Below are 136,606 nucleotides of genomic sequence, written 5' to 3' on the forward strand. Positions count from 1 at the left end.
AGATTCAATGCAATTCCAATTAAAATCCCAATGATGTACCTTACAGAAATAGAGCAAGCAATTATGAAATTCATCTGGAAGAATAAAAAACCCAGAATAGCTAAAGCAATCCTTGGCAGAAAGAGTGAAGCAGGGGGTATCGCAATACCAGATCTTCAACTCTACTACAAAGCAATAGTAACAAAAACGGCATGGTATTGGTACCAAAATAGAAAGGTGGATCAATGGTACAGAATAGAGGACACGGACACAAACCCAAATAAGTATAATTTTCTCATACTAGACAAAGGGTCCAAAAATATGCAATGGAGAAAAGATAGCTTCTTCAACAAATGGTGCTGGGAGAATTGGAAATCCATATGCAACAGAATGAAACTAAACCCATATCTCTCACCATGCACGAAACTAAACTCAAAATGGATTAAGGATCTCAGAATCAGACCAGAGACCTTGCATCTTATAGAAGAAAAAGTAGGTCCAGAGCTTCAACATGTCGGCTTAGGACCAGACTTCCTCAACAGTACTCCCATAGCACAAGAAATAAAAGCAAGAATCAATAACTGGGATAGATTCAAACTGAAAAGTTTTCTCTCAGCAAAGGAAACTATCAGCAATGCGAAGAAAGAACCTACAGAGTGGGAGAAAATCTTAGCCAATCATACTTCAGATAGAGCACTAATCTCCAGAATCTATAAAGAATTCAAAAAACTCTACACCAAGAATGCAAAGAATCCAATCAACAAATGGGCTAAGGAAATGAATAGACACTTCACAGAAGAAGATCTACAAGCAATCAACAAACATATGGAAAAATGTTCAACATCTCTAGTAATAAGAGAAATGCAAATCAAAACCACCCTAAGATTCCATCTCACCCCAATTAGCATGGCGATTATCAAGAATACAAGCAACAACAGGTGTTGGCGAGGATGTGGGGAGAAAGGTACACTCATACATTGCTGGTGGGGCTGCAAATTAGTGCAGCCACTCTGGAAAGCAGTATGGAGACTCCTTAGAAAACTTGGAATGGAACCACTATTTGACCCAGCTATCCCACTCCTTGGCCTATACCCAAAGGACTTAAAATCAGCATATTACAGAGATACAGCCACATCAATGTTCATAGCTGCTCAGTTCACAATAGCCAGATTGTGGAACCAACCTAGATGTCCTTCAATTGATGAATGGATAAAGAAACTGTGGTATATATATACAATGGAATATTACTCAGCCACAAAGAATGATAAATCTATGGCATTTGCAGGCAAATGGATGAAACTGGAGAATATCATGCTAAGTGAGATAAGCCAATCTCAAAAAACCAAAGGAAGAATGATATCACTAATAAGTGGATGATGACACATAATGGGGGGTGGGAGGGGTTAGTGTTGGGGTTGGAGTTGGGTTTAGGGAGGGGGGCAGGAATGGAGGAAGGAAGTACTGTATAGAGGGAGGGGAGGGGTGGGAGGGGTGGGGGGAAGGGAAAAAATGGCAGAATGAATCAAACAACATTACCCTATGTAAATTTATGATTACACAAATGGTATACCTTTACGCCATGTACAGACAGAGAAATAACATGTATCCCATTTGTTTACAATAATAAAAAAAAAAGTAGAAAAAAAAATAAATAAAAAATATGTCTCCTGATCCTCTAGGATATTGGTTATCAATTAAAGCAAAACTAAATACTGACAAAATACAAATTAGCTGGGAAGGATATGATACTGAATAGTTAACTAATATCCATAAACCTCAAGTCATCCTTCCCATCACCAAATCTTTACCAAAATTTATATGAATATCTACTTGAAAACATGGGTTTCAATTCATTTTTATTCTGATTTCTACTATAACCAAAGTCTGAGATGTTGAGGAGAAGTGAAAGACAAAGATAAGCAAAGGGACTAGTTAATGCATAAATTGGATAATCCAAAACCCCAAACAATCCAAAATTACTGCATCAGGTAGGTTGTGTTATTTACAGTAACAATGTCTTTGCTGCAAGGAAAATACTTAATTAGAATACCATGTGAAACTTTATGAAGTCAGAATTATAGATTTTTAATTTTAAAAAAATAATAAGTTTGGCAAATAAGGTTGGCAAATCACTTTGGTTCAACTCTATCACACCCCCCCACCGCTCCAACTATAAATAGCTACTTAATCAGGAGTACAGTAAAATGTTGATGTTTTATGGTGATTTTATTTAAATAATTAGAAGAAATTGATTGACATCCATAATGAAAATGAAAATAAATCAGGCAATTTGCTTATAAATGCATATGTGAAAAACGAGTCTGTGCAAACACACAAAGGGAGAATTTAACATTTTCATTGGAAAAAAATGCTGTGACAATAATGACAGAAATACTGATGTCTTTGCGGAAATAATTTAAAAATTAAATGTTTTCATTCAAAGATTTTAAAATATAAAAATAAGCGATCTCATCCTGAAAAATTAGGTTGTAAATTATTATAATTTTCATTAATTTATCATAATTCATTCTGCAAAATTACTAGCATGGACCACACCAATGGTTAATAAATTCCTACAATGTATCTAAACGGTTATTTTATAATATTCCAGTCATTTCATGAGATTGAGTTAAGAATACTATCCAGATCAAAGAAATTATTTTGTAACTGACCAAACCTACTTTATCCCCAGATTTATTCTGAGGGTGCAGGGGAGAAAAAAATATCTATCTGTACTGACTATTGAAGACATCATAGTTCATAAAGCACAATTGTCCCAATTCTCCTGGATCACTCTTCTTTAGAAATTTGCAATGTGATTGCCAGGAGGAAAACAACTATACATCTGTCTCTAGAACCCTGATTCGGTGAGTAACCACTGAGATTGTGGAACCAAAATCTTTAGTATTCTACTTCTTGAAAGAAAATATACTGTCTATCACATGGTTTGCTCTTGCCCTCCCTTTTAACTCCAGTTGTCACTGAGTTGGTTCCATTTGGCATGGTGGATCTTTGTGGCTATGTTGTGTTAGATGACTTGAGAAGAGTCCCAACTCCATAGAAGGGTAGAGGAAAGCTTCACTCCATTACCTGGAGACTAGATTTCTTATCACTGGATGGTGGGATCCAGCAGCCTTGCTCTGTGCCTGTTCCATACATGTGGGGTTCCTGTCTCCATGAAGTTGGCTGTACTGATCCTATATAAAAAGTAAGCAAATAAAAAGAAGAAATTTAGTATTCACATCATATACAATGTCCAACAAAAGAGACCCTTAAAAATTGGGGTTTGAGAATTGACCTGAAATATGAAACATAAAAGGAACACATTCTCAAACTATTGTGGACTCAATTTCAAAAAATTAAAACTGTTTTGGTTGGTTGAGATAATCCAAGAGCTGTGCTACCTGATACTGCTCTTTGACTTTCTCTGTGTACTTCCTATCTCCCCAACCAGACCATAAATTACTTTGGAACAAACTCAAGTTTTCAGTGCACTTGTATCCCTTTCTCCCAGCATGGTCTTCTGCCCATAGCAAGGTACTCTACACTTAACTTGCACCAGTTGACACTGGCTAAGGTCGATGAAAATGGCTCTGTGAATCTACCACAAATACTATATTTTCATAAGGTTTCTAAGAACAGAGAAAGGATTGGCTCAGAGCCAAAAGTGACCTTTATGTTCTTCCCTACTTTTCCTCCCACCAATTTCTAAGTACACTTTCACGCCAGGCATTTATGAGATAGCTGGACATGATCAGGGATATGTTACTCATACCGGGAGAAAGTTAGATGAGTGGCCCATAAAAAGGGTTAAATTGTTTGTAACAGAGAACAAAAAAAGGTAGACATTCTAAACTGTCTACGCAGTTGACTATACAGCTAACTATAATGAGTCTTTATTTTTTTTCTGAATGTAACCACATTCCTGTCATAACATTGTGCTGCTGACTGATTTGCAAAAGTATATAGTATGTATCTCTAAAGTAGATTAATTTCATAAGAAAGAATTATGTGCTTTTAGGTGCTTTAAAAAAGTTGTATGTAATTACGAGATATCCTGTTACTTTCTAGTAGTGCTATCAATAACAAAAACCAAGCAACTTTTCAAAATGCTGAATTTTTAAAATTATCCAAGCAATAGTATCAATTCTTAAGTGTATCTTAGCAATAAGTTTTTACTGAATTTAGTATTTTGAGTTACCTGGAAGTATGTGTACAAGAGGGGTTTTAGAGTTAGTTTTCCAGAATAAAGAAGCCTATGTTCTCTCTCTCTCTTTTTTTTTTTTTTTTTTTTTTTTTTTTTTGCGGTGCTGGTGATCGAACCCAGGACCTTGTGCATGCAAGGCAAGCACTCTACCGACTGAGCTATCTCCTCAGCCCAGCCTATGTTCTCTCTTTAAGGAAATCTGAAAAGGAGGTTATGGTAATAAGCATGAAAGGCAAATATCAGAAAATATAAGTAAAGTTGATATTTTATTGGCTCCTTTCATTAGCAGAGGAACTGTTTTTGTTGGCTCAAAGATTCTCTAAGCTTTTCCAAAGGCTTATGACACAAAAGCATGCTTAATAATGTCCTCTGTGCTGTGAAAAAAAATGATGCTAAACAAAGACACAAGCCCAAGAGGTTTATCATAATGCAACTCCTGGCAAAAGTACTATGTCAAAGGATATTTAACTCTATTTCTACCTGAAGCATACTGAGTTCCAGAACAGTCTGAAAACCTGGGTGTGTTTTATGGTCTCTCTGTGGCCTGAGTGGGCTTCACAGCCAGTCAGGGATCTGGCCGAGATCTAGCCCCTGATAAGACTTGAATACTCTGAAATCCCCAGATCAACTTATATTCTTGGGAACCCTTCCCACCAGAACATGGAACACATTTTCTTGGAGCCATTTACAATTTCACTTAATCTATACCTATAGCTACCAATACAGATTCCAAACCCAGGAATGACCTTAAAACCCTAATTCAAAATAAGAAGTCACTCACTGTGCACTTGCTCAAAGTGACCTAGCAGACTGCTATGTGACTAGAGTTTTCAGTGAACGTGGTAATCTAAGACAAAAATACAGTCCAGATTTATTTCTCTAAAGCTCCATGGTGTTTAAATACAGCCCAGATGTTCATATAACTTATATAATTTTACTACTCTTTTTCTGGTTAGATGAGACTTTTCACTGGAAAACACTCATGATCCAGGTAAAGAAAGATAACCATTCACCAGGCTCCAGGGATGACAACTGGCCAACATCTGCTGCCTGGCCATCCTTGCCAACAATAGGCTGAATCCCATTCCTGAGGTCTTGATGTTCCTTTATGACCACAAACTACAGAAAAGAAAAGGGAAAGAGAGGATATGGTTATAATTCACAAATCATCTCAGCATACATTAATCAAAGTCTATGGCTTTATCGTGTTCATCCTACATAAGGTAAAAGTTGGAAGAAAGATTGTCAAATTAACCTCTCTCTCTCTGGCTCATGAAAGATTCCATTTTTAATTAGAAACTTTATGCTACTTGCTATTAAAGCACTGGACACTACCAATATCTGTCCTGAAGATTCTATTCTAACTCTGGAATACCAGCTTTTGGGCCATGGATCCCTGGGGGATGCCATTTTACTATAAATAGTCCAAGAATCCATAAGTATTCTAAGCATTGCTCTTTGACCAAATAATATCACATGTATGTTTGTGTACAACTTTCCATTTACACACAAATTCACTTAAATATGCTACCAAGTTCTGAATAGCTTGGTGTCACAAATAGGTACTAATAACTCATAGTACAGCTACTATTTTGCAGGGATCCATCAAATATTTTCTCATGGTTGAACAGACTGGAAAATAGAATTCGAAAAGGGAGGCCCAGAAAACAACTTTTCTCTTTAGTCAACAAAAATCATTACTTTTGTCATTACTTGGATTGTCTAACGTTGATTGGGCACTTGGAATGCAGATGGAGCAGAGTTCACTGGCTTGCCCTTAAACTAGATAAATTAGACATTAAAATAGATCAATGATAAAAGGAACAAAATAAAAGAAAGAAGTGACCCATACTCTAGGATAAAGGACACAGATGAGTGAAGTTCTTCTATGTCAATCAGTAATCCAGTGGAGGGACTGCCCAAGGTTCTGACTGACCATGATCCAGTAGTTCAGAAATAGGCCTTCCACAGGAAGGAACCCAGAACCCGGAAACAAAAGAATAGGAATTTAAAAATAAAAAAAATATATAGAAATGGATGATGAGTGGAGTCAATTAGAGAGAAGGGAGGGGAATGTTAGTAACAAAAGGATGAATCTCATGAACATGTTTTTGTTTTCTTATTTTCCACAACACTAATCACCCTTTGTCTTTTCCTTATTAATTGTCTTTCTGCAGCAACCACATTACAAAATCAATATGGGACCACTATCTAAGGGCATAGGCCCATTATTTCTGGCTCAAGTCAAAATCCACGCCTCTACACTGCAAATATTCCAACCATTTGCCTCTCTGCTGGAAGAACATAGGTCCCAAAATTCTGGGCTGAGATGGGGAAGGCATCTGTTGGAACCAGATTTGTTTCTTCTGCTTCTCCTTCCAGTTTGGGTGCTCAGCTCTTTCCCACTCCCTCTGATATCTGCAGCAGCAGTTGGTGTGGATGACACTTATGACAGTTGGGGAGGACAGAGCTCAGCAGCCCAGGCTCTTCCTTATAGCAAGCACTGAGCCAACAAGAAAGTGACATGCGGCAAGTGTTTTTTATCTTTTAAAAAATTTTTTTTTAATTTTAAAAACACACAGAGCTGGGAATTTTGCTCAGAACTTGCCTAGTACATGTGAAGCCCTGGGTTCAATTCCAAGCACACACGCACAAAATTAATAATAGTAATAATAATAATAATAATAATAATAATAATAATAAAAAGATTGTACTTCTTCTTTCTCCTGATTTAAATTAGATGAATTAAACCTGCCATCTAAAACCTGAATGAAATACCACACAGACTGCAAAACAATATGAGTATTTCCAAAGTCCACAGTCAGGAGAGTTCCAAGAATGGAGCACATTCTACAGGTAAGTCTCCCAGAATCACATGCTATGGCTTAAGGGATCTTAGAGACCATCTAATCTGACTCACTTATACTGAAGAGAAAGCAAGATCCACAGAGCTTAAAGAACTTGCTGAAGATCGGCTAGGTAGTAAGGCTAGATCTCACATTTCTTTTTTCTGTACTCAATTTCTACCAAAAAACAAGTAAACACTGAATGCCTATAACAGTAGGAACATATGATCACTTAGTAAAGAGCTCAGTTACAAGCTATCCTTTGGAGATGCATGGTGAGATGGTGTTAGGGGAGTGGAGAAATGTGGAAAGAACTCCAAACATTGCCTTTCCCCCTGCATAACTTTTTCCTAACAGTTCTTCCCTAAGGTTTCAATCCTCCATGGGCCTGGGAAATATTCCAGCCTTTTCTGCAACATACCAGAGATACACCAACAAAGCACACTCTTATCAGTTCTCTGACGGGTTTCTGGAAATGGAAATTCCCAGTGTCAAGAGAGCTTAGCTTGTCGCAAGTCTTCCCTCTAGTGGTGTGAAATCAATCCTGAAGTGGATGACCTACAAAGTATCTTGAAATTCTGGATCCACTATGCTTTTTGGTAAACATTCAGGGTTGACAAATAAAATACAACAACAAATTGACAGACTCAAATCTGCCTTTGAATTAACCTTGAACTTTCATCATAAGTATGAATTTAAGCATCCTGCATTTTTGTTAAATCTGGAAACTCTTTTGCTACTGAAGTGTAGTGACTCAAAATGTGTGTGAGGAAGAACTAATAAGAATCAAGAGCATAATTTTGAATTTTTAAGATATCCCTCTGAAAGGGGTCACCTAAAATTTGGGGAAATTTTCACATAACCTAAAAATTTAAGTCATAGGAAAAAGGTACATGATAGAAAAAAAAATTCCCTACAGTTCTTATGACATTAAATTAGGGTGGTATTTTAACTCATCAGATTCCCTTAATATAGGACACAGTTCCTCCACCCTCCCACCCCTGACCCTCCCCAGCTGATGTGCTATTGGCTAACACAGACACCAGTTGGAAGTTTTAACAGATTACACTTGCTCTGAACTCAGTAAAGAATGAGAAAAAGTGAACTGGGATGTATATCAAGTCACTTCCTAGCTTCGTCTATTTTGGTCACATTACCCAAGGTTGGGGGCAAGAAGACATCCCAGCCTCTCCCTCAGCAGGCCTGCCAAGGCTCACATCTCTGCTCGATTCTTCATAAGGATTCTTTGGATTTTTCAATAGCAGCTTCTGAGTCCTGAGATAAAGCCAAAATTTGAGACAATTTCAAAAGAAAACATGAATCACTGATGACCAGGGACAACTATCTTGTCAGAATAGATCTATCAATAGCACACATGTGGTCAAGCATATAGCTGAAGATCTGTAGCCAGTAAGCAGCCATACTTACCAGCACTGTTAAGTAAACAACCATAGATCTGTTCCCAATGAATTTTACAACTCTGGATGGATTTCAGTGAAAAGAAAAAGAAAAGGCTTCAAAAACCTTCTTTTTGAAGTAACAATCCTTATCACTTTTGATTTTAGGAATATGGGCATCTAGGACTAAGGACATTCTTCCTTGTAAGTCAAGTCTCTGGTAATTTTTCTGCTGTGCTGGTTTTAGAATTCCAAGACAATGGGCTGGGAAAGTAGATCAGTGGTAGAGCACTTGCATGGTATACCTGAGACCCTGGGTTTAATCCCCAGCAACACACACACACACACACACACACACACACACATACACACACACACCTTCCAAGTCAAACAAATCCAGCAATTTGTCTTTAGTTTTCAATTCAGATCTTTGGATGATGTCAGTATAACATAAGACATAACAACATCATAATATATAAAATGGAGAAAAATAATTATGGCACACATGAATTTAAGTTTCTTTTTTCTATTTTTTTCTACACTATTTGTTAAGCATCTACCTTTGTTTTAGCATTCTGTCCAATGGAATCATTGGACATTACAGATCATTAAATATTCTTTCCTAAAACATCCAAGTTTAAATACCAGGTTAAAAAGTGCAATGTATTTTAGATTAGACAGAGGGAAGTGACGGGAAGGGATGGGGTATAGGAGTAGGAAGGATAATAGAATGAATCAGACATTATTACCCTATGTACATACATGATTACATGACCTGTGTAACTCTACATCATGTATAACCAAACGAATGAGAAGTTATACTCCATTTATGTATGATGCGTCAAAATGCATTCTATTGTCATATATAACTAATTAGAACAAATTTTAAAAAGTACAATGTTACTAGGTGGACCACTGAATTAAAATTTCAAGTTTGTGCCTGAGAATCTTATCTCTTGGGAATTGGTATAAAAGGTCTTAGAGTATCTGACTCTGATTGGGAAGATAATCATTCACAGAAAATCACAGTAATAGTTAGCATTTATTAAACTTAATATGCCAGTCCTACACTAAACTCTTTACTTTAATTTGATCTCATAATAACCCTTGAGATAAATACTATTTTTGTCCCTATTTTATAACAAAGGAAATAAACAAATACAAAAGTTAGGAAACATGTCTGATTTCCTATTTAAGCACTAAATGGGACTTGAACCTGTGCAATGTGATTCCAAAACCCGTGCTCTTAACCACTACATTAGGATATAGCAGGGATCTCAAGAAAAAGCATCTTGGTTCATATGTTGAGTTTTCCAAAATAAAAAAAACATAACTGGTTGTGTAACACAAGTAAATGTGGTTGGATTTTTGTCTTAAAATAGTGGCAGGTATTTGTACATTCCCAGAGAAGTGGAACCTATGAATTAAGTGGGTCTTAGGTTCTTAGCCATAAAATGATATGATTGAACTAGATAATCCTATAAAGTCTTCTGACCTACTTATTTTGTACAGCACAAACTATCACACTACATAAAATGCTTTTCAATATGATAGCAGAAGATGATGTCCTACTATGTGTGTGTGTGTGTGTGTGTGTGTGTGTGTGTATTTTTAATTTTATTATTTTTGTGGTACCAGGGATTGAATCCAGGGTCTTACACACACTAGCAAGTGCTATACCATGGAGCTTACACCCTCAGTTCTTTTTTAAAATTTTATTTTGAGATACGATCTCACAAAATTGCCCAGGCTGGCCTTGAAATTGAGATCCTCCTGCCTCAGTCTCCCAAGTAGTTGGGATTAACAGGCATGCACCACCATGCCCAGCAATGTTATTTTTTTTTAATTTTTATTTTTACAGACTACATTTTGATTCACTGTACACATATGGGTACAACTTTTCATTTCTATGGTTGTACACAATGTAGATTCACACCATTCATGTAATCATAAGTGTACATAGGGTAATAATGTCTGTCTCAGTCTACTATCTTTCCTTCTCCCACCCCCTCCCACCCCATTTTCCTCTACACCATCCATATTCCTCCATTTTTCTCTTGCCCCCTCCACCACCCACCCCAGTTATGTATCATCATCCACTTATCAGAGAAAACATTCGACCTTTGGTTTTTTGAGATTGGCTTATTTCACTTAGCATGATATTCTCCAACTCCATCCATTCACCAGCAAATGCCATAATTTTATTCTTCTTTATGGCTGAGTAATATTCCATTGTGTATATGTACCACCGTTTCTTTATCCATTCATCAGTTGAAGGGCATCTAAGTTGGTTCCACAATCTAGGCCCTGAGTGTGATGCCTAGCACCACAAAAATGAAAAAACAGCACCTGAACTATATATGGACAAAGACTGGAATGGAACAAGAAAAATAATGCACTGATGTCTTCTGGCAGTAAAATCCTGGACTTTTAAAAAATGGTTACTCCCCCTTTTAAATGAAGTACAGGTATAGATGAAGAACATCCTGAAGAGGTAGTTGTTCCCCTGGGAGGACTTAGAAAGACGTTCAAAGGTGCCAAAAGGGAGAAAGGGTCACCTGTAGTAGTGAGCCCCCCACAGCCCCAGGAGCAGCAGCAGGACCAGCACCACCACACAGACAGCCACCACGGTGATGTTCCGCTGCTGCCCGTGGCCAGCATGGCGCAGTTCCCACCATCTCAGGTCTCGGTGCTGACATCGTTCCCCGACGAAGCCAACGACACAACTATGACAACACAAAAACAGAAATCATCAGAGACCCTGGTCAAAGGCATTTGACAGTCTTCAGACTCAATATCCAGCCATCTCTCAACCTCTGCATTTCCAGACTCATCTCTGTAGAGGCACATGGAAAAATCCATCAGGGGTCAGCAGAAAGCACTATGGTTTATAAGTTAATGCCACACAGACTGCCCCTTTTAGTCTGCTTGCCCTGGGATTGACAGGAAATTATCTGCATACTGCCTCTATAAGGTATTGCAGAACATTGATTAAAGATCAATTTCTCTTAGGCTAAAATCCTGAGGAGCCACCTTTTAAAACCAACACAAAGCAATTCAGCCCTACGAGCCAAGGGAGTTTGGGAAACAAATGTTTGGCTAGATTTCAATGAAAATAGGTCAAAGGAAAGATGAATTTGAAGCAAATTCCCTTGAAATCAGGCTAAAAGGAAGAACACAAGTAGCCCCTGAACAGGAAGCACAACCTAAGGTGGGAAAGAAATTTTTTCATTTTTTGTAAGTCACCACTGGATCACTGACCCAAGAGAAAAGTTCACAATGATGACACAAAAATTTACTTATTTTCTTAAAGAGGAAATACCTAATGGAGGAAAAAAAGGGACATTTACCCAAAAAAGCCCTACTATCTCATTAATAAAATTGTAACTATAATTATCAGTGATCAATGTACAGTCAAACCTTGAAAGTAAATGAAACAATGCTGCCATCTAGTGAGAATGCTCATTTCCAGAAATGATTGGGATCTCAGGTAAACAACTGTTGTTATAATATTTGTAATAAGAGAATTAACTTTTAAAACATCCTATTACAAATTCCCCAAAGAACTGAAGGGATGAATACACAGATAACTTATATCAGCTCTTATGATGGGAAGCAGTGGCCTGGAAAACAAAACAAAACAAAACACTGGATTAACTCCAGAAGATCTGGATTCCATTCCTAGTTCTACCCCTAGTTTATTACAGGAACTTGGCAAGTCACTTTGAGAAGAAGGAGGGAAAACAACAGGCATTTGTTAAGCCTCTTGTGTGCTGACATCATTGCTAGGCACTTCTACACATTTCCTTTTAGATGGCATGTTCCCATTTTACAGATGCAGAAACTGAAGCTCAAATAATTAAGTAATCTGTACATGGCCACACAGCGAAAGAATGGAAGGTTTAAGTCAAGTGACTCTCCAATGTCAGAGCCTATGTTCCATTACACCACGCTACTTAAAAAAAAAGGTTTTAAGTTTTCATTGTAAAGGCATAAAAAAAAACCCATTAGGTAATTCTAGGCTTTCCTGGGTCTATTTTAATTCTAGCCATCTTTGGTTGTAACTACTTACTATCAATGCCTATCAGCCACTTTTAAACTTTTCGATGTTAATGAAACATACCTCTGAGCCTCTCAGAGACTTGAGGATCTTAAGGATGTCCATTACATGGCCAAGAGCCCTGAAGAACTAAGACAGGTGTAATAGCAGAGCCTTTCTGTTTGACAAGGCCCAGAATAGTCCCCAGTTTATGAGGGAGGAGGACACAAACCACTAATCCTTTAATCTATTAATTGGTTCTTGTGCTAATCAACAAAAGATTCTCTGGCCAATTAAGTTTGAATTTCTATGGTCAAATAATTTCAAGACATTCTAGATTAAATAAAGGTAAACAAGACCTGCTAAGGTGTTGTGGTGTTCCACATATCAAGAATTGAAGGTTGGAATCTGAAATGTTTCTCAAATAGATTTGGCCATACAATCCTGTTTTCAAGAAACATTTCATATACTGGTGTGGGGGATGTTCATCTAAAGAAGACCTGCAGCAGGTGTTTGGTCAAAGCCAAACCAGAATGAAGGAGAACTTTCTCTGAGCTCAAGAGATTTGGGCCTCCTGAGACTCTCGAAGCCAGGAAGGCTCTGAGGAGCTTGCACGGGTGCAGACACCTCCAGGGCTCACCTTCTCTGCATCACCCAGCACAGCTAGGGTTCCAGGTCTCTGAGGGGAACTTCCACTGCTTCCATGAAAAGAAGGAAGATCTGGCCACTTAGAAACCCTACAATAGAAACCTGCTCTGTGGCAAAAGATGCAGTGTTTCCAATCAAGCTAGACTGGCAAGCACTCCCTAGAGTTTTGTTATGGCATTAATAAAATATTAGGTGAGGCCAGCAGGGCAAAAGGAGGGAAGGGTTGAATATTTGATTAAACCACATTTTTACTAAATGTGCAGTTCAAAAACAAATTTATGGTCCAGATTATTGTGTATATTGGTGATATTTTTGAATATTGCTTTTGATTAAAGATCCTTAAATGTGAGTGTTATCTAATTTGTCATTTTGTACAAACTGTAGCTTAAAACATTATTAGAGAAATATGATATTTTCATCAGAATTTAATGATAGGAAGAAAAGCATTGTGCTGAAGGGTTCATCAATCATTTAATGAATTGACAGTATCTGATCCAAATGAAAATACTACACTAAATGCGATACAGCACACTTTTTTATCACTGTAATTATTTTTATGACCTTAAGTACCATGGAAGAAAACTTATAAGACCTAATGAACTAGGACATTTATTTCTGTAATTTCATTATTTGAGGGGATAAGAAATCAAGAACAGGTAAAAATTGTTTGTTTCTTAATATTAAAGAACATTAATTTCAAGTATAACTACTGTAAGTTATTGAGCTATCTTAGGTTTAAAACTACAGGAGTAAATATAAAAATGAAAGCAGAATTTCATTAGAATTGAGTCATTTTAATTAATAGTCACGAACATTTTTCACGACTTTTGCCACGTTGACATGATTTGTAATGTAAGGTCACACACTTAGTCACAGAACACAACTTCCTCCTTGAATAATTTAGACTATGTTTCTGTGCATTACTATTGATAAAATCAAAAATGTCTTTTATACTTGTAATATCTGTTCATGAGGATCAGAATATTTTATCACTCCTTTCTCAGGCTCAGAGAAAATTATCAATGAGTCAGGAGTCTAAACACAGTAGACCTATTTATTTTTCTCTAGAAGTTCCCTCATATTGCCTGGAAAATATGAAATTAACTATAAGTAAGATTTGGTATAGAACTACCTATTGTGAGCTTGGGTTTTAGTAAAGGCTCCACAAGAAGGTGTTCTGATGGAGCCCTGTGGGAGTGCTTTGTTGTTCTAGGTCTGATTGTTTTCAGGGCAAGACTTTGCCCACTGTGAAACACTCATGGGCAAAAAGGGAGGACAGCACTTACAGCCCTCAACAACTGTAACTAAATGATAAAAAATGTAAAAATCGACTACTAGGAAGTAAAGAAAAATTTACTGTAGTTTTAAAAAGCAAAGGTAAGAAGTCCAATGTGAACGTGTACAATATTTTTGTAAATCTAAAAACATATTGTGGATGCTCTCCATTTATTTGACTGAGAATTAATCAAAGTTTTAAGAAATTCTTCACAAACCTATGTTTTTCAAGTAGAATGAGAAATTTAATTCCCAGACTATACCAGCAATTATTTAAGTAAAAGGAAAACTACCAATTCCTTTCCTTTATATTTACTATTGTTACTGGGGGGAGGTGGTGATATAAATGCAAGGAAGGTGCCTTGAGGTGTGCACATGCACACACACAATCTATGTACACGTATTTCCCCAAGGAAAAATCTAATTATGAAAAAACTCCTTCATATAAATTCTACAAATTAGTTAAACATTATGGACTATGATTGCACCTTGGTGCTGTTAGAAAGCGCTGGACTTACTTGCATGCATAGCTGTCTACTGCTTCGACATACATACATACTCCACCATGGAGGCAATACCCATCATGTGACTCAGGACAACCTGGGTAACTATTTTTGACCAAATGGTGGACATCTTCCCCGAGGGTGGGAGGTGGGGTAGAGTCTGGAAGAATCAGAGAAATCACTTTTATTTTCTGTGATTAAGGTTTTTCAAGTATCAACATCAGGAATTAGTTTCTGTGAACAATTTGTGATACAGTGCTTTTCAGTGACAGTAGAACTATCAGGAGCAACAAGAGTTTCTCTTTCCCAAGTGGACCTTATGCCACTCACTATGAAACCAGTCCTGTTTCTTACTTGGAGGCAGGTAAGAGAATGACCAATCCTAAATCCCCAAATGGATTGTCACTGATCTCATATAAGAGCAAGTCTGTCATTCAGAAACACACACTAACCAGAAACAAACTGATCATGTGAAATAATAGCTAGGTTTAAGGTCTCAAAGAACAGCTGGTGTCTCTGTATGGCTTTAAAACTACCCCACCAATATATAGTCCATTACCTCCAAATGCTGGGAGTCTCAAAATTTTTCCCCATACAATGCTTTCTTCTAAAAAAGTGATTAAACTTTCAGGGGAACCCTCAGAGACAAGACTGTAGCAACTTTGGCAGGAAGGAAATGTTACTATAGCAAAGGAATGCCAAAGTGCTAAGGTCTCTTTTATTGAATGGTTCACTACTCCTTAACCCATTAAATTCCCAGTTTTCAATTCTGCAAATATTTCAATAAAGTTGACATAGATGCATTAAAATAGGTTGGAAATTATAATCTAGAGCTTGTATATATTATATTAATTAAATTATAATTATATTCTTAATACTTTAACATAATTAATTATATAGTATATACTATATTTAAGTTTTTGTAGGTGTTCCACGTCTGGGATGATGGGACAAAATGGATTAAAAGAAAAACCTCAGGATATGTAGCTAACTATATAAAGAGCAGGTTTTCAATACCTTTAAGAAGAGCAAATTATCTGAGAAAAATAACACACTAAAAATCAGAGCCCAGGCAAGTGCAAAAATTTCTTTTCTTTTTTTTTTTTTTTTTTGCAGTACGGGGGATCGAACTCAGGACCTCGTGCTTGCAAGGTAAGCACTCTACCAGCTGAGCTATCTCCCCAGCCCCAAAAATTTCTTTTCTGATGCTATTTTCTGTTTGCAGAGCTAAGAGACAAGCAGCTAGCAGTGATAGGAAGGACCCAAGATACTACTGTTATGGGGAGAAGGTTCAGGAAGCAAAAGTCAACTTTAATGAATGTTTAAAAAGAAAGTGAAGAGAGTTGGAATGCTAATTCTAGATCAAGAAATGATGACTTTTTAAAGTAGCACTTTAAAATCCTACAAAGTGATTATTTTCCCTATTCTCCCATCATTGCACCACTTCACTGAAATGCTGCCAATGGCTCTCTCACTACAGCTGTGCTGTCCAACAAGGCAGATATTGCAAATTAGGATTATTGAGCTCCTGCAATACATCTGGCCTACACCAAAATGTGCCCTAAGTATAAAATACATGCCAAATTTGGAAGACTTCATACTAAAATTGAAAAGAATGTAAAATATCTCATTTTTATACTGATTTCATATTAAAATGTTACTATTTGGACATATTAGAAAAAATAAAATATAAAAATCCAGGCATACTTACAACCTGCCTTTCCCTGCAAAGTTTTTCCAGGAGTCCCAGGAATCAACATTACAAATCAGGAGATTAGTCACATAGTTAAAGAGAACCACCTGTGTACTCACCTATATTGAACTTCGAGTAATAAAAAAGGATTTATTCCAGATGCTATTAAATTAAGAAGGCCTGGACTATATCAAATTCTCAAGCCCAGTATCAACATAAACAGTAAAGCCAGCTCTCCAGCCCGGTCGAACTGAATGATTTCTAGAATCTCTAATGCAAATATACTGCGGTACAGAATTTCCCTGAACCAAGTCATTCCCCTTCCATCTAGACCACCCACCAACAACCTACCAGGGCAAGAAAGTCCAGGTTCAGACACGCGGCCAGCACACATGCAGGTATAGCCTCCCTCTGTATTTGTACAGTTGGCATTCTCTCCACAGTTATGAACCCCCAGGTGGCATTCATCAATATCTGTCAAAAAAGTAGGAATGGGGAAGAGCAGAGTACAGAGGAAGGAAAGAGCGTTATGCAACATTTTAGAAGGTGAGTATATTCAACTTCTATTATGCTGCATGTTTTCGGAGCCCTATACATTTTTAAGGGTACCATTATGAATGTTGGGAACAGAGATGAACTGAATCCTTGGCTGCATACCTATTCAGGTTCTCTAGGCTCCTGACAGAGGGTTGGAAGGATTTTCCTCCTGCTTGGAAGGAAAGGAGACTTTCCCAAATGGAGATTGATAAACTACCTCCAAGCAAACATTTAGAAGTTAAGATTCAAAAATTCATATTTGATTTTTGTAAACAGACATCCATCCATTAACATAAATGTTATACTAAATATAGCGTGTTTGTTTTAACATAAATATGAAAGCATCCTTTTCTCTCAACTACCCACCCCCGAACACATACTTTTCTTTCTCAACTGCCACCGCCCTAACATCCAGGTCTCTTTTTACTCTTAGTTTTACATTGCTACAACAGCCTCACTATATTTCTGCATCCCATGTCTCTTATAGGCCACTCTCAACAGCAGTGCCAGATTATCCTTCCTAGACCACAATAGTGATAAACCCATCACTGTGCCTCGTCACTGAAATGCTGCCAGTGGCGCTCTGTTCCTACAACTGTGTTAATATAAAAGCCATTGCCACACAGAAGTATTGAGGTCCTAAAATGCACCTGGTCCACATAGGTCTCCTGATTTAGAAGACACAGTACCAAAATAAAACATAAAAATCCAATCATTTTTATGTTGATCACATATTAAGACATTAATATTTTAAATGAATTAGAATAAATGGTTAAAATGAATTCCAACTCTTTATTTTTTTCATGTGGTTACTACAAAAGTTAGTATAAAATTTGGCCCAGAGAAAATGCCAGTGACTGGTCCTTAGATTCTAACCTTGCACAAATGTAGCCCAATCCATCCGTTAGGGACGGAATGGTGTCTCCCCATAAATTCACATGTTGAAGCTTTAACTCCCAATGTACTGTATGTGGAGATAAGGTCTATAAAGAAGGAGGGAATTAAGGTTAAATGACATCAGAAGGGTGGGACCCTAATCCAAAAGGACTGGTGTCCTTAAAAGAAGGGAAAGAAGCATCAGAGCTGTCTTTCTTTCTGCACACCACAAAGGAAAAGCTGAGTGAGAACACAGCAAGAAGGTGGCCACATGCAAGCAGGAAAGATCCTTCACCAGAACCAACCAGCCAGCTTGTTCATCTGGGAATTTCAGCCTTCGAAACTGAGAAAACAAATTTTTGTTGTAGCTGGGCACAGTGGCACACACCTATAATCCCAGCGACTGGGGAGGCTGAGGTAGGAGGATCGTGAGTTCAAAGCCAGCCTTAGCAAAAGTGAAGCCTAAGCAACTCAGTGAGACCCTGACTAAATAAAATACAAAATAGGACTGGGGAGTAGCTCAGTGGTCAAGTGCTCCCGAATTCAATCCTTGGTAACCCCCATCCCACAAAAAAGAAATTCTGTTGTATAAGCTACACAGTCTATGATACTTTGTTATGGCAACACCACATCATCCACCCACAAACCCATTATCTACTCCCCAATAAGACATATGATTTGTTTGTGCCTGAATATTCCCTACCCCTTCAAATTTTTGTCTAACTGATATTTACTCATTCCCCAAAGTCCTTCTAAAATGATACTTCCTCCATGAAAGAGTTCCCAATACCTCAACATATTTCTCCCAGTTCTAAACTTCTGTGGTTTTTATATCTCTTATGATGTGCACCACTCTTCACCACCTATCACAGTTATGTTTCTTGTAGATCATATTCTCCTTGCAAGAAAAGACTGGCTTCCTCATCCTGGCATTCCTCACAGTTCCTAGTTTTGTGCCTTTGTACCTAATAAGAACCAATACATTATTTATTACATATGTCACTGTCCTGAATGGTTCAAATTGACTCTTTTTTTCTAACTGGCTTCCTATTGAAAGGTCAATGAACTATCAGCATGAGAGTGAGCTTTTCCAAAAAGCAAAAACAAAGATGTACCCTTGGCCATGAAACACAACTATTTCCAGTGCTAAGAATAATACTTTCATATAGCTTATGTGTCCAGCATGGCTGGAAGCAATATATGCACATATCTACATATAGGCAGAGAGAGAGAGAGAAGACAAGGACAGAGAGAGAACATGAACAAGCCCAAGCTTTCATGGGGCCTGAAGACTCCATGCCAACCAGGCAGGTCAGGCCATGACATCCCATAGCACATTCTAGATGTGGGTTAATAACAGAGTGAGAATCAAGAGTCAAATGAGTTTAAACACTTGAGTAAGGATACCTTCTTTTCAAAGGAAATTAAATATGAGGTCTGTTTGTCTAAATTATCTATGAGCCTGCTTAATTAGAATGGTGACATTTTCCTGACTGACAGCCAAATATGTGCTTAAAAGAGCATTTTCAAATGTCTGTGAACTCCACAGAACTAATCTGATAAAGGTTTGGTTTAAAACATTCAGATCCAGAAAATGGATTGTTATGATTGATATTTCTTTTTTAACAACATGTAGACGAAAGCATGATCATTTGAATTTCTTATCAGGGAATCTGGCATGAAAATATTTTTTACGGTTTTAGAAGAAGAGAAAGAAAACACTGGAAGAAAAATTTTAAAACCCTATGAAACCTCAGATAACCACTGCAGCAGGCACAGGTCCCTTCAGACAGGTCTCCACTTGTTCAAGATGCTATGCCACCGACACCTGGAAAGGTGGAAGACATCCACTAAGTGAACTCCCAACCTGACAGGCCTCACCCAGACCTTGGCAGAGGATGGAGATTATAAAAGAGGTTTCAATCATTCTTATGTCTATCTAAATGTCAGTGGCTTGAGTCCCCTGTCTATCAAACAAGAAACACCCAAAGAGCCCTTTCAGGGAACCACACCTCCTTTTCTTTGCAGTAATTTCCAACAGTTCCACATCAGATCTGCAGTTCACCACATTCCAGATGCCAAATTCACTGACAAAGAAATGTCCAACTCCCCCATGATGGCTCAAGGCATGGAGTGCTGATGAGACACTGATGTCACTCAAATCCCAGAGAAAGAACTGAAAAGCAGAGAGGTAAGTAGCCTCCCAGTGTCAGAAGCTTGATGCTGACTAGTGCAGCTATAGCACAAGGGTACTAAAGTGACTATTTATCAAGGACTGAAATATGTCAGAACAGGTCATATGACTCCTCTTCTAGTCTTGATGTGTGTCACCCCAATTACATCCTATCTCTTCTTAGCCCACCACACCCATAAAGTCTTGTGATTCTTCAAGGCTTGCCTCCACCCTCCTGCACCAACTGCTCTCTTACCAAGACAGTGAATTCCATTTCCTTGGTAACCTTGGGAGCACCCACAGACATAGCTGCCTTCTGTATTGATGCACTTGGAGGAGGTAGGAGGACAAACTGTGATACCCATCTCACATTCATCTACATCTGTGGGCAAAATTGTGCACTAGTTAAATATTTAGGCAATCCTGGTATAAATGGCAAGAGTAGGAGAGAATAAACATACTCACATTTTATCATTCAGCTGTTAACAGATAGACCATTTGCAAATATAATGCAAAGCCTGAACTTGTGAATTAATTTCTCCAGAGTTCCCACCTGTCCAAATAGCTAAGTATGTATAAGTAACCACTTCATGCCACAGTTTCAGAACATAAGGACTGATATTTTTTCAGTAACCACCAACATAATTTTGATGCTATTGATATAAAATATTAACCTATCTGTGACAATCTATCTGATTAAAACTTCGGCTAAACTTCTGTGAGGAGAAAAAAGTTCTGTTTTCATTGGAACTGGTGAATTTGTAAATTTGACTTGAATTAGATCCATGCTTCTGAAGCTAATTATAAATTCTTCCTCTCAATGTCAACTGCATTTACTATACAATTTTAACATAAACTCATTATGTTAGCAATTATATGTAAGTATATTTATATGTTCCATATTTTCTATGTATGTCATTCATATTTTTAGATTAACATTGAATTATATTTAAACCTGTGATTACACAACTCCTTCTGAAGATTTTGAGTCATTAAGAGCAAAAAGAATGTTTCTAGTTTACAAATTTTAAGTATGTGTATTTAGCCTTTGCTCTTACCAGAACATAGTTTTCCATCCCAGGCAAACCCTTCCAAACACTGACAGGTGGCATTCTCTCCCTCTGAAACACACTGGGCATGCCTGCCACATCCCATGGGGGAACAGTCATCTTGATCTGCAAACAGCAAGAAACCCAGGCAATTATTTCCAGACCTTAGAGGAAAAAATGAACTTTAATGTTCTGGATTCTACAAAACATTCCAACACTTTCTTCCCTAAGTTCTGGAACAGGCTAACCTCCAAATAGAAACATTCTATTGACCTATAATCTATATCTACAGTACAGTATCCATAAGCCATGTTTCTGTTAATATACTCTCAACAAAATTTAGTCTAAAAGAATTATTTGGTGTTCAGAGTCTTGTGGGAACTTGTTTATATTTTTTAAAAGAATTTGCGAGTTCAAACTATAAAATTGCTAGAAAAAAAAAGACTCAAATTTCAAAAGGTTTATTATTTAAAAATTCTCAACCACTGTGACATATAAAGGTATTCAATCTATCATCTCCCTTAAAGATACACAGACTAATAGGTACTGAGTAGATCTGTTCATCAACACAGTAAAGAGATTAAATCATAGAAAGATTTATTGTCAATTTACTAATATCATGTCTTGCATATAATAAAATATGTATGTCACAGGTTGTGTTTATTATCAAGATTTATGCAGTGACTTGCAAACCTCCAGGCACTTTTACGAAGTTATGAGCCATACAAGTTAAATGCTGTAAATGGAGTATTTCATTTCATATTCCATTGACGTGTAAATGCCCCCAGGGGACAGTTACATACTGAGCCATAAACACAAGTAAGTTTTTCTTTGTTTTTTTGCTTTACCTGCTTATATATATAATCATTCTCCAAATGCCACCCACCATCCCCTTGTTTGGAGCTGGAGGATCTGACATGCCACAGTAGGATATAAACTATCATCTGCTTATTCCCTGGTAAGTTTGCTCATCTGAGTACAGAAGAGATAAAAGAAGCTCCTCCTGTCCCTAATTCAAAGTTAAATGATCTGTGCAGGATTTAGGTACTATGTGATTGCAAGCACTGGGTAATTCCATTTGATTTTCTTAGGTACTTGAGCTGAAAGATTTCTCTTATGGGAACACAGGCTTTCATGCTTGCTTAGTCGTCTCTGGTCACTCATGACTCTTAGGATGGGTAAGTTCAGGTTAAATGAATTAACCATTTGATTCAGCAGATATGTGGAAGACTAGTTCCCAAATCATAAGGCTGCTCAGAGCACAGAGTGTACAGTATTCAATTATCTAAGACATTTAAAATCTCTTGCAGAATTATCCTAAATTAGAATATGACTCAGGGTTTATTTGGTAACTTGCAAACCTCAAGTCAGTTTTGCATAATGAAAAGAAATGGATATGCAGTAGTAGAAGAGAGAAACTAGGGTCAAAATTCTTTCTGTTGAAAACTAGTTCCGGACAGAACCTTCTGCTCTAAAATACAGGTGGTAGTTTCTGCTAGGTCTTTTTTGTGTAAGGACCAGAATAAAAAGTGATTTTTAAAACCAAAATCCTCTGAGAATTTAAAAATATTATACATATTTAAACAAAGATGGCAAACATGAAGGTTATCATAACAACCTGACAAAGAATTAGCTTTATGAGGGCTTAGGGTGTAGCTCAGTGGTAGAGCATGTGTCTAGTATGTGCAAGGTCTTGGATTTGAGTCATAGCACCACCAAAAAAAAAAAAAAAAAATGTCTATCTTCATTACAGTAGAAGAGAATCTGGGGCCTGTTAGTAAAAATAAAATTCATTCAACAATACCTACTATGCCCCAGATATTAATGAATGTCAAAAATATAGTGATAAAAAAATTTAGACAGGCTAAGTATGGCAGGAGCATTACAAGTTTGAGGACAGCCTCAGCAACTTAGTGAGACCTTATCTCAAAATAAATAGGAAGGGCTGGGGATGTAGCTCAGTGGTAGTGTCCTGGGATTCAATCCCCCATACCATTGTTTAAAAAAAAAAAAAGAAATACAAACAAGGACTGTGCTCTCTTGCATAATTATTGAAGTATAAATATGATCAAGAACTATACTATGCTCTAAGAGCTATAACAGGCAACCCACACCTGTTCAAGGACCAGGAAGGCTTTCTGAGCAAGAGAATATTAATAACAAGACAATGTAGGTAGGACTTGGAGGAGTTAAAAACAGCACTCTGGGCCCAGAAAACAAGGCCAGTGTAACTGAAGAGGCCCTAGAAAGCCAAGAACAAAGGGCTGGTGACTGAGGGCAGCTGAACAGGGCTTGATGGGCCACAATAAGAATTTTAGATTTTGTTCCTGGATTCTTGGGCTTGAATACAAGGCCCTACACCTGGAGTTTTCAAAAAAAATTTTTTTCAGTTATAAATAGATACTTTGTTGACATGAAATGTCACTGTAAAACATAAATAAGACCTTTAGCTTAACCTAGATGAAACTAAAACTTCACAGACTAGGACAAAACAGAACACAATCCAGGTATGGAAAGATTAGGTCTTTTTACCAAGACAATCAATTTGTTTGTTCTACACTAGGTAGAGTATAGTCTCCAGGTATGGAACCAAATACAGATTATATATGTGTGCACAGATCTTTTGTCTCTTAGTCACTCCCCCATTCCCACCATATGCCTAATCTACTATCATTTATCTTCTTTGAGTCCCTCAAACATAAGTCTTTCAAATTATGTTCTATGAACTTCTAGAGATCCCTAGTGACTTTGAAAAGGTTATCTGTCCTGCTAATATTAATTGATATGGTTTTATTCTATTATATTGCTTATCTCTATGTCAGACTGTGACCCTGCAAACTAGGAACTTTATTTATATTTGTTATAGTGTATGCACAATAAATTGTTAAATAAATAATATTCCTAATGTGACAAAGTTTTATAGTAATTCTTATTTTAGCATGAATTAATAATTTGGTCAAGTCACTAATCAATATAACTTGATCTCAGTTTTGCATCTTTAAAAAGATGAATTGTAATAAGAATCAAAGTAGAGAATATATTTAAAGTATATGGCAAATGCCAAAGCTCCATACAAATTTTAGTTATTATTATTACTAAAAGCATGTATCTCTTTATATTTTATCAAAAACCACACCAATAAGGTATGGGGCATGAGGTCCTTGGACCCCTTTATATCTACGAAGTAGTTTCCAGACCAAAGAAGTCAGGGAAGTCCTTCCTTAAATGTCCTAATGTGGAGTTTTCAAACTTTTATTTTAAGGCATAGATATTTAAGGCACAAATTATTTGGCATTTTGATGATAAATATGTAAAATAGAAATAATTCTAACATTTTCTGTTTATGTACTTTCCTTAGCAATTGAAGCAACCAACTTATGATTGCTCATCAATTGCTATAACTTCATGCTAGTGGAAGAACAGCTAGATAGACCAAATACCAACAATACTAAGTATGGATAAGGACACAATTAAATCTATTCTGTTCCAATTTTCACCTTGGTTTCCAAGTTATATTTCCCCAAAAAACATTCAGTGCAAAAACTCTCAAAATGTTCAGTTCATGTCCAGTCTAATGTAGAGCTGGATAGGTCATTTAGAGGAGGACTTGAGTCCAAAGTTTGACTTCATTAGTCTTGTGTAGATTTAGCCAATGTTAAGAGATAAGTCAGAGTTTCTCATTGATAGAATGGAAATGTCATTATAATAGAACCCATTATTCATACCTGACACCATGATTTCAACCACTAGGGCATGCTGAGATTCTGTGATGTTATCTTCCGAAGCTCTAGTCCTAGAGAAGGCATCCAGTGGTGTTACCTGATTACTCAGATCAGCTTCGCCACCTGTTGAAGGCCAACAGATGCAATTTATTTAGTTTTTCTCTTTGAGGGAATGTTTTCTTTAAGTTACTATCATGGCTGTTCCTTGGTTACAAGTTCAGATTCATTCTTATTATTTATTTATTTTTTTTGTACTGGGGATTAAACTCAGGGGCACTCAACCACTGAGCCCCAGCCCTAGCCCTTTTTTGTACTCTATTTAGAGACAGGGTCTCACTGAGTTGCTTAGGGCCTTGCTAAGTTGCTGAGGTTGACTTTGAACTCACAATCCTCCTGCCAGACTCATTATTAAAGTAAGAGCATTCAGTAGGAAATGTTCAGGTTTGGTGGCTTAGAAAACTTCACCCACTATCCCACCCTCCCAGTTTCCTTCAGTGCCTTTGGTGGTTTAGTGTGGGCAGGGAGCCAGTGGAGAAGACAGACAGGACTCTTTTAGGTACTGGCTAAAAACAAGAATAAAACACCAAAATTCTTATAAATATAATCAGTGTACAACTAAAGACCACCATAACTAAGGGCAAATTAGAGAGATGATCTCCCTGACTCGACTTCCATAGTCACTCCTTTCTCCTTTAGCCTGCTTTCATGTTTATATTAATCTGATTTTAAAATGTGAAAGGGCATAAAAAAGTCAAAATTGAATATGGTCATGGGATCCACATATCCACCCCCTACCCAAAGTGGCAGAAATGGATTCTCTAAGATAGCAGTTCTCCACAGGCCACTGGGGTCCCACTGTTTGGAATCCATAAAGTCAAAACTGTTTTTATAATAATTTTAGGATGTCGTTTGCCTCTTTTCACTGTGTTCACTCTGGTGCTGATATGGCAAAAACCTAAATTAAGGCAATGACATCAAACTCCATCAGAAGTTGTGTTCTTCACTAACATGCCCTTTAAAAATCCCTGCTAGTCAGAGGGCTGATGCAGAAGGATTGCAAGTTCGAGACCAACCTCAGAAATTTACTAAGATTCTATCTCAAAAAATAAAAAGGGTTGGAGATGTAACTCAGTGGCAAAGCACACCTGAGTTCAACACTGGCATCACAGACACACACAAAAAAGCTTCACAAGAAGCTCAGGATGAAGCAATAAGAATTGTTAATTTTTAAAACTCTTGACCATTGACTACATAACCTTTTAATATTCTGTGTAATAAAATGGGAAATACACATAAAATGCTTCCAGCGCCTAACGAAGTTACTGCTATTACCTAGAGGCAAAGCTCATAAACAGCTTTTTAGTTGTGATCTTAAATTGGTCTCTTTTCTTCATTGAACATGATATATCTTTTTTTACTATTTCAGTTGTTGATGGGCCTTTATTTTATTTATTTATATGTGGTACTGAGAATCAAACCCAGTGCCTCACACATGCTAGTAAGCACTCTACCACTAAGCTACAACCCCAGCCCTGAACATGGCATTTTTATTGAAGATGACTAACAAGCAAACTGTGCTATTAAGATCTGGGTATCTGGCAAGCATTTTCTCAAAAATGAATGAAGTGAACCTGTCACTTCAAAGAAAACAACTGGCAGTACTTGTTGCCAATGTCAGATTGCACATTCCAGCTAAGCTTCAAGAGACTACTGCCTTGTTTAGTTCTGGTACAGTATTAAAAGAACAATATCTATTGATATGGCTGTGTCACTGTAGTATGCTGATTTTGAGTCCCTTGGGTATAAACCCAGGAGTGGGATAACTAGGTCAAATGGTGGTTCCATTCCAAGTTTTCTGAGGAATCTCCACACTGCTTTCCATAATGGTTGCCCCATTTTGCAGTCCCACCAGCAATGTATGACAACATTTATTGTTGCTTGTATTCTTGATAATTGTCACTTAGAGTAGTTTTGATTTGCATTTCTCTAATTGCTAGAGATATTGAACATTTTTACATATATTTGTTGATCAGTTGTATATCTTCTTCTGTGAAGTGCCTGTTCAGTTCCTTAGCCCATTTATTGATTGGGTTATTTGTTTATTTGGTGTTAAGTTTTTTGAGTTCTTTATATATACAATATCCAAAAAGGCATTTCCAAAGGCTATTGAAAAACACTACTTTTCTCCACTACATGCCTCTGTGAGGTCGGCTGTTCTTCACAGTCTTCAACCAAAACAACACAGTAGATTTAACTTAGCTATGAGAATCCACCTGTCTTCTATCAAGTCAGACTTCAAAGATATAAATGTAAAATGATGCCACTCTTTTCACTATAAAATTTTGCTCTGGAAAGTATGTTTATTTAATTGTTGTTATAAAAAAGCACTATATGAGAGATTTATTGCTATAATTTTAATAAAGATGTAAAAATTTTGTTTTCATTTTTAATATCACAAATATCAAAAGATATAATTCATATAAACAAAAAAACTATTTGGGATTCTCAATATTTTTAAGTGTGTAAAGGGATTCTGAGACTAAGAGGTATGAAACTGTTGTCTTAAGGCAACAAAATAAGAGAAAATTCTGAAAATCCAAAATAGTTAGCTCTGGTCCATGGACAGATGAATTTATTCATTTATTGTCAATCTGCCACTAAGTTATACTTATACTGTGCCTACCAGATACATATGAATTCTCTAAAAATTAATATAATTAATACAATTTAAATTATCTTTGGTATATTTTTGGTAGAAAGATATAAAGAGATTACTCCAATATGCCTAGATTGGGCATCACTGAAGGGAGTCAGGTAAGTTACATACCATAATAGGTTTACTCTTCCTTCTTCTTTCTCAAAATCACATTTAGTTTGTAAAACAGTGGGTCACTGGGGCATGGCAGCACACACCGATAACCTCAGCAACTCAGGAGGCTGAGACAGGAAGATCTCAAGTTTGAGGCCAGCCTTGGCAACTTAGTGAGACCCTGTCTCAAATTTTTTTTAAAAATGAAAAGATCTGGGGATATAGCTCAGAGGTTCAATTCCCAGCCCACCAAAAAAAAAAAAAAAAAAAAAAAAAAACAGTAGGCATTAAGCCTTCTCAGGGCAGACTTCCCACACTTTTTTAATATCTTGAAGTTACTTTTTATAAAGGACTTTGCTTTTCCAAATGAAGATCTGTCATGTGATAAGGAGATTGTATATTACTACCTCTAAAATTGAGAACATAAAACTTCTAAACACAACGTCTCTAAACATTTTTGTGAGATGATAAAAATGCTGTAGACCAGGCCCAAAATGACTGTAGTTCAGCTCCCTCATTGAGGCTTCTGGCAGGCTGTTTTCAGTGTATTGTCAACGTCATAAACACGTAGGGACTCAAGGTCATAAATATTTGTGAGCATGCGCCTACTGATATAAACTGTTGGCAGTATGCCTTCTTTGTCTGACCTGCATATTAAAAAAAGGCCTGTGAAAATGGTTTGGGAGTCAAATGGAACTGACTGGGGGCTGAAGCTGGAGGTGGGGGCTGACTGGAGGATACTGCCACTTCTGAATAAAGCATGTCTACTAGCCCAACTGGGCCTTGTATCTTCTTCCACCTGCTAAATCCTGAATTTGTTTCCCAGATTCTGAATCTGAGCCTCTGCCCAACAAATGCTGGCTTTTATTTCCCAATCTGTGCCCACTCCACTATAAATAGGGAAGTTGTGGGGTGGGGAGGGGAGGGCAGTCGGAGCTTAAGATTTTCACAGTGAAAAGATTTTTAAATTGAATTTAGTTGTAATAAGGAACCCAAAACTCACCAGTGGTGGTGGGACCCAAACACACTCTTAGCATTCCTAAAAATGGGAGTTTTAGTAATACAAACTATTAAAAATCAGCAAAAGCAGCAGACAGATGGATGTACAGCTATATTCCTGAGCCCAGGTAACAAAATTTAAGTACATAATCTGCTATATTACCTGCCAATATCTGATGACCCTGCAGAGCCAGACATCTTTTCCCATCTGGGGATTTCTTGTAACCTTCACGACAAGAGCACTGAGCAGTTCCAAACCTCTCTTGGCAAATATGTTCACAGCCCCCATTCCGATGTAAGCAGGGATCTGCACCTAGTGGAGAAGGGGTGAATTCACAGATGAGTTTGTAAAGGATGTTACTGATGCAAATCACAGTCCACCTCTTTTAGGGATAGCACCTCAATGTATCAATGGAGAGGGAATGTCAAGAGCTGTTTCAGAAGTTCCCAAAAGGAACCACTGCTTCTAAGGTAAGCTCAGAATGCTATGACCTTGTGAGTATTTATTGAGTACAGCTAGTACTTTTGTTCAAAAAGCTTTTTAGTCAGATGTGATTCTTATTTCCTGACTCATAATCTAGTCACACTGACAAAAGACAATTCAGAAAGAAGAACTACAGTAGGAAGCTAGATGCCTCTTCCATTTGCTTACTCCTGGCCAACACTCACTCACTGGCAAGTCAGGGGTGGGGAAAAGTCCAAGTGTAAACGGAAGCTTCCACTGCAAGCATCTAAAAATGCCTGTCCTTGGTGCTTTTCACCAGAGGGTCTTTGAAATTAGCAAGTAAAAACTCTTTGGGAAAAGATGTGGTTGGTGAGATAAAGCCCAAATTACCAACAATACCAAATTAGGGATAAAGTTTAAATTACCAAACTCCAAACTGTCTTAATTAAAATGAAGTCCAAATCTTAGAAAATCTTATTATTTATGCAGATTAGTGAAAAATGCAAAGTCCCCTCAATCCCCACAATTGGCTATCAATTAGAATAGTTACAGATTGCAGCCAAGGAAAGACTGCATAACATCTCTAGTGTACCTGGTTTTGCCAATGGATGAACCACAACCAGTGAGGAGGGCTTCAGCATGCTGCCTCGGAGACATACCCTATTTTTGCCAGTCCTCTTGTTCACCCTTATTATCGATGGCATAGCCCAATCCGAGAACCACACATGATCCTCAAACACAGCTATAGCAAATGGGTGACCTGGAAGCAAATCAAAATCCATTAAATACACCTTCATGATCTTTTCAATGAATATTTACAAGAGGACAAATCTTGAAATCTACCTGATTCTTACATTAAATCAGTTCTTTACTATAGTTGCTCAGCAAGGAGAACCCCCATGGTAAGGGAACCTCATCTTAGAATGCGCGCCTGGTGATATGAGGTTCTAAAAAGAGCCATTATCACCCAGATTAGGAGAGTATGAGAAAGGGGACTGATTGTCTTAACGGAACCTAGAAGAAAAGAGGCCAAGGCAGGAATGTTTGGTGCTGAGCACAGCTGACACTATTTACAAACTAAAGTTATTTTGCTGCTCTTTGCCTTAGATTCTGAGTCTTTTGAATGCCTTTAATACGCAGTAGTGCAAACTCACAGGTTGTTGTAAGAATTTTTAAAATTTTGAGGTAACTGAGTGTTTCTTCAAATTCCCGTTTCCACCAACATATCTCCCTGAGTTGGTCCCACTACCTTCTTTCCTCTTTCTCTTCTTACCTAATATTAGTCAGTGGCTGTGCTACTGATTCTCATCCTTCCTGCCTTCTCTAGGGCCTTGTTCCATCCCTACCTCCTACAAAGTCACTCTTTACCCCACTAGCTTCTTTCCTTCAGTCTACCCATATTCTCTCTGACTTAATTTCTTCACTTACCTGACCCCTCTGGTTTGTTTGGGTTTTTTTTTTTTTTTTTTTCCCTCTTTCCTTCCTTCCCTAAAGGAAGTTTTTTGAAAAAGTCATGTATTTTCTGCTGCCTCCATTTTCATGGCTCCTATTGACTCTTGTGGACTACCTCGAGCCCTCCTCAAGCAAACCCCCTCCCCATACCATTGAAACTGCTTTCACAAGGGATCCAAATACAAGAAAAGTGCTGGAATGTTTTCGCAAACAATCTTAAGCAATTAAACACTGAAGTTAAAGAGACCCAAGTTTGGAAGCTTTAATCATGTCTATTCATGCCTATTCTCCTGGGCCAATCTTTTTGTGAATGAGCAATGGATTCGCTGGATGAGAATAATTGTCTCCCTCTATTAGTAGCACACTCAAATGATTTGTCTGGCAACAGTGAGTCCAATCATCATTGTTGGCCAAGATGTTTAAGATTCACTTCAGTTTCTAGCCCTTTGTCCCAAATTACCATAAATACAGCATAGAAATTTTGTTTCATAGCTATAGATTTTGTTTTTGTTTGTTTTTGTTATTTATACCAGGGATTGAACCCAGAGCACTTAGGATCCTGCTAAAATGCTGAAGCTGACTTTGAACTTGTGATCTTCCTGCCTCAGTCTCTCAAGCTGCTGGGATTACAGGTGTGTGCCACCATGCCAGGTGCTATAGTTCTTTTTATTGTGGCAAAAATGACTTACACAAAATTTACCATCTTAACCATTTCTAAGTGTACAGTTCAGCTGTGTTAAGTACATCAACATATTGTTGTGGAAACAATCTTCACAACTTTTTCATCTTGTAAAGGTGGAACTTTACACTGATTAAACAACTCTTCATTTCCTTCTCCTTACTAACCCCTGGCAAATACTTTTCCACTTTTTGTTTGTATGAATTCAACTACCCTAAATACCTCAAATAAGTGGAACTGTATACAGTATTTCTCTTTGGGGGACTGGCCCATTTCACTTAGCATGATGTCCTTAAGGCATGTCCGTCCATGTTGACACACATATTAGTGTTTCAACAAATACCCCATAGCAGAGAAAATTCCCCTTATCTTTTTATCAAAGACCCATAATTAATTGATTTTTAAAATTTAGAATGAATTCATTCAATCTTTATGTTAAAAATTCTGAACTGACTGTTGAGAAGCCACTACATAAATACCAGTAGATGGCATTGTAATAATGGAAACAGTTATTTAGATAATCTAATATAAAATTATTTGATAATTGCCTTCAATAGAAAATTGTATTAGTCATAGATCACAATAGTAATTCAAATTACTCACAAAATATCTGCTATGCTTTTGATCTAGAATATGATGTTTTACATTCTAATCAGGAAATTTCAAGTCCCTTTCTACCCTCTATGTCAAAGCTATGGTTTTATATTTACTTGGGGAATATTTTTAAAATATGTTTATCTCCCCAACCAGATTCCATGACTTCACAGAAATCCTATTTGTTTTACTCACCCCTGAATCTCCACCTTCTATGACAATTCAATAGATATCTGTTAAGTACATGGGTGGGTAAAACTTAAAATTGGAAACAAGTTTATCATTTACTATGAGGCATGTATTTATTTTCCTTTAAATCTTAGAAATATATAAAATTAAAAAAACATTTTAATTTGTTCTAATTAGTTACACATGATAGTAGAATGCATTTATGCATTTTGATAAATCATACATAGAGTTATAATTTCTCATTTTTCTCATTGTACATATTGTAGGAAATTTAAATCATACTTATCTTACCCTATGTCATGTATAACAGATCTAAAACTTGATTGCCTCTAAAACTAAAGAAAATGAGCAAAATAAATTTTTACACAGATTTTTAGTTTGTTTCCTAAGTGAGAGAGACCATGTTTTTCATCTTTCCAGTTTCTAAATCTCCAAAACATCTTTAATACTTTCCTGTCTCTCATCTTCTATATCCTACCTATTATCAGATCCTCTCAGTTTTTTATCCACAATGATTTTAATACGCTAATCCTCCTTTCCAATTTTAAATGACAATGTTCTAGCTCAGGCCTTCATTAACTGTTGCCTGGACAACTGTTATAGCCTCCTGATTTTTTTTCCTCTAAATTCCAGTCCAACCCCTTACGCTTATCTAAGTGGTCATCCTTGAGATGCCAATCTTGTCTACGTCTCCTGCTCAAGAACATTCAAAGATTCCCTAGTAAGTTCAGAATTAAGTTTAGTTGCCATATCCCGGCATTTATAACATACAAAGCCCAATTTTTTGCCTTTTGTCACCATCTATTTACTACATGACCCAGTTTAAAAACTGTCTTTGAAAATTCCCTGAATCAAAATGAATCTCTTATGTAGTTTCGTAGACATTTATACTTCTGTTTTAAAGGCTACAGTGTTTTAAAGATATTTATGATAATACATGATACCCCATACAAAATGTGAAAATACAACAGTGGACAAAACTATATTCATTAATATTTGCACGTTATCAATTTATATTCATCAATGCCTGAAAATGATATTATCACTGCTGTGAAATGAAATTTTCTAAAACACAAGAAAGGATAATAGATGAATGAAGTTTTTATTCCCAAGCAAGTTCAGAGAAATGGAATATTATCATACTGATTTTGAGAAATCTTGAAAAAGAGAAATGACCATACAACACTACTTTTTACCCAACATTCCAAGGTTAAAGTGATCGTCGTAGCTCATAATTACCTAGAGAAGTCTCTCTATTCCTTTCTCACTATGTGGTTAAGTGTGTGTGTATGTGTGTGTGTGTGATGGTTAAGTGTGTGTGTATGTGTGTGTGTGTGTGTGTGTGTGTGTGTGTAAACATGCTTTCTACTGAACATTCAATCAAGATGAAGAAATCACCCATTCAAAGCCTCACCTACATCATTCTGGGCAAGTCTTTGGCGTTTGGAACCATCCAGACTGGACATTTCAATCACAGACTGCTTGGCATCGCACCAGTACAATGTGTCCATTAAGTAGTCAATGGTGATTCCACTGGGCTCTACCAGATCAGAGCTGACTATCACCAGCCGACCAGAGCCTTGAAGGGAAGAACTTTCAATTCGTGGATTAATACCCATATCAGTCCAGAACAATCTCCTTTAATCAAGAAAGCATATAATAAATAAAATCTGCTTGAAAAGATTCTTCTACTTTCTTATCAATAAAAATGACTTTAGGATATACTAGAGTGGTATACTGAGGAACGCAGAGAATATAACATGGCATGTTGAACAAATAATTTTCAGAAGCAAAACAATTATCTGGTCTATGTAAAGCATCTTGGACAAGAAATACTGAATTGATCAGATCATTAGATTAAAAAAAGGAATTAGTTTAAAAATTATCACTAACTCAAAGTGTGCTTGAGTAAATACTCTGAAATTACTGTAAATACAATGACTCTTGCTAGCCTGTTTTCTGTTATGCAATTATAAAACTATAACATAAAGGGAAGAGCATATTTATCTGCTTTCTAGTTTTACAACGCACTGTTTACTCAGCTAATTTTAAGTTCCATAACCAGGTGCTGGACGCTACTTTTTTTTAAGTCAATATGGTTCAATATCTATTTATTGGACTGTTTAGAGTTCATTACATTCTCACTGCTTTAATTTGGCTGACTCCAAATCAAGTATCAATTCCTACCAATATATTATCTCCCATGGATCACTGTGAAATTTCCATCATAAATAAAACTAGGTTGGTTTTTGTCTTTGCTTTTTAATAACTAGGAAGGAATTCTTTACTCTCCTTAATTCTCTAATACCCAAGCCAAAATGTAATACTAATTCATAAAAAAGCATAAAATCTTTTAAACTTTCATAATTTATATTTACTCTCCTCTAAATCTAGGAATGGCCTATCATGTGAAATCATCTTATGGCTATTCTAAATAGAATTCATAAGTCACATAATCCAAATTCTTTTCTGCTCAACAAATAACCATGTAGATTTTTAAAGAAAGTAAACTAATGAACTGAAGTCTAATTGGTTAACAAAGTACAGCCCACTTTTCAAGAAGATATTGAATTTGCTTAAAATAAAAGGGCATGTCAACAAAATCACTATATTAGAACAGAAGATCAAAAGACAGAAGATCAAAAAAAAATGAGGACTACCTGCTAGCCACATCATTTCTGAAGATTTACAAATCTCATGGATTTTCTTGGCTTCTAATTCCACTGACCACCTGAAGTCTTAAGACAGATTCTGGACCCTGGCATAACAAACATGAAATGTCATGTGACCTGTGCAGAAAGGTGCATTATTTTCTCAAATACCTACTTGGCCACTGGATGAACAGCAATTCCTCGGGGCTGAGATATGTTCTCCTTAAGGATTATTTGACGATGTTTTCCATTTAAATCACTCCCTTCAATGAAAGATTTCCTAAAATATACATAATATAAAAGGGTTTGTTTTCAACTTGACTTTTCAAACAAAAGTTCCCTGCTCCTGATGTGCAAAGATAGGTGTTCTAAACTACATTTCTTCCTCTCTCTCTCTCTCTCTCTCTCTCTCTCTCTCTCTCTCTTTCTCTAACACACACACACACACACACACACACACACACACACACAAACTTAGCACCAAGAACCCACAAATTCTATTGTTTTAAAACATATTCTTAATTAATATCCCAATATTTATACAAGGGAATTAAAATACACAGTGACAGGATAAGTATAAGGGCATTTTCTAAGACAAGAGCACCCCCAGTTTCCAGGGTATGAGTTGTTCATCAAGAATCCCAAGATTAAATTTCATTTTATGGTAGTTTCTGTTGTCCCCAGAAAATGAGTAAACACATTTACCTTCTTGGCTCTTTTTTACAAGACAAATGACTTTAGGGATCAGAATTCCTTAATACTAAATAATAGCATTGCCAGTGAAATTACCAATTAGTTCCCTTCCTAGGTGTAAGATGTTAATTTGAATGTGCCTTTTCCTAGGCTAGTAAAGACTATAACCATCCCTCTTTGGTTCCCATTTGGCAAAGAATTACTATGTAATCTAATATCACAGGATTAGAATCTCAGTTATTTAAATACAATTTCTAACTAATGTCAAGGTTTTCAAACTATAAACCTCTCATTTGCAGACAAATTAAAGGTTGTCTTTTAGCAGCTGCCTTTAGAGGGGTGAGGGCTTAAGAAGGACTAGTTATTACTGAAGTCAACAAAGTAGGGACTTTGAGGTCTGATTCTCCAGGATATGGAGGTTTCTATCTCCTGAAGGCATTAACTCTGCAATAGGAACAATGGTGCTATTAATCAAACACTGTTAAAATTAGAGGTACCTTGTAAATATGGGGAAAGATCAGAAGACCTTGCATCCTTAGAAGACCTAAGAGTGGTTGACATCTGTTATCCTGATCAACGTTTACTCTTAGAAGAACAACTATGTATGAGCTCTATTATTATGCATAGCTGATATTTAAAATATCTATTAAGGAGTTAAACAAGGAGGATGCTGTTATTATGATTTATAATTTTTATAACTGACATCAATTTGTTACATAACTCTGGGTGAAGCACATTTTAAATCAATTCTGATTGGAGGAGGCAGTACATCTCTGAGTATTTTGTGATGCTGGGAATTAAACCATGGGCTGAGCACATGTTAAACACAAACTCTACCACTGAACTATACTCCGAGCCCATCTCTTTGATTAGTAAGAGGATAAGCTTTGGAGATGGTCATCCTTGAATCCCAATTTCATACATACTACTTATGTGCTGCTTGACCTTTGGAAAGTTATTTTACCTCTTTGACTATTGATTTCATTAACCTTTAAACTGGAGGTAAGAAAACTTACCTCTTTGGGATTTAATAGTATCATAGATATAAGGCTTTTAGTCCAGTATCTAGTACCCTGCAGTTATTCAATAAATAAACACACAAATAATAAAGTAATAAAGGTGTGGTTAAGTTAACAAATGAAAAATGAATGAGTAAAAATAAACTCACCCTGAAAACAGAAGGGCCATTTTATCCATGATTTCAACCACACCATACATGCGGTTGTTTTTTAGAACTGGTTTCCCATCAGTTATACAGACCAAATGAGATTTTCTAGGACATAGGAAACCTACACTCAAGCATATAAACCCATTCCCTGGAACTTTCCCAGCTTGGAACTGCTGTCTTCACAGAGGTGAAACATAGCTACAGAGGTGCCAGATGTCCAGAAAGGCTACCATTTCACTTCATTGCATTCAGTTATTTTGACAAAATATCCTAGAACACACAGCATCCCTCATATTATCCCATGAGGGACTCTGGTTTAAGGTTTATCTGCCACCATAAGGGATGCAACCCTTCTTATTGACTCATCTCCTACCCCACCCTGTTCTGTTCCCAGGCTCACACAGAGGAGCACCAAGAGTTGGGTACCGAGAGAACAGAAATACCCCAACTTCACTCTGGTTCTGTGGTTACCTACCGAAAGGAAAGCAGACCATCCCTCTGATCCACTGAACATTCCTCAAAACTCCATAAAGCCCCACTTCATAGTGACTCTACAGGAGCCAGCAAGTAAATTCTAATCCATATTTGTCACTTGAATGCTGGGTACCTTGGAATAATTCAGACTTTCTGAGCTTTACATTCTTCACCTGTATAATGAAGGCACTTGGACTAGCTGATTTCTGAAACCCCTCCCAGCAATCCCTTGGGAGTATACACCCTTCACTAGGCAATAATTTATGCATGGCCTTGACATTTTTTGCACTGATATTTAATCCAGTATTTGATTTATGTTTTGCTGGGGAAATATGACTTACCTCCCCAAATAAACTAAAAGCTGACTGCAAAGACCAAGCACACCCCATTCTTCTTTGTACTCTCCCACGTTACCTAAGAGAGCACCTCAATCACAGCAGTTACTCATAGAATGCTTTCTAACTGTGTTCAGACAGGCCTTGGGTTTCTCACACACAAAAAGCACTGCAAAAGCACTGATTGCTGCTTTCTTGGTCTTTGAAATCCTCCCATGGATACAGATTCAATCTTGAAGGGAGGAGTGTCTTGCTTGATGGTGGGGAGGGGCAGGGAAGTAGACACAATAGAGTGTTTCCTCCACTGGTTGGATGCCAAGCACCCAGCAATATGTTTCTGTGTTCAAAATGAAGGATAAAGCAAGTGGTATTATCTGTTTTATTGTTTCCATCCCCTGTGGCTTCAAAGTGAAGCAGGAAACATACCCTCTGTCTGTCCAGTAGAATCTACGGCCAATCCAGTCCACGGCAAGACCTTCTGGCACATCTATTCCTTCCTCAATAAGCCTTTCCCTCTGGGAACCATCCACATTAACTCTCTCTATCCATTTCAGAGCTGTATGGGCATAATATATCTACAAAAGAGAATACAGGTGTTTCTGATTAGTCTTTAAAAAATGAACATGGAACATATACAAAAAGGATGAGTAAGTCTTCAGGTCACTGATTATAATTGTTAAGATTAACAATTAGATACATCAGCAACTAAACCCCAATTATGCTGCTTCCAGACATGTATAACCAAAAGCAAGTTACTTAGTGTCTCAGAGTCTTAGTTTTCTTATTGGTAGAATAGGGATAATAATATCAGCCTTGTTAGGTTACATGATATGTATACATAAATCCTTGTGCCTGGCATATAGTTCTACTGTTTAGTTATTAATATTTGATCATTTGATCATTGCTCAATGGCATAGCCTTGCACTGGAACACCAGTAGCTTCTACAGTCTGAAAGGGAGCAATGATTTGCAATTTATTGAGGACTACTAGCCAAGCTGTAACTTCTATTGTTCAGTCCACAGCACTGTACTTCAGGGCAACTCAAGAGACATGGGCTCCTATCTCGGTTTCCTAATTTATTTGCTGGACTGCTTTGGTCAAGTCACTTAACCTCAGTTTTTCAGACTACAAAAATGAGGAAGTTAGATATTTCCTGAGGTTCCTTTCATCTCTAATCTTATATAATTTCATTTTAATGTATCTGTCTTATCCAATTTTACAGACTCAAAGTTCTTTTTCAATCTAGTATGCAGGCTGTAAAACATAAGAATTTCAACAGAGTATTAAAAATGCTAGCTGGAGTAATATTCCATTGTATATATATGCCACAGTTTCTTTATCCATTCATCAATTGAAGGACATCTAGGTTGGTTCCACAATCTGGCTATGGTGAATTAAGCAGCAATGAACATTGATGTGGCAGTATCTCTGTGGTATGCTGATTTTAAGTCCTTTGGGTATAGGCCAAGGAGTGGGGATAGCTGGGTCAAATGGTGTTTCCATTCCAAGCTTTCTGAGGAATCTCCATGCCATAAGAATGATAAAATTATGGCATTTGCAGGCAAATGGATGAAACTGGAGAATATCATGCTAAGAGAGATAAGCCAATCTCAAAAAACTAAAGGACGAATGATCTCGCTGATAAGTGGATGAGGACATATAATGGGGGTGGGAGGGGTTAGCGTTTGGGTTGGGGTTAGGTTTAGGGTTAGGGTTAAGGAGGATGGTAAGAATGGAGGAAGAAAGGACTGTATAGAGGGAAAAGAGGGGTGGGGGGGAAAGGGAAAAAAATAACAGAATGAATCAAACAACATTACCCTATGTAGATTTATGATTACACAAATGGTATGCCTTGTCTCCATGTACAAATAGAGAAACAACATATATCCCGTTTGTTTACAATAAAAAAAAAAAAAAATGCTAGCTGGGTGCGGCCACACATGCCTGTAATTCCAGCAGCTCAGGAGGTTGAGGAAGGAGGATTGTGAGTTCAAAGCCAGCTTCAGCAACTTAGCAAGGCCCTAAGCTATTCATCGAGATCCTGTCTCTAAAGAAATACAAAAAGGGGCCAAGGATGTGGCTCAGTGGTTAAGTGCCCCTGGGTTCAATTCCCAGTACCCAAAAAAAAAAAAAAAAAAAAGCTACGAGTCAGTTGACAATTTAATGGAATTTGTAGAATTTTAACTGTGAGCATATATGTTTACCTAAACCTATAATTGATGAAATATTCACAAATAATAATGGGTTATTATTTAATGAGTTGCCATTTTGTGAATGGGCTACAACTTAATGAGTTATATTTTATGAAGACAAATATGGATACTTCTCATGAAAAACTCTCTACTAGGACTGTACTTCTCAAACTCAAATTTGCATATGAATCACCTGGAAATCTTGTTAAAATGCAGATTCTGATTCAATGGACCAGGAGTGAAGACTACCAGTCTCGTAGTTGTACTTTCAGGTGATGTTGATGCTAGTGGGCCAAACACCAGAGTTTGAGTAGCAAGAAAATAAGAATTTTAATCAGAGAAGTAAAAAGCAACCACCTGACTTAAAGTTCATTTCTTATTTAGCTAGTTATAAAAATGTTGACTGTGTAGGAAAAAACAATTTTGGTAGTAAATGAATTTTTAATTGATTTTTTTCTATTAATAATTTTTTTCTATTCAATGTTACCATTCTATGGAGCCCTATGGATTCAGTTCAGGGGAAAGAATTATTTGCTAGTATTTAATTATGCAAAATTTATTTGGAAAAATAGTTATATTTGGCTATCAATCCATACCTATTAAATCTAGAATCAATTTGCTTCACTGTCTCTTTCAGTCACTTACCATATGGCTTCAAATCAAGAAGAAACAAAAGTACAGAGTTTAAAATTCTATAAGTTAATGTGCCATCTTTTAATAACTAAATAACTTTGGAAGGAGATTAATAACTATGTAATTTATCATTATGGACGATTAATGTCCAAAAGACACTGTAACATCCTTTCAAGCACATTGACCGAGCACAAACACAACTAAGAAATAAAAGAGGAACTGATCAGTCTTGATAATATAAAAATTCCAAGTTACATTTTAAAAAACTTTATGTAAAACAGTTTATTATGTAAATAATGTTGCAAGTTAGACTGCCATTCCCACAACAGTCATAAAACTGCTTCCCGATTTTCACAGTTCAAAGGTCATTTAATCCCCTCTCTCAATGATATATATTAAATGCAAATTACTAACCCATACTTTGTATGGCCCAACCTTAACCATCTATTCTTCCCACTACTAGCAAGTAATAAAAAACCTATTTATGGAGCTCCTTCTGCATGAACTTGTGCTAGTCTCCCATCCTCATCTCCAAAAGAGGAAACAAACCTGATTAACATTGCACAATCATCCCCAATAAAATCACTAAATTCCAGCAAGGACCCTGTGCAGGGATATGATAGCAGGAAAGTCTTAAAATTTCTCAAATGATGCTCCACCGTCTATGTGTAACTCATTCTAGGTCTAATCATTCTGAGTTTAGCAGAAGACTTTCAAGTAGCCCAGGTCATCTGTTAGGATAAAATCCTCTGTTTTGTCTTTATAGCACACTCACATCTGTTCAGGCAACAAAACCATACCTTATTTTCCACAGGGTCATGATCTAGTGCCAAAACTGCCCCCATCTGCTTGCTGAGCAGGGTTCCATAATCTGTTCCATCAAAGTGCATATGTCGAATATCTTGAGAATTGGCAAACAGCAAAAATGGTTGTGGTCCTGTTAACCAATTTTCAGTGTCTCTTTTTAAAGCATGCCTTGGAACACAAAAGGTACTCTGACTCTTCCCTTTCATTGTACCCTCTAATTTCTACAGTGCTAGTTTTCTTAATTTCCCACCAGTGTGATATAGGCAAAGACAGGCAAAAAGACATTCTGTTCCATGAGGTAACACATTGCCAGAATTTCATCACTGGATTCTTTTTCTCTAGGTGTCACTTTAAAAATGCAAATTACTTTTAAGAAAGCCACACTAAATTACCAAAAGCATAATTAAATGATATAAATCTTAGGGCTGTAATCTCCTTGATTCACACATATTGAATTCATGTTGTAATAAATAACCTTCCCTGGCCTAGGCTCTTCTGAAAGGGAGGTGTAATTGAGTTTATAATAAGACTCCCTGATTATTCTCAGTACTCCGATTATACTATATTACTGAGGCCTTGAAAAGTTAAGAGTATGGTAGTCTAAGGCAAGCTATATAGAATCATCATTATGTTATTCAGATTCTCAGCATAATTAACCTTCAGGAGAGATGAAATCCATTTGGCATAAATCTAAGATTTCCAAGCTGTTGAAGGACACAAGAGATGAATATCAGAAGATGAAAAAATAGTAGAAGCATACAATTTGATATTAAATTTTATATTAAATTTTGACATGAAAAGAACAGAATTTGTCAAAGTATTATAATTATTACATTCCCTAGAGAATGTAATCAATCAAAAAATATTTATTGAATACCTCTTAACTATAAAGTATTTTAAGACTATTCTGGTTATAACTTTTTTATCTACTAAAAATACCATATATGACATTTGTAAATCATTTTTGCTGGATGCCAGTCAAATCAGAAATACTCTTCAAAAACATGATTTTTTTAATGTTATAATTACTTAATTATTCATACTCATAAGATTCATTTTCCATTTCCAAAAATTAAAAAAAATCAGACCTTCTATTAAGAAACCCAAAGCAATTCAACTTCACATCTTTCCAAATGAAGTATTTTCATGTTATCTTTTGCAGGAACACATTTCCAGACAACCCCAGCACTAACCTGAAGCTGCACAGCTTTTTTGGTCTGGCTGTAGATCATACCCAGGAAAGCAACCACATTCCCAGGATACTGGGCTGAGAGGAATGCAGAGCTGGCTACATCCACCATTATCAGGTGACGAACAGCCTACAAAAAAAATGGTTGCTTTGTAATGATGTCATGTCATTCAACATATAACAATTCCCATAGAAGTATTGGGATGTACCAACTATATGTTGATTTTGAAAACCACCTCCACAATCATTCAGACTGCTACAATCAAGTTTATTTTTCAGAACATCATAAATACCAGCCTTCACTAAACTCAACATCTTGAATGTTAATCCCTCACATTCCAATGGCCCTCATCCTTTGTTGCACCACTGAGTTCAAGAACAAGCAGGCTGACAGCTGACTGCAGAACACAATAATTTTTAGCAGGTGTGGAGGCTGATCTAACTCTTGCTGATGAGTAATGCATTTTTTCCTCTCTTGACTTCCTTTCAGTCTCTTGACTTCTTTTTCATTTTCTAGGTTTTTAAAGATCTTAATTGGCTTTACTTTTAATTCTAAAATTGGGCAACACTTCATCCCATAAAATAAGCATTCTCTTCTATTTTTTTTATTTAAAAAATCATAAAGCTATATGTGACTTCCCTGCTAATCTTGGGTTATATCCAGACTTCAACTATAAACACAAAAGTAGAGAAGTTACTTATTAGATAAAATCAACAGGCTAAGAGCACTCTGCCGCTGTAATCTCATTCAGTCTAGAAGGCAGGTGTCAGTACTGCTACCAATGAGAAAGCAAAGACTAAAAAAGGTCAAGTAACTACTCCAAAACACACTGCAGTAACTGGTAACGCTATTTAAGGACTAACTTCAAAGGCCCTTATCAAAACCACTACACAAAGCATCTTTTTTAAAAGAAATTTAAATCTATATGTTAATCAGTTACAAATATCTTTCAGTGTATAATATTGGAAAATCTACTCTCCTTTGGCAATAAGATCAATTTTTAGGTGTCACTTAGAAAATGTTTATTTTCAAACCAATGAAAGACAATAAACTCACCACTACATGTTTTTCCATCTGTCTCAAGCACTGAGCCTTCAGGACAGAAACACAGGGGACCATCTGATGTCAGAACACATCCATGACTGCATTTAGATGCATTGCTTGGACAGAAAACCAATGCTAATTAATGAAGAACAAAGTTAAAATTAGTGTTAAATCAGAGTTGAGAAAGGTTATTACAATCTGTTGCTAACTAAAAGTGCTCTCCTGAAAAAAAGAAGTTAAAGAAAGAACAAACATTTATGAAATGCCATGGTAATGGAGATATAAAGAAAAAATTCAAATCTGAAAGAGTTCTGATTTTGGAAAATATCTCTAGTTTCCTCTGAATTTCTGTTATCTCAAATAAGATTTTTAAAGATTTTTAATCATCAAAATTCTAAGAGTTTTGGAACCTGAGGAAGTGATTCTTAAGTTCATCTGGAAAACAAATTTCATGTATTTAAAAGAAAAAAAAAAGAGGACATTTTGTGAGTGTGGTTAGGTGTAGGAAGAGAAATGAGAGGCTCTTAACAAATATTAAAATGTATGATAAATTATCATAAATGCATGATAATGTGCAATCATTAAAATAGTGGGGAATGGGTGCAGAAATAGAAGATAATACAATGGGATAGGAAGCTCAGATTAGAAAAGATTAAAGTATGTATAAGAGTGTACTGTGTTGGATGCTATTTTAAAATTAGTGAGCATGTGAAAGATCATCCAATAATGGTATAGAAATAACTGAATGATGATTCATGGGAGAAAGTTAACTCTCTACCCTATACCAAACATCAAAATAAATTCCAAGTAAGTCAAAGAGGAAACTGTATTTGTAACATTAAACTTCTAGAAGTTTTGAGAATCAAGTGAGATTATATTTGCCATGCTTGGTATACAGTGGGCCTATGAGGCATTTACATCCTGTACTTTAGTATATTTACCAATGGGTAAACCATGTGATATTAGGAGAGGGGCAGATTTCATAGACAAGCACAAAGATGCAAGGTAATTTCCAAAAAATTCATTATCATTCATCCATTTCAATGTGCCTGCTTTCATAAGCATAGATGATATCTAGATTGACCTCTACCATCTTTGAAGCAGGAGTAGATAATAAAAATGAGTTTAAACTCTCATTTGTACTTAGCCATACTAGTAGATTCAATAAGAAATCTATCATAAGGAAGGTGAATATGTAATCTTAAATTTGCACTGGGAACATCCATATACGTTTAGAACACATTTTTTTCTTTTTTTTCTTTTTTATTCCTTTTAAATTTTGTTTTAATTAGTTATACATGACTATAAAATGTACTACATCATACACAAATGGAGTATAATTTCTAATTTTTCTGGTTGTACATGATGTAGAATCATCATTTAGTCATATATGTACAAAGGGTAATAATGTCCTTTCTACCCCCACACCCCCTCCCTTCCCTTCACTCCTCTCTACCTAATCTAAAGTAACTCCCTAGGTACCTCCTCACATCCCCCCACCCCCACCACCCTTATTGTAACAGTGTCCACATATCAGAATTCAGCATTTTATTTTTTGGGCTTGGCTTATTTGGCTTAGTATGATATTCTCCAGCTCCATCTACTTACCAGCAAATGTCATAATTTCATTCTTTTTTGAGGTTGAGTAATATTCCATTCTGTATATATACCACATTTCTTTACCCATTCATCTCTTGAAGGGCACCTAGGTTGGTTACATATTTTAGCTATTGTGAGTTGAGCTGCTATAAACATTGATGTGTCTGTGTCACTGTAATATACTGATTTTAAGTCCTTTGGGTATAAACCAGTGGATATCTGGGTCAAACTGTGGTTCCATTCCAAGTTTTCTGAGGACTTTCCATACCTGCTTTCCATAGTGGTTGCACCAATTTGCATTCCCACCAGCAATGTATGAGTGTACCTTTTTCTCCACATTCTCGTCAACATTTATTGTTGCTTGTATTCTTGATAATTGTCATTCTGACTGGAGTGAGATAAAAATCTTAGTTTTGATTTGCATTTCTCTAATTGCTAGAGATGTTGAACACTTTTTCATATATTTGTTGGTTGATTGTATTTCTTCCTCTGTGAAGGGTCTGTTCAGTTCCTTAACTCATTTATTGACTTGGTTATTTGGTGTTTTTTGAGTTCTTTATATATCCTGGAGATTAATGCTCTATCTGAGGTGCCTGTGGTAAAGACTTTTCACCCCATTCTGTAGGCTCTCTTTATATTATTGATTGTTTCCTTTGCTGTGAAGAAGCTTTTAAGTTTGAATCCACCCCATTTATTGATTCTTGGTATTACTTCTTGCTCTTTAGGAGTCTTGTTAAGGAAATCAGATCCTAGGCTGACATGGTGAAGATTTGGGTTCTACCTTTTCTTCTGTTAGGTGCAGGGTCTCTGTTTTAATGCCTAAGTCTTTCATTCACTTTGAGTTTTGTGCAGGCTGAGAGATAGAGGTTTAATGTCATTTTGTTACATGCAGATTTCCAATTTTCCCAGCACTATTGGTTGAATATACTATCTTTTTTTTTTTTTTTTTTGGGGGGGGTGCTGGGGATTGAACCCAGGGCCTTGTGCTTACAAGGCAAGCACTCTACCGACTGAGCTATCTCCCCAGCCACCTGAATATACTATCTTTTCTCCAGTGAATGTTTTTGGTGCCTTTGTCTGGTATGAGATAACTGTATTATGTGGGTTTTTTCCTGTGTCTTCTATTCTGTACTGTTGTTCTATGTTTCTGTTTCTGTGCCAATACCATGCCATTTTTGTTACTGTGGCTCTGTAGTACAGTTTAAGGTCTGGTATTATGATGCCTCCTATTTCACTCTTCTTGCTAAGAATTGCCTTGGTTATTCTAGGCCTCTTATTTTTCCAAATGAATTTCATGAAAGCTTTTTCTAGTTTTATGAAGAATGTCATTGGGATTTCAATAGGAATTGCATTATATGTATAGAGTTTTTGGTAGTATGGCCATTTTGACCATATTAATCTTGCCTATCCAGGAGCATGGGAGGTCTTTCCACCTTCTAAGGTCTTCTTCAATTTCTTTCTTTAGTGCTATGTAGTTTTAATTGTAGAGGTTTTTCACCTCTTTTGTTAGATTGAGTCCCATTTTTTTTTTGAGGTTATTGTGAATGGGTTAGTTTTCCTATTTTCTCTTTCAGTAGATTCATCACTGATGTATAGAAATATATTTGATTTATGGGTGTTGATTTTGTATCCTGCTGCTTTGCAGAATTCATTTATTAGTTCTAGAAGTTTTCTGGTGAATTTTTTTTGATCTTCTAAATATAGAATCATATCATTGGCAAATAGTGTTAGTTTGAGTTCTTCTTTTCCTATTCATATCCCTTTAATTTCTTTCTCCTGTCTTATTGCTCTGGCTAGAGTTTCAAGAATGAGGTTGAATAGAAGTGGTAAAAGAGGGCATCCTTGTCTTTTTCTTTTTAATATGTGTATTCCCAGCACTGATGCTCCCAAAGACCTAGAAACAGTGACTTACTCAGGTGCAGATTATGTTCTCTAAATACATAATTTCTCATTAAAAGGAAGTAATGCTCCTTAAGAAATTGCTGATTCTAGGACTAGAATATGACATATATGTATATTTGAGCCTGGAAAACATGTCTTACTATTTTGATAACAAGGGAAGTAACAAAGATTATTTGGGTCAGGAACTGTTTAAAGAGGCTTCCACTAGCAAAGAGGAAATAATTTGCTCATCAGTAAGGGTAACAACTATAATAAGTTTAAAATCTGAGTTCATAATAATTTTTAATAAGAAAAAATAATGGTCACTTTTACAAAGTGTCAAGAAAACAACACTCTAAATACAGGTAAATAAAGAAAAAAATCCATTATTTATCTCGACTCTACTGTCAGAATTTTATCTTAGGTAAGCGATGAGAGAAAATTCTCTTCATAGAGGCAGTTCAATTAAGAATTTAAAAGAAATAATGAAAGTAGAATATTACCATCTGAAACTTTTGATGAAACAATGAATCTGGGAAATGATTGTTTAAAGACTCCTGAGGAACTCAGTAATAGATGAATAAATGAACACAGTGACCAATCTGAGCATGACAAAAAGGAATGTGTCTCTTTTTAAAATTTTTTTATTTGTTCTTTTTAGTAATATATGACAATAAAATGTATTTTTACATATTATACACAAATGAAGTATAATTTCCCATTTTTGTGGTTGTATACTGAAGTAGGCCAGAGACCCCCATCCAGAAGACACTTACCATAATTAAGCAGAAACCCCCAATATATTTGTGGCATATAAGTTCCTCTTCTTATCAGAGAGGTTTTTGCACAAGACATCAGTTATGAGCAAAAATCTGCAGAGAGCATTGTGATTTGTAGCTTCCTTTTTTTTTTTTAAATAAATGCCAGGTTTGTATTAAAAAAAAACTTGTGAAATCCCTATCTGTCTACAGGGTGGAACAAAACTTGCTTGTCATATGAATCTCATAGCCAACCCCCGCCCCACTGGGTATAAAGTTCAAAGAATTTCTATACTCATTGTTCAGAGGAAGAATTGTTAGGCATAAGCCACCTCTGAACTCTGCAGTCAATAAACCTGCTTCCTAAGAATTTCTCAGGTGTACAACCTCTTCTGCCCCACTTCATTTATATGACATGGAGTTACACTAGTTGTGTATTCATATATAAGAACATAGGAAAGTTATGTCCAATTCATTCTACTGGTTTTCCTCTTCCTATCCCCCTCCCTTCCCTTCACTTCCCTTTGTCTCATCTAGTGAATTTCTATCCCCCCAACCCACACACACTTATTGTGTTAGCATCTGCATATCAGAAAACACTCAGTCTTTTAAGAAGACTGAGTGTCTCTTAGTGCAAGTACAAAAACAACAAAAAAAAAATGCCAAAGCTGAATCTGATCAAACCTGTAGATTTAACTATAAGTTTACAGAAAAAATAGGGAAATTACAGAGGTGTGAATAGCAAAATCCAAAAAATGAGAAATTTTACAGGCAAAAAAAAAGTCAGTTAAGTCAACAAATACCTGCAAGGGGAAAAAGGAAAATCCATAGAATAAAGAGATGAATCAAGTGAATGACTAAACTAATACAAAACTTTTGGGGGAGAAATGTAAAAACTGACTAGGTATTTGATGTTATTAAGGAATCATTAATTTTTAAGACATGATAATGGTATTGTGGTTATACTTAAAAATGACTGAATATTAATAATAGGGAACTACAGTTAACTTTTTAGATATAATAGTAATATATGTTGACTAAGTTTTTTACTTGCCTACCTTTTAGAGGTATAAAATGAAATATAAAGTAGCACAGATAAAGAAACAAAGCCAAAATGTGTGTGTGTGTGTGTGTGTGTGTGTGCATGTGTATCCCAACCCTGGGGGTTTCTATTTAAAATGTCTATAGTCAAATCTAGTTATCCATGTTTTAAAAAGCAAAACAAAATAAAACTCCAAGATAATTCTGATGCACACTACTAACTGAAGACTACCAACCCAGATCATAGTTCACTCAAAAACATTATTGAAAACAAAGAAAAATAATGCAATAAATAATTGTTGCTGTGACTTACGATGGCATCGTTTTCCATCAGAAAGCAGAACAAATCCTGCAGGGCATGTGCAGTAATAGGATCCAGGGATGTTCTTACACCCAAGGGTACAGCCATGATTCCAAAAGGAACATTCATTGACATCTGCACAATGTCAAAAGCAAATCACAATCAAATGGTTATTTCTGAAAATAAACTGTGAAGTTTATAATTAGTTAGCACAAAGTAGGGTGGAATATGCTGTAACTGACCATGGGAAGGCAGTTTTTCCAAGTCTCAGAAAGGGAAAAAGAAGTCAGTTCAATGATCATGAAAGGCATTTCTATTGAGTTATAGTTTATACAATACTTTCACAGATTTTTCAGACTAGAATTATCTCTTGAAAAAAATATAGCAATATATATCTTGCAAGGATATAGCATGCCATTTAAGTTAGAAACTCTTGGAAGTTCTTAACCAGTTTGGACAATTCCTGTTCTGCTCTTTACCTTTTTCAAGACTGAGTGGAACCCCTCCCCTAAAAGTTGGCACACTCCCTAGCAGCTTTGCTCCAACTAAAGCGCCAGCCTTTCAGCTCACTGTTTCCACGTCAAACTTTTCCCCATTGGTGCCATGTAAGTAGGGGACTATAACTAGGTGCTAGATTTACCCCCAACTAATGACACCTAATGTGTGTTACAGTCATTGGGTTCTTTTCATCACTATACCACTGCCCCTTCCAGGAGAAGACTGCAGTATGTCTCCAGGGTTCATTAAGTTGGGCCTGGAATCTTGAAACGGGAGGCGGCTTAGAGAACCAGCCTGAGCGACAGTTCCCATTGTTCCAGAATAGCTCTTCAAGGAATAGGATGTGAGTCACATATACTCTTGAGACTCTGATGGTAGCTATGGAATAACTCTCTTACAAAGTGTCTATCCTGAAATTTTGCACAAAGTCAAACGCAAAGAGATGAATAGTCGCTCAGGGAATCCCACCGCCCCCCTTTTTAAAATAAAAACCCTGAGCGGCCTCTGTATTGATGTAGGAACACAAAATATTGTTAATAAAAAGAACTCGAAGTATTATAAAGACTTTTTTTTTTTTTTTTTTTTTATGAACGTTAATGTTTTTGAAACTCAGGCCTGAAATCAGGCACAGGGGTGCACGCCCTTAATCCCAGCTACTTGGGAGGTTGAGGCAGGAAGACGGCAGGTTTGAAACCAGCCTGGGCAATTTAGTGAGACTATAAAGACTTTTAAAACAGAAGAAAAAATAAATAAAAGTGCTCTTCTGGGGTAAGGCTTGAAGTCAGTTTCCCGGTAAGGCTCTCAGCGTCCCTGAAGACAATTCCCCGCATCCGCCGCTCCCCCAGCCTCGGCGGCGCGCGCTTTACCTTCGCAGGACTTCCGGTCTCGGCTGAGCGCGTAACCCTCCGCACATGCGCACAAGCGGGACTTGGAGTCAGACCCGCATGCGCTGCTGCTGCAGTTAGCTTTCCTCAGTTTGCAAAGTTTCTGTTCTGGAACAGAAGATGGTTTATTAGGAACCAGTGGGGGTGTGTTTTGACAGAGGACAATGCTCGATCCCTGCACAGTTCTTAAGCGGTCTCCTCTTCCTGCTGTCGTCAGCAGGGGTGTCGCCTTTTGCCCTGGTGGCGCTGCTCTAGCACTAGCCTGGATTCACCAGCGTTCTGAAATCCTTATTTCTCTAATTGTTTTACAGTAACTTTCGGGACAGTGCGTCCTAACTAGCTGGAGATGTCATTCCTTAGGTTGCTAATAGTACAGTTTATCCGCTTTTTCATTCTAACAAAAAACACGTAAACAAAATTCTGAGAATGAAATACATGTTCAAGAAATAAAAAAGCTTCAAACTTAAGAAAATCTTTTCCGGGTGGGAGGGGTGGGGGGGGAGGGAAAAAATAACAATGACTCAAACAACACTACCCTATGTAAATGTATGATTACACAAATGGTATGTCTTTACCCCATGCATAAACAGAGAAACAATTTGTATCCAATTTGTTTACAATAAAAATAAATTAAAAAAAAAGAAAATCTTTTCCTGAGTGTAACATTTATGTCAGACATAGATGATATTTCACTTTTTATGATTATTACTTTAAAAACGTCTTTCAGACAATATATACTATTGCCATGTCTTTTCCCCAAATTTGAGTTTATTGCCACCACAACCCATATACTATGAACTATGCCAAATAAATTGTAATTTGTTCAATGAAATGGGTGTTTGGGTTGAATTAACTACAATTGGGTTGAGTTAGGTTATGTTTGGGTGCTTAGGTTATAGCTATAGTTATCTATGGTTGGGTTAACTATATTGAACCAACTTGGTACATGACCAGCTTAGTACCTTTGTTTTTCAGAGCCAAAGTCAAGGGCTAACCTAGTAACATGTATATCCTGTTTCAAGAGATTTACAAGATTTTTGCCTCTTTTGCTTCTTGTTTTTTGTTTGTTTGTTCTGTTTTGTTTTGTGGATTTGAATGACAGGATCTTTGAAAAATGCTATGGGAAGTACAGATAAGCAAGTATGAGGACAGATGTCCAGAATGCAGGTAGACATGGAACAGTGGTCTGGCAGAAGGTAAAAGCCAAGGAAGAGCACTGGGGCCTGGAGCCTGAAGTCTGGCATGGCTAAGATCTGCTAGAGCCTGTGTATATTGAGAAGAGCACTGGCCTCAGCCAGGGGCTGCTGAACCCCAGCACTATTGTGAAAAACACAGGAAACAAACCAGCAGAGCGCCTGAGCAAAGCAGTCAGAGCTGGAGCCCTTCTCCAAGTGCATTTGTTCTCTGATCTCTTTTTCTCTACTTCTAGAGATGTCCCTCCACCTGACTTGATCTATTTCCTTCTATTTCAAGTCGCCGTGACAAGATAAAATTTCTGCAGATTTGGTTAAATGACATATAATTGGCTTTTTATTTTCAATTCATGAACCAAACAGTATTTCATCTAAAAAGAGAGAGGTGCTACACTTGACATGACAGAATGGTCTGTTTTTATAAGGAAGTTTGAGCAAAAACAAGGAACAGGCCTAATACAAAAAGTGGATTGGTTAACATCAGGTTATTTCAGGTTCCTTCCTGGTAAAGGTTAAAACAGGGTGGACTTCCTTATCATGCTGGGGATAACTGACTGGTTTGGGGATTTGTCCATCACCTCTCTCCTGATTTCTCAGAAGGTCAGATAAGCAACTTGGTTTTGGTTTGAGAATCTGGAACTTTAGTATGAATGACCCCATTATGGTTAGGTCTGCTGAAGCCTCATTCAGGAGCTCTGTCAAGTCAGTGGCCTCTAATAAATTTTACCACTAAACACTTTCTTGAACAATAGCTGCAGGATTCAATAGAAACATATTTTCATCTCATTGAGAATATCCCAAGTATACATCATCAGCCAGAGAACATGTTCCCCTGTAGGAATTCTGATTTGGTATAAAAGGAGAGCCTCAAGAATCTGCATTTTTATAGATTCTGGAATATGTCTGATGCTGGGAGTCTTCATGACTGAGAAACAATGGTCTAATGTTCTGTTGAGACATTCCACCTTGAGCCTAGTTACAAGTAACTGCATTTAGTGAGTCTGTGTTCTTTCCTTAGTTATTTTTAACTTTTTTTTTCCATTTTCTTGACAGAAATAAATGCAAAATTAATCTTGCCAACTCTCAATACAACTGCAGTATTTCCTACTAGATCTGTTAAGCTCTACATTAAATAGCATTTTGGAAAAAAAATTTTTCCTTAACTATGTTTTTTATGCCAATTATGCAGGTATAGTTACATTTTTCATGTTTCTGCATGTACACTTGAGTTATAAAATTTTAATTGAGCAAAATTAAAAATAAAAATAAAATGGCTCAAATTTTAAGTGAATGACACAAATCAGAAACTTGTAAATTTATTGAAGACAAAAATACATCTTCTTTACATTTTTTTAAAGAAGTAATATTTTTAACTTTGATTTTTTTTTAACTTTACAAGTGAACCAACAAAACTCCACAGAAGTCTGTATTAGTCTTTTAATAATCAAAACACTACACTTTCTTAATATAACAAAAAATTGACAGATTATCATTCCTGTAATTGTACCTTATAAAAATCTTTCCAACCCTGGCACAATAAATGGTTATAGGAAAAATTTTCAGGAAAATCAAGTTTTGTCTTGTTCTGTCTTTTATAGCCAATTGCTTTATCTCCTTGACCTGTTTCCTAATCCATGAAAGTGTTGAATTAGATCTCCCTCCCTCTTTCTCTATCTCTCTCTCTCTCTTTCTCTCTCCTTTTGTTTTAAGTGCTGTGGTTCAAAACAATTAAATGTTTGTGGTGAATTTCTCTAAATTTACACCTCTTAAGATTCTCAAACCTTAATTACTACTTACAAATGGTAAAAGGGATCAAACTAATGAACAAAATGATCAATGTCTAGGGTATAGAAAATGACCGAGAGAATCTTCTAGACCCCTTTTTTTTTAGTTTCTGTACCTTTCTACTATCTCTCACACCAGGTCCATGTATGTTCTGATCATCATCATCACCATCATCACCATCACGATTAGGTGTATGTATTCTTTTTCTATTAACAGGTAAGGCATGTATGTACTCTACTCACATCTATAGTCTCAGTAACATCTAGCATGGTGCCTTTCACAATATAGGTACATAGCAAACATCTGGAATACATGCACAAAGTCCTGTGATCATGTCACCTGCTCCCTCACTTATTCAATTTTTTCCCCCTAGATTTCCAGTCAACTCAAACAGATGAGCAGATTATGCCAGCTTAAAACTCTGCCCACTCTACCATGCTGCTGATGGTTTGAATGATACTTATTAATCATTATTCTCCCCTGCATGGTTGTGTTGATGATGTGACCTGAATTCAGACACTAAATACTTTAAAAGGTCATTTTAGGAAATGACCAAACACAGAGGATTGAGTGTTATATTTCAGTTTAATCTTCTTAATCTTCTGTTGTTCTTTAGCTTCAAAATAGGCCAAAGCTAGCACTCAGAATGTTGCTGCTGACCTCAGATAACACCCTTTCTCAGAGTCCAGCAGAAGGGCTTAATTACCTTTGAGATCAATTAAAGTCCCTAATCGTGGAGTTTAATGTCCATACCAACTATACCTTCAATCACTGCCTGACAAACACGCAGGCACTCCTGAGCTTTCCTGCAGCCCAGTAAGTTACAGATTTTACCCTGGTCCAGTTCTGAAGTAGTGCACATGGGATTCCTGAGCCTGCTTCTTCCATCCCATCACATAGAATCACATGCCTCAAATTCTGTGTAAGACTCACCATGTTACAAAACTGTTCTAGTCTCTTCCATTCAAACACTCACTAATCATTCTTGTAACTCAATATTTAGCATCCCCAATATTTAGCACGTAACAATAAAATTTTGAATAACACTTTATAAAACATCTATATTTTCACATTTAATTTTCAGAACAAGTCCTCCAGCTATGCTGAACATATATTGTTTTCCATTTTATGGATTTGGAAATAGTGCCTTGTTAAGGAGCACATAGGTAATAAGGGGTAGAACTGGGACTCAACCCCAAGCCTTCTGATTGCAGGCTCCGCCTCTTTACCACATATGTATGGAGTTTATGTATATACATGTGTGTGTAAGTATATATTCATGTGTGTATACATACATAAAATATAACTGGGTTTTGTGGAATTTCTGTAAAAACCTATGATTATATTTTTGTTTCATTTGTTTATTGTCTTTCTCATCAGTGAGTTCTCAATGAATGACAACCTCAACTTCCTCAAAAAACTTCCCGAAGTATACAATATAGAGGTATTTTCTTCCCTGTTAAGAGATACACAAGGGAGCCTGGGGTTGTGGCTCAGCAGTAGAGCACTTGCCTAGCATGTGTAAGGCACTGGGTTCAATCCTTTGCACTGTATATAAATAAATAAAAATAAAGGTCCATCAACAACTAAAAAAAATTTTTTTTTAAAAAAAGAGATATACAAGGAGGAAAATACAAGAGTGGCAATTCTATGCTACTGGAATTCGTAATTACAGTTGGAAAAAAAAACCTACCCAGAATTTAATGGTATTTTTACTTATCTGAACCCTTTTAAGAATCTGAAAATAAACAAACCAATAACCTCTAGGAAGTTAAAAGGTAAATACTTTTTATTCTTAGAGGCACCCCTCAGGCCCACTCAGTCTCTTGGTACTGTATACCCATTTCTGACAAGTTCAACCAGCTCGTAGCATAAAGGCATGAAGGTGGAAAACACAGGTGTGTGAGCCTGCACTCCCATTGTGCCCAGCCCACCCCACCTGACTGCGGGGTGGTGCGATGGCTACAGGATTCCATGGGCTCTCTTGCCCAGAGACTCAGTCCAGCCTCGACCTTGCTTTCCAGACACCAGTGTCAATGACTAGGATTCATGAGCGGAACCTATTGTTCACCTCTCCCACACAGACTAGAAGACTAAGATCAGGCTCCTCCTAGAGAAAGATGGTATAATTTGACTAACAGGAGGACAATAACAACAATGAATAGAAACACGCCCACTACTTGTTTAAATTCATGAGTTTATAAAGATGCTTATGAAAAAAGGTCACCTTTGGAGGATTGGCAAACTAACCTTTTATTCTGAAAATGGGTGAATTAAGGGATGGGACCAAGCTTTGAATTTTCCTTTCCTGTAAAAGTTCCTCCTCAGGGGAATTATATATTTGATGTGGAAAGTTTCTTCTTTATATAAGAATTTCAGATAATAAATGCATAAGGCAATGATAGAATTAGAAAAAATGGCTCCAGGCCATTTCATACTTAGCTTCTAAAGCCATTATGAAAAAGGCTGATGGAAAATTTTGTAGTTGATGGGCCAGGCTGGCCACCATGAACTGCTGATTAATCTTGAACATCATAAAAAAAATGAGAACCAGCCCCTATATGCCTCCTATGGTGGTACAATAGGAAGCTTAAGTTCAAAAAGCATCCTTGCAGAAATTCTGACTCTGATAAGGCTTCCAGAACTAAACTATCAGTTTGTGGGAAATACAGAAGGTAGAGAAACATATCAAATGATACCACCATGGAGATTTAATCTGCAAAATTCAGAAAGGGGAAAAATTAACGGGACCAAGGATCTGATTTCTTAAACAAATAAGAAAAAGCCTCTAATTAGAAACTAAACTGAAGCCCTACAGACAGGCATGTGTGGATCAGCATGATGTGAGAGCTGACAGCAAGGAAGGAGACATCAAAATGATAGAAAGCAACTCCAAGCATTTAAAAGGCATTTCAAGCAACAGCCATTTGGTGTCAGGGTGAACCTGTGTTGTCAACCCAGCTTTGCCCAAACCAGTGCTGAACTTGCCCTGGTGGCATGTATCCTTGGAAATGTAACTCTAGTCACTAAAGAAAATGTCAGTAATTATACATGATGTGAGGAAAATAATGCAATCTGTATATTACAAAGATTCCTATTTTAAAAAATAACAGCTTCGTGTATTTAAACTGGTTATTTAAAAACACCCATCTTTCTTCAATGATTAATTTCCAGGAGTTTGTAAATAACCCATGTTTCACAGTAGACTCCAGGAGTATGAATCGGAATGAATCAGAGTCACACCTGGGTGGTTTTAGCTACACATCTTCCAGAAGCAGGTATGTTTCCAGATGGAAGCAATCATCCTTTGTGAACTCACAGAATTAAAGACATTCAACAATATTTTTTGCATGAAATGACTTCAAGTCTTTTACACGGTGTTGACAATAGATGCCTAGTTCCCAAAGAATATACTTTTGAAACTCCCTTATAATCTTAAAACTGAAATCTACATTTAAAGAATCCAGAAAGAAAAATAAATTGGACCTTCTACAAAATAATATCTGTGAATGGTAAACAAATTACAAAATCTCTAGAAGATGAGCTTGAAATTTTGCCATCTATACAAAGTAGTTCCCACACTGACTTGAGAGTCATGTAAAAGTCTAGGTGTTGGAGAAATCAGAAGGGCTGGCTAAGTTTAATCATGCCTAACAAGTGTAATCATGCCCACAAAATGTGAGATCAATTCTGTAGTTTTGAGTGGCTGGGGAGGGTGTAGGGAGGGAGGGATGGGAGAGAGAGAGCGGGAGAGAGAGAGGAAGAGAGAGAGAGGGAGAGAGAGAGAGAGAGACAGAGAGAGAGAGAGAGAGAGAGAGAGAGAGAGAGAGAGAGGGAGAGAGATTTGAATTTCTGAAATTAACAGAAAAACAAGAAAGAAATAAGGTTTTGGCTCTAAAGTCTGTGCAAACTGAAATATTTAACCAACAGGAGGCCACAGGTGGACAACAATATGCCAAATTACAGGTTTTCCCCAAACAAGGCAAATCTAAGCTATGAAATGATTGCTATAGTGAGTACAGTTGTGAGGCAGCATGTGACCTTGAATGAGCTACTGTGATGAGGTAAGAGGACAAAGAGCAAACTGCTCTCCTAGGCCTAGGCTTACAGGCTGCCAGTCACTAAGAGATCCCACCTTAACTCATGGTTCCTCAGATAGCTAGTGTGCCTCATTTATCCACCCTCAGACAGTATCAGGGACATCATTAGAGTCAGGGTGCTCTCTCTTAACTTATCCATACCACTAGGCACCGATGCTTAAGTAGCCTCACAAGTGGAAGTATACCTAAAGTCATTAACATTCCTAAACCCTAGCCCACCCCTGCAAGCAGTCAATAAAACTAGCTTCTTTCTTTTGTTCCAGGGAACCATCCTGATGCTTTCTTGTTGGAGCCGTGTCTCCTTTCCCAAGTGGAGACCCCAATAAAGACTTTGCCTATATATTCATACTCCTGTGACTCATTTTTATTTCTACCTTTGAATCAAAATTCCCAGTGTCCAGCTTCAATGACATCTCTGAACTTCAGATTTTTTAAACTAGAAAATGGTGGTAATCGCACCAAATTCAAAACATTGTTCTGAAGCTCAGATGAGACCATACCAAGAATGGAAAATTCTGTAGAAACTCAGTAATTATGTCTATTTCTCTTAGGAGTGCAATATTCTTAGATATTACATAATTGTAAAACTGGTTCCTTATAATTTAGGGATAAGAGTGCCAAAGGATGTTTTACAGCTCTTGTTTTTTAAAGACCCCTAGGCATTGGGAGTTTGATGGAGAGGTATATTCCCTGTCCATGAAGGACTAAGGAAGTTTAGGGAGAAAAACAATTATGGCAAAGCACACTAAGTGCCATGGGATAAGGGAAATTGTCCAAGAATATGTTTTCCAAGAATACATTCTCTGAGAACTCAGAGTGCACCAGCCAACTTGGGCAAGCAGTGGGTGGGGGAAGGTGTTCCTCAAGGAAGTCATGTCAGGAGTGTTTCTTAGAAGATGAGAAGAGAGCCAACGAAGAGAGGGAGAGTGTTGCAGGTCTGGAGGAGAGAGGAGAGGAGAGAGGAGAGAGGAGGGCCTCTCCAGGGGAGGTGATCAAATCTTTGAGGCTGGTTGCTGTAGAGAATGTAACACAAGCAGTGGTGTGAGATGAAATTGAGAATAAGCAGAGGGTTTCATGAGCCAACTGAAGAGACTGCACTTGAGTTATTGACAATTGGGAGCTGTCATAGGGTTTTAACCAAAGAAGAACATGATTAGGTTCTCATTTTTTATGGCGTATGCTCTGCAGCATAGAAAATGGAAGCAGGATATCAGAAAACTCGTGGAGAGGGAGAACTGTAGAGAGAGGCACAGTGGCTAGGTTATTGAGGAATAATTGGTAGAATTTGGGGATTGATTTCATGGGATAGGGGTCAGAAGGAAGGAGGAATGGGCAACTCCTGGATTTCTGCTGTGGGAGATGGGTGAATAAGGATGCTTCTTACTGATCTTGGGACACTGCAGGGAGAAGAACTAGGAAGGGGGAAAGGAAAAATGGTAAGTCCGTTATTTCTTTTGAGTTTAAGGCATTTGCAAGAAATCCAAGTACAAACGTCCAGAAAGTAGATAAGTATCAGAGCCTAACTTAAACTCGTGCATTTGATGTACCCACTGCAGGATCCTGAACTTGGAGGGTGTAGACAGCAAGCAGGTATAAATAAGAAAAAAAAGCAGGACAACTCTTCAGGAGATGGTCAGATGATCCACAAAACAGCATGGTGGCAAAACTAGCTCCGCCACTTTGACTTGGGGTTCATCTATCAGCAGCATGAAACTTCTGGTAAATTAGCCAAGTCACATCTACAAACCAAGGACAAATCAGTCATCCTTGAGAAGTTCTGGGACTACGCTTTGGTAAACTGCACGTTTACCTTGGTTGGACAGTCTTCGTGGGGCTGCCCCTTTTCATATATTATGAATAAACCTCCAATGTTTTAAATCAGTTTTCCCTGTATCTTTGCTGCAGATCTTTGCAGTTTAACACTCACTATGCGTCAGAATCTGTTTTTGTTTTGTTTTATTTTTAAATTTAGTCTAGAGTTCAAAAAAGAGGTCTGGTCTAGAAATAATAGATTGAAGAGTCACTTGGACTGCTGCATAGAAAGTAAAACAGGAAAGTGCCACAGCCCGAATTGGCCTTGGGAAGTAACACTGCACTTAACCATATGAATGAGTCAGAGAAATCCCACTTGAGAAAAAGCAACCTGTGTAAACAACTTATTGAACTCAGCATCTCTAAATCATTTGATCTTCAAAGATGTTTCCTTCCTAATAACCCCAATAAATCCCACAGAACTAGAGTTTTGTAGAACATGCTTTGATAAACAATACTTTAGGCCTTTTACAAAGAGAAATAAGTTTACCAAAACTCTTATTTGTGCAAGTACTTGTCTTTTATAGTAAAAACTAAAAAAAAAAAAAAAAAAAGATTACAGGACTTTTCTCAGTAACCTCCTTATTAGCAGTAGCTTCACAAGTAAATATCTTGTAAGCCCCAGTACTATTGTCTGCCTTTCTAGAGCAGCTGCCATTGTAGGCTGGATATCCAGGAGATATGTTTTTATATTTGAAGGGTAACCTGATGAAAGTCCTTATACCATCTCCCTAGGGGGAACAATGACATATTTCATCTAATGCATAAAATCAAGAAATTCACAGACTTTAAATCCCAGGTTAAAGAATTCCTGCTTTCTAAAGCACTGAAACAATTTAAACCTATTTAATCATGACCAAAGTAGCAAGTCAAAAGTTCTTTGCATTTGGAGTATGTTATTGTTTAAATGTGAGGCCACAAAAACTCAAGTGTAAGACAATGCAAGAAAGTTTAAAGGTGAAATAATTGGGTTATGACAGAATTCAGAATCGGTGTGCTAATCCACCTGAATGGATTTACTGGGTGGTAAATGTAGGCACGTAGGGTGTGGCTGGAAGAAATAGGTCATTAGTGGCATGTCCTTTGGGGTGTATATTTTGTCTGAGGTGAGAGAAGAGTCTCTCTTCCTGATTGTCATGTCCTGAGCTGCTTTCCTCCAACACACCCTGCCTTGATGTTCTGCCTCATCTTGGGCTCAGAGCAATGGAGCAGGCCATCTATGGACTGAGGCCTCTGAAACCATTAGCACCAAATAAACTTTTCCTCCTCTAAAGTTGTTCTTGTTGGGTCTTTTGGTCATGGCAACAAAAAAGCTGACTAAAACAGTAAATGTGAAGTTCGTCCTTGGGTCTATAACTGAAGTCAATCAATCTCCAAATGCCAGCTGAGTTGTAGATTCCAGGTTTGTCTTTGGCTCTGCAGCTAACAGTGGCTGCCAGTCAAGTTCTGTTATTGGTCACTTCAGGAGGCTGCTCTTTAGTGAATCATTATGGGATTTCTTCTGAAATTCTTGTTTTCAATGAGTATATATTTGAATTCCCTATTAAAGGGGCTGAAGAAAAGTGAATGACTCTGAAGAAACATAAACTAAGAGATTGATGATCAGGAACATTTTTGTTTTTTGTTTTTTGTTTTTCAAAATTCATCATCATCTGTGTGATCTTAGAAAAGTCTCCCATTTCTTCATTTTCCCAACCATGAAATGAATGCAATTATTCCTATCCTTACTGTCTCTCAATGTTGCTTGATGAATCAATAAAATAATGAGCATGAAAACACTTGGAAACATAAAGCCTATACATAAATGTGAGAGAAGATGTTGATGATGACAGACATCTGTAATATTATGAACAAGACTAATAACTACTTGTTCAAAGTAGTTGTTGTTATGATTTCATGGTGTGTCATCACCTCGCACACAATGAGCTATATTTGAAGTCAGCTTGATTCAAATCTCCCTTGGGAGGCATCTGGCAGTACATCTCATTCACTACCTTTATGTGTGGACCGTATTCACCTTCCTAAAGTGATGCGACCTGGTTGTTGCAATTTAATGCAGTGCTACAACCCATAGTTGAATTATTGCCCACAAATTGTGCTTTTTAAATTCAAGTAAATTCATTTTTTATTGTAAACAAATGGGATACATGTTGTTTCTCTGTTTGTAAATCCATTTTTTAAAATAACTTGTATGGAATTTATATTATCCTATGCAGTTTCTTATTACCTGCATTGAAAGTATAGTCATTACAGATGTTAAATGTTAGTTTCTAGGTGAGTTTTTAAATAAACCAGATAAAAGAGCATTGTCATTGTTAGTTAACTGCCTGAGGATATAAGAAATAACAAGGTCAATTCTCTTTGACCCAACCTCCTATCCATACTTTCTTGCTTGTTCTGTTCAGTCTCTTAGATCTCTTTAGGAGCCATGTCTAGGGTAGGTGTGAACACATTTATATACTAACTATGGCAGGGACCTTGTGGTCCCTCACATTTCTACACTATCACCAAACCCTAATGGCCCCCAATAGGAAGCAAGCAGAGGAAACAAACAGTTCCACCTCTCTTTCAGTACCTCAGAGGGCTATTTGGGAATAGAATTAAGTAATTTTAAAAACTTCTTGAAATAAAACTTTTTCATAAAAGTTTTATGATATTAGTGTGATATTAGAGATATTAGTATGATATTAGAGATATTAATGTTATATCATTTGTGTGGCAATATAAGCCATATTGAGTAACCTAACAATTATAAAAAATTTTATAATCTCGATGATTTTTTTAAAAAATTAGATGCTAAAGAATTCAAACAGATAAAACTATACTTGGAAGCAGAAATTTGGGACCGTGACTAGGTTTAGTCATTCATTCATTCACATGACTACATTTATTGTCCAAAATTTATTTATTTATGAATCACCACTATACATATGGTGGTGGGAAAAAAAAAGAAAACAGATATGATAGGTTTATAAGTACCTGTATGTCATTTATAAAAAGTGGGAAAGAATCAAAAAGAAAGCAAATTGATGTATAATTATACCTTCCAGTGAGTTCAATGAAGGTTATGCTGAGGAGAAAAGGCTACTGTGATAGGCTGACCAGAGTACAAAACACTAAGTTCAGAAATGAAGAGAAGCTAGGCCCAAAGGAGAAAAGGGTGACTGCAAAGCCTAACTCGCCAAGGAAGCTTGGCATGTCTGAGGACCCATAGAACGACTTTGTTTTGACCCTGTGGATGAAGAGAGCCCCAGAACAGGATGGCTAAATATTGACAGGTTTGACAGGTTTACTAAAATGATGGCTTTCAATGTGAATGCAAAGAAAGCTTTGAAGGATTTTAAGCAGAGGAGTGAATAGATCAGCTCTGTTACTTAAGGCAAGAGGGGGAAACAGAAAGATCAGTTGAGCAGCCACTATAAGAGGTTATGCGCCAAGGCTGGTTGTTTGGACTATGGTGGTGGCATTAGAGGAGAGAAGCGGACCATTGAGATGTATTTAGGAAGTAGAATGAAATGTAGTTGGTGGCAGATTGGAAATTGGGGGTGTGGCAGTGAGAGTAATCAAGGAGACCAGAATGTGCCACCCAAAAATGAAGGATTTTTGAGGTGCAGACAATTAAGAAGAATCAGAGGCAGGACAACTCTCTGCCTTCCCTTCATTTGCTTAAAGCAGGACATAGATTTACAAAGACAAAAGGTATCATGCCTTCCTGTCCTCCCAGAGGGAGCATAGGTTAACCACTGAAGACACCTGTAGACTTGGCCTAGAAATGGGAGAAGAATCTATATTAATAAGCTTGGCTAACTTGCCTTTATCTGCCATTTATTTGCCTTCTCCCATGTTGCCCCCAAAGAACTCAACGTCCTTTTCCTTTTTCTTGTCACTTTTCTAAAAATCTACTGTTCATTGTTGAAGATGCCATATTAACTAGAATTCAAGGACACTTCTTTGAGAGCTACTCATTCCCAGATTCTCCCTTGTATACCTGTTAATGGATTCCTATTTTTTTTTTTTGTCTTATTAATCTCTCTGTTACAGGAGTTTGTTCCAACTAGGAACTTAAAAGGATTGAATAATTTATTTTCTTCCCCTACAACCCTTTGTGTATGGCTTGAATAAGTAGACAGGTAGTGACTTTGTGCCTGGCACTGTTTGAGGCAAAGTTGACTTACCAGAGTCCCGATCACTGTTTTCTGCCCTGGGCTGTACAAGTGGATGCACTACTTTAAGTTCACCAGCTGGTACTGATGATGGATTGAAGTGAAGTCTAACCATATCCTTCCCAGTGTGTTTGTTGGCTATCCAAATTGTCTTCTTTTTCAAGGTTGAATAGAAGATACGGTCACCAAAAAGAGATATTGCAAACAAATTGTGCCTAAAAAACAACAAGAGGGGAAAAGCATAAAGAGTGGTAGAATAGTTATTCTTTGGATTATTAAAATTTCACCTCATTTCCATTTTTTGTCAGAATTTTAATCACCCACAGTTTCTTATTTCTCATTTAGGTTTAGGAAAGTATATTACACTTAAATTTTACAAATTTTAATTTTAATTAGTCATCATAATCTGAACTAATAGAAAATAATTTCTAGTTCCAGATCCCTTCTGGATCTGTGATGAAAATGGAGAAGGAAACTGGAATAGGATGCAAGTGAATTTCCGGTTCAGTCATCTTCCCGTTTGGCAAACTTCTGCCTCTTTCAGTTCCTGGAGGGTCTTTCTGGCATCATAGCAAGTCAAATGAAAGATGAGGCTTCACAAAATGTATGACATAATAATTCCAAAAAGATAAACTATGAGCAACATGTGGGAACTTATTATAGAGTATGCCAGATATTCTGTTATTATTTTTATTTGTATTTATTTACTTAATCTTTACAATGACCCCAAGAAACAAGAACTAGTATTATCCCCGTATTACAGAAAACTGCAGATTAGAAAAGTTATATAACTTTTTCATCCAAAGTCACTCATCTAATAATTGATAAGTCTCTTTCAGACTCCAAAAAATTCATGTGCTAAACACTACCACATCTATTTAGCTGACAAAAGAAAAATTAATTTTTCACACAAACTTCTAATGATAATTGTTTTATTTGAAACCACAAGCAAAACCTACTGTGTTGGAGGTTTCATCAGATGGACAGACCCTCCATCATAATCACAGGAATAAATATGAGAATTGGTTCCTGCTCTGTTGTCCTGAATCCAAAAGAGGCGTTTATCAAGCACATCCAGTGACACAGCCGTTATTTTCTCTGGCGTCTCTAACAGAGTCTTCACTTTCACACCACTGAGATCTGCTCTGTGAAGGCTGCTGGCCACCTCTGAAGACCAAAATATAAACCTGAGGGCAAACACATTATATAGTCCAATAATTGAATGGATAGTCACCAAAATGGTGGATTCTTTCAGTGTTTCAGCAGTCCCTCGTTTCTGCACAGGACAAGTTTGACTATTTTGAATCAAAATTCAATTCAATAAGTACATATTAACTATTAAGGAAATTCTATGTGGTTCAAGTTAGAAGAGTTATGCTTCTATAGCAGAAAATCATGGTAGTTAACAGTATTTGTAAAAGGAGCCTGGCAAGTTCAAATGCAGCAGGTTACTGTCCTGTTGAAAATGGTGTTTGTGTACTACAAAAGAGGACATTGGTCTCACAAAGGCCCCTTTGACTTCAAACTGTTATGACTCTAGGAATTTTTATTAGATTTGAAATGTTTTTCAATATCTGAAAACAGCAAAATTTACCTTTCTACTGGATCAACTGCTATATTTGCCGGATATTTTAAGGTGCTTAAAAGAACATGGGAATTGTTTCCTTTCAAATCTGTTACTGTAATGATTCCTTCCTGTTGATTTGACCAAATAATTTCTTCATTTATCCAATTTATTGCCATTCCAGAAACATTTTTCTCTATATTGCACACTTTCTGTAAAATCAAATTTCACAACTGTTATCAATATTTCCCCATTCACAGAAAAACTGATTTTATTGCTATGTATAAAATTCTACTCTGTTAAGTACTTTTCATTCCCCAAATTATTTAAATGATAAAATAGTCACATATAAGTTGACTTTGTTTTGATGTAGCAATATTACCCACCTCCATGTGAATGTCTCTAGGCATAGTAATTATATCATAGCTTTGAAACTGAGAATTAGTTTATGCACTACTGAAATTAGGCAATCAACCAAAATGTAAATAATTTCAACTATTTTAATATTTAACTATTTTCATGCAGAGTTTATTCAGTTCTACTTATTAATGAAATGTTCAGATCCTCACCTAAACTTAATTCTAAACTTTTTCAAACTCTGGCAAGTTTCCCTTAGAGTTTAAGTACAGAGCTATGAAAAGGAAGATGTTCTTGTTAGTGCTCCCATTTTTTTCTGGCCCCTCCTCCTCCATCGATCCCTTCCTTTCTAGAGATCTTGGTGTCTCACACCTTGACCAGGTAGCAGGATTTGTTCTTATATGCCTTGGGCTGTCCCCTGCTCCTTAATGATAGAAACAACCAAACTGAAACCTTTCTTATATCCTGATTCCAGCCTTAGGCAGGTCAACAGCTGATTAATTGGTATTCTTGGGGCTGAAGGTGCAAAGTGGGTAGAAGCCCTGATTTGTACCATTGCAGATTCTAATGGTGTAATGCTCCTCAGTTGCTGAGTTCCAGCTACCTAGCATGTGATGTTATTAAACAGAGTTGGGCAGAGATGGCAGGGTCTCAAAGTTTGAGCTATTCTCATCTCTAACAAAGCAATCCAACCAATCCATTTTAACAATTGCTAATGTGTTCATATACTAGCTCTCCCAGGTAAGTTGTTTGCATTTTGACAGTTGTCCTCTATAAAAAATGTTTTAACCCCAAAAAGGGACGACAAAGGTGGAACTTTAGGGATCAAGGCAATCCTTTTCTGATGACTTGATATAAATTCACAACTGTTTATGCTTTCTCTTGTCCTGTAACAGAGAGCCCTCCAGATTCTTAGACTCAAGATTTTGAAACAATTCTACCAGAATGGCTGGAGAATAATGAGTAGCCATACTGTTAAAAGTGAGATTAGCAAGTATTAGAGTTGTGATAAAAACAGATTAACGCCTAATTGAAGCTTTTAGGAATAATTAGAGAGAGAAAGGTTTGGTTAAAAAAGAAAAAGACAGAGAGTACTTTGTAATGGGAATAGATGCTTAAAGTCTTTCTAATCATGTGCTTTTTGCACTCCATCTGCAAGTATTGAGAGAACTCGCCTCCTGGGACTCATTTAAGGGTTCTACCAGTTTAAAAGAAAGATTAAGTATCTTTTGTATGTACTTCAGGTAAAATACTTTTATCTGTCATCTAATTCAGTTTCTTTTTCCAGAATGCAAACACCTTGAGAATAAAGAAGAAAAATATTGTCCTCCTAAATTTTAGGTGGTCCCCCCATCCCACCTTATATAATAGATTTTATACAGATAAAATAGGGTTTCTCAACCTCAGCACTATTAGCATTTGGGGCTGAATAAGTCTTATTATACCCTAAATATTATAGGGTATTCAATATCATCCCTCGCTTCTGCCCACCAGATGCCAGTATCCCTTCCCCCTTCTCTCTCAACCAGAGTGACATCCCCCAAAATGCTTCCAGACATTGCTGAATATCCCTTGAAGGGCAAAGTCCTCCACCCAGCTGAGCATCACTGAAGTAGAAAATAATAATGCAAACAATCTATTCTAATCATAACTGACCTATAAACTTAGATATTGTCAAAATTACATTCATGTCCTTGCATTCTCCTTGGGGAGCTTCTGTGAGCTTATTCATAATATAGTACCACAGATGCAGATTAAGTGTCTACATTTGACAGCCACATATTTGATCCATAATGTACTTTTATTTATCTATACATTAAGAATTCAACATATCATATTTGCTGTATTTAAATCCCTTTGATTACCATGGGCAATGGTACTTTACCTCTTGTCTTGACCCATTCAGAAAAACTCTTTGCAAAAGTTGTCTTTCTAAATCCACCCAATAGATTCTTTCTTTCTTGTAATGAAAATCCATGATCACCGAAATACCAGTATCTACCGCCAGTTGCTCATGGTTTGTGCCTTCTGGATCAATTCTAAAGATACTGTTTCCATGGGAGAAAATTAAGTAGGGTGCAGGACCTGAGTGGGAAGAAGGAAACCAAACTGTACATTTTCAGTAGTATTTTATCTGCCCTAGGCAAAATACTTCCCCATGACAACCAACACAAGCAAAATTATTATTTAATTCCTGGTTTTATATTTTAAACAAATAAAAACTATTATATGGAGAATAAAGAGTTCCTGTAGATGTTCACAATTAATCTTATAAGTCATCTTCTCTATAAATAAATTATAAAAATAAGCATTGCTAAATTATGAAATATGAACTACTTATATTTTTTGCTTTTATTTGTAAAATGCCTTTTTATGTTCAAAAAGAAATCATGTACTGTATCATATTGTGGAAAGGGTCTATATGAATGTTAATTTTAATTGTGTCCTTTGAAAGTAAAATTTTGAATATTTTGGAAATGGGCCCCTTTCCTCTAACCTAATCTGAGAACTTGGAATCATTAGACATAGAAGATGGTAAAAAAAAAAAAAAAAAAAATAGAGGAATCTTAAATGAGAGCAAGAAAAATTGGAAAGTTGTCCTTCACAAGTTCAGAAATATTTTCACTGATTGGCATTGTCATATAAAATACAGGATGTTCAATTGAATTATAATTGCTTGTATAGACTGAACATCCCTAATATGAAATCCAAAATCCAAAACTTTTTGAGTGCCCACATAATGCCGAGTGGACAATTTCATGCCTGACCCCACATGACAGATAGAGGTCAAAATGCAGGCACGCTAAAAATATTGTGTAAAATTATCTTCAGACTTTGCGTATGAAGCCTATATGAAACATACATGAATTTTGTGCTTAGACTTGGGTCCCATCCCTAAAATATCTCATTATATGCATGAAAATATTCAGAAATCCAAAATAATCTGAAACCTGAAACACTTCTATGATTTCAGATAAGTGACACTCAACTAGTACATTGTGTGGGACTTGCCCACAATAAAAAATTATTCTCTATTTACCTGAAATTCTCATTTAACTGAGCACCTTGTATTTTTCTTTGCTAAATCTGAATGGTAGAATTTCCTGGATTCCTCTGTTCCTGCAGGGTCTTGCTTTGTATCCTAACCCTATATGTGGTGTCCTATTCTAGGTAAGGTCCACCTATCTGCTCTGATTCCCCAGTTCTCAACATCTTCTGGGACACTGGTCCCTTCTTAGATACTTCGGCCCTCATAACTGCCTCAAACAGAGCTTGCCTTTGATGCTCCAAGATGACTCCAGGGGATGGCTTCAACCCCTGCAGCCAAGCTAGTTTCCTTGGTCTCTTATAACTAAAGGGGAGAAGGCTGGCCACTCTGCTTTTAGAAACAATGGAACAACTGGGGTGAGTGGGGATTGAAGGAGAATGCTAACATATTCTTGCCTCCCTGCTGGGCTTTCTCCATTCTGTTTGAATATTAAAACTTAATACCTTAATGGGTCTTAATAAATGTATTTTTTGTTCTAAGGATTAAACAAAATGATGGATTAACAACCTTTTACACAGGGATCATGTTCTAAAGTCAGAAAGCATTAACTCTACTTTAGAGGATACATCAGAATAGAGATACAAAAAGTGGGGAGAACTCTAAGATCATAAGAATGTGAAACCGGTGTCACTATACATGTCTAAGAGAAAGAGCTTGAATCCCTCTTCCCATTTCTTTGCATTAGGCCCCTCGACAGATGGATCAGGTTCATTGCCACTGCAGTTGTGGGAGCACAGAATTATGTTAGGAGAAATGGGAGGGGGAGCCAGGAGGACTGGCTTCCATTCCTGGCTGACAAGTTTCTCTGAATATCTCACAAGATCTCCCCTGTCTGTATCACAGGATTATTGGAGATAGAAAAGGAGATTATCGATATGAAAACATTTGATTAATCATGGAGTACTACATATTTGCTTTGGGTTTCCACACCCAAAGATTCATGACATAGTTTTGTTCCATTGTTTCAATTTGAACCCAGAAACTGGTTCTAATTCAGCAATGAATCGTGAAGAAAAGAAAGACAGTAGAAGCAGGCTGCCTGAACGCACAGCTACAAATGTGTGGGCCACAGATGACTGCAGGCCTGTAGATCTATTGCCAAAGTTCTCTCGGATACGTGCATCATGCCTTCTCTGTAAACTGAATTAACGTGTCCAACACATATTGTTAATTTTCTAATGCATTGGTACATTGGTGAGGTTGATAAAACATTTATTTAAAAGTTTTACTACATGGGTAGTTTCTATGGAAAAAGTACTGTGATCATTTTAGTGCTCCCTGTCCCAGAACATACAACAATCTTTTGTACATAATAGGTACCCAAAAATCTTTGACTAAAGTCACAAATTAATGAAGAAATAATTGTGTCATGTTTATTTGTCTGAGTTTTCACCAATAGGAAAAAAGTCAAAGAGACTGGCAGATATATCAAATTCATAAAAGCAGAATCTATTCTATGGCAGATATTTTAGTAACAGAGGCAATAATAACAACAAACTTTTACTTCATGATCTCATTTATCCACCTTCCACCACCATGAACTAGACAGGTCAGATGTTAAAGTCAATAAATCAAAGAGAAATCTGAATACTTAAATCGGAAGAATCCTTAGATCCATAAGACACGAATCATAGCATTAATTTTGTCACTTTTCAAACTCAAACACAGAATAATTATAAAAACACTAAATCTAAGTATGATTAACCAATATATTTTATCCTCAGATTTTGCTCATCCAGAGATCAATCAGAGCTTCCAGAGTTTGGTATCTTAGAACTGGAGCCTCAAAACATTACCTATTTCAAAATTTCCCAAAATTGTAGGTTAAAAGACTCACACTGTGTGTGTGTGTGTGTGTGTGTGTGTGTGTGTGAGTGTACATGTGAATATGTGTGCATGTATGTGTTTCAGATTTCTTCCCACAAGATCCTAATTCTTTCAGCAGGACTAGAAATCTGTTTTTTAAATAGGCTCCGCAGGCGATTCTCATGTCCTAGTGAATTTGGAAAACATGAACCTAGTTAAGAAGGGGAAATGTAATGATGCTTTCCAAAACCCTGCCCCTAGTTGGTGATGGAGCTAGAACTGGAAACTAATGCTGCCTTCCAATCTGACGGCCTCCATCTTCCCCACTGTGGTCCAGGCTGTTGTGGGTCAAGACCTCTCATCTTCATTTCACTTGCGTAGCTGATTCTAATTCCACTTCCTTCAAAAATGTTTCCTTCCACTGTCAGCCTCATTTCATGTAAACCAGGGCCTGGACTGAATATTTGTGACAGGAAATATAATATGATTTAAAATAAAATGAAATACTTTAAGAATTAGGGGCAGTAGAATGTCATTATTCCATATGGCCAATGATAATGCTAAATAAATCAGTGTTTTTTCAAAACTGTCAAGGACTCTATCAACACCAGTGTGTGGTGCCATATGTGGATTTGAATGTCAGTAGAGTGTGTGTGTTTGAACAGCAAAAGCTTTCCCACGACAAAACCTACAGCGTTTATTTTGGGTGCAGTTCACTAAGAAGGAAATACACAGAAAATCAAACATCATTTCTAAGGAACACAAACCCAAAGACAGCAAACAGGTCACAGCAAATCAATTGGAACCTCTGACTTCTCAGCCTGAGGATTAGCAGGGGATCTTCATGAATAAGAACTAAAGGAGTCCAGAATGTTTGAAGCATATTGAAGACTTTCATCAGTGACTACAGAAACTGAGGCCTCCATGGCACAGAAGGCCAGTGATAAAAAGCAGACTTTGATTGAAGTAGGCAGCAGAAACAGAACATTTTAGAACAAGCAACTCTTTATCTTGCATGACAGAGGTTGGAGTCTGGGGAACTGGCCCACACAGGTGAGTAGAAGAGCAATTGATCGCCTTCTGGTGGGCCCTGGGGGCAAAGGTTCACGGGAGCTATGGTAAAAGCATATGAACAAGAAATTCAAGTCTTCTCTTAGGTCCCACACTGCCACCTCCCTCACTACCACAAGCTTCTTCCCTAAATCTGGAAATAGACTGAAGGCTCACAGGACAAAGAAGGTGAAAAGGAAACTTAGCAATGTCCAGATTCAATGACACCATGAGAGAAGAATGTAGTTCTAAACTGATAGACCAGCTGTAAGAAAGCCTGCCACCTCCTCCCACTGCTGGCTCCCACCTCTCCAGGAAGCCCCTGAGAGCAGCCATTTATTTCCATTCCCCAGGGAGCTAACTTGTTGGAACACTATCTTAGGTTTTATGTTATGAAGTGCAGAAAGTTTTATTTCACAATGAAAGACCATCTCATCTCCTTTTTTTTTTTTTTAAATGATGGTCCTTAAAGGGGCACAAATTTACTTTCTTAGACAGCCACAGCTCTCCTCTCAGTTTATTCATAAATATCAATACTCAAGGCAGGTGAGAAAGAAATCAAATGACTCAAATAACACCCCGAGTGGCCAGAAGATCTGCATGTAAGTCTTAATTCTGTAAAGAACACTAGGGCTTGATTTTGATTTTGCTTCCTGAAAAACATGAATGGGGACTGCCAACCTAGACCTTGAGCGGTGGTAGACATGTATCTTCCAGGGCAAAATGCAGCCCCTGCCCTACCCACAGCTATGTTCTCCTTTGATCTACAGAGGCATGCACCCAAGTTCTCAGCACAGGAATCAAACCTAGCAAGTTCTGCAAACTTGAACTTGGATTTTTTCCCCTCAGTAGGGCCTTTCAGAGCCTTTACCATGCTGTTACACATTTTAATACTCCAAGAAAGTGTGTGTGTGGCAGTCAGTGGTGGTGGGGGTCAATAGCATTGGAATTACAGCTTCAGTCTGTGTGTTATCTCTGGGGTAATACATTGAATATTATTTCATTTAACTGGGTAACATTAGGAGGTAAGTGCTCTCATCTCCAATTACAACAGAAGAAACTAAAGTTCAGAGCAGTGAGCTTGACTTATGGTCATAGGATCAATAAGTATCTGCGAGAAGTTATTGAACTGTGACTTTCTCATCATAGATCCTGGCTTCTAAGCATCAGGTTCAACTGCTTACCCCAAACTGGATGCACCAGGAACTCTTAGTACTTAGAGTGTTTTAGTCTGATTTTGTTGGGGGAACACACCATAGGAAATGTTTCTAGCACAGTCACTATCAGGCTGAATTCTCTCATGCTATGTTCTAGAAACTAATTGTGAGGTAGGACCCTTCCAGTAGATTCCTGTAATCATATCACCTGAATAACTTTATATCTAATTCTGTAATGTATTGCATTCCATATATAATGAATTCTCTGCACTCCTTGGCTAAACTCCTTTCTCCACCTTCCAAGATAGCAGTGTTACATTTTCAAATCTTTCTCTATTCGCATCGCCTGGGACTTCCTCCTTTGTCATTCTTGCCTCCCTCTGTAACCACCCTGGATTATCATCCCAGCTCAAGATCACATCTGCAACAGTACTTTTGTTGTGTAAGGTAACAGTCACAGATTCCAGGAATCAAGACATACACAATAGACAATATGTGGGGGCCATATTTGACCTCCAATAGCTAATGATTACTAAACAAATATTATGAGGCCATTGTTTTGAACTGAACTCCTTTATTAGACCCCCAAAGACCAGACTAAACTGCACCAATATGATGTCAATCATTCTAAGTGCCATATAATCAAACAGCTTTAATGAATCAGATGGATTCCCAGTTCTTCCTCTGAAGTAGGAGATTCCATTCTCCCTGAGTAGTCCCTTCTGCTTTAAAGTAGAAGTCCCTTCTGCTTTAATCCTTAGAAAAAAGTAACCTCATCCATATGGTATTTTTTTCCTTCCTCTTGCTGTAATTCTTATTCCTACCTTACACAACCTGCTATTTTGAAGAATGGAGGCTGCTCTAATTAATGAATCTCAAATAGAAGCCAAATAGAACTATAACGAATTTTTTTATAATTTTTCTTCTGACACAATGTTGAACATCTTTTCCTGGACTTATTTGCCATCTTTATATCCTTTTTGTTGAAGTGTGTAAGTCCTTTGTTTATTTTTTAAGTGGTTTGTTTTGTTATTGTTACATTTGAAATTTTAACAAAAATAAATTTTGGACATATATCTTTTGTCAGGTATATAATCACGAATGCTTTTTCCAACATAAGTTTGGCTTTTTATCCTGTCACTGCCTTTGATAGAACAACCTTTTTGATTTTGATGTATAATCATCAACTTTTTCTTTTATGGATTCTGCCTTGTTATCATATCTCAGAACTTTTTTTTTTTTGTACTGGGTATTGAACCCAGGGGGGCTCTATCATTGAGCTACATCCTCAGTTCTTTTTATTTTTTATTTTGAGACAGGATCTCACTAAATTGCCCAAGCTGGTCTCAAACTTTCAACCTTCTGCCTCAGTCTCCCGTGTAGATGGGATTACAAGTGCACACCACTGCACCCGGCTCAGAACTCTACTTAACTCCAGGACACAAAGATATTTCTTCTTTAAGTTGTATAGTTTTATATCTTATATTTAGATCTGTGATGCATTTTGAGTCAATCTTTGGGTGAGGCCCACAGTTCTGGTTGAGGTCCATTATTTCATTTGTAGATGTCTAGGCATATAAACATCTGGATGTCTAACTGGTTCAACACTATGTGATGAAGATGATCCCTTTCCCACCAGATTGCTTTTGCACCTTTGTCAAAGATCAAACAGGCAAATTTTTATAAGTCCACTTCTGGATTTTCTATTCTGGTCCATTAATAAATGTGTCTATCTCTCTACCTCTGGGCTAATACCACAGTCAGCATAACTTTTAAAACTCTTACAACAATGCAGTTTTGTCGAACAAGGAGCAGTGGTCTAATATTTCTGTGCTGTAGGGAATCCTTCATCTTAAAAAAGCAGTTTAAACATCTGATTTTCAACATAAATTGTACTCACTTTTAATTAAAGACTACCACTGACATTTTAATGGATTCTCCAACATGAAGAATTAGGACAGTTTTTCCAGATGTTTTACATACATGTTCTCTCTCGCGCTGCTTTCTCTCTCTCTCTCTCTCTCTCTCTCTCTCTCTCTCTCTCTCTCACACACACACACACACACACACACACACACACACACACATACACACCACATGGCAAGACTCAGAAATCACTCTCCTGATTTATCTACTGAGTTCTGTCCCCATGTTTTTTTTTTTTTTATTATTGTACACAAATGGGATACATGTTGTTTCTCTATTTGTACGTGGCGTAAAGGCATACCATTTGTGTAATCATAAATTTACATAGGGTAATGTTTGATTCATTCTGTTATTTTTTTTCCCTTCCCCCCACCCCTCCCACCCCTCTTTTCCCTCTATACAGTCCTTCCTCCATTCTTGCCTCCCTCCCTAAACCTAACTCTAAACCTAACACTAACTCTTTCCACCCCACATTATGTGTCCTCATCCACTTATTAGCGATATCATTCTTCCTTTGGTTTTTTGAGATTGGCTTATCTCACTTAGCATGATATTCTCCAGTTTCATCCATTTGCCTGCAAATGCCATAATTTTATCATTCTTTATGGCAGAGTAATATTCCATTGTATATATATACCACATTTTCTTTATCCATTCATCAATTGAAGGACATCTAGGTTGGTTCCACAATCTGGCTATTGTGAACTGAGAAGCTATGAACATTGATGTGGCTGTATCTCTGTAATATGCTGATAATGGAGACTCCTTAGAAAACTTGGAATGGAACCACCATTTGACCCAGCTATCCCACTCCTTGGCCTATACCCATGTTTTTAAATATATGGTGTACATCTCCAGTTAGGGACGTCCTTCAACCCCAGAAGTCCCTCTGCATGTTAAAATTTGAGATTATACAACACTTTCTGATTTGCATTTAATTTGAATTTGATAAAGAGATTTAAAAATCTGATTCAATGTATTTATATATTTGGTCTTAGGCAGCTGTCATAGAGAAAAATATTTTACCATTATGTGAAATGAAAGAAATGCTTCATTGGCTATCTTTACACAATCCCAACAACAAAATTTACTTTTTCATTACATCCATCAATTATTCACAAACTCTGTTGAATTACACTAGCGAACTTCTATTTTTCCAGATTTCAATCAGTAAATGTAAACAAACTAACTAGAAATGTCGTTGAACAAGTGGATCAAAAGGAATAAAAAATTATTTATTGTAACATTATTAAAATATTTTTAGATACCATTCACAGGTGTTTTTAAGAATGCAAATATGAGATTTTAGTAGGTGACATATTGAAATTGACTCTACAGCAAAATCATATAACAATGGAAATATTTCCAATGTCTGTTTTCAAACTACTATATTCTTGTTCAAATCTCATACAATTAGCTGTCACTTTCTCACTCACTGTTGAGATCTCACCTTCAACTTAGAGGGATAAAGTTTTATTTTTCTGGTTATTTTTTGGGTAGCATATTATTGATATCTACTATAGTCACAGAAAAAGTTGATAATTGAAATTCTTGCCTTTTAAAAAAAAAAGAAGAACACATAATGTTTGATTGCTCTTGTTAGGGCTATCTGAGGTGGCTGGATGGGGGCAGACATCAGGCAGCCGAGCGTGCCAAGTAACAACCAATCAGACGCCAACAGATAAACCCTAGTGGCATCTTGCAACGGTCTGTCAATCAGTGGAGTCCCCAGCCAATCCCAGAGGGACACAAGTCCCTGCAGGCTCTCCAGTCAACCCCAGGGGGACATGAAACCCTCAAGCCTTCCCCCACCTATCCTGGACTACAAAAACGCCACCCTGCCAGAGCCCAAGCCGCAGCTCAACTTCCTAGACCCTCCGCCCCAGGTTTCACCCTAGAGGATGGGTGAATCTCACCAGAGAGCCATCCCCCCAGAAAAATGTTTTAATTACATCTGGCCTATCTGTCCTTCGCTTACCTCCATCTGACCTTACAGTTCTCCTAAGTGCTTTGCTTCAGTGTACTTTGTGGAAAGTGTGTAGGACAAATATTTTCATGGTTCCTCCTCATCCAATAAAAAGTATCTTAAGAATTGACTCAGTCTTGTTAGTGACTACAGCAGAGGCACCTGTGGCTCTTTGTGCAATTTGGTTTTTAACTTCTTTGCTCCACAAACTTGCTGTGAAGGCTGCCATGGAATTATCAACCATTTTTTCTTGGATGTTCCAGTACATGCAGTGACTCCACGGCCACTGGGACACTTTTACTGTTTGTTTTCATACAACATATTTTAATATGTAAAGAGGTCATTTCTGACTTATGAGAATTTTCTCTATGAAACCTTCTTTGATCCATCTTTCCTTCAACTGGTTCATGAAAGAAAATACTTCTCTTTGCATTTCATTGTTGAAACAGAGGTGTGTACAAATGTGGCTAAATTTACTGCCCTGGAGACAGAATACTCATGTTGATTCTACTGGATCCAATACTATTAACTGAGAGATTTTTAACTCATTATTTAATCCTCTGTGTCCTCTTTACATCTTTTAAACAATGGAGAAAATAATACTTCATGGGATTATTATCAAGAATTTAAAAAATAATTTGTTGAAGTGCTTAGAATCTTGCTTGACACACAATGAGTTCTTGGTAAATATTGGTTAATAAAAATACCAAAAAATACAAAAATACAAAAATCAACAGATGAATAGATAAAGAAACTGTGGTATATATACACAATGGAATATTATTCAGCTATAAAGAAGAATAAAATTATGGCATTTTCTGATAAATGGATGGAGTTGGAGAATATCATGCTAAGTGAAATAAGCCAATTCCAAAAAACCAAAGGCCAAATGATTTCTCGAATAAGTGGATGATGATACATAACTGGGGGTGGAGTGGAGGGGGGACAAGAGAAGAATGGAAGAACTTTGGATTGTGTAGAGGAAAATGGGGTGGGAGGGGATGGGGGAAGGAAAGAAAATAGACTGAGACAGACATTATTACCCGATATACATGTATGATTACACAAATGGTGTGACTCTACTTTGTGTACAACCAGAGAAATGAAAGTTGTACCCTATTTGTATACAATGAATCAAAATTTTAAAAACATGTATAAATAAATAATATTAAAATACAAACAAAAATATAAATTAATAATTTTAATGTTATTGTATTTTTTAATATCTATTTTATCAAATTTCCAGTGATGCTTTTCTGTGCAGTTTTGAAGTCTTTACTGACTAAGGAACACATTCTCATGCACTGCCCTGTGGTTTCCCATGTATTATTTTAGTCACATTTTTCACCACAGGAAGCAGGAGGAGCAAGTGCTCACCAATAGCAAGAGACTTTTCCCTTTTTCTGTAATGTAAGAAACCTCAAAAGAGGTTTTTTATTAGTAAGCTTAATAAATGTGGTCTTAAATATTAGAACTTGGAACACAACTGTAAAAATTACTAAAAGTTGTTTTCAGATTCTGGAAACCCATCTTTAAATATCTCACTTGCCCTGGTGGCTAAATATGGCCATTAACTAACACATTGGGTACATTTTACAATTTTTGTGAGGTTCATCACTAAAAATAGCAAGTGTAAATCCACTTTTCAGTCTGCCTCCTTGTTAATTTTCCCTTATTTCTTGTTTAATCTAAGAGATTTACTTTGCTTTCAGTTCTTAGGTAGGCAGCGTAGAGTTCATTCCAGAAGTAAAAGAGACAGGGCTGCCCTTCTCTCATTGTTCTCTTGGGTTTGCAATATCTGTATAGTCTGCAGTCTCTAGTTTCTTTGTAAAAAGGTTTTAAACCACTTGTTGAATTTTGTAAAAGTTAGTTTAAAGAAAATCAAATAGTAAGATCCATAAAAGTTTCCAAGTAAATCATAGCCCATCCCACCTCTGGCCCCTGGCACTATGAAGTCCCACTCTCAGTCCAAGCACAAAGTTCATGTTGAATAAAATATTGCTGGCTTGATTTAAATTAATCCAGTGGTGTAATGTACAGTTAAAAAAATTTCAAACCTATTTTCAAAGTACTTTTAACACAGAGAACGAGTTACATTAAGACGTTTTCCTTAAGCCAACTTAAAATTATTAACCAATAAAATTATTATATTGAGGGGTCCTTCAGCATTGCATTTGGGAAGTGTTGTATGCATTGTGATTTTGCTGAATAAGAGCCTTTGTGCCTGAGCTGTAGGCCTGGGAGGATCCTGAGTTCCCTCCTGGCACTCAGTCTCTCCTCTATAGCAGGAGGTAGCTGGTTAGATAATACTAAGAACCCTTTCTAATTTAATATTTATCGACTCAATTTTTATCCTACCTGAGTTATGGAAATTGGTAGTTTACATGTTTGTAACATTTTTGTAAAAAGGCCTAAGTTTGTGGGAAATTCCTAGAAAAATGTTATTCATCTTAACCTCTACTTTCTGTGAAATGTTTCCTTCTCTCTGCTTCTCTACACTTCAAATACCAAATCAATAATGTCATTACAAGCTCTACTAAGGAAAATAAAACATAACCCAAAACAAACAACTTCCCCCAAGAGACATTAAATGCTCAATACTCTGAAGGAAGTCTAAAAAGTTCATCTTTTCATTAAATCTCTAAAAATTTTATTGGAGGAAAAAAATTTGATTTGGCTCTTATTTATCACCAACACAATTACTTTCTCCTTTGACTACTTTTAAATGATGTTCCTGAAATCACAAGTTTAAACATAAATATTTGCCTACAGGTACTACACTCTGAGTACTCCTGGTAAACAAAATAAAATTTCACAATGTTGAAGTCTATACATTTTCTGACTTCAATATCATTGTTCTTGTTAATCTTGTCCAGTTCAGTGCTAAGTTCTGTGTCCTAGCTATATGTAAATATAACTGTAAAGATATAGAGAAAGAAATACTTTGTATAATTTTCTTGGAATATTGAAGGCAAATGTAATATATAGCAAGAAAAACCATTTAGAAAAAAAATAATTACTTGGGGACTCTATGTTCCACCTTATCAGCAAGGAAAACAACAAATCAAAAAGAACATCCTGATTAAAATGATCATTAGGACTTGACTCAACCCAGGAAACCAACTTTAGACTTCTCCAAGCATCATAGAAAATTTGAAAAAAATTACACAAAGCCTGGGTTTCAGCAACTTTAGACTTGGACTTTTGGGCAATACTTGAGACTATGGGGACTCTTTGGAAGTGGACTAACTGTATTTTGTATTGTGAGATGGGCATGAGCTTTTGAAGACCTTGGGCAGAATATTATGATTTAGGTATAAGGTATCCCCCAAAAGCTCATGTGAGGCACAATGAAAGAATTTTAAGGGATGAAATGATTTGATTATGAGAGGTGTCACCTAATCAGTGGATAAAAATAATATGAAGCATAATAAGCTGAATATTATTTCCTGATTCCTTTATCTTAAAGTCTTAATTATTCTGATTTTGAATAATGCATCCAACATGCTTTTATAATAGTGTCTCTTTAAATTTTATAAGTAAATAGGAAAGTAGACATGTATTGGAATGTGCTCCATGATAAATATGGAGAAGTCTGGACACAGTGGATATGAAGTGCAAACATTTAAACTTGATCTCCAGGACTCTATAGGTTTCCCCAGTTTCTCTTTGATGCTAGTTCTTCTCCTCTTTATAATCCGAACTGAGGTGTGAACTAGGGATATGATATCCTTGCACAAGGAAGCATTAGTAATACAAATCTCATGCCTTTGTTCTTACTGTTCCCATACTCTCCTCCATCACTGTCTTCAGCCTTGTGCATACCTACTAATTTTAACTTGAGTAGCATTTCCTCTAGGAGGTAGTTCTTGAGCCTATAAACTTCCCTCTGGGAAGAACTCACTACCTCACTTGTGGTTTACATGCACTCTCTTTCCTCTTCGGATACCAAAGAGCACCTCTAATATTTTCCTGCTTCTTTTGTGCCATTCTTTTATGGTGTTTGGTTAATAGCCAATATTACTGGTAATTGCCTACATATAAGGCAAGAGTCTAAGCATTTTACATTAATTAATTTTGTTTTCATAACAATCCTATGAGACAAGTACCAACAGTTTATAACACCTACATAATCAGACCTTATCAACTCAGAAGCTGAGGACTAACATTCCAGGCCAGGTACAGTGCAATGACCAGGGACCAGAGGACTATTTTATCGAAGTAAGCAAGCCAACAAGCAAGTGTGACCCTGGGACCACCTGCCTCAAACTACTCCATTTTTTCCTTTGCGAGACCAATTCACTTCTGTACTCCTTAAAATGTCTCTTGTGTTTGAAAAAGGGTATTTCATTCTGTCTCAGAAATAATAAAACCTGGTAATTTCATATGTATCAACACGCTATCTTAAAAGGGAGATCCATGCATGGAATGCTCCTGTTCAGCTTCATCTCAGAAGATAATGTACCAGTATTAAAAGACAGTCACTTATTGTGGGACTACTTGGTGCTTTTTAAATGCATTGAGAATTTAGATAGAACTTTTTTTTCACATGCCTTATTTCTTTCCTCTGAGGTGAAATCTTTGTTGTGATTTCATTAGAATAATCAGGAGACGTGAAAGTTTCAGTCGTTTTTCAATTTTGTCTTCCAAGGTATCATAAAGCTTTTGATCCACTTAGAGCATTTAAAATTCTAAACACTATTGCTTGAGTCTAAAAGATACACGTCTCCTGTACTGGGTAGATTAACATTAATGACAGTAACCTTTGTGATTTCCCTGCACACCAAGGAGAGGCTAATTCCTTTGAGTTGGAAATCCTATAGTAAACAATAATATGTGCTTCAGATGGAAGGAGAAAAACACAGTGGATCCTTGGTATTTCTGCCTCTGGGCCTGTTTGTAAATCTCAGAAGAGAAGGTGCCCACATGCACAGGGTTGGTATCAGCAGGCGCAGAAAAATAGAGTTCAACTGATACTCCATCTTTGACCTAACATTTATACGGGAATAAAATCTCTGGAAGAAGAATGAACTTCTTCAAGGTCTTGAATTTTTAACCAGAAAATTGTTGACATGGATGAAATGAAACACTCTCAACTGAAACAGCACATGGCCAAGGCAGCTGCCATGATGCTATTAGACTCTGTATCCTAGCCACCATCTATCCAAACAAAGAACCGCCTGAGGAATAAAACTCACTTATAGCACACCAAGCTTATGCATGACACACTGACAGGCTGTTCTGAAGGAGGATAGGGACAGTGCCTTCCTATTCAAAACCCTTATCACTGGTAGGGTCTTTGTAAGTCCATCAGTGCATGCAATGAATCATCCTCATAGTAGTCAGTTAGGTCTCAAAGACCTTCACATTTACAAAAATCCCTGTGGACTAAGCATCTTAGGACATACTTTGAAAACCCAGACATTGCAAGACATGAGCATGCTTGGCCAGACTTGGGAGAATCAGAAAATTAAGGTCCAAAGTAAAAACAGACACACATACCAATTCAAACTCCAGGCTTAGAAAGAAGGTCAAGAGGTGATGACAGTAGTTCCTGCTCTGTATTTGGTTAAAACAACTCAAGTTTCTATAGATTTTCTAATTTCCAGATTTGAGAGGAAAGCTCTGAAAGACAATGTCAAGGAATAGAGCAACTCCTAAACAAAGACTCATTTACATGTATTCTTCCACAATAACACTGATCACCCAAGAGAAAAGAGAAATGCATTTTCAGACATAGTCAGGTTTCATGAAGTGTAAAAATCCTTTCTGTTTCATTTTATTCTGCTTCTACACCTAGCAAAAATGTTCTTCATCCTCCCAGGCCTGACTCTCAGTCACCTGCTTGTCATGGGCCCCAGCAAATGGAACAGGTGGCAAGGGACTGGAGTGATGGTATGCAAAGCCACCTCGGTGTCAAGAAACAAGCTCTACAAAATGAGTCTGCATCTTAGTTCACCTAATATCCAGGTAATATTTCCTTCGTGAAGAGCATTAGCATTCTGGATGACAGTGTTGATCTGTAGGCAAGAAGCAAACAGACGGTGGGGACACTTGCATTCCAGTTATCTTGATCGGGGTTTCTAGTTAAGGTTCTCATCTTTCTCCGTTCTTTCTTTAAGTTAATTCTAACATTAGAAACCATAACATATCGAAACTAACATTTTGTTCCCCAACTCTAGGATTGCTCAAATTTGGAGTAATAACTAAAGTTAAACTAAACACTGAACTGCTTCATGGAAATATGAAAATGTCTTGAAAAAGCTTTAGAATTTCCTTGAAAGAAAGTATGTTCTTTCCATTGGTGGCTCTAATGCATAGTCAGCATTGAAAACAAACACATTAGCACTATGCTGACAATAATCCCAAGAGGAGTGTATAATTATCTTTATTTTACAGTAAGTAAAATGAGACACCATGTTCACAAGCAATAAGAATGGGATTTGAACCTTGGCAGGTGATTTGTCTCCAAAATTTATCGTTTTTTTAGCTAAGCTCTACTGACCTTCAAAATCAAAAAGCACCAGATATTTGGGATACCATTCACATGGTGTGCATAATCCTTCTGCAACGTCTCTACAGTTAGAATTTTGAAAAACCTTTTGTATAACTCTGGCTGAAAAAACAAACAAGATTTGGATCTAGGAATTATTCTGGTTTGCATGTGACTGGGAAACTGACCAAACCTGACCCAGTGCTGAAATCAGTGATTTCACTGTTCACTGTTAGAAGCGATCTACCCAGCTGGCCAACTTGGTACCACCCCAGGATCTCCTCCTGCAGTCAGTTCTCTGAGGCTGTGCTTCTTCCTTGCCCTTCGTTTACCAAGAACATTCACATAAATGATGCAGGTTCAGACGTCAGAAAGAAACTGCTGCTCCCTTCTCAACTGACATTCGTCCTTCAGGGCAAACAGGCTTGAAGGTTCAAAAGCTACTTGCCAGCAGTTTCCTTTACCACTGTCCTCATTTACTTTAGCTTAACAAGAAGCAAAGAGAATACTCGATTTAAATAAAGGGGGTTGAGAATGGAAAGAAAACCCATTTTTGTGTTGCTACAACTTGGTTTCTCCGCTTAGCAGTTACATGAGTAACAACCTTGCTTCTGTTTACCTAGATCTGGTTAGACCAAAAGCTGGGTTTGGTGGGCTGCAGAGGTGGTCTGTCTCAATGCCCAGGGCAAGAGATAAGGCAAGTATAAATGGGGGGGAAATAGATGATGTCACTATATCTATTTAAAGAAGAGAAAGAAATATCATCGTCTGAAATGTGGGGTGGAAGGTGGGGTGCCAGGGTGTGACCCAGGCAGTTATCAACTAACATGAGACATTGAGTGTAAAGTAGCAGGTTTAAAATAGTGACTTACAAGGAACGAGGGAGCCAATAGGCAGAGTCACATAGTGACATCCCCACATTCCACCCTCCGGGGGGTTCTGTCACTGCACTGTTCAAAATAGGGCAACTCATGGTATGATCTGATCAAAGAAATTTAGTCAAGACACAGAGCCCAAAAGCACATTTATCAGGCATACTTTCCTAGTCATTCACGAAGTACATTTCACATGTCATCTCTCTCAATCCCCATAACAAACCAGGAGAGATGGGTATGATTTCCCAGTGATAATTCTGAGTTAATTGTTAGGAAGGAAGACAGCATAGATTTGAAATGAGACTTGGCTGCTTCTAAAACCTGTGTTTTTTCCACTCTGATACAGTCTTCCTAACACTCTCCCTATCCTGAGCTTCATGTTCGTTTGGTACAACCTGCCTCAGCAAAGCACTTCGGAGCTATCACCAAGGGTGGCAAGTGACAAAAGGCCTGTTCCCTGAGACCCTAGAGCTGTGCATCAGTGTTTATTTCTGTCATTGTGTCCCTTCTTTGGGTTCCACTTAATCAATCTGGGTTCTTCTTTACTAGCCACTGGCTGCCCATCAGCTCCTGCTATCACCCTTGGCATCCCATGTAGATGGTTGTGACCCACTCTGGTCATTTGTCAGCTACTTCTAGAAGAGATATCCATCCTACGGGTGCTTCAGTCTACCTGATGTAATGGTATCCAAATGTTTTCACTTCTGTGGCTGACGTCTGAGTGAGAAATTCATAGGGTTGTTTTTGTCTCACCCCAGTCCCCCGGCCTTTCTCTGCAGTACTGGGGACTGAACCTAGGGGTGCTCTACTACTGAGCTACACCCCCAGCCCCTTTCAATATATTTTTAGACGGGGTCTCACTAAGTTGCCAAGACCTCCAAATTTTCAGTGCTCTTGCTACAGCTCCCTGAGTAATGCTGGGATTCCAGGCATGTGCCACTGCACCAGGCTGTCACCCTCTTTTGGATTCTATTTTCTGGGACAATGTGATTAGCTGATCAGGGAAAGACTCATTCATTCAGCAAGAATTTACTGAGTTCACATGAAGAAAGCAGAAATGTTCTAGGTGCTGGGAGCAGAGATAATTAGCATTCAGTCCCTCCTTCAAATACCCTAGTATTCTGCTCACCTTTTACAGCTCTGCCTGGCGACAGTCCTGGGACTGGGAGCACCTGATTTCCTCATGCGTAACTTCCCTAAGGCTGGAGCCAGGACAGCAGCCCAGCCTTGGCGGTTTGGTTCGGGTCTGTTCTTGTTCTCTCAGTTTTGTGCTGACTTCCAGAGCTTTCTCTTTGGGAAATATCGTTGTGTTTTCCTTGATCTACCTTTTCTTGGAAGCCAAAAGGGCAAGGTGACAAGAAAAGAGTGACAGGGCAGCTTCTACCCTTGAACAGATGAAAGTGGCTGCCTCACCCAAGCCATAGGCTGGAGACACCCCCGCCAACCCCCACCGCCCCACATACAAGGAATAAAAAAGTAAATCAACAGTGAGAGAGAAAATGTTCCTCAGGCAAGGGTCTCAGATAGGATAGCAATTTGCATTCAGTAAAATTCCCTTTACTATGGGTTAAAAGCTATTTAATGTTGAGAGGAGCTGTGGCTTAGTTACCGAGTGTCACTTCTCAGCAGTTCTCAAAGTTACAACGCACCTGTTACTAAGAACACTGGCACTGCGTCAGGGCTTCAGAAACAGCGGCAGTGGGGAGCAGCAGGAGGAGGCTGAACTTGAAACTTTGGTTAATTTTCCACAATGATAGAATTACCTTTGCTCACTGTTCCCATTTTTTACTGATTTGTAGCAACTTCTAAATTCTTATACAAAGCTATCCAAAGAATGATTTTTCTTTATGGTTTACATAGAGACTGTTTCAAGAACAATTACCATATGTTTCCCCAATTTCCAATATAAATCTGATTAACTAAGTGTTAGTAACACCTCACATCAGAATAAAGACTGAGGTTTATGTGAAAAAAAAGCATTTTGGTAGTTTACAATGGGACACATTCACTGACACACAGAGCAACAATTGAAAACCATGACATTTCACAGCTGGTAGCAGATTAACAGTCAGTAAGGAAATAAACATGCGTCAGAAAAGAAAAATTAAGCAAATATACACACCTAAAGACGAATCAGAAAAAAAAAAATGTCTAAATGTCTGGAGTGAACAAGCATCTGTGGGCAGTGTCGCAGGGTGTGAATTCATTTTAATTGGATTACTTACCGACACAAGTGGAATTCCCATTTCCCAGGGGAGGACTTTGAGGACAGTTCCAGTGCTGCAGTGCTGAGATGCTAACAGAACTAAATTTAAAAACTACTGGCAATAAAAGGATAAGTAAGAGCAGCATACTCCTGATGGACTTCAACTTTCAATCGCCAAGAACTTGACTTTACTCCAGCACAGCCCAGGCAAAGTGAGTTTGTCTGACCCCCAACTGGTCCACCCCGGTCAGCCTTCTGCCCGGGGGCATTTTTTGGCCAGCTTTTCTTTTTCTCCTGCTTTTTCTTCACCTCAAGAGAGCTTCTGAATGCAGCCTGGAAGGATCCAGGAAAGATTTCTTTATCAGAGTTTTCTTTGGAAGCCAGTAAGACTACCTGACACCCTTATGACAAATTTCACAGAGTTTAACTGTCACGCTCTGGAGGCCGGTGGCTGACTTCACTGTGACAGGCAGAGCTAGGCAAGAGGCTTAGAGAGAGGAAAAAAAAGAAAAAGAGAAAAGAAAGGAAAGAATTGATGGAAAGTTCCAACCATGACCCCCGGGATGAGGTTGAAGAAGAAATATGTAGATAGGATTCCTCCCCAAACACGGTTTCTCTTTTTGAAAAGCAGAATGACTCCCCTTTCCTTTTTAAAGCTCTGTTGGCCCCACCTCCTCTCCTTTAGTGACACTTGAGTGAGGCTCTGTTTGCAAATGCGAATGTGGGCAATTCCATGGGACAGGAAAGCAGGACTGGCTGCCAGAGAGGAGATAACTGCTACTCACCATAAATATTCTAGGCAGACCAGGGAAAAAGCAATTAGGGGGCTGTGGAGGAGCACGTGTTTTCTGGGAGGTAACTGCCGAATATTGGCTGTGTTTGAATATCTTGAAGGATGGAGACAAGATTAAACCATGCAGTATAAATCAATAGTGAACAACACCGCTGATAACTCACATTTATAACAATTGATCATTCCCATGAGCAATACCAAAGATAATTTACCTTCAGCTCATAATTTGAATGAAATGTCAACACCAGTGCACATTCCTGGGGCTTCATCTTTTTTCTCTCTCCTGCATATTTTATAGCGGAATTTGAAAGATTATTCTTTCCAAATCAAAGGGAAACCCCTGAAGCCAAATGAAGAGATACAGTATGCACAGACACCTTTTCTTTCAGCATGAGCATAATAAAACATCGAGAGGGGCCAGGAGTGCAGGGAGAGGAGCAGATTGTTATTGTAGAGTCATGTTGGAAAAATAAGTTAATAGTGTAAAAACGAGGCAGCATTGGAAACCCAGCATGGCTGAATGCAATTCCTTCTCAGATAATTTGTGATCTTTCCACATCTTGGTGATAGAAAATAAAAACTTGACTATATCCATTAATTTTCTCCTCCCCCACTCTCCACTTGGAGCATCCCCAATAATTGCTTCAGGCATATACCCAGGGCCTAGAAATACCCAACTCAGGCAACTGTTTACACCAGACTTGATGAACCACGCAAATTTCTGCCAATTTACTCCATCCTGGAAAACAGATCTTTATTTAAGTTGCCCAAAGGTAGCGTTCCAAATGCTGGTCAAAATGTAGATAAAGAAATAATTATGAAAATAACAGCCTCAGTAGTGGTCCCCAAGACAGAGGGAACAGAACAACTTTAAGCCCTTTGCTCATATATAATTATGTCCTGATTGTTTGTCAAAGAGTTAAATCATGATTTCTCCAACTTCAACCAGCCTATACCAGGCAGTTCTGAACCTGTATAGGGAGAAACAGACCCTGAAGGGACAACAGAAGTCATGTGGATGGATATATGGAATATTCCATTGCTTTCTGGACTAGCTCAGACTCAAGACTCAAAATGAGAGTCCTACAAACAACCTGCACTGACTATTCAACAAGTTAGTAGCCTTGTGAATGAGCTTCCCCTTCAGCAAAACACATTGCCAGTGTCACAGATGACAGCAATCAAAGGGGCTTAGAGGACAATCCAGCTTGAAGCGGTGTGAGTGAAGAGAGTGATATGAACATGATTGTGAAATAATCCTTGATAATATTCTATTTGGGTTTGGACTATCTCATGTTGTTTTTTTGTTAAAAAAAAAAAAAGAGGTTTGCTTTCCTAGTTCCACATCACCTGAGCTAATGTTTTCATTAATATTGAGCACGATGACATGTCCTTAGGAGATAACGGCTGATTCACAGATAATATACAGTTGCTCCAATACCAAAATCGTAGAACAGACCTTCCCAACTAGAAAGGACTTCCAGAGACATTGAACTCCATATTCTTACATCTAGATAAAATTGAACTTTTCCTGAACAAATAGAACCTTATTTTAAAGTTGACCAGAAGTCTCTTATAACTTTATGGGTTTAGGCTACCAAACATGTTTTAGTTTTTGGAATTGAGTCAAAATTAACTAATTCATCAATTAAGCAATTACATGTGATAGGGCACTCTACAAAAAAACAGAATTCATGGTCCTTTACTTCATGAATATCCTGAGGTGAATTGTCAACAACAAAAAACAGTATATAAGTATGAGCGAGTAAATGGCCAGTCACCAAATATTTGGGGGGGTGTCAGGAAAGAAGCAGGAATTGCAATGAACTTTGTGGATTGGAACATATAGTGAAGTTTTATGCAATAATTGGGAAGCATCAGATGGGCTTGGAGAAGGAGAAAGGCCATGATGAAAACAGAATGTGAAACCAGAATGGACAAAGAAATACACCACACACACATACACACACACACACACACACAATGGAGTTCTACTCAGTCATTAAAAAGAATGAAATCATGACCTTTGCCAATAAATGAATGGAAATGGAAAATATCATGCCGAGTGAAATTAGTCAAACTCAGAAACTCAAAGTTCCAATATTTTCTCTCATATAAGGAAGCTAGAGTAAAATAAAGAAAAGGGGGAGGGAAGGATATGATTACATAAGGAACCAATCAAATCCAAAATAATAGATGAGCAAAAGGAAGCCTAGTAGAGTAGAGGAAGCAGGGAGAGGGAGGACTGGAGGAAAAAGAAGGGGGATCATAAATTGAAATTAATTTCCATGCATGTATGAGTTTGTCAGGATGAACCCAACTACTATGTATAAACATAGAGCTCCAATTTAAAAAAAAAGAATGGACAAGAAAATAATTACTTATTTATTAGAGCTTTAGATGTTGAGGTGACACAGTTGGATGAGCAGTCCTATTAGCAGATCAGTAAGAAAATTAAACATCATGCCAGGCGTGGTGTCACATGCCTGTAATCCCAGTGACTTGGGAGGCCGAGGCTGAAGGATCACATGTTCAAAGCCAGCCTCAGCAAAAGTGAGGTGCTAAGCAACTCGGTGAGACCCTATCTCTAAATAAAATACAAAATAGGGTTGGGGATGTGGCTCAGTGGCAGACTGCCCCTGAGTCCAAACCTTGGTACCAAAAAGAAAAAAAATTAAACATCAGTGACAAGAAGACAGCTCTGAATGCTTCAGAGTGAGTGGGCAGCACTCAGAAGAGAGGCTCTCGGAAGTCAAGTTTATGTGTGCTGCTGGTTATGCCAACTTTTTGAAGAAAAGGTTCCCATCAAGACACAAAGCACCTCATTCTGCCGGTTATATGTTCACTATACTCAACAGCCTCTGATTTGTCTTCACCACCACTCACTATCAAAAGATCCTCCCGTGTGCCAGGAAACATAAAACATCTGCTTTAGTCACATCACCTCTAATCCTCAACACCCCCTGGCCAAAGGAATAAATATTATTAACCCCTTTTCACAAATGAGGACACTGAAGATCAAGAAAGTCGGAGTCATTGTCCCAAGATCACACACATGCATGGAGGAGAGAAGCTCTGAAATCCTCAATCCGTCACTGACCAGATGAACAGGCTGGGCATTACCAAAAGGAAGAACAGAACTTACAGTGCATGTATGGTCGTTGTTGCAGGAACCAGAAGTGACAAGGCAGGAGTCTTGGAAAAAAGGACTCTTAGCACTTCATACACCCCTGCAGAAGCAGTGCACTGGCTGGTTCATGGATCGTCACCTCTGTCAATGAGTGCCAGTGTACCAGGGCACCTCTCTCAACAGTTAAAAACATTTTCTTTTTTTTCAGCAATAAGTTGGCATGTGTCTGGCATTCTATGTGACATATTTGTGGCAGAAACTGAAAACATTAAACACAGATAAATTTGTGGGCCTGGGCATAGAGGTTAGCTATGAAGGGAAATATAAAATTTTTTAGTATAAGAAAACTAGATGTAAAAGTCTTAATGAAAAGAGAGGCAAATATGCTCCTTGAAATTTATCCAAATGAGTTGAAAACATGTCCACAAAAACCCTGCTTATGTTTACCGATAACTGCCAAAACTTGGAGGCAACCAAGATGTGGTTTTATTTGGTTGGATTTATTTTAATTACTTTTGATTTGATTTCCTAGTCTGACTTGCAATTGAGATGCATTCATTTTAAAATTTTACTTAAGTAAAATTTATATAAAGTGAACAGATCTTAAGAGTACAACCAGATGAGTTTTTAAATTTTAATTAATTAATTAATAATTTTGCAGTGCTGGGGATTGAACTCAGGACCATTCATGCCAGGCAAATGCTCTACCCCTGAGTCACATCCACAGTAATCTGGTGAGTTTTGATAAACATATATATACATTTACCCAACATCTCAATCAATAAGTGAATAAATAAGCAAACTGTGGTACATCCATACAATGGAATACTATTCAGTGATGAAAAGAAATGAGCTATCAAGCCATGAAAAGTACCATAAATGCATATTGCTCAGTGAAAAAGCCAATGTGAAAAGCTCCACACCACATGAATCCAATAATAACACATTCTGGAAAAAAGAAAAATATGGAAAGAATAAAAAGATCAGGGATTTTTCTGAGCTTCAGGGGGAGGAAGGCAGGAGTGGACAGATGGAACACAAGCTATTTTTAAGGTAGTGAAGTTACTGTGAATGATACTATAATGGTGAACACATGTCATTTATCAAAATTCATAAAAGCATAATGATAAGAGTGAACCCTAGGTCTATCCCTAATCACATCTAAAGGTTCTTCAGACTAAGAGTTTAAAAACAAGTGTGCAGAAACTGAGTACATAAAAAGAAAGGTTATAACAACACATAAAATAAAAATTCATAATATTAGCAAGCACCAACATTTAAATCTAAGAAAAATAAACAAGTCTTTTTTTTAACTTTTTTATTTTTTAATTTTTTTTATTTTTACAGACTGCATTTTGATTCAGTGTACACAAGTGGGGTACAACTTTTCATTTCTATGGTTGTACACAATGTAGATTCACACCATTCATGTAATCATACACATACATAGGGTAATAATGTCTGTCTCAGTCTACTATCTTTCCTTCCTACCCCATTTTCCTCTACACAATCCAAAGTTCCTCCATTCTTCTCTTGTCCCCCCTCCACCCCACCCCTAGTTATGTATCATAATCCACTTATCAGAGAAAACATTTGGCCTTTGGTTTTTTGGGATTGGCTTATTTCCCTTAACATATTCTCCAACTCCATTCATTTATTCTTCTTTAAGGCTGAGTGTACTCCATTGTGTATATATACCACAGTTTCTTTATCATTATTATTGAAGGGCATCTAGGTTGGTTCCACAATCTAGCTATTGTGAATTAAGCTTCTATAAACATTGATGTGGCTGCTTCACTGTAGAATGCTGATTTTAAGTCCTCTGGGTATAAACCGAGGAGTGGGATAGCTGGGTCAAATGGTGGGTCCATTCCAAGTTTTCTAAGGAATCTCCACACTGCTTTCCAGAGTGGCTGCACCAATTTGCAACTCCACCAGAAATGAGTGCCTTTTTTCTCCACATCCACACCAATGCCTATTTTTGCTTGTGTTCTTGATAATAGCCATTCTAATTGGGGTTAGATGAAATCATAGGGTAGTTTTGATTTGCATTTCTCTAACACAATTCCAATTAAAATCCCAATTGGCATTCCTCATAGAAATAGAGAAAGCAATCATGAAATTCATCTGGAAGAACAAAAGACACAGAATAGTCAAAGCAATCCTGGGCAGGAAGAATGATGCAGGAGGTACCACAATACGAGACCTTAAACTCTACTATAGAGCAATAGCAACAAAAACGGCATGGTATTGGCACCAAAATAGACAGGTAGATCAATGGTACAGAATAGAAGACACAGAGACAAACCCACATAAGTAGTTATCTCATACTAGACAAAGGTACCAAAAACATACAATGGAGAAAAGATAGCCTCTTCAAGAAACATGTTGGCAAAACTGGAAATCCATATGCAGTAAAATGAAATTAAACCCCTATCTCTCACCCCGCACAAAACTCAACTCAAAATGGATCAAGAATCTAGGAAATAGACCTGAGACCTTTCACCAAACAGAAGAAAAAAATAGGCCTGAATCCATCATTTGTTGGCTTAGGACCAGACTTCCTTAACAAGACCCCCAGAGCGCAAGAAATAAAAGCAAGAATCAATAAATGGGATGGATTTAAACTAAAAATCTTTTTCTTAGCAAAGGAAACAATCAACAATGTGAAAAGAGAGACTACAGAATAGGAGAAAATCTTTGCCACATACGCTTCAGAGAGAGCACTAATCTCCAAAATGTATAAAGAACCTAAAAAACTTTACACCAAAAATACAAAGAACCCAATCAATAAATGGACCAGGAGGGGTGGGGGGCAGGAAAAAATAACAGAATGAATCAAACACCATTACCCTATGTAAATGTATGATTACACAAATGGTATGCCTCTACTTTATGTACAGAGAAACAAGATGCATCCCATTTGTTTACAATAAAAATTTAAATAAATAAAATAAATAAATAAATGGTCCAAGGAACTGGACAGACACTTCACAGAAGAAGACATACAGGTGATCAATAAATATATGAAAAAGTGCTCAACAAGCCATTTTAAATTGTGTTGTATTTATTTTTGCTTTCTCAACCTGCCTCCTTTGTCATTTTCTCAGATATTTTATTTTAGAAAATAACAAGGTTTAGAGAAAGTATTCTGGCTTTTCTATCATTCACAATAAATTCTTTCCCCTGATCTTCCATTTTTACTGTAACTATAGGAAATATAGTAACTTTAACTACAAGGCATTTGAAATTCTAACAGTAGTACTTGAGATACTATGAGCTGCATGTACATAAATATGACTTGCTAGAAACTAATGAAAATACATTGCTTGCAGCTCTTCATTTGGTCTTATAAAACTGAATCGAGATCTTTTTTCCAGTCCTCTACCTCCAAAGACAGAAATTATATAGGTGAAAGTGTCCATGGTTTGCCACTAATAATTAGTAGAGAGAAAGAAATTTTTAGTAGAGAATTATAATCAAACACAGTATTTGGGTTCATTTTGACAAAATCATACGTGCAAGGAATTGGATTTCAATCCCCATTCCCTTCTTTTCCTCCCCTCCTCCCTCTACCTATTCTCTCTTTTCTACTCCTCTAAATTTCCTTTCTTATACATTTACATAAATGTGAAATGCCCTTTGGGTACTGTTACATATGAATATAACTTGATTTCATTAAATTCATTCCATATTTCTTCCTCTTTTCCTTCCTTCCTCCCTTACTCTTATTCTCCTTTTCCTACTCCATTGGTTTTCCCTGTATCTTTATGATATCCAATCCCCTCTCCAACTGTCTCTTTTCTCTTATTTTAACTTCCACATATGAGAGGAAACACTGGACCCTTGATTTTTATGAGTCTGACTTATTTCACATAGCATGATGTTCTCCCTTTCCATTTATCCCCAAATGCCATTATTTCATTCTTCTTTATGGCTGAGTAAGAACTCAATTGTGTACATACATGGATTTTCTTGATCCATTCATCTACTGACATGCATCTGGGTTTATTCCATAGTTTGGCTATTGTGAATTGTGGTGCTGTAAACATTGAGGTGTAGTTCCATTTGTAGTTTTTTGAGGACTCTTCACACAGTTTTTCACAGTATTTGTACTAATTTGCATACCCACCAACAATGGAAGAGTGTACCTTTTCCCCAAATCCTCTCCTGCAGTTATTATTTGTGTTCTTGGTAATTGTCATTTTTGTGAGATGAAATTTTAGTGTAGTTTTGATTTGCATTTTCCTAATTGCTAGAGATATTGAACATTTTTCATATATTTGTTGACCATTTGTATTTCCTGTTCTGAGAAATTTCTATTTAATTCTTTTGCCCATTTATTGACTATTTTTTGTTTCTCTGCTTTGGTTTTGGGCTTTTGGCATTGATTTTTTTATGTTCTGGATATTAATACCCCTGTCAAAGGAGTAGTTGGTGAAGATTTTCTCTCATTTCATAGGCTCTCTCTTCATTCAATTGATACCTTTTTTGTGCAGAAACTTTTTAATTTGATTCCAACCCACTTACTGATTCTTGGTTTTATTTCTTGAGCTTTAGGAATCTTACTAAGGAAGACATTAAGATGCAATTGCAAGATTTCTGGTCTAATTCCAAAGCCTTTTGATTCATTTTGATTTGACTTTTGTACAGGGTGAAAGATAGAATCTACATTCATTCTTCTACATATAGATATTCACTTTTCCCAGCAGCATTTATTAAAAAGATTGTCTTTGAGAGAAAATTTGAATAAGTGATATATTTTTAAAATTTCAAAAATCAGAAAAACAAAATTATTAAATTATCTTTATTTGGTATTCCTAGCCTGACTTCCAACTGTGATGAGATTCATTTTTTATTAAAGTTTATCTAAAGTGAACAGATCTTAAGAGTAAAATTTCATGATTTAACCAACACGTCAATGAAAATACAGATCATCTCTTATCCTCCAAATTTCCTTTATGTCACTTCCAGCAAATCCCACTCTTAGGTAACCATTGTTCTTATTTTTCTCATCATAGGTTTGCTTTATCTGTTCTTGAATTTTATAAAAATGCAATCATGCAGTATGTTCTTCTGTGCCTGGCTTCTTTTGTTTAACGTGATGTTCTTAAAATCCATCTGAGTTGTTGTATCAGTACTTCATTCCTTCTTATTGCTAGGAAGTATACTTTTGTGTGAATATAACACAATTTGTTTACCCATTATCTTGTTGATGGACCTTTGGATTGTTTCCAGGTTTGGCTCAACAACTGTTTTCATTTCTCTTCAGTTAATACCTAATTGCTGGTACATGAGGTAAGTATATGTTTAACTTCATAAGAAACTGACTAACATTTTTCCAAAGTGGCTGCTCCATTTTGTATGCTCACCAGTAACACAGGCAAGTTCCAGTTGTTCCGTATCCTCACCCACATCTTAATTTTAACCATTTTTATATGAGTGACATAACATCGCATTGCAATTTTCATGTACCTTTTCAGATGACTGTGGTGTTAATCATCTTTTACATGTTAATTGACCATTCATATATCCTCTTTAGTGAGACAGTTGCTAAAAATCCTTTACACCATTTTATTGGATAGCTTTGATTTTTGTTATTATATTATTCAAAAAGTTCTTTGTATAAATTCTATATTTTAATCCTTTATTGAATCTACTTACTGCAAATAGTTTCTTCAAGTTTGTGGCTTATCTATTCACTTTCTTTAATAGTATCTTTTTAAGAGCAAAAAATTTTAATTTTGATGAAGTCCAATTTATCATTTTATTTTCTTTTGTGGTTAGTATTTTTTGTGGGTGTTCTCTCTAACAAATCATTGCCTACTCCTAGGTCTCAATGATACTCTTCTAATTTTTTTCTTGTCACTTTTAGAGGTTAAGCATTCATGTTTGGGTTTGTGATTCATCTTAATTAATATATTGTATGAATTATAATTATTATGTAAAGTTCAAGTTAATTTTTCTCTACATGGATATCCAATTGTTCATATATCATTTATGAAGACAGTTTTCTTTCTTCCTGAGTTAACATTGACCTTTTCTGATGACTATGGTGTTGACCATCTTTTCACGTGTTAATTAATCATTCATGTATCCTTTTTGGTGTGATATCTACTAAAATTGTTGTGACCCTCTTACTATAAAATCACTTGACCATCTATGCATTGGTCTATTTCCAGACTTTACCATTTAACTGCTCTACATACCTTTATACCTATGCCACATTGTCTTGATTATCATTGCTTAGTAGAAGCCTTTAAAATCTGCTAGGGTATGTCCTCCAACTTTGGTTTCTTTTTCATTATTTTTGGCTGTTCTTAATTCTTTGTAATTCCATGTAAACTTTTTCTACCAAAAAAAAAATACTTTTGGTTTTGATTGGGATGTCATTGAATATAGGCCAATTTGGGAAGAACTGACATCTTAACCATATTGATTCTCCCAATCTATGAACACACTGTTTCTCTGTTTATTTAGATATTCTTTAATTTCTCTCATTAATGTTTTTGAAACTGTTGAGTGTAGAGCTTCACATATATTTTATTTTATTTTATGTTTTTTGAATGCTTTGTTTTTGAATACTTTCATTAATTTCATTTTCTAATTTTCTGCTACTCCTTTATAGAAATAAAATTAAGTTTTGCATATGGGCCCTTATCTTTATACCTTGCTAAGTATTTCATATGCTTAGAGTTTGTTTGGTGAGTTCAAAGTCTAACATCTCTCTCACAATACCCGAGGTAAAATAAAAAGTGATAGAATGAATCGTCTCATCAAGTTTTTTCAAACTCCAGCCATCTTTGTTGATCAGCATTCAGGACCCATCTCCAGGAAGACTCAGGAAGGAAAGCTCCTCTCTATCCTCTAAAAAAGTAGGCGTTAACCCCAGTTAATGGAAGGTAAATCTGAAATTAGATAAGCTAAACATCTTGCCTCAAGTTCTCACAGTTACTAAGTGATGGATATGACAAAGCCAAGTCTATCTGTCTCCAGAGCATATGTTTAAACCACACCCCCTTGGACTTCTTTTCTTTCACTAATAATGCTAAAAACACATTCCCCCATGCCTGCTCCTGAGACCAGGATGCCAGCAGGAAAAGATGGGTCTTCTCATCCATTCAACTCTTTTGCTGTCTTCTCTGCATTTCAAATTCTACCTCTAAGTTCTCGCTGTCTGCTGGTGAGTGCCTCAGTTGTGGTGTTTGACAAATGAAGTAGTCTTCAGTGATCCATAAAGATGTGCCAGCAGGTAACAAGAGACAGTCATTAAATTAAATAAATAGACACTTCCTAGTTTTCAAGGAAGTGTCACTCAGTGTTTGAGACTGGGAAGTAAAACAAGTGCAAGACAGTAGAATGATTTGGACATAACTTTCGATGTTCATATATGAGAACACGGCCAGTGTAACTCCACATCACGTACAACCACAAGAATGGAAAGTTATACTCCATGCATGTAAAATATGTCAGAAGACACTCTACTGTCAAGTATAACTAAAAGGAACAAATAAAAAAATTTTAAAAGTGAGCACAAGAAAACAACTCCAAGAATAAATGCAGATGAGAGTTTTGTTTTGAAAATAACCAGTAAATGGTGTTATTTCAAATTCAACACACACACAACACAAATAATTAAGAATATTAGAAAAAAAAAAGGAGGACGGGATTTATCACTTTTGCTGAGACCAAAAGACATCCTGGGGCAGTTTTAAAACATGGATCTCAGACACTGTGATAGCTCACCTGATTAAAATCTGTGCTATAGAAATAGTCTGACCTCTCTGACGTCACCTGAGGCTTCAGTTTCTGTGGGTACATTCATATATTCATTTTTTCCCTTCATGAAATCCATCTTGGTTCTGCTAAACCAAGAAAAATACAATAATGCAACTCTGGTTTTGTGCAGATGAGACTTATTGTGTACAGAACTATAATCTACAGTTCTACTGTATATTAGATTCCAATTGCTTTATTATAAGGGAAATTACATTGTTTTCAGGGAGTTAGAACTAGCTGTAATTCTAATTCTTAATCCCCTCAGATGCAGGAGATGATGAAACAAAATGAGGCCCAGCATGTGAATACACAAGTAAAATTATAGCCTCAGCCCTCCCATATGTACTATGGCAGAAAGAATTGAAATTATCATACCTGAGGCTTGGGCTATGGCTTGTCCAAAGTGTAACTCCTAGAATAAGAAATCTACTTCACAGTTATGACCAAATGAACAGAACAGAGGCTTGTGATTGCCTGGCCCATCACAACATGACAGACTTTGGCCCAAGTCCTAGATTATACTCTTATTTGGTATGTTAAGAAATGATATATTTTGGGCTGGGGTTGTGGCTCAGTGGGAGAGCACTTGCCTAGCATGTGTGAGGCACTGGGTTCAATTTTTGGCACTGCATATAAATAAATAAAATAAAGATCCGTTAACAACTAAAAAAGTATTTTAAAATAAAGAAATGATATATTTTGCTTCTCACTAGCTGATAAGTGGTTAGTTTTATATAACACAATGTCGATGTTGTGTCAAAATAAGTCTGACCTTTAAAAACCAACTTGCATTTCATACAGCAAGTATTTGACAACACATTTCAGAGCCGTAAAAATATTTATAGGTGTTGATCACTTAATCTCATTCCTGGCAATTTCTCTCTAAAGGAATAATCTCTCCACTAAAGAAAGAAGTTGAAACCATACAAATATGTATTGTCCTATTACTCATGATAGCTAAAATTAGAAAGTTTTTATTTATAATTACAGAAATGATTAAGAAATTGTTACAAAAACACGATATAGTCACTAAAGTGTAAATGTTTTTCAAAATATTAATTAAAAATATAAAACCTTGTCTACCCTGTGATTATAGTATGTATTATTTTTATATATGGCTGAAACAAAGAAAAAGTAAATAATTTATTTGATTACATAGATTATGAGTTTTTCCTTTTTGATATGTTTTATTATTTAAAGTTGTAATTTTCAATGAGACTTATTAAACCATCCACTGACCTCCCAGGGAAGAGAATTTTGCCCAGCTATCTATTAACCTAAATACCCTGCCCTCAAGTCTCCTGCCCAGGACTGTGTACCTCCTCTCCTCCATCATCTGATTCAGTAGTTCTCAACTTCATCTAATTCAATTTCCCACTGACATCTTCAAATGATATTGACGGATGATTTCCTCCGTACCCATATATGTATTTTTTGAATGTAATATGATTATTAATTATATTATAAATGAGAAATTAAACAAAATCAAAATATGCTTATCAATATATAAATCTTTGGTCATGATTTATTGGTGGAGACATATTGAAGGTGTCAAAAACCTTCTTGGGACTGGGGAGATAGCTCAGCTGGTAGAGTGCTTGCCTTGCAAGCACAAGGCCCTGAGTTCGATTCCCAGTACCGCAAAAAAAAAAAAAAAAAAAAAAAAAAAAAACCCTTCTTGTGTAGGTTAATCACTGAATTAAAAAGTTACTGATACAGAGAATTTGAATTAGTATCCCAAATACCTTTAATGGTTTGGTCATCAGTGGCTGGATTTTCCAAAATGGTGAACAATTCTTAGAGCAGTTCTAAACAAATCAAAACACTGTCTTTATTCAACTTACATGGTGTCTTATTAAAAGTCATTGTGCAAAACACCATGCAAAATGCACTTTGTTTTTATATATAAAGAGTCAGGCTCTAGGCTAGTGATTGTAAATTATGACAGCACACTGAGACCACCTGAGAACCATTAAAGGTCCCATTGCCTTGGCCTTCCCCCAATAAGTGAAATCCTAGACTCTAGAGTGAGATCCAGGCACCTGGGTCTTTGTATCACCAGGAACTTGTTAGAAATACAGACTCTAAGACCCTACTCCAGACATACTAAATTAGAATTTGCATTATATAAAGGTTCCCAAGTGATTCATGTGCCTATTAAAGTTTGAAGAAAGCAAGTGTAGGTCAGGTAATTACAAAACAAGTGTTCCATCAGCCTGAATGTCCAGCAGAATATTCAATGACTGTGTGAGATTTGGAAAATTCCATACAGTGTAAGACTTTCTAGTACATTAGGACATCAGGTATTCCTGTCTCCAGCCCAACAAATGCCAGTGTCTGAGTTAGTTTTCTGTTGCTGTAACTGAATACCACAGAACAGATAATTTATTTAAAAAAAGAAATTCTTACAGTTCTGGAAGCTGGGAATTCTAAGAGCGTAGCACCAGCACCAGGTGTGAGAGCCTTATTGCTATATTATAACATAGTAGAAGGCATTACTTTGTGAGACAGAGCAAGTGAACTAGCTTGGGTCGCTCTTCCTCTCCTTATAAAAAAGGCACTAATTCAATCCTGGAGGTCCCACCTTCATGACCTCATCTAATCCTAAATATCTCCCAAAGGCTCCACCTCCACTTATAGTTCCTGTATGAATTTGGGAATTAAATTTTCAACACATGAAATTTGGGGAGACATTCCAACCATAGCAGACAGCTATACCTTTCCCAATCTTTTTAATCACTGAGAGCACCTCCAAATTCTCAAAGATACTTCCTAAGGGTTGTAAGCATTAACCCAGGAAGAATGAACCTAACATTTTGAAAGGTCAAGCTTATTCTCATTGTTTTCATTCCCAAACTGCCTGATTCTCCCTTAACAGTAAAACCATCACCTCAGGACTTCACGGTTACATTCTATGACCACGTCATACCCTCTTTAAATTCACAAAATTTTGTAAGATATATTTACCTTTTTATCCTTTATTTACCCAACAAACATGTACTGAAAACCCTTAACATATGTTTATAGTTATTGAGTTAATGTCATTCACTCAACAAATATTTTTTAATTTAATTATTTTATTTTTTATTTTTACAGACTGCATTTTGATTCATTGTACACAAATGGGGTACATCATTTCATTTCTATGGTTGTACATGATGTAGATTCATACGATTTGTGTAATCATACATGTACATAGGGTAATGATGTCTGTCTCATTCCACCAAATATTAATTTGGGTATTGCATGTTCTAGATAAAAAGGTGAGCAAGACCCAGTTCATCAGTTTCTTATCCAGGAGGGAAGAAAGCATGCACCAGAACCTGAAACACAATGAGGTAAGAGTTGTAATGAAAATGTATTTTAAAAGTTCTCTGAAACAGAGGAATGAAAGTATAAAAGAACATTTATAAATACTGACATCTAGTAGTGTGGAATTAATGTGTCCAAAATTTTGAGAACTTCCCTTTCTCAAAAAGAAAAAATAAATGGATTTTTAAGTAGATATACAGAACACTGCAAACTTTTTCATAATCATTTGCTCAGCAAAACTATTCTTCAAAAACAATATAACAGGGTCGGGCTGGGTGGCCCAGGACTATAATCCCAGCAGCTTGGGAGGCTGAGGCAGGAGGATCTCAAGTTCAAAGCCTGCCTCAGCAACAGGGAGGCGCTGAGCAACACAGTGAAACCCTGTCTCCCAATAAAATACAAAATAGGACTGAGGACGTGGCTCACGGTCGAGTGTCCCTGAGTTCAATCCTCGGGACCAAAACATAACAAAAACTAGAAACAGAAAAACAATATAACAGGCCATCTCTCCTTATGGAAATAACTATGTTGTCCCTTGAATGTGTATTCCTTGATTTACCCCAAAAGACATCTCTCCCTTAAGAGGTCTCCCATATATTCTTCCTTGAATGTGCATCTACTTTCTTAAATAGATCTGTCTAAACAAATGAATGAATAAACAATACAACAGTAAAAACATTCCAGTCAAAGGAAAAGTTTTACGACTTTAAGTAATAGAAACCAGACTAATAAAATTTGCTTTATTCTAGCTCTTGCACTCTGATGAATAATTCTTCTTTAAGTGTCTAGAGCTTGGCTATTAGTGATCGAGTTAGTAGGAAAAAAATTAGTAAAAGAAGACTTTTTAGAATTTTTTCCTATCTCCAGCAGAGTCACACCTAAGCTACTGAAAATTCCATCTGGAATTCAAGACTTTATATGTAAGGATACTACCCTTGTCCCAGTAGCCCAAGTCAAAAAATATAGTTTAAAAATTAAGATATTAAGATAAGCTTATTCTCTGAAGGATGAATGCTTAAAAATTTGAAATCTCTACTTTGTCCATTGTTGGCAAAATAATTTTTATTCAACACACCATGTATTTCCAGCAGGAAGAGAAACGTGGAGACTCAAATGGACAGTTTCTCAGATAATTATTTAAGAAGGGAGACATTTACTTAATATAATGGTTAAAAATAGGCATGTATTGGTTAATGCCTTTGCTGAGTCATTTTATCTGATAATTTTCAGTTTCTACCTTACTTAGTTTTCCTTCAGCCTATTTTTTGAAGTATGTGTGCAGATTTATTCAAGCATTTCCTTCATAAGTCCTTTCAAGAATATTTGGAGTTGGCTCACCACCATGAGTCTTCAACACGAGGCTTTCCATCACTTCCCGTCACACTTGTTTTATAGCATTACATGTTCCTCTTTTCTTCTAATAAGTGTCAAAGTGATATCATAATGTGATCATGAATTTTTTAAACAAGACTTCATGTGGAATGTTGTATGTGTAGCAAGCATTAGACATACAGTAATCTTATCTATATGTGAGTCTTCAACCAGAAGAGCTGGAAGAGTCCTGAAGAGTCCTTTTCATGAGTCACCATTCTCTGAGGAAAACAATGCCTAGAGTTTTAACAGCAGTAGAAAAGGTAACCCTCAGATGTTGGTCAAGTCTGGGTAATATTAGCATGGGAACTAAAGGAGGAAGGCACAGGGATTTGGGCTGTAAATTGAAGATTTTTACATTTCTGGAGAAAAATATTCAAATTTTTCTTTTTAAGAAACATGCATTAATTGTGCATATTAATGGAGATGTGTGGTATTTTGATACCTGCATACAGAATGCACTGATCAAATCCAGCCTGCCTTTTCCAGTCCTCCCTCCCCAGTACCTTACCAACTTCTAATAACCACTATACTGTGTTCAAGTCAACTTTTCAATTTTTTGAACTTTCACATATGAGAGAGAATAGGTAGTACTTGTCTTTCTGTGTCTGGTTTATTTCATTTAACATAATGTCCTCTAGTTCTATCCATTTTGCTGCAAATGACAAGATTTCATTTTTCTTCATGGCTGAATAATATTAAATTCTGCACATATGAGAAAAATATATTTTAACCCCCCACATTTACTGAGAATAGTGTGGAATTAAATTAAAAGCTAGAAATAACTTTATTTTTATCACTGATAACTTCTAGATTGATAAAACATTTATAATAGCCTTGGCATTTACCTGAAGGAATTGGTATAGTTTGAACTATTCTTGCAGCACCACAGGAAGCAGGTTCTAATTCCTGAGCCAGAGAACTCCTTTGCTCTCAGGAAAATATCAACCACATTCATTAACTCATGATCACATAACTAAGAAAGCTTGTGCTAGAAATAGAACCTGAATTTTATAAATTTCCTGTTTCCTTTTTTGAGTCCCTTAAGCTTGATGACTGGCTTATTTTTATTTAAAGTTCATTATCACAGAGGAAGCTTCTCCAAAATGCTCCTACCAGATTCCTAAGTAATATGACCAACCATACATCTTATTGATACAGAGACAATGCCTGGAAAGGTGCAGGCCCTCAGTATATCTTGGTCATGCAAATAAATGAATGAATATCAGGTTAAAATAAAAAGAAGCAGAGGAAAATATTTTGCTCTTTGTGTGTGTTTGTGTGTGTGTGTGTGTGTGTGTGTGTGTACATAAATATAGATTCCCAAACAATTTACCCAACAGCACATAGTTTCCAAATACCCAATAATAGCAAGATCCTCCATGAGGCTGATGGTAATATAAAGTACCTTTGCTTCCTGGAAGTCATACCCTCATTATAGCACCAATCTAATGTAAAATCCCAAACTCATATTTGGAAACAACAAGGAATCCCCAAGGAAAAGGGAGATAAATCACTTCTACCGTAGAAGGAAATGAGGCCACTTGGAAAGGACAGCGAGAAGCCCCATGACCCCACATAACCTCCCAGCTGCCCAGGGAATGAGGCCAAAGTGTAGCTCTCAACCTCAAATGCCACCATGGGAGAGAAAGATTCTAGAGTGTGGTATCTGAGTCCCAGAGCCAGAGACGCACCCTGTTTTCAATCACAGCTGTCCATGCTGTTCTTGGATGGGAGGGACAGAGAGGGGGCCAAATGAGCAAAGTCAGAGGACTTTGGCTAAGGTCAGAGAAAGTGAATTTGGCGGCTAGGTTCACCATCTGAACAAATTGATCTTTGTTAGAATTAATTGATTTTAAACTGTAACTTCATTTGATGGTGACTTGTTCCTATTTTATTCGAGCATGCCACATAGCTTGGGGCAATTCACACTTACTAATCCTGTAGTTAACATTCACCTGGAAGTTACTGATTATAAAGTTACCGAATAGTTACCAAATAAGAGTTAGAGAACACAGAGCTCACCAAAATCCAAAACCCCAGGTTGCCTGTAAACATGCTGTTTTCTGAAATGAATAAAGAAAAAATTTTAGCACCTTGCAGTCTGTTTTCATTGCCTTTTTATGTTCCCAAACATCCGCTTAATTGCATTCCCGAGAAGCGTGACTTTTCTGGGGCACAGAAAGAATGGTATTCACAGTTTTTCCCCAATCACATTTGCTACCTAGTGCCAAGAATGTCCAGTTGATGCTCAAGGGAATGTGTCTCACCTGAGATCCCCTTGGGTTGCATGCATTTATTTTATGCTATTTGGCAAAATTCTATTGGACGCTTAAGCAATTTCTAATTTAACACTTGGCTTTGAGTAATTCACATGCATGGAAGTAAGGAAGCTGTATGTCCATAGTGGCTCTAATATCCACAAGTAGTGTGTGAAGAAGGAAAATGAAAAGTGACAATGTCTGTGTTAAAATTTTGTTTTACAAAGCTCTTACAACAGTTTCCCATTTTGAATCTGCAGGGAAATCACAATAGAAGGTGATACTTCTAAAAAAAAAAATAAGAAGAAGAAGGTGATACTTCTAACATAAACTAATAAATTTACTATCATGGGAAATTTCTTTGAAATTTTTATTAGACATCTGTTCTTCAATTCTCTTAAGTCCATTGTGCCAATTCATAAATGCACCTAGAAGGATGTGTAGATTTTATCAACCCAAAACCAATGTCCTAGTGATTTCCTTACAACAACTAATGATGGACCAGGGATGGGAGAGTTTTAGATCTGAAATTTAGAAAACATTAGTTGAATTATGGTTAAATGTTAGCAAATAGTACCAGATCTTATTAATATGCTCTTAGGCAGTTGTTCTCAGCCTCACCTGTGTACTTAAGTACAGACTTAACTACCCGCCCAGACTTAAGTCTAGGTCTCAGACTTGAAACCCAGTGCCAGGCCAGCAATGGCGAAACTCAGTGCTTGGACACAGTTCCATGACCCCTGCTGTGGTGCCAGCCCTATGAACTGAGCCTCTGGACCTAAATGGGGCCAGGAAACCCATACCACTCCTTCTCCAACCTCTAATGGCAGAGCGAGGAGCAGGACTCCACCCACTGAGGAGCAGAGCGTGATGGCTAGCACAGGTTTTATCTCGAGTGCAGTGCCAGGACCACTGCAGTGAGTCCCAACGCCTGATAGAAACTGAAGGCCCCATATGCAGGTCAGAGCTCACAAATGAAGGTTCTAGATTGGTTCCAGCATCAGATGGAGACTTGTTTGCTGATGGGACTAACTCAAGTTTCTGCCTGCACCATTTTCAACCTTGGAGAGAGCTGGGGCCATACTGACCTGTTCTGGGACAGTGCAGGACCTTGTGGTTATGAGACTCAGGTGTAACCCAGTTTAACATTAGCCTTGGTAGCCAAGGAACTGTCTCCACCCCAGTCGCCCAATATGGGACAGCACAGCAATCCCCAGGCCAGTTCTTTCCAGTCTCTAGACATGCTCGAGCACCAGACAGAGGTCCATGCTCCCATGTGACAGACTCATGTTTCATTCTGCATCACTGTCAACTGTGGCATAAGCCTCAGTGTACCCCCGAGACTATGCAAGTCCTTGTGAACCTGAGACCCAGCTTAGTGTCAAGCTAAGGGACTCCATTCACCAATACTACCCCAACCTTGGGCAGCATAGCATGGTGCAGGTCCTCAGTTTTTGGGGGAAAGACATGGTAGTAAGCACAAGGCTTTGCTCTAGAATATAGTGCTGGGCTGGTAAAACCTAACTGGGAAGATTCTAATGGCATCCAGTCCACCTACATACTGAGCATCCAGTGCCGGGGAAGATATATCACCTCTACTGGAATTCTATTCAAACTAGCATTGCTGAGACTGGTTGCAGCAGTCTTGGGCCACAAGTCCACCTTGGCATAGAGAAGTGTGGGATTTGGTTCTACCCCAGTACTGTGCTGGTCTTAGCAGGCTGTAGGTTCAGAGTGTTAACTTGGCAGCACAACCTGGTGACCACAAGTGTGACATAGGAGTCTGGGACTGGTCCATCATCCATGGTGACCTTGCCCACATCCGGGAAGATTCCTGCAGTGCCTGACCACAGGCTGGTAATTGTGGATGAGTTATCCATGCCCATTCTAGTCCCAGGGGGAGGCTTTTGAGGAAAAACTATTCTTTCTATGTATTCTTCTGGTTCTTTCCCAACAAAACACCAACAGAAAATTTGGGACAAATTAGGCCTTGGATTGCCTTCTCTTACTGAATGGCAAAACACCCATAGTAGACTCTTGGCAAATCTGGAACTGGGAACCATCCAATCCTAAGTTAGAGGATGTGACTATAGGCTCAAAGAAAATAAGCAGCCTGCTTAGAATTTCTGGAAACACATGCACAAAGGCAGAAGAGGAAGACTGGAATAAATACCTAATCCTTCAATGCCCTGATGATGTCACATGTCAACAAGCACCAAGACCTTTCAGGAAACCATGACCTCACCTAATATGCAAAATAAGGTACCAGAAACTGACCAGGTAATAATCAGTATGAGAGAATTCACAGAGAATTTTAAACAGCTATTTTAAAGAAACTCAATGAGCTCAAAGAAAACATAGAGAAATGTTTAGATACTCTAACAGAGAAACTTAACAAGGGGACAATTTTAAAAAATCAAACAAATTTTTGAGCTGAAAAATATGCTCAATTATATTAAATATACTATATAAGGCATGGATAGCATGACAGTTCAAATAGAAGAAAGAATTACTGACACTGAAGACAGGATATTTGAAAATACACAGTGGGAGAACAAAGAATGAAGAGGAATTAAGAAAGCTTATGGAAACTTTGAGACAGTATTAAAAGAGCAAATATCTGGGTTACAAAGGTGAAAGATGAAGAGATGATTCTGAAGGCTGTGAGAGCAAATAGCATGTAGGGGTGTCTCAATTTGCCTGACAGAAGACTTCTCAGCAAAATCCTCAAAGACCAGGGGAGAGTGGCATGACATTTTCACAGTGCTGAAGGGGAAAAGCTGTCAAATGAGAATACCATGCCCAACAAATCTATACTTTAGAAATGAAAAAGACATTTCCAGGCAAACAAAAACAGAGAATACATCTCCACCAGACCTGTTCTACAAGAAATGCTAGAGGAAGTCTTCAAACTGAAATAAAGAGACATTAATGAGTGAAAAGAAAGCATGGGAAGGTATAAAATGCACTGGTAAGAGTGATTATATAAACAAATTCAGAATGCTGTACTATTGTGAGTATGGTGTCTCATATCTTTTGTATGAAGACTAAAAAATAAAACAACTAGAAATAATAAATAACTCCATTAATATGTTAACAGACAACATAGAAAGGTGTATAAAGGGATATCAAAAATGCAGAATGAGGGGAGAAATGGAGTACAAGGGTGGAGGTTTTCTTATTAATGAATTTTCTCTTGTTCTTTGTTTCTGATCTTATCTTTATGCTTATATTGAGCTGCTATCATCCCAAAATAGCTTGTGATAATACAAAGATGGTTTTGGAAACCTCGTGGTAATCACAAAGCAATAATTTATAATTGAGAAACCAAAAATATTAAACAAAGAATCAAAATGCACTACTTCTCTAATTCGCTTAACTACAAAGGGAGACTCTAAGAGGGGCAGAAAGAAACAACAACAAAACTCAAAACCATTTTACATAATGGTTATTGTAAGACATTACCCATTATTAATTTCCTTGAATGTAAATGGATGAAATTCTCTAACTAAAATCACAGAGTGACTTTACAGATGTTTTATTCAGCTTTTTCACTGCTGTGACCCAAGGACCTGACAAGAACAATTTTAGAAGAGGAAATTTTTATTGTGGGGCTGGTGTTTTTAGAGGTCTCAGTTCATAGTTAGCCTACTCCATTCCTCAGGGCCTGAGGTGAGGCAGAACATCATGGCAGGAGGGTGTGATGAAGGAAAGCAGCGAGGGGCATTGTTCTAGGAAGCAGAGAGAAAGAGGACTCTACTCTTTTTTTCTAATTTTTTTTTTTTTTAGTTGTTGATGGACCTTTATTTTATTCATTTATTTATATGTGGTGCTGAGAATTGAACCCAGTACTTTGCACATGTTCAGCAAGCATTCTACCACTGAACCACAATCCCAGGCCAAGAGCCTTACTTTAAGAGCCTACTCTTTAGTAAGGACAAAATACATACCCCAAAAGCATGATCCCAGCAACCCACTTCCTCCAGCCACACCCTAACTGCCTACAATTACCAACCCTATCAGGTAATTAATTAATCCCTATCAGGAGATTAATGTAACTGATTAGGTTAATACTCTTATAATGAAATCATTTCATCTCAAAGCTTTCCTGCATTGTCTTACCCAGGAGCTTTTGTGAAACATCTAATATCTAAACCATAACAATGGATAAAAGAAAAAAGACCCAATTATATGTTACATGTAAGAAAGCCATTTCACTTCTAAGGGCATGCACAGACTGAAAGTGAAGGAATGAAATAAGATATTCCATGTAAATGAAATCCGAAAGAAAGCAGGCATAGCTCTTTTTACATCAGATGAAAGAGATTTTAAATCAAAAACAGTAAAGAGAGACAAGGCAGGTCATTACAAAATGATAAAGAAATCAATTTGATAGTAACAAATAACAATTCTAAATATACATTCACCCTATATCAGCTCATTCAAATACAGAAAGTAAAATTAATGGACTTAAAGGTAGAACTAGACTTCAATAAGATAAAAGTTGGGTACTTCAAACTCTACTTTCAGCACCGGACAGATCGCCCAGACTGAAAATCAAGGAAATATGAGAGTTAGATTGCACCCTAGACCAAAGGGACCTAACAGATATTTACAGAACATTCCATATAACAGTTACCAAATGCATATTTTTCTCATAGCACATGGAACATTCTCCAGGACAGATCATATGATAAACCACAAGTCTCAAAAATTTTTAAAAATTGAAATTTCTGTCTATAATGCAATAAATCTACAAATCAATAACAAAAAAATTAAAAACTATACAAATACATAGAAATTAAGCCTCTTATTTCAAACAAGTGGATCAAGAAATAAATTTAAAAATTTCTTGAAACAAATGAAAATAAAGACACATAACAAAACCTATATGGATATAACAAAAACAGTAGGAAAAGGGAAATTTATTATAATTGATGCCCACATCAAAAGATAGAAAAATCTCAAACAACCTATCATTGCATCTCGAGGAAGTAGAAAAACAAGATTTTAAATCAAAATAGATTTTAAATCAAAACAGTAAAAAAAAAAAAAAAAAAAAAAAAAAAAGCAAACCCCAAATTAGTGGAAGGAAATAAGCAATAAAAATCAGAACAGAAATAAATGAAATGGAGTCTAAATATACAAAGGATTAACAAAATGAGTTGTTTTTTAAAGATAAATAAAATAGATAAACTGGACTAATAAAAGAAGTGAAAAGGGAGGTATTACAACTAAAATCATAGAAATACAAATGATTATTAGAGATTATTATGGCAACTACTTTGCAAGAAATTTGATAATCTACAAGAAATAGACAAATTCCTAGACACATATTCTTTACCTAAAAATAGAAAACTTGAACAATCCAATCACGAGTAAAAAGACTGTATCAGTAACAAAGAGTCTCCTATCAAAGAAAAGCCCAGTATCAGGTGACTTTGCTGCTGAATTCTATGTAACATTCAAATAAAAGCTAATACTAATTCTCCTTAAATTATTTTTTAAAAATAGAAAAGGAAAGAGTTTTTCCAAATGCACTTTATGAGACAACATTATCTGACACAAAACCAGATAAGAACATACACAAAAGGAAAGCCACAGCCAATATCCTTAATGAACAAAGATATAAAAATTCTCAACAAAATACTCAGAAACTGAATTCACTACACATTAAAAAGATTACTCATCATGTGTTGGGGGCTATGCCATGCAGACTATGCCAAGATGGCGCCTGGCAGCCAGCCAGAGGTTGTTTTGCTCACATCGGTGGTGAGGAGGTTGATTAACATAAGCACACCCAGGTGATTTGTCATTGGCCGTATTCAATTAAGTCCACACACATAACACGTGCATGGGTGTTCCTGAGTGCTCCTGATTGTGCCTGCTCAGCTAGCTCCTCGCCTAATCTTTGCATAATTGGCATTGGCCCTATCCTTCACCCCCTGGAGGGGATATAAGCCAGCTGTCCTCCAGCGCCAGTTAGTTCCCGGGTTTCCTGAATCAACAATAAACCGTTCCAAATTCAAGAGCCTCCCTACTCGTTTGTCTCCCGTGCCTAATTGACTCCGCTGGACGGTGTCAATCATGATCAAGTGGAATTCATCCCAGGGATGCAAGGATAGTTCAATATATACAATTCAATAAGTGTAATACATCACACTTACAAAGGGTAAAAACCATATGGTCATCTCAATAGATGCAGAAAAAGTATCTGATAAAACTCAACATCATTTCACACTGAAAAAATTAAGTACAGAAGGAACATAACATAATAAAAGTAATTTGTATTAAGCCAACAGCAGCATTGTACCAAATGAGGAAAACCTGAGAGCTTTCTTGCTAAGATGTGGAACAAGACAAGAATGCCCACTTTAATTTTGCCATTTTTGTTCAAGACAGTCTGGAAGTCTTATCCAGAGAAATCAGACAACAGGAAGAAATAAAGGGCATACAAATTGGAAAAGAAGTCAAATTGTCTCTGTAGTTGAAATGATCTTGTATATGGAAAACCCAAAGACTTCACTAAAAATTTACTAGAACTAATAAAGTCAACAATTTGCAGGTTACAATATTAATATCAGTAGTGTTCCTATATGCCAATAGTGAATTCTCTGAAGTAGAAATCAAGAAAGCAATTCCATTCACAATAAATACCAAAAAATTACCTAGAAATAAATTTAACAAAAGAGGTGAAAGATCTTTACAATGAAAATTATAAAACACTGATTAAAGAAATTGAAGAGGAAACAAAAAAGTGTTAAAATATATCCCATGTTTATGGATTAGAAGAATCAATATTGTTAAAATGTCCATACTACCAAAAGTAATTTTTAGATTCAATGCAATCCCTATTGAAATAGCAATGATCTCCTTTTTTAAAATCACATTTTAAAAATTTAATTTATGTCTGGTCCTGAATGATCTGGGTATATTAAGTGTGCTATAACTGGAAATGTATGACCAACAAAAACAATAAAAAAAAACATGAACCACTGAATGCTACACAGTCCATTATTTAACATAGAAAGTATTTTTAAAAAGTTCATTACTAGGGGATTGGGGTTGTAGCTCAGAGGTAGAGCACTCACCTAGCATGTGTAAGGCTAGCATGTGTAAGTTTCAATCCTCAGCATCATATAAAAATAAATAAATAAAATAAAGGTATTGTATCCATCTATTATTTTAAAAATGTTTTTAAAAGTTCACAACTAGTTATTAAAATCATTTCATCTAGGAGTGATTTCTAAGGCAACATCTTGAGTTTCATAAAAATAGAATCTTCCATCTCAGAAGGGATATCAACAAAAGGACCAGATTCCTCTGTATCCAAGTGCAGTGATTTCTTCTGTTCATAGATCAAGGTTGAACTGTCTTTCATCTGAATCTCTTGCTCTTTCAACTCCAAAGGTTTATCCTCATTTTCATGGAGGAAGCTACAAATCATGTTGGGTCAATCTGAGAAATCATTATTCTTCATTTGAAGCCATTATACCCCACCTAGGTTTTCTTCTCCTTCCTTCTTTTCTGTCAGAAGAGTTCTTGTCATGCTGAGTTTCTTCCCTGAATGGCATGAAATTCTTAATATTGTGAAAGCACTAATCCTTACTTCAGTGTTCCCTGGAGCCAAGTTAAAGGTAACATTCAGTTTAACATGCAATGAGCTCCTGCTGCAAAAAAAGTACTGTCACAGAACTCTTGAAATATAAAAAGGGTTTGGGTTTCAAGCCTGCAAGAACATAAGATCTATAAGAGTATATAAATGGATCCTTCAAATGCATCAAATTGTTATGAGGATATAAAGAGAATCCATCCCCACTGACCCCAGGGCATTCAATGATATTCTTCATGGAACAGAAAAAGCAATTCTAAAAGTTTAATGAAAACATACACACACACACACACACACACACACACACACACACACACACTAAGACTTGGGATAACCAAAGGCATATTGAGCAACAACAAAGCAGGAGACATTACACTACCTGACTTGAAAATATACTACAAAGCCCTAGTAATCAAACAGCAAGATTGCATGTAGTAATCAAACAGCAATGTTGTTTCATGCAGTATTATTAACATAAAAACAGACACATAGACCAATGGAACGGAAAGACTAGAAATAAACCCATGTATCTATAGCCAATTTATTTCTTTTTTTTTCTTTTTCTTTTTTTTTAATTTATTTTTATTGTAAACAAATGGGATACATGTTGTTTCTGTTTGTACGTGGAGTAACGGCATACCATTTGCATATTCATACATTTACATAGAGTAATGATGTTTGATTCATTCCGTTTTTTTTTTCCCTCTGCCCCACCCCTCCCACCTCTCTTTTCCCTCTATACAGTCCCTCCTTCCTCCATTCTTGCCCCCCTCCTACCCCCCATTATGTGTCATCATCCGCTTATCAGTGAGATCATTCGCCTTTGGGATTTTTGAGATTGGCTTATCTCACTTAACATGATATTCTCCAATTTCATCCATTTGCCTGCAAATGCCATAATTTTATTATTCTTTATAGCTGAGTAATATTCCATTGTATATGTATATACCACAGTTTCTTTATCCATTCATCAATCGAAGGGCATCTAGGTTGGTTCCACAGTCTTGATTTCTTATAAAGGTGCCAACAACATGCACTGGAGAAAGGATGAACTTAATAGTGCTGAGAAAACTGGACATGCTTGTGAAGAAGAAAAACTAGACCCCTATATCGTTTTAGTGGCAAAAATCAGCTCAATATTAAATAAAGACTTAAATGTAATGTTGGGACTAATGACACGTTAACTAACTCAGGCTGACTCCTTACTCCCTGGCGAGTGAGCAAGATCAAGACCTCAAAGGTGGTTTCAAAGGTTCATGACGATAAACCGGACCACCGTCAGGGATTGGTTAACAACAGTTCCGCGAACGTGATCAGCTCGTGCTTGCCATATAGTCCAATGGGACTCTCGCCTGCGTGAACCTCCCATGCCTTGCTGACCTTTAAGCTGATTGGTTCCCACCTAGTCCCCACCCTACATAAAAGCTGTGTGACTTCCTCAATAAACGAGTTCCTGCTATGACGGGTCTCCCTGACGCTTCTGATTGTCCTCCGCCTGGAGGGCTGGGAACGGGTGGTCAGTCTGCCCTACCTATCCCGGTCTGACCTTGTTGGGGAGTGTCCCCTTCCCTTGTCGCTGGTCGAGAAGAGCAAGGGGGCTTAAGACCCCGACAGTGTAAGACCTGCAATCAAGAAATTACTAGAAGAAAATATATGGAAATAATTTAGGACATTGGAGTGGACAAGAATTTTTAAGACAAGATCACAAAAGTACAGGAAACAAAAGCAAAAATAGACAAATGGAATCACATTAAACTAGAAAGCTTTTGCACAGCAAAGGAAACAATCCACAGAGTGAAGAGACAACCTACAGGATGGGAGAACATATCTGCAAACTATCCAGCTGAGAAGGGGTTGATATCCAGAATATATAAGGAATTTTTAAAAAATAGCAGAGAAACAACCTGATTGGCAAATGGGCCATAGAGCTAGACATTTATCAAAAGAAGACACATAAGTGGCCAACGGGTACATGAAAAAGTGCTGTCCAGGAAATGCAAATCAAAACCACATGAGATATCATCTCCCCCCAGTAAGAATGACTATTATCCAAAAAGACTAAAGATAACAAGGACTGGCAAGGATATGAAGCAAAAGGAACATTTATACAATGCTTCCATAGTAGTAGTACAACTATTATGGAAAACAATATGGAGGTTCCTCAAAAAATTAAAAGTAGAACCATCATAAGATCCAACAATCACACTATTGGGTATTTATCCAAAGAAAATGAAGTCAGTATATTGAAGTGACTCCTATGCTCATTGAAGTACTATTCAAAACAGCCAAGAAGTAGAAGCAAATAAGTATTCATCAACAGATGAATGGATAAAGAAAGTGGTACATATATAAAATAGAATACTGTTCAGCCATAAAAAAAGAAAGAAACGTTGTCATTTGCAGCAACATGGATGGAACTGGAGTTCATAATGATAAGCAACAGCAAGACATACCACATGCTCCTATTCGTATATGGAAAAAACACTCGATCTCACAGAAGTTGAGAGTAGAAAGGTGGACACCTGAGGCTGGCAAGGGAAGGGGTATACAGAAAAGTTGGTCACTAAGTGCTAAGCTACCTTAGATAGGAGCAAGAAGTTCTGGTTAATATGGCACAGCATGGTAGCTATAGATAACAATAATGTACTGCACATTTCAAAAAACTGGAAGAGAAGATTTCAAAATTTAATACCATAAAGAAATGATAAATGTTTGAGATAAATATGTTTAACCTGATTTAAACATTTTACAATATATACATATATAGAAACCATTAATGTGTAGAATTTTATGCATTTATGTGTCAGTTGAAATAAATTTTAAAATATTTAAGATGGCAAAAAAGCTGGTTTCAAAATAATATGCATAATTTCACTTTGATGTAGAAAAAGTTGATATTTAAAAGTAAAAGTCTGGAAAGGCACATACAACCTATTAATAGTTATTATCTTTGAGGGGGCAAATAGATAAGATAATCTTTTATTTTTGACTACAGTATATACATTTTCTAAGTTGCTTAATAAAAAGTATGCATTACTTTTATAATTATCAAACACAATAAAGTTGTTTCCATTTTTGGGGAAAATAACCTTCTTCTCTGTAATATTCTAGTCCATGTGCCTGCTTTTACACACTCCCAGGAATCCTTGGACCCTTTAAAAGGAAATGAATGCTGCTAAAGCCTTCTTGTGAGGCCTACAATTTCAATGACTGAGTCTGACAAAGGCTGTCAAATTTTATGGAATTAAATCAAACACATGCTTTTGAGCCCTTCTCTGTGCTCCTTTGTATTCAACTGTAAATTAATCATATAAAACATGATTATTGATTTTTGTACTACAAAGCAAAACTGGTTTGAGATTGAGTTGAAAAACGAGCTCAGCATTATCTGTCTTTCCTTCTGTAACCCATAGTAATGGCAAGTACATGAAATGTATTCCTAGTGAATACATCCATGAATGAATGAACAAACCAAGGTACTCAATCTATATCGACTAAAAGAGACCTTGTGATTCTCTTGGTGGGGAAATACTGATGCATTTAAATCTTTTGTTATCACTTATAAGAATCTTTCCTGCCACTGAGTAAAAAGATAATAAGTGGCTTAGACTAGTTAAATATATTAGTGAATATTGGAGCCACAAATCTGTCATCTCCAAAAGAGTTTCCTTGGTCATCATAATAACACATGTCAAACAACCACATGTTGTTTTGGCAAAGTGACAGACAGGGTCACTTCTTTTGGAAAGTCTGACCTCTAAAACATGACCACAGTCAATAAACTTGTAACTGTACATTAAGAAGTTTGTTTGAACCCAGAGAGAAGTGGAGGACCAATTTATCAAGGAGCAGGCTGTCATACGGAACACACAGCCGCATATTTAAAGAAGCCAAGAAGTTGGGACACACCCCGGGAGCAATGCTTTGAAAATAAAAACCCCAGGTGTCCAATTTTGCAAATGTGCAAATTGCTAGAGTGAAATGTGATTCTACTGAGGGTAAAAGGACATTAGGATTGACAGGGGTGTAAGGGAGGGGATTGAACTAAGTCCTAAGGAAAGAGAATTCAATGAATGTTGAGTTTGTAAGTATTTCCCAGAGCTAAGAAAACTACTCCATTAGTCCAGAATAAAGAGAAGTAGCTGCTATGTTTGGACTTTGGCTATTAAATGGCATAGATCATGTTTAAACAAATACCAAAAGTGCCTGCCTAAAGTAGTCATATTCTTCACATTGTTTTCCCCCACATTAAAGTAGTCACAGTCTAATAATTCGTATGCCAGACTGAATTCTATCCAAAGATGCACTTTCATTGCATTAATGTTAAAGTCAATTTTCAATTTTCACTACTTCTTCTTCAATGTTAGTCTTTCTTTAGCAAGCTGAAGAACCCATCATTTATGTTCATTGAGGTGCCAGTGTTTCTTCCAGCAGATGCTAAATATGTGAAAAATGACTATAAGTACAAGTTCTGCCAGTTGTTTTTCTTTTTTCCCCACTGCAATAATGAGCAACCTGTGGAGGTGAGCACTTTGAGAAGTATGCAAATATTCTGATACTCCTCAAACTTACCCCCTACATATGTCGTCATTGATGGTTCTTGTCCAAACCAATCTTCACCACACTTCAGAAACTATCTCATTGATTTATCATTATCCATTCCTCCTTCCATTTATCTTTTTACATACCTATTTATTTTCAGTAATAACTCACATACTCCTATTTTATCCAATGGATTAAAATAAGGTTGTCTTATTTGTATGCTCAAATTTTCCCAGATTTAGCCAATGGGAGTCCCTTCAAGTTGGTTTCAAGAACACTTTTGACATTGCCCACTTTATTGAGCACTTCCTTTTATTCTGTTACAACAAGATGTTTCAGGTTCAATTTCTGCCTTTCCACCACAACCTGGAAATCAGCTACTTCTATAAGGAAACCTTGTTCCTTTTAGTGGAAAATGATATTTAGAAAGCAAAAATTCAGGTGCTTGATGTGCTTATGAACATTGGAGTATAATTGCATCTAGCCCTTTCCAAAGTAGAACTAAAAGGGAGGAACAGATTAGGTGATATACAGATGATAGATAATAGGGAAAAAAAAAAAAAAGGAACAGTTCATATCCTCAATTCCAAGTTCCAATACAATTTTAGAGGAATCTTCCTTGCCTTTCCCTATCCAATACTTATATCTTTCTTCTTCCTCAGTAAAAATCCTGGTTCCAATAATATCAACACATTTATTCATTTGCATAACCCTAAGATGATCAGGAAATAATTTCAGAATTGTGAGACCTATGACAGCCCAAAAAACAAATCTACCGAAGATGTACAAGATTTGTTTGTGTGGGGTTTTTTTGTTGATGTCCCCTTTAGACTGAGGGTACGTTGTTTAAAAAAAAAAAAAAAAAAAAAATATATATATATATATTTATATATATAAAATAAAATATATATATATTTATATATATAAAAAAATATATATTTTTATATATTTTTTTATATATATTTTTAAATATATATATATATTTTATATATTTTTATATATAAAAATATATATATATTTTATATATATATATATTTATATATATAAAAAAAAATATATATATATATATATATATATACTCAAAAGTTATTTGAAGAAACTTCCACTTCTACTAAGATGGAATAGATATACTTTTTATTTCAACTAAATCCTCTGAACTTCATATGTAAAAAAAGACACAAGAAGCCTGAAAGGTGGAGAGAAGAAAGAGTAGCCAGGGAACTTGAGACCCAAAAAACATGATGGTGAGTTCCCTATTTTCTTCATGCCTCACATGGTCCAGACACAATGCTGAACAATCCAGGAATGCCAACATGCAGACAACAGCAGCAGTGTTCTGGTGTAGATATGAGGTATCCCCCCAAACTCCTGTGTTAATGAAGTGATGTTTGGAAGAGATCATTGCAGAAGACATGTTGGGGTAACCCTAAGATGGCGGCTAGCGTTGAGCCAAGAGGTGGCGCATAACTAGTGTTAACACGGCGTGATCTACTTTTGCCTGATTAGTCAATGTCTCCTCTGCGCTAGTGGTCAACAGATATTCCTCATTCTTTCTTGATTGGTACCGAGGGGCGTGCTTCAATTGTGCTAATCCTAAGCTGATTGGCTGCCTCAGGTATATAAGACACACACCTATAGGAAGCACGGAGAATAAGCAGCTAGCAGAAAGGATAAGCACAGATAAGCCACACCTCTAGATCGCTGGGCGGAGGATAAGCAGCACCTCTGATAGATCGCTGGGCGGAGGACTAAGCAGACACCTCTAGGTTGCAGGTTGATGATGACAGATTGCAGAATGCAGGTTGCAGCTCACAGAATGAAGATCGCAGGATGCAGGACTCTAAGAAGTAGCATCTCTGAAAGCATAGCCTCTCCGATAAGCAAAGATTCTCTCTTAAGCAAAGTCTCTTTCTCTCTTATGCAAAGCCTCTCTCTCTCTCTCTCTCTTTCTCTCTCTCTCTCTCTCTCCTCTCAAAGTCTTTCTTCCTCTATAAGCTAGGGAACAAGTGAACAAGCAAGAAAGCAGCATACTAAAGAGAAAGATAAGAGAAGTAGCTCAGTTTCCAGCCCACCTCCGATAAATACCCGTGCAATTGTTGCTGCAGGCGGTAACAATATCTGTGTGACTGTTGCCGCAGGCGGTGACAGATCATTAGATTACAAGAGCTATAACCTGGATGGTAACTATAGTTAAGTGAGGTATGACTGAAGGAGGTGGATCACTGGGCCATGCCCTGGAAGAGTTCATCTTTACTGTGACCTCTCCTGTTTTCTGCCTCCTGATCCCACCATGAGCTGAGCAGTTTTCCTCCCCTGAACCTTTTTCCCATGAAGCTCCACCTCACCTCAGACCCAAAGCATTAGAATGAGCCGAACATGGATTGAACCTCTGAAACCCTGAGCCAAAATATACTTTTCTTCCTCTAAGTCATTCTTGTTGGATATTTTGGTCACAGTAACAAAAAGCTAACTAACACAAGCAGCCAGCTTTCCCTAGCAAAGGATAGGAAGAGGGCAGCCTAGCAGGACAGTGTTTGGACAACAACCACTTTACTTCAGTCAGATACCACAGAAAAAACTGGGGCCCCACTCTTACCCCAGAACTGCAAATGTCAAGCAGGGAGCTGAGATTTCACCCTGGTCAGGCTCTGATGAGATGCCCTAGCCCTCCCCAGCTTATAGCTTCCTGTGAATCCCAATGATCTCAAAATAATAATTTTCATTAAAAACAAAAACAAGTTATTCATATTATTTCTTCCTTTCTCCCTTTGATATGGAAATACAGCTGGCATTCATTTGATTCAGTTTACATTTAGTTTTAGTTTCTATTTTCCAAGCTTGAGGTCACAATATTAATTTTTAAATATGTAGAACTTATTCTGTTGTTGAGACAGTGAGGGAATTCTTTTACGTTGCTGGAAGGAATGCAAAATGGTGGGAAAATCTGATAATAGCTAACAAAATTTCATATGTGCATAGTCTTTGCACCATCTATCCTACTTCTAGAACTTTACATTCAAAGTGGACATTGAAAAAAAAAAGTACATAAAATTCTTCTTTCCAGCATTATTTATCATTACAAAATTTTGATATTACCTAAATGACCAATATGGCAAATGAGTTGAAGGAAGATGTCCAGAAATTGACATGGGTGATTTTTCAGTATATATTGTTATTATTCAGTAATTCTGAAATTTCTGTTTATATTCTGGCTTTCACCTAAAAGTTTGTTTAATGGAAGTTTTTTCTGTTTTGTTTAATTTCCAGGTGGGATAGTTACTTATATTGAATTGTAAATACATTGAAGATGCCTATACATCTATACATTGTCTACTCTTCTCCTACAGAGAGGTAGAATCTATTTATCTATTTACCTAGATTAACCTGAGACCAGGAAACCTTTGGTTCTCAGGTGACATAATGGACTAAGAATTGGTTCCTCCAACACATGAGTGGATCCCTGGGGTGCAGTCTTCGAGTGTGAACCAGCAGTTGCTGAGCTCTGGAGGTGCACTGATTTAAAATCTCCAGACAGTTGGCATTCAGCTAAAAGCCTAGAGCCCACCTAAGCCTAAACTTCACCTCCAGTTCCACCTAAGGGAATACCTCTCTTACTATAACAACCCCACCCTGAGGGTGGAGCAAGCATCACAGTCCAGAGGACCCCACCTAACACTGCTAAGAAGGGAAGCTGAGAACTGTTTAAACTCCAACAGAAACAATTCTTTAACTTTTCATCAAGATTTTTTTCTTTTCTCTGTTTAATTGTGACCTTAATGATTCGTGGACATTTATACATATTCATATTTGTTTTTTTCCCCCTCATTTCTAGCATTTTTGAAGTCAGTTATTATTCATGGATCAGTTTTTTGAGGAATAGGATGTTTGATTAGTATATTTAGTTTTTGTTTTGTATTCTTTTATTTTTATTTTTAATTTTTTTAAGTTTTTACTTTACATATATTTTTTCTCTCATTTATCTGTTTCCTTTGGTTCTCTTTCTCTCTTTTCTTCCGCCAGCAGTCAAGCTCTATTGTTCTTCCTTTTGACCTTCCTTTAATTTTTTACTTGATATTTTCTCCTCCCCCCTCATAACCATCACATCCTCCATCACTCTGTTCTCTCCTTACCCACCATTTGGACTTCTAAACACTTTTGTAAACTTACTGTTTTTATTGTAGGCAATAACCAATCATAATTTCTGTTTATTGTGACAATTAACATTATAGATGTCATAGCAGGTACTATTTGGTTTAATGCTGTATATTGTTTGCATTGGTTGCTGTTATTATTCATCTCTCCCTAAACAGTGAAGTACCAGAAACCATCAGGGACACTACAAGTCTACAGGGTAGAAACTCTACTGCCTCTGATCCACACTGTTAGATCAATTGACCCACAAACAACATTAAAAAAAGGGAATAAATTGCCCCCAAATAAACCAAGATACTTCAATAACAGAATCCATTGATACCACAGTTGAAGAAATGTCAGAAAAGGTGTTTAGAATGTGCATAGTTAAACTGATCTGCAAAATAAAGAATGATGTAAGGAGTGAAATCAGAAAATACAAGAAGTGAAAGAACAATAAAGAAATAGAAATTCTGAAAAAAATCAAGCAGAAATCCTTGAAATGAAGGAACCAATAAACCAAATTAAAAATTCAATGGATAGAATCACAGTCTAGACCACTTGGAAGACAGAGTTTCAGGCAATGAAGACAAAATATATAATCATGAAAATAAAGTTGAATATGGAGAAAAGATGTTAAGAGATCATGAATAGAACTTCCAAGAAATACGGGATAACCTGAAAAGACCAAATTTAAGATTTATCAGGATAGATGAAGGCTTGTAGATACAAACCAAAGGAGTGCACTATATTTTCAATTAAATAATAACAGATAATTTCCCAAACCTAAAGAATTAAATGGAAAATCAAATATAGGAGGCTTACAGGACCCCAAATATACAAAATGCTACAGATCCACACAAAAACACATTATTATGAAAATGCCTAACATACAGAATAAGGATAGAATTTTGAAGACTGGTGGAGAAAAATGACAGGTCAGATTTAGGGAGAAAACAATCCAGATCTCATCTTATTTCTCAACCCAGACTCTTAAAGCTAGCAGGTCTTGGAATAATATATACCAAGCTCTGAAAGAAAATGAATGCAAGTTAAGAATACTACACCAAGAAAAATTAAACTTCAGAATTCATGATGAAATAAAACCTTCCAGGATAAACAAAAGTTAAAAGAATTCACAACTAGAAAGCCTGCACTACAAAACATACTCAATAAAATATTTATGAAGAAGAAATGAAAAATAAAAGAGAAAACCAGCAAAGGGAGGAATTACACTAGAATAAAAGTCAACCAAAGCAGAAACTAATCCAATTAAAATCCAGAAGACAGGAATAAAAATCATATCTCAATAATAATATTGAATGCAACTGGCCTAAACTCATCAATCAAAAGACATAGACTGGCAGACAGGATTAAAAACAAGACCTAACAATATGTTTTCTCCAAGAGACTCACCCTATAGGCAAAGACATTCACAGACTGAAGGTAAAATGATGGGAAGAAAACATTTTACTCACATGGATCTCATAAACAAGCAGGGTTTTCTATCCTCATATCAGATGAAGTGAACTTCAAGTCAAAGTTAACTGGAAGGGACATAGAAGGATATTTCATACTGCTTAAGGGAATTATACTTCAACAAGACATAACAATCATAAATATTTATGCCCCAAACAATAAAGCATCTAAGTACCTCAAACAAAGCCTTCTCAGTTCCAAGAAGCAAATAGACCACAACACAATAATACTGGATGACTTTAACACACCTCTCTCACTACTGGATAGATCTTCCAAACAAAAACTAATTAAAGAAGCTATATAACTAAAAAATACAATTAATAATTTAGAATTAACAGACACATAGAATAGTTCATCCATCAATGAGTAAATACACTTTCATCTCAGCAGCACATAGATCTTTCTCTAAAAGGATCCATATTGTAGGCCACAAAACAACTCTTATAAAATACAAAAACAGAGATAATACCTTGCATTCCATCAGATCATAATGTAATAAATTAGAAACCAGTGATACAATAAAAAATAGGAATTACTCTAACACCTGGAGACTAAATAATATGCTATTGAATGACCAATGGACAGCAGAAGAAATCAGGGATGAAACTTAAACATACTTAGAGGTAAATAAGAATAGCAATACAACATATCAAAATCTCTGGGGACACTTCAAAGGCAGTTCTAAGAGGAAAGTTCATTGCATTTAGCTCATTCATAAAAAGGGTAGAAAGTAACCAAATAAGTAACCTAACATCACAACTCAAAGCCCTAAAAAAAGAAAAAATTACACCAAAAGCTGTAGAAGATAGGAAATAATTATCATCAGAGCTGAAATCAATGAAATTGAAACCAAAAACAATCCAAAAAGTCAATGAAACAGAAAGCTAGTTCTTTGAAAAAATAAATAAAATTGACAAACCTATAGCAAAGCTAAAGAAGAAAAAGAGAAAACTCAAATTACTAAAATTGATTACAAAAAAGGGAAATATGAACAAGACACCATTGAAATACAGAAGATAATCAGAAACTACTTTGAATATCTATACTCTAATAAAATAGAAAATCTTGAAGACATAGACAAATTTCTAGAGACATATGACTACTAAAATTGAATCAAAAGGACATGGAGGTGATCCAAGATGGCAGACTAGAGGGTGACTGCATCTCCTGTCGCTCCAGAACCCAGGATTCAAGAAGGAGAGGCATTGAGAGACTCAGACTTCACTGGGTGAAGCTCGGCCCCGGCGGCAGGTCCGGACAAGGGCAGCTTCTCAGAGCAGGGCAGGGCAGCTAGAGTCTTCCCCAGGTAGCCCTGCTCACTCTGGCGGTGGGCTCCTTCCACACAGCCAGCTTTTCGGAGCAGGCCCCCCAGGGAGAGCCTTTCTGCACAGAACCAGCTCCAAGTCCCGGAGCCAGCGGCAAGCTCCAGCCCGCAGGCAGCTTCAGGGACCAGGACAGGGCAGCCAGGGACTTCCCCAAGCAGCCCTGCTCCCTCCGACTGCAGGATCCCTTCACGGCCAGCTTCTCGGAGCAGACCACCCAGTGAGAGCCTTTCCGCGCAGAGCCAGCTCCAAGCCCTGGAACCAGTAGCGGGCTAGGGGCAACTTTCTTCGGAAGCACTGCATTATCAAGTTCCTCCAAGACTTCAGGCTACTGAAGGCTGGGAGGTCATATACTGGAAATCTACAGGGATACTATAAGCCAATAAAGGAAATCTACAATATCTCAGAGTACCACTGACATCTGACCAATATGAGAAAACAAGGGAAGAAAATGTCCCAAACAAACCTAGATACTACATCAATAAAACCCAATGAGAGCACAGCAGAAGAAATGTCAGAAAGAAAGTTCAGAATGTACATAATACAATCAGGGAAGCAAATGAGGAGATGAAAGAGCAAATGCAGGCATTGAAGGAGGAGGTGAAAGAGCAAATGCAGGCATTAAATGATCACACCAATCAACAGTTAAAAGACCAAATACGGGAAGCAAGAGATCATTTCAATAAAGATTTAGAGATACTGAAAAAAAAAAAAAACCCAGAAATCCTTGAAATGAAGGAAACAATAAACCAAGTTAAAAACTCCATAGAAAGCATAACCAATAGGATACAACACCTGGAAGACAGAACCTCAGACATTGAAGAAAAAATATTTAATCTTGAAAACAAATTTGGCCAAACAGAGAAGATGGTAAGAAATCATGAACAGAATCTACAAGAATTATGGGATATCATGAAAAGGCCAAATGTAAGAATTACTGGGATTGAGGAAGGCTTAGAGAAACAAACCCAAGGAATGAACAATCTAGTCAATGAAATAATATCAGAAAATTTCCCAAATCTGAACAATTAAATGGAAAACCAAGTACAAGAGGTTTATAGGACTCCAAATATACAAAATTACATCAGACCCACACCAAGGCACATTATTATGAAAATACCTAACATACAAAATAAAGACAGAATTTTAAAGGCCGCGAGAGAAAAGAATCAAATTACATTCAGGGGGAAATCAATATGGATATCAGCAGATTTTTCAATCCAGACCCTAAAAGCTAGAAGGGCCTGGAACAACATTTACCAAGCCCTGAAAAAAACAAATGCCAACCAAGAATCTTATACCCAGAAAAACTTACTTTCAGATTTGACGATGAAATAAGATCCTTCCATGATAAACAAAAGCTAAAGGAATTTACAAAAAGAAAGCCGGCATTACAGAACGTTCTCAGCAAAATATTCCATAAGGAAGAGATGAAGACCAACGATGCAAATCAGCAATGGGAGGAACTAGCCTAAAATAATAGCCAAATAAAGGAGAAACCAAATCATGTCAAAAAACAAAAATGAGTCAAATGACTGGGAATACAAATCATATCACAATAATAACCCTGAATGTTAATGGCCTGAACTCATCAATCAAAAGACATAGACTGGCAGATTGGATTAAAAAGAAAAATCCAACAATATGCTTCCTGCAAGAGACTCATCTCATAGAAAGAGATACCCATAGACTAAAGGTGAAAGGATGGGATAAAAAATACCATGCACATGGACACAGCAAAAAAGCTGGAGTATCCATCCTCATTTCAGATAATGTGGACTTCAAGCCAAAACTAGTCAGAAGGGATAAAGAAGGACATTACATGCTGCTTAAGGGAAGCATAAATCAGCAAGACATAACAATCATAAATATCTATGCCCCGAACATTGGCTCATCCTTGTACGTTAAACAAATTCTTCTTAATTCCAGAAATCAAATAGACCACAACACAATAATACTAGGTGATTTTAACACACCTCTCTCACCACTGGATAGATCCTCCAAACAAAAATTGAATAAAGAAACCATAGATCTCAATAACACAATCAACAATTTACACTTAATGGACATATATAGAATATACCATCTAACAAAGAACAAATACACTTTCTTCTCAGCAGCACATGGATCCTTCTCTAAAATAGACCATATTTTATGCCTCAAAGCTACTGTTAGCAAATACAAGAAGATAGAGATACCACCTTGTATTCTATCAGATCATAATGGATTGAAATTAGAAATAAATGACAGAATAAAAAACAGAAACTTCTCCAATACCTGGAGATTAAATAATATGCTATTATATGATGAATGGATAACAGAAAACATCAGGATGGAAATAAAAAAATTCTTAGAAGTAAACGAGAACAAAGACATCATATCAAAATCTCTGGGACACTATGAAAGCAGTACTTAGAGGAAGATTTATTTCATGGGGCACATTCAACAAAAGAAGTAGAAATCAACAAATAAACAACTTAACACTATAGCTGAAAGTCGTAGAAAAAGAAGAGCAGACCAACACCAAAAGTAGTAGAAGACAGGAAATAGTTAAAATCAGAGCCGAAATCAACGAAATTGAAACAAAAGAAACAATCAGAAAAATTAACAAAATAAAGAGTTGGTTCTTTGAAAAAATAAACAAAATTGATAAACCCTTAGCCACACTAACAAAGAGAAAGAGGGAGAAAACTCAAATTACTAAAATTCGGAATGAACCAGGAAATATCACATCAGACACGAGTGAAATACAAAACATAATTAGAAGCTATTTTGAAAATCTATACTCCAACAAAACAGAAAACCTCGAAGACATCAACAAGTTTCTAGAGACATATGAATTACCTAAACTGAATGAGGAGGATATACACAACTTAAATAAATCAATTTCAAGCAATGAAATAGAAGAGGTCATCAAAAGTCTACCAACAAAGAAAAGTCCGGGACCAGATGGGTTCTCAGCCGAGTTATACAAAACCTTTAAAGAAGAGCTCATTCCAATACTCCTCAAAGTATTCCATGAAATAGAAGAGGAGGGAACCCTCCCAAACTCATTCTATGAAGCCAATATCACCCTGATACCTAAACCAGAGAGAGACACATCGAGGAAAGTAAATTTCAGACCAATATCCTTAATGAACATCGACGCAAAAATTCTCAACAAAATTTTAGCAAATCGCATACAAAAATATATTAAAAATATAGTGCACCACGATCAAGTGGATTTTATCCCAGGGATGCAAGGTTGGTTCAACATCCAGAAATCAGAGCTCTTATTTCCTTGTCCTTCCATTTTGTCTCCTTTCTACCCATTAAAAAAAATTTCGGGGTTCCAAGATGGCGGATTAGAGGAAGGCTGCATTCCTTGTTGCTCCATAACGCCGGTTTCAAGCAGAGGATATCTGTTTCTTGGTGAGGCAGTTTTTGCTGCTTATCAGTCCCCTGGTGTTTACCCATTTGTCTGCTGTGATGACCTGCAGTCTGCCAGCATATGGACACCTTTTTTGAGAGCAGATTGCTCACTGTCAGGAGTCTATCATCTGCCATTTGCCTGCCTCTCGCCTGTCCATCACCTGCCTTACTCCTATCCATCACCCAACGCTCGAGGTTCGCCTCCCAATCGTCCAAAAACAGTCACCAAACTGATCACCAACCACCAGTGGAGCACCAGCTGCCTGCTGCTGCCTGGAAGTTCACTATTACAATACCTGCAGGTTTGATTACACATGGCTGCCACCATTTTGAGACAAGAGCCAGACCCCGAAGGACCCCTGGCCGGACTGAGCCCCGTCTCCAGGATCCCTCAGCCCGACCGATCACTCCCTGCCTCTGGGGCCCTCACATCGACTGACTGCTCCCTGCCGCCAGGACCCCCAGACCAACTGACTGTGCCCTAACACCAGGACCCCAGACCAACTGATTGCACCTGGCCTCCAGGATCCCGCAACCACACCAAACACACCAGACCTCCAGGACCCCTGCCAGACCAACTGCATCCCATCTCCAGGATCTCCAGCTGACCACGTCCACCCCTGAGCTGCAGCTCCCCATTTGCCAACACATTTCAAAGCCAGAGTGGCCATCTTGGATAATCCTGGAAGCCGTAGCTCCAATCTATGGGTGGGGCAAATCCCATCCTGTGACGCCTGCTGGAGGCTTGAAGCTCATTGTCAGGTACCTCTCATGCATCAGGCTACTGAACACTGGGAGGTTTCATTAGTATATGACCATTATACAGTAGATTTTCTTTTTTCTCCTTTTAAAAACAAATTTAAGTTTTTATTTCTTTACTTTTCTTGCTTTCTTTTCCTTTTGTTTACCTGTTCCCTCAGAGTCTCTTTATCCCTTTTTTGCATGCTAACATACGATTTCTTTTGATTACACTCTCACCCTTTCTATTTTCTAGAACTTCTGTTTATTCTTTTCTTATCCCATTAACAGCCACATTCTACATCCCTCTGCATCCTCTTTGTCCTCCATTAGAAACTGCAGACCTTACTGCAAACCTGTTTGTTATACCGAAGATAATATTTGAACACATTTTGTTTATTATGACAATTTTGTTATTGTCCCCATAGGGGCTATTTGGTCTAGGATTGCATAGTGTCTGATTTGGGCACTGCTAATATTGATCTCCCCTTAACGAAAGGGTTTTGGAAACCAATAGGGTCACTATAAGCCTATAGGGGGAAATCTGCAATACCCCAGATCTGCACTGCTAGAGGGGAAGATACATGAACAACATGAAAAAACAAGGGAAGAAAATGATCCAAACAAATCTAGATTCTAAATTCATAGAATCCAATGACAGTGTGTTAGAAGAAATGTCAGAAAAGGACTTCAGATTATACATGATGAAGATGATTCGCAAAGCAAAGGATGAGATAAGAGAGCAAATGCAGGCAATGAATGATAATACCAATAAACTGAAAGAGCACCTGCAGGAAACAAAAGATCATTTCAACAAAGAGATACAGATTCTCAAAAAAAACCTAACAGAAATCCTTGAAATGAAGAAGACAATAAACCAAATAAAAAACTCAATGGAAAGCATGACCAACAGACTAGACCACTTGGAAGACAGAACCTCAGACAATGAAGACAAAATATTTAATCTTGAAAATATAGTCACCCAAGCAGAGAAGATGGTAAGAAATCATGAACAGAATCTCCAAGAACTATGGGACATCATGAAAAGATCAAATTTAAGAATTATTGGGATTGAGGAAGGCACAGAGATACAAACCAAAGGAATGAACAACCTATTCAATGAAATAATATCAGAAAATTTCCCAAACCTGAAGAATGAAATGGAAAATCAAATACAAGAGGTTTACAGGACACCAAATGCACAGAATCACAACAGATCCACACCAAGGCACATTATAATGAAAATGACTAACAATCAAAATAAAGATAGGATTTTGAAGGCCACGAGAGAAAAGCATCAGATTACATATAGGGCGAGATCAATACGGATAGCAGCTGACTTCTCAACCCAGACTCTAAAAGCTAGAAGGGCCTGGAACAACATATTTCAAGCTCTGAAAGAACATGGTTGCCAACCAAGAATCCTATACCCAGAAAAACTAACCTTCAGATTTGAAGATGAAATAAAATCCTTCCATGATAAACAAAAGTTAAAAGAATTTACAAATAGAAAGCCTGCACTACAGAATGTTCTCAACAAAATATTCCATGAGGAGGAAATGAAAAACAACAATGTAGGTCAGCAAAGGGAGGAACTACATTAAAGAAAAACCACTCAAAGGAGAAACCAAGCCCACTTAAAAATCAAAAATAAGTCAAATGACTGGGAATACAAATCATTTCTCAATAATAACCCTCAACGTTAATGGCCTAAACTCATCAATCAAAAGACACAGACTGGCAGAATGGATTAAAAAGAAAGACCCAACAATATGCTGCCTGCAAGAGACTTATCTCATAGAAAAAGACATCCACAGACCAAAGGTGAATGGATGGGTAAAAACCTACCATGCACATGGACTCAGTAAAAAAGCGGAGGTTTCCATCCTTATATCAGATAAAGCGGACTTCAAGTCAAAGTTAGTCAGAAGGGATAAAGAAGGACATTTCATACTGCTTAAGGGAACCATAAATCAGGAAGACATAACAATAGTAAATATTTATGCCCCAAACAATGGTGCATCCCTGTACATCAAACAAATCCTTCTCAATTTCAAGAATCACATAGACCAAAACACAATAATTCTGAGCGACTTTAATGCACCGCTGTCACCACTAGATAGATCTCCCAAACAAAATCCAACCAAAGAAACCATAGAACTCAATAACACAATCAATAACCTAGACTTAATAGACATATATAGAATATTCCATCCATCAACGAGCGGATACACTTTCTTCTCAGCAGCACATGGAACCTTCTCGAAAATAGAACATGTGTTATGCCACAAAGCAGCCCTTAGGAAATGCAAAAAAATAGAGATACTGCCTTGTGTTCTATCAGATCATAATGGACTGAGAGTAGAAATCAATGACAAAATAAAAAAGGGAAATTACTCCAACACTTGGAGACTAAATAATATGCTATTGAATGAAACATGGATAACAAAAAACATCAGGGAGGAGATTAAAAAATTCTTAAAGGTCAATGAGAATGATGATACAACATATCAAAATCTCTGGGACACTATGAAAGCGGTACTAAGAGGAAAAGTCATTGATGGAGAGCATTCCAGAAAAGAATGAAAAATCAACAACTAAATGACCTAACATTACAGCTCAAAGCCCTAGAAAAAGAAGAACAGAATAACAGCAAAAGTAGTAGAAGACAGGAAATAATTAAAATCAGAACTGAAATCAATGAAATTGAAACAAAAGAAACTTCAAAAAATTGACAAAACTAAAAGTTGGTTCTTTGAGAAAGTAAGCAAAGTAGACAAACCCTTAGCCACACTAACAAAGAGAAGGAGAGAGAAGAGTCAAATTACTAAAATACATGATGCAAAAGGAAATACACGACAGACACCACTGAGATACAGAACATAATGAGAAGCTACTTTGAAAATCTGTATTCCAACAAAATAGAAACTACCAAAGACATTGACAAATTTCTAGAGACATACGCTCCTCCCAAACTGAACCAGGAGGACATACCCAATTTAAACAGATCAATATCAACAATGAAATAGAAGAAGCCATTAAAAATCTACCATCCAAGAAAAGCCCAGGACCAAACGGATTCTCAGTCGAGTTCTACAAGACCTTCAAAGAAGAACTCATTACAATACTTCTCAATGTATTCCAGGAAATAGAAAAGGAAGATACCCTACCAAACTCATTCTATGAAGCTAATATCACCCTCATACCCAAATCAGGAAAAGACACATCAAGGAAAGAAAATTTTAGACCAATATCCTTGATGAATATAGATGCAAAGATCCTTAACAAAATATTGGCAAACCGTATCCAAAAACATATTAAGAAAATTGTGCACCACGATCAAGTGGGGTTCATTCCTGGAATGCAAGGATGGTTCAACATTCATAAATCAATAAACATAATCCATCATGTCAATAGATTTAGGATAAGAATCATATGGTTATTTCAATTGACGCAGAAAAAGCGTTTCACAAAATACAACACACTTTCTTGCTCAAAACACTAGAAAAAATAGGGATAGTAGGAACATACCTCAATTTTGTAAAGGCTATTGATGCTAAGCCCATGGCCAACGTCATTCTTTTTTTTTTTTTATTGTATACAAATGGGATACATATTGTTTCTCTATTTGTACATGGAGTCAAGGCATATCATTTGTGTAATCATAAATTTACATAGGGCAATGATGTTTGATTCATTATTTTTTCCCTTCCCCCCCACCCCTCCCACCCCTCTTTTCCCTCTATACAGTCCTTCCTTCCTCCATTCTTACCACCCTCCTTATCCCTAACCCTAAACCTAACCCTAACCCTAACGCTAACCCCTCCCACCCCCCCTTATATGTCCTCATCCACTTATCAGCGAGATCATTCGTCCTTTAGTTTTTTGAGATTGGCTTATCTCACTTAGCATGATATTCTCCAATTTCATCCATTTGCCTGCAAATGCCATAATTTTATCATTCTTCATTGCAGAGTAATATTCCATTGTATATATATGCCACAGTTTCTTTATCCATTCATCAACTGAAGGGCATCTAGGTTGGTTCCACAATCTGGCTATGGTGAATTGAGCAGCAATGAACATTGATGTGGCTGTAACTCTGTAGTATGCTGATTTTAAGTCCTTTGGGTATAGGCCAAGGAGTGGGATAGCTGGGTCAAATGGTGGTTCCATTAAAGCTTTTTGAGGAATCTCCATACTGCTTTCCAGAGTGGCTGCACTAATTTGCAACCCCACCAGCAATGTATGAATGTACCTTTTTCCCCACATCCTCTCCAACACTGATTGTTGCTTGTGTTCTTGATAATCCCCATTCTAATTGGGGTGAGATGAAATCTTAGGGTAGTTTTGATTTGCATTTCTCTTATTACTAGAGATGTTGAACGTTTTTTCATATATCTGTTGATTGCTTGTACACCTTCTTCTGTGAAGTGTCTGTTCATTTCCTTAGCCCATTTCTTGATAGGATTATTTGTATTCTTGGTGTAGAGTTTTTTGAGTTCTTTATAGATTCTGGAAATTAGCGCTCTATCTGAAGTATGAGTGGCAAAGATATTCTCCCACTCTGTAGGCTCCCTCTTCACATTACTGATAGTTTCCTTTGCTGAGAGAAAGCTTTTTAGTTTGAATCTATCCCATTTGTTGATTCTTGCTTTTATTTCTTGTGCTATGGGAGTTCTGTTAAGGAAGTCTGATCCTAAGCCAACAAGTTGAAGATTTGGACCTACTTTTTCTTCTATAAGATGCAGGGTCTCTGGTCTGATTCCGAGGTCCTTGATCCATTTTGAGTTGAGTTTTGTGTAGGGTGAGAGATAGGGGTTTAATTTCATTCTGTTGCATATGGTTTTCCAGTTTTCCCAGCACCATTTGTTAAAGAGGCTTTCTTTTCTCCATTGCATATTTTTGGCACCTTTGTTTAGTCTGAGAAAATTGTACTTATTTGGGTTTGTGTCCATGTCCTCTATTCTGTACCATTGATCTACCTGTCTATTTTGGTACCAATACAATGCTGTTTTTGTTACTATTGCTTTGTAATAGATTTGAAGATCTGGTATTGCGATACCCCCTGCTTCACTCTTTCTACTGAGGATTGCTTTAGCTATTCTGGGTTTTTTATTCTTCCAGATGAATTTCATAATTGCTTGCTCTATTTCTGTAAGGTACATCATTGGGATTTTAATTGGAATTGCATTGAATCTGTATAGCACTTTAGGTAGTATGGTCATTTTGACAATATTAATTCTGCCTATCCAAGAACATGGGAGATCTTTCCATCTTCTAAGGTCTTCCTTAATTTCTTTCTTCAATGTTTTGTAGTTTTCATTGTAGAGATCTTTTACCTCTTTGGTTAGATTGATGCCCAAGTATTTTATTTTTTGGGGGGCTATTGCAAATGGAATTGTTTTCCTCATTTCCCTTTCAGCTTTTTCGTCACTTGCATATAAAAATGCTTTAGATTTATGCGTGTTGATTTTATAGCCTGCTATTTTGCTGAATTCATTGATGAGGTCTAGAAGTTTTATGGAGGAGGATTTTGGATCCTTTAAATATAGAATCAAGTCATCTGCAAAGAGTGACAACTTAAGTTCCTCTTTTCCTATTCGTATTCCTTTAATTTCTTTAATCTCCCTAATTGCTCTGGCTAGAGTTTCAAGGACAATGTTGAATAGAAGTGGTGAAAGAGGACATCTCTGTCTTGTTCCCATTTTTAAAAGGAATGGTTTCAGTTTTTCTCCATTAAGAATGATGTTGGGGGGGGGATCCAAGATGGTGGACTAGAGGGTGACTGCATCTCCAGTCACTCCAGAACCCAGGACTCAAGAAGGAGAGGCATTGAGAGACTCGGACTAAAATAGAGCCACGGGGTGAGTCTCCCCCACCGGGTGAAGCTCTGCCTGGGTGGCAGACACGGATAGGGGCAGCTTATCAGAGCAGGGCAGGGCAAGGTTGGTTCAACATCCGGAAATCAATAAATGTCATTCACCACATCAATAGACTTAAAGATAAGAATCACATGATTATTTCAATAGATGCAGAAAAAGCATTTGATAGAATACAGCATCCCTTCATGCTCAAAACACTAGAAAAAATTGGGATAGTGGGAAAATTCCTTAACATTATAAAGGCCCTCTATGCTAAGCCCTTGGTCAATATCATTCTAAATGGTGAAAAACTGAAAGCGTTCCCCCTAAAAACTGGAACAAGGCAGGGATGCCCTCTTTACCACTTCTATTCAACATCGTCCTTGAGACTCTAGTCAGAGCAATTAGACAAACCAAAGAAATTAAAGGGATACGAATAGGAAAAGAAGAACTCAAACTATCCCTATTCGCTGATGACATGATTATATATTTAGAGGAACCTGGAAATTCCACCAGAAAACTTTTAGAACTCATAAGTGAGTTCAGTAAAGTAGCAGGTTACAAGATCAATGCTCATAAATTCAATGCATTTTTATACATAAGTGATGAATCTTCAGAAAGAGAAATTAGGAAAACTACCCCATTCACAATAGCATCGAAAAAAATAAAATACTTGGGAATCAATCTCACAAAAGAGGTGAAAGACCTCTACAATGAGAATTACAGAACACCAAAAAAAGAAATTAAAGAAAACCTTAGAAGATGGAAAGATCTCCCATGTTCTTGGATAGGCAGAATTAATATTGTCAAAATGACCATACTACCTAAAGTGCTATACAGATTCAATGCAATTCCAATTAAAATCCCAATGATGTACCTTACAGAAATAGAGCAAGCAATTATGAAATTCATCTGGAAGAATAAAAAACCCAGAATAGCTAAAGCAATCCTCAGTAGAAAGAGTGAAGCAGGGGGTATCGCAATACCAGATCTTCAAATCTATTACAAAGCAATAGTAACAAAAACGGCATTGTATTGGTACCAAAATAGACAGGTAGATCAATGGTACAGAATAGAGGACATGGACACAAACCCAAATAAGTACAATTTTCTCAGACTAAACAAAGGTGCCAAAAATATGCAATGGAGAAAAGAAAGCCTCTTTAACAAATGGTGCTGGGAAAACTGGAAAACCATATGCAACAGAATGAAATTAAACCCCTATCTCTCACCCTACACAAAACTCAACTCAAAATGGATCAAGGACCTCGGAATCAGACCAGAGACCCTGCATCTTATAGAAGAAAAAGTAGGTCCAAATCTTCAACTTGTTGGCTTAGGATCAGACTTCCTTAACAGAACTCCCATAGCACAAGAAATAAAAGCAAGAATCAACAAATGGGATAGATTCAAACTAAAAAGCTTTCTCTCAGCAAAGGAAACTATCAGTAATGTGAAGAGGGAGCCTACAGAGTGGGAGAATATCTTTGCCACTCATACTTCAGATAGAGCGCTAATTTCCAGAATCTATAAAGAACTCAAAAAACTCTACACCAAGAATACAAATAATCCTATCAAGAAATGGGCTAAGGAAATGAACAGACACTTCACAGAAGAAGGTGTACAAGCAATCAACAGATATATGAAAAAACGTTCAACATCTCTAGTAATAAGAGAAATGCAAATCAAAACTACCCTAAGATTTCATCTCACCCCAATTAGAATGGGGATTATCAAGAACACAAGCAACAATCAGTGTTGGAGAGGATGTGGGGAAAAAGGTACATTCATACATTGCTGGTGGGGTTGCAAATTAGTGCAGCCACTCTGGAAAGCAGTATGGAGATTCCTCAGAAAGCTTTAATGGAACCACCATTTGACCCAGCTATCCCACTCCTTGGCCTATACCCAAAGGACTTAAAATCAGCATACTACAGAGTTACAGCCACATCAATGTTCATTGCTGCTCAATTCACCATAGCCAGATTGTGGAACCAACCTAGATGCCCTTCAGTTGATGAATGGATAAAGAAACTGTGGCATATATATACAATGGAATTTACTCTGCAATGAAGAATGATAAAATTATGGCATTTGCAGGCAAATGGATGAAATTGGAGAATATCATGCTAAGTGAGATAAGCCAATCTCAAAAAACTAAAGGATGAATGATCTCACTGATAAGTGGATGAGGACATATAAGGGGGGGTGGGAGGGGTTAGCGTTAGGGTTAGGGTTAGGTTTAGGGTTAGGGTTAAGGAGGGTGGTAAGAATGGAGGAAGGAAGGACTGTATAGAGGGAAAAGATGGGTGGGAGGGGTGGGGGGGAATGGAAATAATATAACATAATGAATCAAACAACATTACCCTATGTAAATTTATGATTACACAAATGATATGCCTTGACTCCATGTACAAACAGAGAAACAACATGTATCCCATTTGTTTAAAATAAAAAAAGAAGACATGGAAAATATAAACATATCAATTTCAAGCAATGAAATTGAAGATACCATCAAAAGCCTACCAACAAAGAAAAGCCCATGACCAGACACATTCTAAGCCAAGTTCCACCAGACCTTCAAAGAAGAACTAACACCAATCCTTCTCAAAGTATTCCATGAAATAGAAAATGAGGGAACCCTTCCAAACTCATTCTATGAAGCTAGTATCACCATGATATCAAAATCAGACAAAGACATATCAAAGAAAGGAAATTTCAGACCAATATTCCTAATGAACATAGATGCAAAACTCCTTAATACTGGAAATTTTCATTATAAACATATTTTAAAGATAGTAAACCATGATCAAGTGTTTTCATTCCAGAGATACAAGTTGCTTCTACATATTGAAATCAGTAAACCTAATCCATCACATTGATAGACTTAAAGATGAGAATCACATGATTATCTCAATATATTCAGAAAAAGTATTTGAAAAAATACAGCATCCTCTCATGTTCAAAACACTAGAAAAACTAGGGATAGTGGGAACATACCTCAACATTGTAAAAGCTATCTATGCTAAGCCAAGGCCAACAACATATTAAATGGAGAAAAATTTAAAACATTCCCTCTAAAAACTAGAACAAGACAA

The 136,606-nt window shown here is 36.9% G+C and overlaps 1 protein-coding gene across 2 annotated transcripts; it reads right to left on the reverse strand.

Moving 5' to 3' along the window:
• Positions 1–1,864: 1,864 nt before the first annotated feature.
• On the reverse strand, positions 1,865–86,376 carry Egf (epidermal growth factor). Of its 2 annotated transcripts, none has more exons than XM_047567300.1 (24): positions 85,783–86,376; positions 67,121–67,320; positions 64,909–65,090; positions 64,274–64,501; positions 63,327–63,529; positions 50,244–50,369; positions 48,892–49,014; positions 43,312–43,434; positions 42,259–42,384; positions 41,059–41,195; positions 37,859–38,007; positions 34,938–35,042; positions 33,526–33,749; positions 29,790–29,957; positions 28,916–29,065; positions 24,948–25,067; positions 21,232–21,348; positions 20,430–20,555; positions 16,939–17,061; positions 14,910–15,054; positions 10,988–11,155; positions 8,190–8,307; positions 5,193–5,305; positions 1,865–3,176 (listed from the first exon to the last, which is right to left on the reverse strand). In XM_047567300.1, exons 1-24 carry the CDS (start codon positions 85,907–85,909, stop codon positions 3,089–3,091), a joined length of 3,489 nt encoding a protein of 1,162 aa, XP_047423256.1. In that variant the 5' UTR covers positions 85,910–86,376; the 3' UTR covers positions 1,865–3,088. The 2 variants fall into 2 exon arrangements, with proteins under 2 accessions (XP_047423256.1, XP_047423255.1); XM_047567299.1 differs by having other exon boundaries at positions 1,866–3,176; positions 5,200–5,305.
• Positions 86,377–136,606: the final 50,230 nt, after the last annotated feature.

The sequence above is a fragment of the Sciurus carolinensis genome, chromosome 10, assembly GCF_902686445.1.
Source record: "Sciurus carolinensis chromosome 10, mSciCar1.2, whole genome shotgun sequence".
NCBI lineage: Eukaryota > Metazoa > Chordata > Mammalia > Rodentia > Sciuridae > Sciurus > Sciurus carolinensis.

What these genes read in the sequence shown, in the direction of transcription:
- Egf (XM_047567299.1), bottom strand. Translation starts at nt 85,909, where the DNA reads ATGCTGCTCTTACTTATCCTTTTATTGCCAGTAGTTTTTAAATTTAGT. An exon ending in TTCTACTGGACAGACAGAGG is followed by an intron (nt 35,043 to 37,858) that starts GTATGTTTCCTG and finishes TGTATATTTTAG; the next exon opens with GAAATCTTTCATTGAAGGGA. An exon ending in ACCTGGACTTTCTTGCCCTG is followed by an intron (nt 15,055 to 16,938) that starts GTAGGTTGTTGG and finishes TGATTCTTCCAG; the next exon opens with ACTCTACCCCACCTCCCACC.